The sequence below is a fragment of the Melanostigma gelatinosum genome, assembly GCF_949748355.1.
Source record: "Melanostigma gelatinosum genome assembly, chromosome: 11".
NCBI lineage: Eukaryota > Metazoa > Chordata > Actinopteri > Perciformes > Zoarcidae > Melanostigma > Melanostigma gelatinosum.
In genome coordinates, this window is record NC_136644.1 from 32,630 (window position 1) to 160,000 (window position 127,371).

At 43.8% G+C, this 127,371-nt stretch overlaps 7 protein-coding genes across 18 annotated transcripts; 5 read left to right on the forward strand and 2 right to left on the reverse strand.

Annotated features, from left to right (window-relative positions):
• Positions 1–23,207: 23,207 nt before the first annotated feature.
• LOC306784170 (E3 SUMO-protein ligase ZBED1-like) lies at positions 23,208–31,179 on the reverse strand. Of its 3 annotated transcripts, none has more exons than XM_079278027.1 (7): positions 30,915–31,179; positions 29,069–29,400; positions 28,825–28,889; positions 28,020–28,177; positions 27,375–27,890; positions 25,128–26,605; positions 23,208–24,379 (listed from the first exon to the last, which is right to left on the reverse strand). In XM_079278027.1, exons 1-7 carry the CDS (start codon positions 31,153–31,155, stop codon positions 23,729–23,731), a joined length of 3,441 nt encoding a protein of 1,146 aa, XP_079134153.1. In that variant the 5' UTR covers positions 31,156–31,179; the 3' UTR covers positions 23,208–23,728. The 3 variants fall into 3 exon arrangements, with proteins under 3 accessions (XP_079134153.1, XP_079134152.1, XP_079134151.1); XM_079278026.1 differs by having other exon boundaries at positions 23,208–24,373; positions 27,363–27,890; XM_079278025.1 differs by having other exon boundaries at positions 27,363–27,890.
• Positions 31,180–39,643: 8,464 nt separating this feature from the next.
• ctnnd1 (catenin (cadherin-associated protein), delta 1) lies at positions 39,644–67,141 on the forward strand. 9 transcript variants are annotated; one of them, XM_079278755.1, is made up of 23 exons: positions 39,644–39,705; positions 46,851–46,998; positions 49,806–49,880; positions 49,985–50,110; positions 50,237–50,523; positions 50,631–50,721; positions 50,935–51,125; positions 51,298–51,556; positions 52,566–52,637; positions 53,267–53,417; positions 53,488–53,689; positions 59,367–59,484; positions 59,750–59,906; positions 60,646–60,663; positions 60,887–60,952; positions 61,055–61,182; positions 61,837–61,987; positions 62,090–62,285; positions 62,397–62,590; positions 63,533–63,580; positions 63,713–63,795; positions 64,507–64,601; positions 64,965–67,141. In XM_079278755.1, the coding sequence occupies exons 2-22, from the start codon at positions 46,858–46,860 to the stop codon at positions 64,564–64,566; spliced, it is 2,814 nt and encodes a 937-aa protein (XP_079134881.1). In that variant the 5' UTR covers positions 39,644–39,705; positions 46,851–46,857; the 3' UTR covers positions 64,567–64,601; positions 64,965–67,141. The 9 variants fall into 9 exon arrangements, with proteins under 9 accessions (XP_079134881.1, XP_079134879.1, XP_079134883.1 ...); XM_079278753.1 differs by having other exon boundaries at positions 64,507–64,561; XM_079278757.1 differs by lacking the exon at positions 64,507–64,601.
• An 8,823-nt stretch (positions 67,142–75,964) lies between these two features.
• Positions 75,965–79,271, forward strand: timm10 (translocase of inner mitochondrial membrane 10 homolog (yeast)). The gene is made up of 2 exons (XM_079278117.1): positions 75,965–76,177; positions 78,116–79,271. The coding sequence occupies exons 1-2, from the start codon at positions 76,107–76,109 to the stop codon at positions 78,309–78,311; spliced, it is 267 nt and encodes an 88-aa protein (XP_079134243.1). The 5' UTR covers positions 75,965–76,106; the 3' UTR covers positions 78,312–79,271.
• Positions 79,272–79,418: 147 nt separating this feature from the next.
• unc93b1 (unc-93 homolog B1, TLR signaling regulator) lies at positions 79,419–95,035 on the forward strand. Of its 2 annotated transcripts, XM_079279394.1 has the most exons (13): positions 79,419–79,614; positions 80,437–80,553; positions 80,687–80,828; positions 80,937–81,090; positions 81,820–81,981; positions 83,099–83,228; positions 83,357–83,450; positions 85,317–85,441; positions 86,986–87,168; positions 87,272–87,545; positions 87,621–87,742; positions 87,894–88,016; positions 93,054–95,035. In XM_079279394.1, exons 2-13 carry the CDS (start codon positions 80,437–80,439, stop codon positions 93,306–93,308), a joined length of 1,881 nt encoding a protein of 626 aa, XP_079135520.1. In that variant the 5' UTR covers positions 79,419–79,614; the 3' UTR covers positions 93,309–95,035. The 2 variants fall into 2 exon arrangements, with proteins under 2 accessions (XP_079135520.1, XP_079135521.1); XM_079279395.1 differs by lacking the exon at positions 79,419–79,614 and having other exon boundaries at positions 80,455–80,595.
• Positions 95,036–95,664: 629 nt separating this feature from the next.
• cryba1l2 (crystallin, beta A1, like 2) lies at positions 95,665–98,645 on the reverse strand (the record flags this gene model as incomplete). The annotated part of the gene is made up of 5 exons (XM_079278863.1): positions 95,665–95,812; positions 96,339–96,481; positions 96,699–96,840; positions 98,350–98,468; positions 98,571–98,645. 5 exons carry the CDS (start codon positions 98,643–98,645, stop codon positions 95,665–95,667), a joined length of 627 nt encoding a protein of 208 aa, XP_079134989.1.
• Positions 98,646–103,979: 5,334 nt separating this feature from the next.
• Positions 103,980–108,024, forward strand: crybb1l2 (crystallin, beta B1, like 2; the record flags this gene model as incomplete). Its single annotated transcript, XM_079278243.1, has 5 exons — positions 103,980–104,090; positions 105,494–105,612; positions 106,170–106,302; positions 106,434–106,576; positions 107,853–108,024. Exons 1-5 carry the CDS (start codon positions 103,995–103,997, stop codon positions 108,022–108,024), a joined length of 663 nt encoding a protein of 220 aa, XP_079134369.1. The 5' UTR covers positions 103,980–103,994.
• Positions 108,025–124,290: 16,266 nt separating this feature from the next.
• On the forward strand, positions 124,291–126,706 carry rtn4rl2a (reticulon 4 receptor-like 2 a; the record flags this gene model as incomplete). Its single annotated transcript, XM_079278865.1, has 4 exons — positions 124,291–124,479; positions 124,994–125,220; positions 125,401–125,634; positions 125,846–126,706. Exons 1-4 carry the CDS (start codon positions 124,422–124,424, stop codon positions 126,704–126,706), a joined length of 1,380 nt encoding a protein of 459 aa, XP_079134991.1. The 5' UTR covers positions 124,291–124,421.
• Positions 126,707–127,371: the final 665 nt, after the last annotated feature.

Here is a 127,371-nt window from a genome sequence, read left to right on the forward strand (position 1 = left end):
TCCCACATCAGGTTCCTCCCGGCAGACCTATTGTTTCTGACTGTGGAAGTGAATCATACAGAATAGCAGAGTTTGTCGATCATTATATCAACCCCTTGTCGCAAAAACATGAGAGCTATATTAAAGACACCTATGAGTTTGTGACCAAACTTAGATATATCATGGTGCCACCTGGTGGAATGCTTTTCTCTGTGGATATTGACTCTCTTTACACCAACATAGAGACTCAACTGGGCCTGAAAGCGGTACGAGAGATCCTCAGGAAGTACCCTGACCCCACTAGGCCGGATGAGGCCCTCCTCACACTTTTGGAACTAGGCCTTGTGAAAAATGACTTTGAATTTAACTCTGAATGGTATCTCCAGGTCCATGGAACTGCGATGGGGAAGAAGTTCGCCCCGGCCTACGCCAACATTTATATGGCAGACTGGGAGCGTACAGTCTTCCCCAAGTGCAGCAAACTTCCAAGCTTCTATGTCAGATACCTGGATGATATCTTCGGGATTTGGAGTCATTCCAAGGCCGACTTCTCTGATTTCATTTCGGTTCTTAACAACCACCACCCCTCCATCTCGGTTAAATATGATTTACAACAAGACAAAATTCCATTTTTGGATACCGAGGTGTTTCTGATTAGGAGGGAAAATGGGGAGGGGAGCCTGGGAACGAGGGTGTATTTTAAGCCGACCGACACCCACGCACTGTTACACAAGTCCAGTTACCACCCGAAACACACCTACCGGGGAATTGTGAAATCACAATTAATAAGGTTTCGTAGGATTTGTACGGTAGCGGGGGATGTCGAGTCTGCGACAATGACCCTATTCCGGGCCCTGAGACGTCGGGGGTATAGCAGGACCTTCCTCCGGGGGATTAAGGTTGATGTCCAGCGGGACTACCAACTAAGCCTGAAACCCAGGGGGGGGGATGATAACCATCACCTGCTCCCCTTTGTCTCCACCTTTTCTCCTGCCTCCAGGACCTTGAATGTCAAGGTGAAAAAGAACTTTAAGAGGGTACAGGACGAAGTGGAATCACTTTTGGATTTCAAAATTATAGCAGCGTTTAGAAGAAACAAAAATATAAAAGATCTTCTCGTACATGCCTCCCTGGGCGGAAAACATAAAAAAGACAAGCATAATAGACACTTTAAAAACACTAAATTCATGGTGAACCAACACACTCACTTGAGTGCACCCGTTTGGCACCTGACCAAACCAGGGTCAATGAATTTGGTGTATTGTATCGAGTGTGGGGTTTGTAACAAACTGTATATTGGGCAAACCAAGAACAGTTTAATTCTAAGACTGAAGCAACACCTCAACTTGATCGACAAAATGAATAAAGTAACTCACCTCTACGAACACTTTAGACAACATGGGAGGGAAAACCTCCTCATCATGGGGCTGGAGTCAGGATCCTGGTGGTCGGATAGACAGCGACTGGCTAAAGAAAGACAGTGGATTAATAAACTTAATACAGTTTATCCACATGGTCTTAACCAAAATAATTAGAGCCAGTGGATCAAAACGATGGACTTACCTCCTCTGATGAGGGTGGGGACACCTGAAAATATGAAAAAATATACAATACAAACCCCTCTTGAGAAATACAAGTATTAATGCCGATATTTTGTGTGCCCGTGCCCTCTGACTGCCTAAAGGCAGCCAGACCCTTTTTTTTCCCCTGCACCTAACCCTAACCCTAACCCTAACCCTAACCCTAACCCTACCCCTAACCCTAACCCAACCCTAACCCTAACCCTAACCCTAACCCTAACCCTAACCCCAACCCTAACCCCCAACCCTAACCCTAACCCTAACCCTAACCCTAACCCCTAACCCTAACCCTAACCCCAACCCTAACCCCCAACCCCAACCCCAACCCTAACCCTAACCCTAACCCTAACCCTGTCTAAATGATGGACTTACCTCCTCTGATGAGGGCGGGGACACCTCCTTTTGGAGACCTGCCAGGATACCTGCAAAATATGAAAAAAACTTACAAACCCCTCTTGAGAATTACAGGTATTAAGGCCTATACTTTGTGTGCCCGTGCCCTCTGACTGCCTAAAGGCAGCCAGACCTTTTTTTTCCCCTGAACCTAACCCTAACCCTAACCCTAACCCTTTTCCGTTTTTGTATGTTTTTACATTTTAAAGCACTTATTACTTATTTATTGGTTTAAAAGCACTTATCTATTTTTTTTTTTTTTAAGTTTTAGAGGTGTGGGTGTGTGTATTTACATTTATTATATGTTAAATTATCTTTTTATACTTATATAATTATTGTGCCTTTTAACCTCCCTTCCCCTTTTAGCATCTCCTCTCCGTCTGTCCCGCTGGCGGTTGCTCTGCTGTCAGGCTGTTTTTAATAAAATTGTTTAATTGTTTTTTATTTCTTAGGGTTTTTTTTAAAGCCTTTTTTAAGGACAGCCCCCTTGTGCCAGTGCCCCTCGTGGCCCTCTTAGGAGGGCCCCGCTTTTAACTAACCCTAACCCTAACCCCTAACCCCTAACCCCTAACCCTAACCCCTAACCCCTAACCCTAACCCCTAACCCCTAACCCCTAACCCTAACCCCTAACCCTAACCCCTAACCCTAACCCCTAACCCCTGACCCAAACCCTAACCCTAACCCTAACCCCTAACCCTGACCCTAACCCCCTAACCCTAACCCCCTAACCCTAACCCCAACCCTAACCCCCTAACCCTGATGATGAAGGGAACAACAAAAAGCGATAAGCTGACTGAAGTCAGCTTATCGGTGTTGGGGATGAAATCCCCAACACCTGAGTTGTCCACCTCAAACCACAGCAGGGGCTCGGCGGAGCCGCCTGGCTCCCCAGGACGGCTAGAACCCCACAAACACCCCCACACCCATAGAAAATCACAAGACTGGTCGCTGGACGTGCGGAAGACGACCCTGATTGTTGGGGACTCGAACCTCGCACGCATCCCAACATTTAGACATCCACACATACAGATAGATAGTTACCCCGGAGCCACCCTTTACCATATCGCAGACGTATTTAAGAAACTCCCTCCTCAGTTAGACACAGTACACATCATTCTCTCAATAGGCCTCAATAACTGTTTGGCAGAGAACCATCTCCTCACCATGCAAAAACAACTCGGACATCTGTGGAGGACCAGCCAACTCACTTTTCCCAACGCCACCATCTACATCCCAATTATCAACTTTTCGGACACACTGACACCCAGCAAACAATCACTTCTCACCCAGTTTAACACTTTCATTGCTAACAAATACAACTTCATTCCGGAAATTAACCCACTTCTCTTTCACGTCAACCCAAAAGATGGTATTCACTGGACAGCGGAGACGGCCGGAGTGTTGCTCAGGTACTGGAAGCAACATTTAAACATGTAACTGGGGAGGAATGTAATCATACATCTCCTCCAATATCACCAACCTCTGTTCTACCTTCTCCCTCACGGCCGCACAGCTGGAGACACTGGAAAAAGGTCTCACTTTCATTCCCACACCAAGACCTCCCACCCGACCGGAGCTCAGGGGGGATCTCCACACCTTTCACAGGAGGCTGAAACTGATCGACCACTTCTGGGGAGCACAGGGGCGGGAGCCTGTACCCTTCACTGGACCGTCCATCTGGGAACCACGCTCGGACACCATCTCACCAGTAATCACACAATTAATTCACATGAATTTACAAACACTCACACGATGGCGTCCCCCTACACACACGCAATCCAACATTAGCCAGGAACATCAACGCATCATTAAAACACTTAGCAACAACAAACACATAGTCATCAAACCAGCAGATAAAGGGGGACAAATAGTTTTACAGGACAGACACAACTACATTTTAGAAGCCGAAAGACAGTTAAATGACAACACATACTATAAACCACTTACACATTCTATACAACTAGAAACACAACAACTTGTAAGGAACATTACACAGTCTACACCATAACAAACATATCACTGCAAAACAAAAGCAATACCTGGACGGTCCAGATGAACCCAGGCCTCGCCTCTTCTACCTTCTCCCCAAGATCCACAAGACTCCTGGGACGTGGACGGTCCCCTCTGTTGTTCTGGTCGGCCGCCCCATTGTTAGTGACTGTAGCTCCGAATCATATAGAATAACAGAATACATAGACCATTTCATTAACCCACTCTCCAGACTTCATCCCAGTTATCTTCAAGACACCTACCAGTTTGTTAATAAAATAAAAAACCTTCAAGTACCCGGTCACACTTTCCTTTTTTCCATAGACATAGACTCCCTTTATACAAATATTGAAACACCACTCGACTTTCATACATTTCTGGACACCCTCAACTCACCTCATCCCAGGATCAAACTCAAACACAATATCCAGGCAGACACGGTCGAGTTCCTTGACACACGGGTCTTCTTCCGTGACTCCGGCGACCAGCAGAAAACACTAGCCACTAGGGTATATTTTAAGGACACTGACCGCCATGCACTCCTTCACAAGTCAAGCTATCGTCACACCAACATAGGGGTCCGCCCCTTGATACACATTGGCCAAAGTCAAAGATGCAGGCGTGGCACGTTTGTACGTTATGGCGCCTGGATGGAGGCCGTGAATGTCCATTCACCTTGGCCCCTCCCAATAGGCGTTGGTTTCCATCAGTGTGAGTGAGATGATGCATGCGAGAGGACCTAGAGAAAGAGTGTGTGGAGAAGCCGGGCTCAGCTGGGGCGTTGGCCCTCGCTTGAATCTGACTCTTCCTTATCTTCTCTAAAGATGGCGTCCTGTTTTCTGTGACGCAGTTAAATAAGTAACCTTTCTCCTGCTTCTCTCTGGCCTTGCTGTGTTGTGAGCACTGTATAAGTGGTTAATAGAGCTGCATAAGCTAATGGTTATTAAAACTACAAATATGCTAGTGATTAATTAAACTGTATATAAGTCAATTGCTACTTAAAGCTGTATATAAACTAGCTGCTGATTAAGCTGTATATAAGCTAGTTGCTGATTAAAGCTGTATATAAGCTAATTTTATTAAAGCTTTATATAAGCTAATATAAGCTAATTTTATCAACAGAAACAGCAGTTAAACTGGTAACGGGGGAGGAATGTCATCACACATCTCCCCCTTTGTCTAATATTACGAACCTCTGCTCCGTTCTCTCCCTCACACCTACCCAGCTGGAGATACTGGAAAAAGGACTTACCTTCATCCCCACACCCAAACCCCCCACCCGACCGGAGCTCAGAGTGGATCTTCACAACTTTCACAGGAGGCTTAAGTTGTTAGATCACTTCTGGGGCGCACCGGGGCGAGAGCCTGTCCCGTTCACTGGACCGTCCTGCTGGGAACCACGCCTGAACACCCTCTCACCCTAACCCTAACCCTAACCCTAACCCTAACCCTAACCCTAACCCCTAACCCTAACCCTAACCCTAACCCTAACCCTAAACCCTAACCCTAACCCTAAACCCTAACCCTAACCCTAACCCTAACCCTAACCCTAACCCTAACCCTAACCCTAACCCTAAACCCAACCCTAAACCCTAACCCTAACCCTAACCCTAACCCTAAACCCTAACCCTAACCCTAACCCTAACCCCCTAACCCTAACCCTAACCCTAACCCTAACCCTAACCCTAACCCTAACCCTTCAGTTGGAGCGAAGAACCCTCTTGGGGAAACTCAACCAGGCTCTGGAGGAGAACTTTAAAACCCTAAAAGGGATCACAGAGGACCAGTTTCAGGTCAACCAAGATCTTATTCATTGGACCCCAGAGACGGCTAATAAAATCCTCCATTCTTGGATGTCACAGTTAAACTGAGACTAGGGGGACCTAGAGTGTCTACTCAGCCCCACTCTAACATTTTAAATCTGTCAACTTCCTTTTTTTTAACGGAGGATGAAGAAAGGCTGCTAGAGAAGGGCCTCTTTTTTATTCCAACCCCACTAGTGGTGGATAGACAGGAGCTTAGAAGAGATCTACACAGGTACCACAGACGGTTGAGGCTGCTAGACCACTTTAATTACAGTATGGATGTCTCTCGAGAGCCATTCATTAACCCTTCTACTTGGGAACCGGAATGGGCTCGGGTCACAGAGCCTCTGAAGAAACTTATTAGGCGAGATGTCCGGGATCTGGAGAGGATCCACTGTAATAGTGAGAGAGAGAGCAATTTAACAACAGGGGAAAGAGAGGCACTTGACCAACTAAAAGCAAACCAGGAAATAGTAATCAAACCTGCGGACAAGGGGTCAAAAATCGTTATAATGGACAAACATCAATACTTAACTGAAGCGTACAGACAGCTTAATAACACAATACATTACTTACCTTTAACCTGCTCCTTGCAACTGGATACTCAGAAACAGATTCGGGAGATTGTGGGAGGCCTGTATGAGAAGAAATTCATTACAGCTAAACAAAGGTACTACCTGTCTGGTGAGGACCCTCCACGTCCACGCAAATTCTACCTCTTGCCTAAGATCCATAAGGATCCAGAGACCTGGACGGTCCCACATCAGGTTCCTCCCGGCAGACCTATTGTTTCTGACTGTGGAAGTGAATCATACAGAATAGCAGAGTTTGTCGATCATTATATCAACCCCTTGTCGCAAAAACATGAGAGCTATATTAAAGACACCTATGAGTTTGTGACCAAACTTAGATATATCATGGTGCCACCTGGTGGAATGCTTTTCTCTGTGGATATTGACTCTCTTTACACCAACATAGAGACTCAACTGGGCCTGAAAGCGGTACGAGAGATCCTCAGGAAGTACCCTGACCCCACTAGGCCGGATGAGGCCCTCCTCACACTTTTGGAACTAGGCCTTGTGAAAAATGACTTTGAATTTAACTCTGAATGGTATCTCCAGGTCCATGGAACTGCGATGGGGAAGAAGTTCGCCCCGGCCTACGCCAACATTTATATGGCAGACTGGGAGCGTACAGTCTTCCCCAAGTGCAGCAAACTTCCAAGCTTCTATGTCAGATACCTGGATGATATCTTCGGGATTTGGAGTCATTCCAAGGCCGACTTCTCTGATTTCATTTCGGTTCTTAACAACCACCACCCCTCCATCTCGGTTAAATATGATTTACAACAAGACAAAATTCCATTTTTGGATACCGAGGTGTTTCTGATTAGGAGGGAAAATGGGGAGGGGAGCCTGGGAACGAGGGTGTATTTTAAGCCGACCGACACCCACGCACTGTTACACAAGTCCAGTTACCACCCGAAACACACCTACCGGGGAATTGTGAAATCACAATTAATAAGGTTTCGTAGGATTTGTACGGTAGCGGGGGATGTCGAGTCTGCGACAATGACCCTATTCCGGGCCCTGAGACGTCGGGGGTATAGCAGGACCTTCCTCCGGGGGATTAAGGTTGATGTCCAGCGGGACTACCAACTAAGCCTGAAACCCAGGGGGGGGGATGATAACCATCACCTGCTCCCCTTTGTCTCCACCTTTTCTCCTGCCTCCAGGACCTTGAATGTCAAGGTGAAAAAGAACTTTAAGAGGGTACAGGACGAAGTGGAATCACTTTTGGATTTCAAAATTATAGCAGCGTTTAGAAGAAACAAAAATATAAAAGATCTTCTCGTACATGCCTCCCTGGGCGGAAAACATAAAAAAGACAAGCATAATAGACACTTTAAAAACACTAAATTCATGGTGAACCAACACACTCACTTGAGTGCACCCGTTTGGCACCTGACCAAACCAGGGTCAATGAATTTGGTGTATTGTATCGAGTGTGGGGTTTGTAACAAACTGTATATTGGGCAAACCAAGAACAGTTTAATTCTAAGACTGAAGCAACACCTCAACTTGATCGACAAAATGAATAAAGTAACTCACCTCTACGAACACTTTAGACAACATGGGAGGGAAAACCTCCTCATCATGGGGCTGGAGTCAGGATCCTGGTGGTCGGATAGACAGCGACTGGCTAAAGAAAGACAGTGGATTAATAAACTTAATACAGTTTATCCACATGGTCTTAACCAAAATAATTAGAGCCAGTGGATCAAAACGATGGACTTACCTCCTCTGATGAGGGTGGGGACACCTGAAAATATGAAAAAATATACAATACAAACCCCTCTTGAGAAATACAAGTATTAATGCCGATATTTTGTGTGCCCGTGCCCTCTGACTGCCTAAAGGCAGCCAGACCCTTTTTTTTCCCCTGCACCTAACCTGCCAGTGCCACAAAGTGTGCCGTGACTTGTATTTAGAAACTCATTGGGTGGAGATGGAAACACAGTGAAGTGAATTTGTGGACCCACTTTGGATCCCTATATGTTTTATAACAAGGGACCCAGTGACTTATGGGGAATAATACACCCTGGGGGACATGGAGAGGTGTATTTTATTCACTTGGTGCTTGTGCTCCGTTTCCTTTTTGTATTTATGATGGCCTTTAACTGGTGGTTTTACACCCAGTAGGCCTTTGGTGCCGATTAAGACAGGCTTCCTCCTGATTGCCAGGTGTTCAATTAGACAGCTGAGACGGCTTAGTCATCTGATTAGAGGGAGTTTCAGCCTATCAGAAGCTCCCTGGTTGCTCCGCCTAGGGAAGGCATAAATACCTCCAGTCTTCCTTTCATTTACTTTTCTCCTCTGAGGAAGGCACAACTTGCCGAAACGTTAGGAGCTCCATTTTAAAACTGTATTAGTCCCACTGATTCTCTCAGACCAGAGATCAGTCCCAGTCCATTTTAGTGTGTTTAGAAACACTTATTTGTTCACCCTCTCTTGAAAAATAAAAAGTTTTTTTCAAAGCTGAGCTGCAGAAGTCCTTACACGATCCTCGCACTTTATTGGTGGAGGAGCCTTTTCCAATTGGGTTAGCAGTCCGCTCTCATTATTGCATGCGTTTGGTTGTTTGCTGAGATCTTACTTTGCATAAGAGTGCCCCTTGGGAAGGGTTTTTTTTCAAAAACAAAATTTAGTTTTGAGCGTGTTTTGTGGTGGTTTGCACACATGTTAGCTGCATAGGTGCCTTTTTAGAGGGGCTGCCCCCAGGAAGGGTTCTTTAGACCACCTGTGCGTTGGGAGAACCTGGTAATAAGGGACTTATAGGGAGGGCTCCTCTTTCTATGATAGAGGGCCTTTTTTCCCCCCCCTACCCTCCAGAGAAGAGATAAACACAAGTCTCTTTCTATAGTTATTGGGAAGGAAGGGGCTTTTCTTTCCATAATTATTGGGAGGGAGGGGGCTTTTGTTGCAGAAAGGGTGAATAATTTGACAAAAATCAGCGGGTTTTAATCCCCGGAGGACTGAGTCTTTCTGGTCTGGTGGTTTAAAAAAAATCAACTTATTTGTTCACCATTTGGGGTGAATAATAGAACATTAATCAGTGGGTTTAGAAAATAAATTGTCCTTTTTCTTTTTCTTTTCCCCCCCCCCTTGGTTTTTAATTTGACATCCAGGATTTTACATTTAAGAGGATTATGGAGGAATGGACCACAGTGGTCAGAAGAGGGAGGAGGGGGAGGGGGGGTAGTAGAGCCCCCCAACACAACGGGGAAAGGGGGCATCTGGAGAGGGAGGGGGCATTGGGGAACCAGCCGGAGAGGATGGAAAGAAGGTATTTCAAATTGCTTCAAGCTATACATCATGCAGAAGTAATTGAAAACACTTACCAGACAGACCGCTTTCCGGTGGGTATGCTGAAACAAGTGAACAAACTAACAGCATTTATCAAACCATCATCCCCAAATATGGCAACAACATCTAGGGTCAGGAACAACACTGACCAATGGATGAGAAACAACATGAACATCTTGAAAGATCATTATGATTCGGTGATTGCCCTCGCCTTGGAGGACCTCCCGGTGTTTGATGGGGTGGCATGGGACAAAGCAATGGCATACGGTAGAGGCAGATACAAACGACGACTCACCGAGACCTCCATTGCCACCCTCTCAACCTTAGTGGGGCGACCCCCCGGGGTGGGGGGAGTGGGGAGTGTGGCTGGGGAGCTGAATGAGGGGGAGTGGCCTTTTCTGCCAGCGGTGGACCGGGTCAGGCTGAACAGCTGCTCGGGCTCTGCTTCTGGCAGTGGCCCTGGGCCTAGAGTGGTCCAGGTACCTTTACCACCTCGGGCGGACTGGCCACGTCGTCCGGCTCTGGGGCCTCGTTCCACTGCTGGCTCTAACCTTGGTCCCAGTTCTGACCCTGGTCCTCCTTCCCTCCTCGGACCCTGCCCCGGCCTGATCCCTAACCTCAACCAATTGCCTAATCTCAGTCCCAACCCAGGCCCTCACCCCAACTTAACTCCCAGACCTCGTTGTGAGGGGCATGGGATTCGGGATAACCTTTTTCAAGGGACCCCCCCAAGAGTTACTCCACACCCTGTTCCTGGCCCCATTGTAGGGGAGTCCATCCGGGCTGATTCAGAGTTGGAATTGGTGGGGAGTCCTCAGGTTTGCACAGTAGACCTCCATCTAGCGAGACTTACCAGTAGCCTAGACAGCAACCTGTGGCTCAGACCCAATTTTGAACTGAGTATGTCCGAGAGCTCAGAACTGAAGGAGGCAGGGGGTGATGAGAGGGTTGATCTGTCTGACCTTGAAGAGGGCGAGGCTCCACGTACCAATGTGGCGGTGGTTTTACGAGACTCACAAGAAATGGTGGAGGAGGGGAGTCAGTCTACCTTGGAGGGAGAGACTTCCCCTAGACGGGAGGTTCACCCCCCTGAGGGGCGAGTCCTCACCTACCGGCATGCCACCCGCCACTTGACTACTTTTTATAAAGTAAGGGATTGGAGCCTTGTTATTACACAACCGGTGTTGGTGATTGGGGATTCAAATCTATCAACGATCCCACGCCACCAGTACCCCTTGGTCCAGATAGACAGTTTCCCGGGAGCTCAAATACACCATCTAAAGGAGATCCTGGGTAAGCTGGACCCCTGCCGTACAATCCAGAAAGTTGTCCTCGCGGTAGGCTTGAACAACTGCCTCAGGAAAAATCAGCTCGGGACCATGACAAAACAGTTTCAACTCTTATTGTCATGTGCAAAAACGGTCTTCCCTCGAGCAGAGATTGTGGTCCCGGTGATCCAGTTCTCCCCGCAGCTTCAGTTGGAGCGAAGAACCCTCTTGGGGAAACTCAACCAGGCTCTGGAGGAGAACTTTAAAACCCTAAAAGGGATCACAGAGGACCAGTTTCAGGTCAACCAAGATCTTATTCATTGGACCCCAGAGACGGCTAATAAAATCCTCCATTCTTGGATGTCACAGTTAAACTGAGACTAGGGGGACCTAGAGTGTCTACTCAGCCCCACTCTAACATTTTAAATCTGTCAACTTCCTTTTTTTTAACGGAGGATGAAGAAAGGCTGCTAGAGAAGGGCCTCTTTTTTATTCCAACCCCACTAGTGGTGGATAGACAGGAGCTTAGAAGAGATCTACACAGGTACCACAGACGGTTGAGGCTGCTAGACCACTTTAATTACAGTATGGATGTCTCTCGAGAGCCATTCATTAACCCTTCTACTTGGGAACCGGAATGGGCTCGGGTCACAGAGCCTCTGAAGAAACTTATTAGGCGAGATGTCCGGGATCTGGAGAGGATCCACTGTAATAGTGAGAGAGAGAGCAATTTAACAACAGGGGAAAGAGAGGCACTTGACCAACTAAAAGCAAACCAGGAAATAGTAATCAAACCTGCGGACAAGGGGTCAAAAATCGTTATAATGGACAAACATCAATACTTAACTGAAGCGTACAGACAGCTTAATAACACAATACATTACTTACCTTTAACCTGCTCCTTGCAACTGGATACTCAGAAACAGATTCGGGAGATTGTGGGAGGCCTGTATGAGAAGAAATTCATTACAGCTAAACAAAGGTACTACCTGTCTGGTGAGGACCCTCCACGTCCACGCAAATTCTACCTCTTGCCTAAGATCCATAAGGATCCAGAGACCTGGACGGTCCCACATCAGGTTCCTCCCGGCAGACCTATTGTTTCTGACTGTGGAAGTGAATCATACAGAATAGCAGAGTTTGTCGATCATTATATCAACCCCTTGTCGCAAAAACATGAGAGCTATATTAAAGACACCTATGAGTTTGTGACCAAACTTAGATATATCATGGTGCCACCTGGTGGAATGCTTTTCTCTGTGGATATTGACTCTCTTTACACCAACATAGAGACTCAACTGGGCCTGAAAGCGGTACGAGAGATCCTCAGGAAGTACCCTGACCCCACTAGGCCGGATGAGGCCCTCCTCACACTTTTGGAACTAGGCCTTGTGAAAAATGACTTTGAATTTAACTCTGAATGGTATCTCCAGGTCCATGGAACTGCGATGGGGAAGAAGTTCGCCCCGGCCTACGCCAACATTTATATGGCAGACTGGGAGCGTACAGTCTTCCCCAAGTGCAGCAAACTTCCAAGCTTCTATGTCAGATACCTGGATGATATCTTCGGGATTTGGAGTCATTCCAAGGCCGACTTCTCTGATTTCATTTCGGTTCTTAACAACCACCACCCCTCCATCTCGGTTAAATATGATTTACAACAAGACAAAATTCCATTTTTGGATACCGAGGTGTTTCTGATTAGGAGGGAAAATGGGGAGGGGAGCCTGGGAACGAGGGTGTATTTTAAGCCGACCGACACCCACGCACTGTTACACAAGTCCAGTTACCACCCGAAACACACCTACCGGGGAATTGTGAAATCACAATTAATAAGGTTTCGTAGGATTTGTACGGTAGCGGGGGATGTCGAGTCTGCGACAATGACCCTATTCCGGGCCCTGAGACGTCGGGGGTATAGCAGGACCTTCCTCCGGGGGATTAAGGTTGATGTCCAGCGGGACTACCAACTAAGCCTGAAACCCAGGGGGGGGGATGATAACCATCACCTGCTCCCCTTTGTCTCCACCTTTTCTCCTGCCTCCAGGACCTTGAATGTCAAGGTGAAAAAGAACTTTAAGAGGGTACAGGACGAAGTGGAATCACTTTTGGATTTCAAAATTATAGCAGCGTTTAGAAGAAACAAAAATATAAAAGATCTTCTCGTACATGCCTCCCTGGGCGGAAAACATAAAAAAGACAAGCATAATAGACACTTTAAAAACACTAAATTCATGGTGAACCAACACACTCACTTGAGTGCACCCGTTTGGCACCTGACCAAACCAGGGTCAATGAATTTGGTGTATTGTATCGAGTGTGGGGTTTGTAACAAACTGTATATTGGGCAAACCAAGAACAGTTTAATTCTAAGACTGAAGCAACACCTCAACTTGATCGACAAAATGAATAAAGTAACTCACCTCTACGAACACTTTAGACAACATGGGAGGGAAAACCTCCTCATCATGGGGCTGGAGTCAGGATCCTGGTGGTCGGATAGACAGCGACTGGCTAAAGAAAGACAGTGGATTAATAAACTTAATACAGTTTATCCACATGGTCTTAACCAAAATAATTAGAGCCAGTGGATCAAAACGATGGACTTACCTCCTCTGATGAGGGTGGGGACACCTGAAAATATGAAAAAATATACAATACAAACCCCTCTTGAGAAATACAAGTATTAATGCCGATATTTTGTGTGCCCGTGCCCTCTGACTGCCTAAAGGCAGCCAGACCCTTTTTTTTCCCCTGCACCTAACCCTAACCCTAACCCTAACCCTAACCCTAACCCTAACCCTAACCCTACCCCTAACCCTAACCCAACCCTAACCCTAACCCTAACCCTAACCCTAACCCTAACCCTAACCCCAACCCTAACCCCCAACCCTAACCCTAACCCTAACCCTAACCCTAACCCCTAACCCTAACCCTAACCCTAACCCCAACCCTAACCCCCAACCCCAACCCCAACCCTAACCCTAACCCTAACCCTAACCCTAACCCTGTCTAAATGATGGACTTACCTCCTCTGATGAGGGCGGGGACACCTCCTTTTGGAGACCTGCCAGGATACCTGCAAAATATGAAAAAAACTTACAAACCCCTCTTGAGAATTACAGGTATTAAGGCCTATACTTTGTGTGCCCGTGCCCTCTGACTGCCTAAAGGCAGCCAGACCTTTTTTTTCCCCTGAACCTAACCCTAACCCTAACCCTAACCCTTTTCCGTTTTTGTATGTTTTTACATTTTAAAGCACTTATTACTTATTTATTGGTTTAAAAGCACTTATCTATTTTTTTTTTTTTTAAGTTTTAGAGGTGTGGGTGTGTGTATTTACATTTATTATATGTTAAATTATCTTTTTATACTTATATAATTATTGTGCCTTTTAACCTCCCTTCCCCTTTTAGCATCTCCTCTCCGTCTGTCCCGCTGGCGGTTGCTCTGCTGTCAGGCTGTTTTTAATAAAATTGTTTAATTGTTTTTTATTTCTTAGGGTTTTTTTTAAAGCCTTTTTTAAGGACAGCCCCCTTGTGCCAGTGCCCCTCGTGGCCCTCTTAGGAGGGCCCCGCTTTTAACTAACCCTAACCCTAACCCCTAACCCCTAACCCCTAACCCTAACCCCTAACCCCTAACCCTAACCCCTAACCCCTAACCCCTAACCCTAACCCCTAACCCTAACCCCTAACCCTAACCCCTAACCCCTGACCCAAACCCTAACCCTAACCCTAACCCCTAACCCTGACCCTAACCCCCTAACCCTAACCCCCTAACCCTAACCCCAACCCTAACCCCCTAACCCTGATGATGAAGGGAACAACAAAAAGCGATAAGCTGACTGAAGTCAGCTTATCGGTGTTGGGGATGAAATCCCCAACACCTGAGTTGTCCACCTCAAACCACAGCAGGGGCTCGGCGGAGCCGCCTGGCTCCCCAGGACGGCTAGAACCCCACAAACACCCCCACACCCATAGAAAATCACAAGACTGGTCGCTGGACGTGCGGAAGACGACCCTGATTGTTGGGGACTCGAACCTCGCACGCATCCCAACATTTAGACATCCACACATACAGATAGATAGTTACCCCGGAGCCACCCTTTACCATATCGCAGACGTATTTAAGAAACTCCCTCCTCAGTTAGACACAGTACACATCATTCTCTCAATAGGCCTCAATAACTGTTTGGCAGAGAACCATCTCCTCACCATGCAAAAACAACTCGGACATCTGTGGAGGACCAGCCAACTCACTTTTCCCAACGCCACCATCTACATCCCAATTATCAACTTTTCGGACACACTGACACCCAGCAAACAATCACTTCTCACCCAGTTTAACACTTTCATTGCTAACAAATACAACTTCATTCCGGAAATTAACCCACTTCTCTTTCACGTCAACCCAAAAGATGGTATTCACTGGACAGCGGAGACGGCCGGAGTGTTGCTCAGGTACTGGAAGCAACATTTAAACATGTAACTGGGGAGGAATGTAATCATACATCTCCTCCAATATCACCAACCTCTGTTCTACCTTCTCCCTCACGGCCGCACAGCTGGAGACACTGGAAAAAGGTCTCACTTTCATTCCCACACCAAGACCTCCCACCCGACCGGAGCTCAGGGGGGATCTCCACACCTTTCACAGGAGGCTGAAACTGATCGACCACTTCTGGGGAGCACAGGGGCGGGAGCCTGTACCCTTCACTGGACCGTCCATCTGGGAACCACGCTCGGACACCATCTCACCAGTAATCACACAATTAATTCACATGAATTTACAAACACTCACACGATGGCGTCCCCCTACACACACGCAATCCAACATTAGCCAGGAACATCAACGCATCATTAAAACACTTAGCAACAACAAACACATAGTCATCAAACCAGCAGATAAAGGGGGACAAATAGTTTTACAGGACAGACACAACTACATTTTAGAAGCCGAAAGACAGTTAAATGACAACACATACTATAAACCACTTACACATTCTATACAACTAGAAACACAACAACTTGTAAGGAACATTACACAGTCTACACCATAACAAACATATCACTGCAAAACAAAAGCAATACCTGGACGGTCCAGATGAACCCAGGCCTCGCCTCTTCTACCTTCTCCCCAAGATCCACAAGACTCCTGGGACGTGGACGGTCCCCTCTGTTGTTCTGGTCGGCCGCCCCATTGTTAGTGACTGTAGCTCCGAATCATATAGAATAACAGAATACATAGACCATTTCATTAACCCACTCTCCAGACTTCATCCCAGTTATCTTCAAGACACCTACCAGTTTGTTAATAAAATAAAAAACCTTCAAGTACCCGGTCACACTTTCCTTTTTTCCATAGACATAGACTCCCTTTATACAAATATTGAAACACCACTCGACTTTCATACATTTCTGGACACCCTCAACTCACCTCATCCCAGGATCAAACTCAAACACAATATCCAGGCAGACACGGTCGAGTTCCTTGACACACGGGTCTTCTTCCGTGACTCCGGCGACCAGCAGAAAACACTAGCCACTAGGGTATATTTTAAGGACACTGACCGCCATGCACTCCTTCACAAGTCAAGCTATCGTCACACCAACATAGGGGTCCGCCCCTTGATACACATTGGCCAAAGTCAAAGATGCAGGCGTGGCACGTTTGTACGTTATGGCGCCTGGATGGAGGCCGTGAATGTCCATTCACCTTGGCCCCTCCCAATAGGCGTTGGTTTCCATCAGTGTGAGTGAGATGATGCATGCGAGAGGACCTAGAGAAAGAGTGTGTGGAGAAGCCGGGCTCAGCTGGGGCGTTGGCCCTCGCTTGAATCTGACTCTTCCTTATCTTCTCTAAAGATGGCGTCCTGTTTTCTGTGACGCAGTTAAATAAGTAACCTTTCTCCTGCTTCTCTCTGGCCTTGCTGTGTTGTGAGCACTGTATAAGTGGTTAATAGAGCTGCATAAGCTAATGGTTATTAAAACTACAAATATGCTAGTGATTAATTAAACTGTATATAAGTCAATTGCTACTTAAAGCTGTATATAAACTAGCTGCTGATTAAGCTGTATATAAGCTAGTTGCTGATTAAAGCTGTATATAAGCTAATTTTATTAAAGCTTTATATAAGCTAATATAAGCTAATTTTATCAACAGAAACAGCAGTTAAACTGGTAACGGGGGAGGAATGTCATCACACATCTCCCCCTTTGTCTAATATTACGAACCTCTGCTCCGTTCTCTCCCTCACACCTACCCAGCTGGAGATACTGGAAAAAGGACTTACCTTCATCCCCACACCCAAACCCCCCACCCGACCGGAGCTCAGAGTGGATCTTCACAACTTTCACAGGAGGCTTAAGTTGTTAGATCACTTCTGGGGCGCACCGGGGCGAGAGCCTGTCCCGTTCACTGGACCGTCCTGCTGGGAACCACGCCTGAACACCCTCTCACCTCAGATCACACAACTCATTCAGAAAAATCTAGCAGCACTGACACGATGGCGCCCCCTTGCACACACGCAGCCTAACATTAGTCAGCAACACAAACACATTCTTAAAACATTGGGTAATAACAAACACATAGTCATTAAACCAGCCGATAAAGGGGGCCAAATTGTTTTACAGGACACACATAATTACATATTAGAAGCAGACAGACAATTAAATAACAACACATATTATGCACCACTCACGCAATCATTACAGCTAGAAACACAACAGCTTATTAGGAACATTACACATAGCCTACATGACAATCAATACATCAATTCAAAACAAAAACAATACCTGGACGGTCCTGATGAGCCCAGGCCTCGCCTCTTCTACCTGCTCCCCAAGATACACAAGCCTCCTGGGACTTGGACGGTCCCTTCTGTAGTTCCGGTCGGCCGCCCTATAGTCAGCGATTGCGGTTCCGAGTCCTACAACATCACAGAATATATTGACCACTTTATTAATCCGCTTTCACAACTTCACCCCGGTTATCTTCAGGACACTTATCACTTCATCAATAAAATTAAAAACCTCCAGGTACCCGGTCATACCTTTCTTTTCACCATTGACATTGAATCTCTGTACACCAATATTGAAACTTCACTTGGCCTCATTGCCATTCAAGACATTTTTAATAAATACCCCAACCCAGATAGACCTGATCTAGAAATAATCCAACTCCTCAACATCACCTTGACTCGGAACGACTTCACATTCAACAATAAACACTATCTCCAGTTGTGCGGGTGTGCTATGGGCCGGAAATACTCTCCGGCGTATGCAAACATCTACCTGGCCCATTGGGAGAGAACGGCTTTTCTCAAACTTCAGCACAAACCCCTCCTCTACTTCCGGTACCTGGATGACATCTTCGGCCTCTGGGATCACACTGAAGAGCACTTTCACACATTTTTGGACATTTTAAATTCTCATCACCCCAAAATAAAACTCAAACATAACCTTCAACACCTTTCGGTCGAGTTCCTGGACACCAGGGTTTTCTTCCAAGAATCCAGCGACCAGAACAAAACCCTGGCCACGAAAGTTCACTTTAAGGAAACAGACCGCCACGCCCTCCTCCATAAATCCAGTTATCACCCCAAACACACCTACAAACTTCAGTGGCACATATAATAATGAATAAAAAATATTGCGCTCACATTAAGAATTAACCAATAGTTTATACTTCTACATTAAATACGTTTCATTAAAAGCACTACAGATTAAATAGGTCCACCATTTATCATTTAAAAAGTTCGCGGGCAAAACAGACCGGGGAAACTCTTAAGCTAGCTAAACATCAAGACCACACATTTAGCCTTTAAAAAGCCCGACCTACATAACTGTGTTACATTACGAACGTTACACATGATATTAATTAAGAAAAATACTCAAAGTCATAATTTAAACTCACCTCTGTGTGCTGAAGCCCAGCGAAAAAAATCCACACTGCGTTCTGTTCTGTCCGCTCTTCTTGTTGCAGGCAGAAAGTAACGTTATGTTCCTCCGCCGGTTGTCAGGTACATAGTCTCCCTCCGCAGGTGGCAATAGTCCTTCTTGTTTACCATAAAATGCCTATATTTTCATTGGAATTTCACTATATGAATTATCTGCAGTGTTTAACCAGTAGATTATGTCTAAACTTCAACCTGGCCATGGTTTAAAAAAGACAGTTTCCTTAAAACTCAAACATTGCAGAAAATATTTTATTTCATCCCCCCCTCCCGCAGTTTGTCTCCATTGTTTTTTTAACTGATAACTTCAAAAAACAAGTTCAATCAAAACTTACAAATCTCAAAAAGTCAACACAATGAATTACTGTAAGTTTAATGTTCAAGAACTTGAACAGTAGAGTTAAAAATGTAAAATGTGTCAGTGCTCTTTGAGTTAAAGAGAAGAAGTAAGTGGACATAACTAAACAGGGCTGTGCTGTTTTACAGTGTAGACACCACCACTTTTAAGAACGAAAGGTTCCAGGAGACTCACACACTAGCGATTAAAGTATTTTTTAAGGAGACCGACACACACGCTCTGCTCCACAAAACCAGTTTCCACCCAAAACACACCTATGCAGGCCTGATTAAGTCGCAGCTGTTGAGGTTCCACAGAATTTGCACTGAAGAAGAGGATTTTAGTTCAGCAGTCAGAGTGTTGTTTCGAGCTTTGTCCACCAGTGGGTACTCTAGGACCTTTCTTAGAAAATGCAGGAGGTCATTTCAGCAAACTAAAGTACCAGCAGTAACTTGTAACCTTCCATTTGTGACGACATTTTCCCCGTCAACGGTTGAACTGATTAGAGAAAGTAGGAGGAACTTTCACAAACATATTACAGGAACCTCAACATTACAAAACTACAGTGTTATTGCTGCATTCAGGAAAAATAAGAATTTACAGGATCTCCTGGTAAAAGCGAAGATTAAACCCCTCTCGGATCCTAAATCCAGAGTACAGGGCCAGTATTTTAAACACCAAAACTGGTTCACTAATCGGTACACAAAAGAGGTCTTTCAGACAATGACCCGGGGCAGTCTGAAGTCAAAAAATTGTATATATCTCATTTCTTGTAAAAAGTGTGGTTTACAGTATGTGGGTGAAACAGGCAACACCATATCTATTCGTTTCATGCAGCACAAACACAATATACTGAAGAGGAAAAAGATGGAGACACCTTTGGTGAAACACTTTTTATTACATGAATGGAAATCTGTTTTAACGACTGTCATTGAGTGTAACCCCAGGTGGAACATCGCCCAGAGGAAAAGGGCTGAAAGGATTTTGATTTGCCAGACTGGATACAAGACAGCCTAAGGGCTTGAATGAGAGGTAGGTGCTTCGGAGGCTGAGGCGGCGATGGACAGTGCACAGATAGCTATGCTGGCTTCCAGCATGGTTATCACAATCCCCTAACACCTAACCCTAACCCCCTAACCCTAACCCCCTAGCCCTAACCCTAACCCTCAGAGCTAGCTGTTAGCAACGCTTGCCAAAGACACTTCCCCTAAATTTCCTAAAAAGCTACCTCACAGACTTTCTTAAACGGCGCTGAGTACCATTGATGTGGGCCCAGAAAGTGTGTTTGACCAGTGCAGCCTCCAGCCCACGCAGGGAGGCCGGTAAGGATGTCCCTTCGTGGTACAGCCAAATTTGTGGAGGCCAAAACTCACCCCCCAGAGAAGGAGGCCAGCGCACGTGTCCGGCTGCTTTGTGCAGTCCACACGCTCCAATGCTGTTTTTTTTGTGTCCACATTGCGCCATGTGTGTCAGTACACATGGATTAAGTTCATCTGGATTACAGTCAACCCCACCTGGCAATAACTGCCGCACTGTCCTCATGTTGCAAGGTGAGTTGGACACGAGACACAAGAAATGAAAGGCCTGAGGGACATATGATTTTTCAGTGTAGGCCAATGTTAAGTTTAAAGGTGGAATTCACCTTTATATACCAAAATGTATAAGTAAAAGTACAACACTTAATGCAGCCCTTAAGTTACATTGTCATTTCCCACAATGTACAGTGTCATTTTGTCGTATGACATTGTGTTAGGCCTATTAAAATACTTAAAGTTAATACAAATGGATACCTGCTCTTTTACAGGTGGACATCGCTCTGATTGTCCTCAGTCTGCTGGGGTTTATCCATCCTGTCTACGTCTTCATACACTGCAGGACAGTAGCCCGCAACAGAGAGAACAACGCCCAGACGGACGTCGCTAACTGCTCCAAAACGGCTGAAGCCAAGTCATAGTTATATCAAAAGTCATACAAGTGTTTTTGGGGTTTTTTCAGGAATTCTTCGACGAAACAAAATCTTTGTACTTGCCTGTCTGTTCTTATTCAGACATTTTAACTTGAATTAAAACATTTTGTATAACTTTCTTTTTTTATCCAAGTGCACAGATATACTGTATGTACAGTATATGTTGTTAAATGTCTTGCATAATCTAAACTGTATTAATAATTTAATAATAAAAGTGTGTTATTAAATAACTGTTTTGACTGGGCAAAACTAGCTTTAATATGCTGTATACTGCATATACGGTCACATATTTGTACAGTACAAATAATACTACTGAACTGTACGCTGTTTATAAACAGATCATAATTTATATATTTAATTTTTTTAAGTACCGTATGTGACAGTGTTTTCTGCATGAATATGAAATATGCAAAGACTTCAAGTACATCACAGTCTACAGCATTACAGACATTGTGCTAATAAGCTTCATCCATTATGTTAACAGTGTAGAATGTATTGCTGAATGTTAACAGTGTAGAATGTAGATGGGTTTTTTTATGTTTAGGTTTCATTAAACACAGTCCGACATAGCCAGACCGCTCTCAATCAAAGCCATCACCACTGCTACTCACTCCACTCTCACCAGCTGCCTCACTGACATTAAATCATGGATGCAAACCAACTTCCTCAAACTGAACTGTGATAAATCTGACATGATCATCATCGGTCCCAAATCCCTCACCAAAACCTGTCACAACTTCTGCCTCACCATCGACAACTCCACTCTGTCTCCCTCCCCACACATCCGCAACCTCGGAGTCATGTTGGACAGCAACCTCTCCTTTGAACCCCTCGTCAACCAAATCACCAGAACTGCCTTTTTCCACTTAAAAAACATGGCCCGACTCCGCCCATCACTCTCCTCATCTGCTGCTGAAACGCTGATCCGCGCCTTCATCACCTCCAGAATTGACTACTGCAACAGCATTCTTCACGGCACATCATCCAAAATCCTGAATAAACTCCAGTGCATCCAGAACTCTGCTGCTCGCCTGCTCACCCACACCCGCTCCCGTGACCACATCACCCGTTCTCCAGAACCTCCACTGGCGCCCGGTCCCACAACGGATCAAATACAAAATCCTTCTCCCTCACAAAGCCCTCCACAATCAGGCCCCCTCCTACCTCACCGACCTGCCTCACCACCACACTCCATCCCGTCGGCTCCTCTGATGCCAACCTCCTGTCTCTTCCACTCAGGACCAAGCACCGGACATGGGGCGACAGAGCCTTCTCCATAGCTGCACCCTCCCTCTGGAACTCTCTCCCCAAACACATCCGAGACTGCACTGACCTTTCCACATTCAAATCACAAATCAAAACTCACCTGTTCAAAACTGTGTGTCCATTATTGTGTATTTATGTTTTTAGTGTGTTGCTTTTATATATGATGATTTTAATGTAAAGTGTCTGAGTACTATGAAAAGCGCTATATGAATAAAATGTATTATTCAATAGAAGAAAAACAAACCGCTCTGGCTTGTTTGCATTTCTTTGAACCAATCACCGTGGTCTTACAGAGAAGATGGAAGGTGAATGGCAGGCTTGTACCCAGTGTTGGGGAGTAACTTGTTACATGTAACGGAGTTACGTAATTCAATTACAAAATAAAAGCAATTGTAATCAGTTACTGAGAAAAAGTTTGTAATTAAATGAATTACTAATACAAATAGATTAAAAAGGGGTTGCACTCTAATATATTTTCAATAAAGAAAAAGCTTATGTAGAATGTAACATTCATGCTGTAGCTCTGTTCCACTTTTAATTCAAGTTGATTTTAATAAAAGGTTTCACCGTAATCAGAGTTGAGTACTGTTGTGAGGTTTACACTGCCTGGTTTAAGTTGATGTCTTTAGGGCTTTTCAGCTTTATTGCCACTTTGAAACATTTGTTCGAAAATAAATCAAACTCAATAATTTATATCACTTTGATGAAGTAATTAAAATCGTGACGTTACATTTTCAACAGGGTAATTAACATTCTGTAATTACTTTTCAGAAGTAACCTTCCCAACACGTCACAAGTCTGCATCTGGTGAGTCAAACATTATTTATTAAAAATAAAACAAAATTACCTTCAGAATTACAGCAGTAACAACAAGTGAACAATGTCTCTCTAAAATGAAAATGAATCAGCAACGTATGTTGGAAACAAGTAGCATTCAGTCTTTGGAGTCTTCTTTCATGATATACTGATTCATAAAACAAAAGAATGAGTCTGGTACACATGGTACGTTTTACACAATGCTACCATGGAGGACTTATTGATGTTTTGACAATCTACACACTCTAAATCACAGCTTTATGTTAGAAGTTATAATTGTGTCCAACAGAGGTAAGGCACTACAAGGTAATTCATACATGATATAAAAAAGTTAAAAGTTGATCAGAAGAACAGTCCAAACTAGACTCAGTACAAAATGTTTCTTCTTTCGTGTAATCTTAAACCTTTGCTGGACAAGGAGGATAAATGTCATACACGTAGTCGAGAGGGTTAAATTCAGAGCCTTTGAAAACAGGAATGAATGTGGTTTGTGTGAGAATGGGACCTTTTATATCCCACAGTTTTTGTCATCATTCCTAATTGCTTTTGGCTCGCTCTCAGTGGTGGGCATGTGGTTGTGGTGCAGAAACAAGATAGAGTCCAAACTTTCAGGGGGAATGTTGGCTCTCTTCTTGTGCGTGGCTAACGCTCCTTCATGCGCAAAGTCTAGTGCAGCGCTACCTGCCACTGCCGGGGCAGCCAGGTAGGCCCGTGCCACTGTGGCCAACAGTGGGAACTGCACTGCCTTCGTCCTCCACCACTGCAGGGGCTCCACTCCCAGTGAAGCCCCCTTGTCGGCTCTGAAGACAGACATCTCCATGTCTACAGACTCCTCCACGGAGCTCTGCCTGCTCTTGGGGACAGAGCAGAACAGGTCTCCCAGGAGGAACTCCATACCAGAGAGTGCGCCCTGAGGGCCTGGATCTGCCAGCTCGCTTTCATCAGCCTCCTCTACATCACTCTCTTCATCTGCATCTTCTATCGCTCTGAAGTTGATTGGGCGGGATTCTTTGAGGCGCTTGCTCCTCCGTAGGAAGTCTCTCTCGGACTCAGGTGACCCAGGTGAGGGGCTTCTCTTGCTCTGCTTCTGACTTCTCCTCCCGTCCTTCACAATCCTGACGGCCTCTTTCTTCAGCCATTCAAAGGTGGCTTTCTGTTCCTTAAAGCCAATCACACCAAAAGATTTAATTGTGAGCGTCCTTCATTTTACCCATTGTCAGAGAGATTGGGGAAGACGGAGGGGATTAGTCATGTTGCATACAGTATAAGGATTTTGAACAACAGATCAGGTTGGCAGCCTCAAAGGTGAAAGTGAGCAGTATTCCCGACCAATGACGTTCAAGCACATTAGCGCCACAAATGGACATTAGCAGGAAAACAGAAAACACATTCATTCATATGTATTTTAAAACAAAATGGAAATCACAAAAGAAACTGACATATAAAGCGAGGGGCAGCGAGGCCCATTAAAACACTGGCTTTAACGAAATGTTCAGTATCAAACCTGCATGTGTGACTATGCTTTAAAGTGGTATGTGCTATTCAGATGACGGGATGTCAAACCTCAATGTTTTGGTACCGACCGCAATGTGTCCACAGCAAAAAGTATTGAAAACTGAAAAGGACTCAAAGCTGGAATCAAATTCCAGCACAGATTCATTGTCAAACATACTTACCGTATTCTTTGATCGGTGTTCTAGATGTAAATCATAATTTGCAGATGTTAGACTGTACATTATTCGGGAAAAGTTATTTTATGACTTGTGTTGAGACATCCAACAGTAGCCAGACGGTTAATTTAACTTACTTTAAATCAAGTAAAACCAACCGTATATATCTTCACAGCCACAGTAATTTAAGATTAAGGGTTACGAAAGAAGTCAATGCATTTTAAATGTACGGCTCACCTTGTCTTCCATGAAGCCCAGCCCATGGAACTGGGGATCGAGGGAACATGCAACACACAGAACTCTGTTGACGACAGGGTTTTCATAGCAGCTCGCCAAGTTCCGCCTCATCATCCTCTTCACTTCCTTTAGGATGGCCGACGAATCTCCCGGCCGCGGCACGAGGTGGCGGGAGAGCAGGCCTGTGAGAATGGGTTTGATTAGGGACAGACGGGGGAATGCCTCCTTGGCAAGAGTTCGACACGCCACGTCCAGAGGTTTGAGGACTAAACACAGCTCCTCCGCAACCCTCCATTCAGATCGCAAAGTCGTAAAGCTTGCCGAGGACGTGGAGTTAGCGTAGCAGTTGCCAGACGGACTGGATTCTGAAACAGTGTCTTCTTTAGACAAGCTCTCACTTTTAATCTCTTTTAGCATATCACAGAAAAGGCTTTTATGTTTGATGAGCATGCTCAGCAGAGGGTACAGCTTATTCCATGCTGGCCGGCTGTGAGCCCAGGACTTCAGCGCCGCCTTTTCTTGTTTCTTCAGGGTCTGCAACAGACTGTGGGCGGGGTACTGATACAGGCCTTTGTTTTGAGCAGGTGGCATGAACAGGGTAGCGAGAACACCCTGGAATTGACTCAGGGTCTTGGAGATGACAGAGTGTGACATCACTTCCTCAATGCAGCCTTGCACAGCGCTGAAGAAACATGGCACAGATGCTAGTCTTTCACTAGAACGGCCATGCTCCAAGCCATGTGGTTCCTCGGGTGAGACAGTGTCGTACCTCTCGAGAAACGTCGTTGAGTTTGGGTGAGGAACGCTTCCTGCAGCCTCTCCACCTTTGCCACTCTTAATAGGCCCCAGTCTCATCTTGTTCCTTACCTCCCCTCCCAGCAAGACCAGATTAGTCATGGAGATCCCCCACTCCTGGGCCATCAGTTTTACTTGAGCTTCCACTGCTTGAAGGCTGTAGTCTTTAACACCACCCTCTGTCAGTCTTTGGGTTGCCAGTGCCAGGTTCTGAAAACTAAAATTGCAGTCTACGTAATGTGCCCAGAGGGTGAGGTACCTCTCAGTGTTGCCCTGCCAGTTGTGCAACCAAACATCCACACTTAAAGTGACAAAGTGAGGCACTTCCTTCCGATGGCCGGGAGGTCGCCCACGTCTCCTGGACTCGAACTGCATGGGAGCAGTGTAGTCCACGTTATTGCTGCTTCCCATTTTCTTCCTCAGCAGCTGAGCCAGGCTCGTCTTGCCTTTGGTGTGATGTTCTTTCAGGAGCTTCTCGAGCTGCCACGGTGAAGGCAGCTCCTTGTAGGAGGGCAGGAGGGTGTGGATCAGCCGTTTAAAGCCGTCCCCTTCTACCAGAGCTGGGGGCTGGAGATCCATAATGAGAAAGTTGGAGATGGCATCGGTCACATGAGCGGAGAATACCAGGGGGAGCGTGCTGACCAAACCGCTGTTACCCATCGCTGGCTGTGAGCGTTGCTGACCTTTAGTGAAAAAAGACAAATCAACAGTTTGACACATTTTTCAAAATCTGTCTCGTACTACACTAGATACCAGTTTACAGGTTAAAACTGTACATCTGCTTGTTTTAGAAATAGTTTTTGACTCACATTTCAACCATTTTGAGCAACAAAAGAGCTTCAGGTTGGTTAAAAGGAAAATTCTGGTTCCTGAACTCGGGTCTTATTTTTAGCCATGCTAGCGGCCTGGTTGGTCCACGACTTTTGTCCAGACTGAAATATTTGAAGACATTCATGGTCCCCAGAGGATGAATGCTAACTAATTCTAATCAATTATTTTGCTAGTATTTGTCACACACAAACAACTCTTTGCTCTCCACTCGACAGGACACAACCTGTCAGCTGAGTGCACACACACACACACGTTTCTCTATCATCATGCTCACACTGTTTTAAAGCTAGTTGTCTTAAAATGTACTCGCAGAGTGAATCACAACTTGTAAATCAAAACTATTTGATTAGAATCAAGAATGTAAATAATAAAGCAGCCGGCTAGAATTAAATGAGAACTCGGCTGTTTGGCTGACAGCTGGCTCTTATGGAAACCTCTGATCTTAACAACTATTTGATGTATTGTCATAAGATGTAGAACACATCTTCATGATTCCAATATGATGAATCCTAATAACTTTGGTGATTCCTTGACTTTCCATCTAGTCTCATCATCAGATACTTTAAGAACAAAAGACATTCCCATCATCCAGGTGTACTTTTTGCGTACAGTAATAGTTACCCATTGTCGGAAAACTCCGATCCTTGGTAACGTCGCGTGGTGGTCTGATGTGGTGCTTGCTAGTCAGATGGTTTTGGAGATCTGCTGCTCCTCCTCCACAGCCCACATGTTCCACACACAGCTTACACACTGCAGTGCAACGGTCTAGAGGCCGACCGGTGGGGTCCGGCTCCAACCCAAAGAAGTACCACGGGCTGTTCTGTGTGGCGTTTGGGTTACTCAGCAGTCTCTCAGTTCCAGGCATAAAATCATATTTTTCGAATGAATGAGAGCTCGGGGACGGCAAGGAAATCAGGGAGGAGGGGAAGGCAGAGCCGGAAATCATGCCCAAATCACTTGCTGCGTCTGGGTTTGACATTGTCGTCACGTCACTGATGACAAGCATGGGGCTCTGTGATTGGCTGTTGTCAGACCAAAGGGAAGAGCTGCTGGGCTCGGGGAGGGTGACCAATTGTATGTCTTGCAGAAGGCGCAGGACTGTCTCTTTGTCTCCAACTTCACATTTCACATTGTCACCTGTATACCATCCGCCAAAAACAAAAGTCTACTGTCAGCTGAAAATGTATGTGGAAATAAATAAAAGCTAATATAAATCTGAAAGTTTGCTTCTACCACGTCATTCCATGCTTGAGTGAGTGAACTTACCCATACTGAGGCCCAGCAAGGTGCCATAATCCTTACCGATCCAGACCCTTAGCTCTGCTCCCTCTGTAATGGGCTGGGAAACCTTGTAGTAGATGTGGCGGTAGAACTGGAAGATGACCAGGTTGTGTCCCTCCTCCCTGCTGGTGTACGTTACATACCTGAAACATAGAGCAAACATGTATAGTTTATAACTGTGACCAGGAAAGAAAAAGACAATCAGTCAGACAAGCGCTCTGATTGACTGCAAATTTTTTTATTTATATATATATATATATATATATTAGGGGTGTAACGGTTCACAAAATTCACGGTTGGGTTGGGTACGATACAGTGGAGCCACGGTTCAGTACGTTTCGGTACAGTAGAAAACTATAAATGCCAGAGAAATGTACTTGATTTTAAAATATATTTATTCATTAAAACTAACATCATGAAGTTATTCTTTGACTTTGAACAATGATGGAACTATACCTGAGTGACCCATCTTCTAGGGTGTCTTCTTAGCAACACAGAAGCATAAAAAACAAAAACTGCTCCATAATGTTATGTAGTATTGTTACTTACATCTTGCAAAAGAGATTTTTAATCTCAATGGGACCTGGTTAAATAAAGGTTTAAATTTAAAAAAAACTTTTTTTTTTTTTTTATTCAAACGTATTCGGTTCGTCATGCATACCGAACCGTGAGCCTCGTACCGAACGGTTCAATACGAATACGCGTACCGTTACACCCCTAATATATATATATAAAAACAAAAAAACAGGAGCGAGAAAGGAAACTACTTGAATCAGTAAGAACGGCCCACCTCATCCAGTTAGATTTGCTTTCATCAGAAGCATCAACGTAGATAAAAGCAGCATCGTGCCTGATCTGGAGATGGGAGCAACGTGTACATGTTAAGACCAAATCTATATAGAATTCCTGCTGGTTATCAACACAAGTAACAAATTACATCATGGACTACAAATGTGATTGTAGTACAAAATTCATGTTTTCCCTATAACTTGATTTTAAACTACCTGTATGTCTGTTTAAACCTGTGTACTTACAGCCCAGGCGTATTTGAGGTTGGTCGGCATTTGTTCTCTGCACATTTCTCCGACATACGGCCCAAACATGACGCCCTGCTGAAGGTTACACTTGGCGTACACTTTCATCTCTCCCATCTGCTCTTCGCCAGAAAATCCAGGACCAGACATCCCAGACCCAACGTCCCCGCACAGGAACAGGCAGGAGGGCAGGGACAGCGCCGCCCGCAAGGGGCCGCCGTGGCGCCACGGCTCTCCAGGCGGCAAAACAGCATCTGGGATGTAGTTTGTGTTTGAAGGAGCCTGAAGAAAAGGAACATCCTCGAAGAATTCTTCATGGTTTGAATCCAAACCTGCAGAGGCAAAGAAATAGAGAAACACTTTGTCAAATATGGAATATAGTTGAGATATTTTATTGACAATCCAGACTAGGAGCATGGAGCATGTTTGCTGTTGTACGGGTTTAAGCAATAGAGGAAATAAAGACAAGACCTTTGGAGAATGTTACATTAGAATGTGATTGATACTATACTACATCGGACAGATTAAATTATAGTAAGTACACAACATTTTGAGTTTGTTTTGATTCATTTTATTTTGTTGCCCCACCAAGAAAAATTTAGCTTTTTATCGCTTCTAGTACCATGTTCAATCATTCAGACTGTCTGTAGACTTCTATCTGAACATTTCACTCAGACTGTCATTACTGAGATAATGAATCCATTGCAGCAGTGTGTGCTTGACTTAACTTCTGTTAAGGGTGCCCACTTGTTTGGTGGCAGACCCGCTGGGCCAGCTGAATCCACCAGCTGTCAAGGTAGCTGCTTTAAAACTCAAGTAGAGCACAGGTGTTAGTATTTGGCCACGTAAACAAAGCGGAGTGATACCGCTCAAGTGCTGAGGTTCCGGTGCTATATGGCGATTATACCACAGTGTTTATCAGCGTGTATTGACGATACGGTGTCAGGGATTTACGCTAAAGATGGCGATCTGACTGCACCAACCGCAGTCCGCTCCGCGTAGTGACTCACACGCCCTTTAGCTGTTATAAAATCATTGTAAACTACGGCCTCTCGTGGCTTATTGCTTCATTTTAAAACGCTAAAGATGGCGGCTCTGACTACACCGACCACAGGAAGTGTTATGTATTACGACATATCATAACAGCGGGTCCATGGAAACATATTCCTTACCAAATTATATATTCGAAAACATTCCCAAATGTTACCTTCAGTTTCTTCCAATGGGTAAACGTTACGTGCATGACTGTTTAGGAGGCGATACCATGGTAACAACAATACTGCCGTAAAACAGACTTCTAGCGCCGTCGTCTCTTTAGCGCATGCGTACAAGAATTTTTAGGTGGAAATGGCGCTACACTGTTACAAATAAACACCGAAGCCCGTAACATGCGTGGAAATTGTAATGAAAGAACCTGACATGAGATAACCACCCTGTTCAAAGACACTTATACTTAGAAACTCGCTGATCGGTGTTACTTACATGACGCTCGAGTTTAATCTATCTTGATGATATATAGACTCTTTGAATGTCTGATACAATCTCAATGCATGGTCGGAATTGAATGTTGCATTCATAGTGACACACTTAATGCACCGACATCTGCCTGTCTACACATTCTCCGATATAAAGTACCATGAGTTCTAATGCTATCGTGTGGTCTTTCATTGCTACCATTCAAATGCAACTGTATGAACCCCATTACAGTGCCCCACTGCAAATGTATGTTGTCAGTAAAGGGGGTGGATGAATGTAGTAAAGTCGCAAAGGCGGTCAAAGCGACAAGACTCGTAATGCACCCTTTAGATTCACAATTATTGCGGTGAAAGCGCTGAAATGTGTGTACCTTGAGCCTCAAACAAAACTCCAGATGTCGTCGAAGAACTGTTCTCGAAGAAATCAGCACGATGTCGACGTCTCAGATGACTTCTTAAATTCGTGGTATTTCCACCTTTAGCAAGTACTATTTTTCGGCACAAACGACAAATGGCCTCCCCAGAGTTCAGAGGTTGTCCCTTATCGTCTGCTTTCAAGCCGAAATATAGCCACACAATCGACTTGCTTCTTGGTTTACTGATTAGATCCATGTTTCTGTGGCCGTTCTCTGCGGGCTGTCCTGTCCGCTCTGCTAGCTAGCTGCAGCATTGCTGCTAGAGTTAGGTTAGATAGAAAATAAATCAGGTGGAAAATTACACCATTCTTTTGATGCACTATTTTAAATGTACTGTTAATGTATGTTAATGATGATGAACACCTTCTATGTGAAAAAAAACAGGACACTCAAATTCATATCATCGCGACCCGCACATTCATTTTAATTACTTAAATTAAACTCCAATATATATGTAAAAATATGCCATATTCGTATTGTATTTTGAGACAGCAGAAAGTCCAAACACTTTCAGGGGCTTTCCTAAAAATAAAATTAAAAACACATAGGATGACAGCCATGAAATGGTGTTGCATCGTCTACCTGCTCTATGTCTATGCTTGCTACGTCTCTATTTGTCGACCAATGACATCACACTGGGACGGGTCAGGGTTGCCAGGTCCTGTTGTTCATAAACTTCAAGTCTAAAAACCTAAATTCGCTGTGTGGCATTTCGTTTCTGTTCATCAAATTAATCGCACACTTGTTTGGGAATATGGACTGCTAAATATGAATTGTAACAATAAGGACCTCAAGGTTGCTCCTGCATTTCCATCTAATTTTGGGCACAGGGGTCCCTTGTCAAAATCTAAATAATATCTTTCTTATGTAAGTTGATATCGTTCCTGCATGCTGCATATTTCAAATTACCACATTAAATAATTGTCAAACTGTTTGAGGAATCAGGGGGCCAATATATGACCCCAAAGCTACATTTTTGTTAGGAACCTCCTAGCAGGTTAATCTGGCCTTGTGTGGGTCTTTCTGTCAGGTGAGAATGATCTACATCACTAATTTCTCTTTTTAGTAGATGAGAAAAATATAATATCGTGGCTTTTTCACTTCACACTGAATGAACTGAATTTAAAGCTGCAGGGCAATTCAGTGAAAATAATTTTTCTAAATTGAATTTCGTGACGTAATTTTTTTTTAAATCCAGTCGTTATTTTACTTGAAATGAGAAGAACATTTATTTATGTATTTCTATGTGTTATTTATAATCCATCCAGTTAAATTTGAAAAATGAGAATAATATTTGTTCAAATATAATTGATGTGTACTTTCTTTATTTGATTTGACAGTTGTTTACTACACAGAGACATTACTACTACTAGACTTCTTGAATATAGATATACCCAAATTATATATATATATATATATATAAATTATATGTATATATAATTTGGGTCGTGGGTCCCGGCTTGTCATTAAGGGGTGATGGTGGGTCCCGCAGCCAGACCAGTTGAGAACCACTGCTCTACACTGTCTTATGGCGTACCGCAGGGCTCGGTTCTGGGGCCTCTGTTATTTTCCCTTTGTCAGTTACCTTTGGGACCGATTATAAAAAGTTACAATGTGTCCTATCATTTATGTGCAGATGATATCCAACTCCATCTGTCATTCAAACCCAGCGAGGCCTTCACATTAACTAGGCTCCTGGACTGTGTCAATGCCATCAGAGACTGGACAGCAGAAAACTGCTTACAACTCAACGGCACTAAGACGGAGGTCCTAGTTATTGCTTCAGATGAGTTTGGTCCACTCTCCTCTGCTGCCCATTGCAACCTGTGCAATCTTGGGATTTTCTTTGATCGGTCCATGTCGTTTGACCCCCATGTTAAGCAGCTGTCCAGATCATGTTTCTTCCATCTAAGAAATATCAGTAAACTGAGATCTGTAGTATCAACACCTGAACTAGAGATGATCATACACACATTTATCTCTTCTCGCATTGACTACTGTAACACACTTTCACATCACTCAGTGTATCTGCTCTTAACCGTCTGCAGGTCATCCAAAAACGCTGCCACCAGATTACTCACCAGGACAAATCGACGGTCTCACATCACCCCCGTACTCTGATCTCTCCACTGGCTCCCTGTAGCATCTAGGATACACTTCAACATTCTCACCATCACTTACAGAGCACTTCACGGTCAGGCTCCGACTTATGTAGCTGATCTACTTCGCCCCTATTCACCCGCCCGCACTCTCAGGTCAAACGCTCTAGGTCTTCTGTCAGTCCCACGCACACGATTTAAGACCCGTGGTGACCGAGCCTTTGAGGCAGTGGCCTCGAGGCTCTGGAATGCTCTGCCTGCAACTCTACGCCTCGCAGATACTGTGAATACTTTTAAGAACCAGCTCAAAACCCACGTCCTAGACATGCTCTTAAAATATGTTTTAATTTTTTCTGTGTGTAATTTATTGACCCTATGGTCACATTGTGTTTTTTATGCTTTTAAATTTCTGCTCTGTTAAGTACTTTGTGATATTTTTGTCTGTGAAAAGCGCTCTATGAATAAACTGTATTATTATTATTATTATTATTATTATTATTATTATTATTATTATTATTATTATTATTATTATTATACATTTGTACTGTGAAATATCGAAAAACTAAATATTTGAGGTGCTATAAAACGTCTTTTCTCTATTTCCATACAATGACTAATGCATACAAGTTGAGAAAATCTCTGACTACACATACAGAAAATTAAACAATTTAACTGTACCAATTAAGAGATCTTTGTGATGACCCCTCCCTTCCATTAGGGGTCTGTGTCCTGTTTGCTGTCTGTCTTTCAGGATGTTAATCGGCCACTGATGAGCGACACCTGAGCCTAGTTTGGTCCGAGCTATAAAGGCTCTCCCTCTTCTTTGGCTGGGGTCCTCTTCTTTAACGCCCCTTCTTTGGATGACACGGCTGCTTATTTGTTTTGTTTGTTTAGTTTGGTTATTTGTTCTTGAAATAAATGTATATTTGTTACTTTTACCACTTGTCCTGTCTCCCTTGTTAAAGCCTTTGAGCTGGGTTGTAACATCTTTCAAAGTAAAAGTCATACATTTGTACCGAGAAACAGGTACATTTCTGAATATTTGAAGTTTTATAAAAAGTATTTTCCCAATAATTCCATACAATGACTGATGTATATGTGTTCAGGACATCGTCGACTCCACCCATACTGAAAATCAGACATTTATTGTACCAGTTAAGAGATATTTCAAAGTAAAAGTCATACATTTGTACCAAGAAAATATCTAATATGTGAATTATTGAAGGTGCTGTCGAAACCTAATAACATATAATCACACACCTCATTTCTGACAATGAGTCATATATAAACCTTCAAAAAGAACGTAAGATGTTAAAGATGAAAACAAAAACAAAACAAGACTCAAATTGAATCGCCTCAACTTTGAACTTTGAAATGTGCATGTCCGCCATTTTCTTCGTCATTTAGAAAAGAAAAAAGATTCGCTGTGCTGTCTTTGCAATGTCTTTGTTGTGTCGTTTATTTTCGGGTGCTTCACTTATTCACAGTGAGACTTGAATGTTCACAAGTCGGGCCATCACTACTTAAAATTCCAGCACGGCAAGGGTAAGTATTTAAAGGTTTAACCTGCAGTGAAAGGATTTTGTAACTATGCACCATTTCCTCTAAAATCGAATCTGGAATTAGACAAATTGTCTCATGAATGTGATTTGAAGTTTGCTCATGAATGAGATTTCGAAGGGCTTTGATTTTGAAATACTACATCAGAATGTCCTGGTTATTTCTGTGTGACACTTTGAGGTGGTCTGCTATTAACCTGAATTGAAATTATTTTGTAACTATGGACCATTTCTTTAAAAATCAATCTCAAATTAGAAGGAAGTTGGCTCATGCATGAGATTTTGAAGGGCTTTCATTTTGAAATGCTACATCAGAATGTCCTGGTTCTCTGAGTGACCCCTTGATGTGGTCTGCTATTAACCTGAATTGAAAGAGATAGGGTTAGGGATAGGAGTTAGGGGATTGCGATCACTTTGCTGGGAACCAGCGAAGTGATCTGTTCGCTGTTCATCACTACCTCACACCCTGAAGCACCTACCTCTCATTCAGGCCTTTAGGATGTCTAGTATCCAGTCTGGCAATCCAGATCCTTTCTGCCCTTTTCCTCTGGGAAATGTTCCACCTGGGGTTACACTCAATGACAGTAGTTAGACCAGATTTCCATCCATGTAGAAGGAAGTGTTTCACAAAGGGCGTCACCATCTTTCTCCCGTTCAGTATATTGTATTTATGTTGAGTGAATCAAATAGAAATGGTGTTGCCGGTTTCAATTCTTGTTTTTCCTGAATGCAGCAATAATGCTGTAGTCCTGTAATGTTGACGTTCCTGTAATGTGTTTGTGAAAGTTTGTCTTACTTTCTGACCAGTTCAACAGTTGATGGGGAATATGTAGTCACAAATGGAAGGTTACAAGTCACTACTGTAGGTTTAGTTTGCTAAAATGACCTTCTACATTTTCTAAGAAAAGTCCTAGAGTACCCTCTGCTGGCCAAAGCTCGAAACAACACTGACTGCAGAATTGAAATCCTCCTGTTCAGTGCAGATTCTGTGAAACCTCGACAACTGTTACTTAATCAAGCCTGCATAGGTGTGTTTTGGGTGGAAACTTGTCTTGTAGAGCAGAGCATGGGTGTTTGTCTCTTTAAAAAACACCTTCATGGCTAGTGTGTGGGTCTCATGGAACCTGTCCAGGAAATCAACAGAGCTCAAACTGCTGGTGGATTTTAGCTTGATTGAGTCACTGTGATTATTGAGTGTTCAGAAAGGTGTCAAAATCCTCTGCCATCTAAATCCTCTCTGTCATCTAAAAACCTGTAATAGCACAAGGGCTTCTTGGGACATATTTTTAGGGCTGAGGCCTCCCATTCAGCCATAAATATATTTGCATATGCGGGAGCAGGGTTAGGGTTAGGGTTTTTGAAAGTTTGTGCGAGAGTCCTGAAATGTGTGTGTGTATTCCTGGCATGCCCTAGCACCTGTGTATGAAGTTTGGTGGCTTTAGCTGCTTCCTTTGGTATGGCTGCCATAGACTCCCATTGCTTTGGGCTGGGGGCCTTAGAGGTCCTAGAGCAGGGCTGTCAAACTCATTTCCACTCTGGGCCACATCAGCATCACGGTCGCCCTCAAAGGGCTGGTTGTAACTGTAAGACTGTATAACTAACTTCTCCCTAACATATTGTTAAATAACTCTCTCTGCATTTGATTATTGTTTATTCAAGTGTAAAAATATTGTACATGCAGTTATATCAATGAAACATTATATTTAAACACATTTCTGTTATTATAACATGAATCATTTCAATTGAGGGTTAAGAAACCCACATTAATCTATCAAAGATCAAACTATTAAAGAAAATAACAAAGACAAATATCAAACACAAGTTATTACATTAACTTTGTTCAAAGCTATTTTTGTCACCTCTCTGCATCACTAATGTTCCTCCCTGTCGTCGTCCTGTGCATGCAGCTACATCCAAGAGCTCCTCACTGAGTCAGGTCTGATAAACATGGATAGATGCTCTGTATCTGTGTTGTCTGTGCTTTCATCAACAGTTAATTAAAAATACAAGTACCTGCTTACATTTTCTTCCCTCTGCATCAATTTTTCTCTTCGTGGACATTTTGGGATTATTTGTCGATCTTTTTCAATTGTTGGAAAACCTCTTTTTGGGCTGTTGCCTATCCTGTCCACCTGTTGTGATCGTTTTAATGTCGGTACACAGACAACATGCTATCTCATAATTTCGACCATGGGGATACTTTTATTTTCAAGTCTAACTTTTAATTACTTTTTCCAAAAAGTTTTTTTTGTTTTGTTTTTGCTGGCGGATTCGCGGGCCACATAAAATGACGTGGCGGGCCGGATTCGGCCGGGGGGCCTTGAGTTTGACACGTGTGCTGTAGCGTATGCACTTTCCCCCTTAGGTGTTCATAGTAAGGTGAATAGTTCCAGCTGAGCATGCATTATAGTGACTTTTGTAAGAAATTTTAGCAAAAAACTGTAGTTAGTAGATATAATAAAAGTGTTTAATAATTCATAATTAAGAATTCATAATTAGTCATAAACATAAGGTTTTTGGGAATGCATAATTAAGATAAACATAAAGTGATGTAGGATTAGTAGCTAAAAGAAATTAAGCTTCTGCCAAGTTGCAGAAGTGTAGCTTATATACTGAAGGACTATCATAGAAGGGAGTAAGTCATAACTGACAGGATTTGAATGTGTTAGCTGCTCAGGAGAGAGAGATGTGAGATAGGCGTTTACTGAGGTGTGAGAGGAGGTAGCCAATAGAAATTGAGATAGACGGAAGGGGAGGAGTCGCAAACGAATATGTGGGCGGGTTAGAAAGTGTTTTTCTGCCTCTTTTAGCGTGTGGATCTCTGGGACGGCTGTGTCCTGGGACCAGAGGTAGTTTTTTCCAAACGGGGTTAGTATTGTGATATTTCATAGGAGTATGTACACCAATGTTTAACTGTGATCGTACTTGCATCAGTGGAATTAAATTCCTTATAATTGTAAACCAGTCTTGGTAGATTTCTTATTAAGCTAGTTGCTTAATTTCTAGCTTTGGCGAAATCCCCACTTAAATAAATCTTCTCCATTTATGTATGACGCGATCTTACAATCATCATTATAATATTTAGGATAATTTCTAGTATCAATAAAAAAATTAATTTGATTTCTTACCTGCGCGCTGGCGCCAGCAGGCGGTCCAGGTGGAGCGGACGCCATCACAAGGATACTACGCTGCGTTCACAGTGGTGTGTGGAAGTGCGAAACGTCAGATATTAAAGTGTGGTAGTTGAACGGCCCAATATGGCACAGTTTATTGCTCTTTCACTGTGATTCGTCCCAAGTAGAGGCTAAAACAGCTTGCTAAACAGAATTTTGGCACAAGCGTAATTTTTTTTACTTTCAATCACGTGAATATGGTGTATAGAAAGTGTTGATTCATAATTCTCGCGGTGCCCACGTTACCTGAAGGCAACGTGGTTGAGGAACTCCTCAGCCCTGGTTGTTATGCTGTCACTCATGATGACACGCCCCTCTCAGTTGATACCACGCCCCCCACGTTAGATCCAGGTCAAAAGTCTGAACTGAAAAAAACGACCTGAACTGAAAAAAACCTGAATGTGAAAAAAAGATTTGAAACCCAAAAAAAAAAGATTTGAATCTGAAAATATAAAATCTGAAACTGAAAAATATAAGAACTCAAACATCAAAATATATATGAACGTGAAAACTGAAAAAAAAAATGTATTCGAAACAATTCCAGAACTGAATCAAAATTATATTCAACCGAAAAAAAAATTTCATTCACTTAATTTTATTTTGAACACATTGCTGTATTTTTGAACTTTCAGGTTCACATTTATTTTTCAAGTGAACAAAACTTTTGACCTGGATTTAGCTCCATATCAGACAAAGGGTTAGGGTAACCCTAGTCACACTACGATCACTCCCTCCAGGAAATACACGACTCCATAGTTCTTGTTACTGACGGATTTATTCGTCTGTCAACACCGAGAGGGAAAATGAGTCCACTTGAAAATACATGAAACTTCAAAGATAACTTAAACACTTTAGGGTATATAGACTTCTGCCGCTTCACGTGTCTTCTTGTTGCTGTGCACCGACTAAATGTGTCCCCAGAGCAACATTGGACATAACAATAGTTCCTATCAGGTTTAAAACCAAACAAAAATCCATATTCATAAAAACAAGTTGTACAAATAATAATATATAAACAAGCATATTAAAGCTACTGCAGATGTACAAACAAAAGCAGTTAACTTACCAGAGCTGCTGTTCACTATTTAAAGACAAACTCCATCCTCCTTTCTTTAATGAAGAGTTTAATCTCACGGTTGTTCAGTACATCCGTGTGTTTCAGTTCCAGTAAGAAGTCCTTCTCCATTCATGGACGCCAGTGAAGACAGTCGAGCCTCCCTAGTTGTATTTCTTGAATACGTTTCAATGCGTTTGAGGCTGAAAATGTCCACTCCACAGAGGCAGCAGATTTTGGGATTTTCGCCGCCCAACATGTCACGCTAGCCCACTGACCAATCACGTACTTGTAGGCCAGCTAGCAGCTCTGACATGTCAAAGAATACGCCCAACATGTCAAACTAAAGATCTGATTGGTTGAACACTATGACAATCAACAATATCGTCTCCATTCACTTAAACTTCAAAGGGATTCACTTGAGAGTCTGCAGGCCTCGGCCTCTGTTCTATGTAGAGACACAGAGGTGAGCTCTGATTGGATAAAAGCTCTCCTTAAAACAAGCTGCACTGGAAGCAGAGCAACTGAGGAAGACAGGAGCTGTGCAATGAGAAAATAAGATAATCAGGAAATGTAGTGTATTCATGAAAAATAATTAAATTATGAAACAGCTATAATTTTGTGATTCTGTCTAGGCCAGCAGAGAAGGCCTTGCTGGCCCTGACGGCCCACCACTGTGAAAAAGTAATATTGTCATTATGTCAACCTACATTTCAAATTTCAAATTTGAAAAACGCCCCCTCGTGCTGTTCTGCTCCGTTCTCGTCCATGCTGCTTGCCCCCACCTCTTCCCCCCAGCGGAGAGGAAGAGCAGCGACAAGTGAACAACAAGCCAAGGCGAGGACGACAGGAGCTGCATAGGTGGGTGTTTCTCGCCGTCTCATTCAGAGCTCTCGCCCTGCGTGGACACTTTATTTGTGCAGTTGTAACGTGTTTGCTCGACCACGCCGAGGTTGTTTTTGTTGTCTCATCTCAACTCACTTCCTCTCCGAGCTGCGGGTCGAGGTTTTTTGGATCGTGTCAGCTCAGCAGCAGCAGCAGCCCTCGGCTAGGCTAGGCCTGAATCCACCTCGCAAGCACTTATGGACTTTGAAAAACAAGAATAACACTCTCCAGAATCGGTAAAGGCCCGTCTTTTGGTGTTTCGTGCTCGGTACAGCTGGTCGGGATGTGGTGTAGGTTGGAAAAACCTTTATTTTGGTGAACTTGGTTGTTGTAAACGCAGCGTGAGCAGGGTAGCTACGATGGCACAAGCTAATTCAGCTAGCATAGGTGTATTCCTGTCGTTAGCATGATGGATAACTTATTTAGAGTGAGAGTTTGGGGGAAGTTAAATAAATCGTATACGTGTATTTAAAACGAGTTGATATCAAGACAACTAAAACACATGAACTATCCATGTAACGCTGTCTAACAGTGCGTTACATGGATGGGGTGGTTTGTGGGTGGCAGCTATAACGTTATAACATTACACGTTGAGTCTTATGAGATACCAGGCTTCACCGCCGTTCGTTCACGAGCCATAAAGGTACTCACGGCAGGTGAGAGTACACGGAAGTGATCGGCCAGCCCGCCGCGTCACAGACCGCAAGTTGGGAGTCGAAGTCCAGTGTGTCTTATCAGCCTCCTATTGTGTACTGTACCTGAGACGCCCACTCTCTGCGGACTGTGGAGCTGCACGGTGCTTTCAGGTGACTAAGCTTGCATGGCGTGTCTTTTTTGGAAGACTTTTGTTCATTTGTATGTGTTGAAAACACACTGTTCAGTGTTTCAGCAGCTGTCTTTAGATGTGGTCTGCAAGGTAGAGGATGGAGACATGAGGGGAGGGGGGGGGGGCAAGAACCTGTTGTGTGGGTCTGGATGTGTGGGTGTGGTAATAAGGTGGCAGGCATGTTTGTGGCCTCATTATTCAGTCCCTTGTGCAGAGGCTTGCTACTCAGACACCTTCTCCATTTCCAGTTGTTCAGCGTGAACGGGAGCTGGATTACTCAGAGGGACCTGACTGTGTCTGCGTTAGTGGATCGCTCCTGGAGTAAGCTTGCTGCTCTTAGTTTGCGGTCCTTGGTCTTCATTAGTTTCTGTGTGTGTGTGTGTGTGTGTGTGTGTGTGTGTGTGTGTGTGTGTGTGTGTGTGTGTGTGAGAGGGACACACGTTCCACAATAACAACATGCAGACCAACCTGACATATGTTTGACCGCTTGTCTGAAATAACTGAGTTGTTGATTTGAGTTGGTTCAGTCAGCTGATCGGTGAGTTTTAGTGCAGCATGGACGTGCCTGTCATATTCCTCTTAATGCTCTGGGGCATGTGTACTTCGGCCTGCTGCAACAGAGATGAAAAAGATTGGGCGCAAGTGTGGACATGCAGCTTTCTCAGAAATGTTCCTTCTGTGAAGATGTAAGAAAAGAAAAGGAGGGGCAAAACTCTTAAGTTGGACGTTTCTTTCGCTGCCTAGTTTTCCGAGCCATTTTGTCTGTGGGGGCTGAAGTCTTTGCTAAGCCAGTTGTTTTAACCAGGGCTATCATTTGTGAGCCTCTGTAATGACGGGCTTTCAGAGCACACCACGGGTGTGTCCCTCTGACACACAGAAGCAGGGTTTCTTATATTTGCTCCTCCTCCCTGTCTGGTCTCTCTCTCTCTTCCGCTCTCTACTTTCAATGGTTACACCTACAGTCTGTTTTTATTTGAACGGTGTGCACGTCCTCTTGCTTTCTATGCAGTGAAGGACATTTGAGATGTGAGATAGTGTACACGGCGCAAAATCAAAGTGCACAGATTTTTAAATCTGTGAAGGGAAACTGTCGCTCAGTGTTGGTGGTTATCTTCATGGAAAGAATTGAGCGCCTGTTCGCACTTTTATGGTCCTCACTGCAGCTATTGAACCCACTTCCTTGTTAAGTGGTAGTCCCACTCTGATTGCAGGTCACCAGTGGTGAACTCTTTACAGACTGCTGGATGTTGGTTTTTAGTTTGTTTGGCGATTGACCAGGAATGTTCAATATTTGTCAAGTTTTTACACACGTTTTGTAATTTTAAATGTAGTATTACTAAACTTCTGTGTTTTGTGATGAGTAAACATCTCATTATTGACGAGGATGAATGAGGTTTAATTGGAGAATAAGATGGTGTAGTTGGCCTAAATGTAGAGCTGGCCTACATTGACTAAATTAAATATGGCCATATCTTACAATGGGGAGACGGCATTGCAATAATGTGATTACTCATCATTTTGATTATTTTCTATGTTTACTTTTGATTCACATTGGTTACATTGACATAAAGCAGTTTAGGGGTACAGACACCGTGGTGGTGAAGTGGCTGCTCTTTTGCTACCAGATGACACTCGGTACTTTATCCGTGCAGGGACTTGAACCTGCCACCTTCTGGTTCCCAAGCCAAGTCCCCATGAGGTGGTTAGCCACCCAGATACTGATACATTCTGTCTTGTGATCGATTTAGTTAAAAGGTTATGACCTAATCAATAGCCACACTCGTTAAATTTAGGCATTTGCGTGAAATGGCCCTCCACTCTTTTTTGTAAAAGTCTGCTGGAGGTAAGTGACTAATTGAATGGAATGGCAGAGCGGATCATGTAATTAATTGTACATTTCACACAGAGAAACAATAAGTAGAATCAGCAGAAAATTAACTGCATTTTTCATTATAACAGTTGTTAAGCAAGCAAAAATGCCCAACATGTTCAGGTTCTAGCATTTCTGAGGGTTTGCTTCTTTTTCTGATATATTCAGTAATGAAAATAATCATTCATTGCAGCCCTTATTTGATACATTTCACTCAAACTAGTTGATAATGTTGCTGAGGAGAAATTATTTTGTAATGTGGTCATGATGGCCAAGAAGGCATTTATTGTTTATTGTTCATTTCACTCTGCCAGGACATTTATCACTTAACTATAATGCTGCAATTAGGAAAAAACCCAGATCATATCAGCCTCTGGACCTATGGCTGAACAGATTTTTTGGGCTGTTTCGTGCTCTATGAATTACAGTGGCCTGCATGTTTCCTTCCTCACTCCGAATCGTAACGTGGTGTCCTGTAGATTAGACAGCTGGCCTTGCAGAGGTCCCTGATACGTCTGTGCGGTGGGTGGGTGTCTGTGCATGGGCACTCTCTCTGCAGCTACCACACCGAAGGGGGGTTTGGTGGTTTCAAGTCAGGATGACAAAGGCGGTAGTATTTGGATGCGGGCCAAGGCTAGCACACACACACACACACAGGCCAAATCTCTGTGTGACCATTCAAATGAGGCTGAGTCAGCGCAGCACTTGGCCAAGCCACAACAGCATTTTACCATAGCTTCACCTCAGGTGTGTGTGTGTTTGAGACACACAGTCAGTCAGAACCACGAAGTGACTAAGTTGCTGAAATAGCAATGATAGCATATGATAATGAAGGAATACACAGCATTCTTAATACTCAGTGGGCTCTGGGTGACAGACTGTCTGTGACTGTGGACTTCACAACGTTTTCAGTGAGTAGTGGACACTGATAGTGTGTGTGTGTGTGTACATCTGTGTTGGCTCAGGATGGCAAGTGGCTTAGCAGTGTAGTTGTAGGGCTATCCCATTAGCAGATACAATTTAGCGTAGCTGCTAATGGCCCTACAATAGATTAATGCATAATGCCCAGGCTTTAAGTGGCTAAAGCCTTTAACACTCTCTCACAAGCCACTACTCCCTTCCACCAAAACCGTCAGTGGTGGGACTTGCGTAGCCGTAGAGCTTGTGTGGTTCTGTCTGTCTGTCGCACGGAGACACAAGAGGCCGTCTTCCTCTATGCTCTAAAGAAGTGTTGATGTTTTGACAGAGCTGCAAAGAATAACCCATACTGTGGTATGTCGACTTATCTGACATATGCCGTCAGTACTCCATCGCCAAGTTGAAATCTTGGTCCCTGTTATGTCCCTGTGTGTTATGTACTGACGGCTGACACAACAAACATATATTTGTAGCTTGCTGGCACATCTAGTTCCCCGGTCTCTTTTTGAGTTTGGGATCTCGGCGAAGAGATCTGTCGTTGAGTGAAGTCAAGGTTTTAAGCTGTGACGAATTCTTGGCTTTACACAGGGCTGACATATACCCACTTGAGATCATTTCAAAACCATCACTCCATTTGTGAACATTATCCACGAAAGAAGCACTTTGTCGGTTTGCGGTCGGACGTCCCTGCTCGGATCAGAGAAAGTAATGGGGCTCGACTCTTGTCTTACCAGGATTGAAGTGTTTGGCCGGGAAGAAAACACGTTGTGTGAGAGATGGCTGAGAGAGTGAAGGGCTCCCTTATTAGGACAGTTTCCAACAGCTGAGACAGGATATGACACGCTAAATCTCACTGTGGAATGTATGACGGTGGCGTGTGTTTGTGCGGCTCATGTGTGTTTCTGTCCACAAATGGGTCTCCACACACACACACACGCGTAAAGAAACAAGGCAGTATTAACTTCACCAGAACTTGCCACAACTCTGTTTGAGTGTCCAATAGGGCTGGGCGATAAATCGATTTAATCGATTAATTCGAATGTGTGCTTTAAGGCGATGTGTTTTATTGAAAATCGAGAAAATCGCCCCCACCCTCCCCCCCCGTTGGGTTCCCGTAGTTGAGTGCGCGCGCATTGTTTACAAACGAAAACAATGGCGGCCAGCAGTGAAGCTCTCGTTCTTAAGAGAGGGAAGAATGTGTCTTCGGTGGTCTGGAAATGGTTCGGGTTCGTGTCATCTGACACAGAACAAACAGCCTCAAACAGAGGCATGCCGCCGAGTGGGAGAAGCGTTGCACCCTGAGGAGGGAGCAGGACCGCGGGAGCACAAGCGACGCTGTCTTCCTGGCAAAAAATATTTAGAAAAAACATGCACTACTGTTTAATACTGTTGGTTATGTTGTGAATGCACTTGATTTTGTTTACATGCACTTATTTACTGTGCAAAATATGTTATGTTGATGTTAGATCAGATGTTGCACTTTTGAAAATGTGAATGTTAAAGGGTCACATACATTTTATTTCATGCTGTGTTTGTATCAGTGTATTCAGTTAGAAAAGCTTACTGTAAAAAGTTACATTTGCACAGTTGTTTACAATGGAAGGCTACTATTTAATGCCATTTAATGTTATGTTTAATTTAATTTTATATTTAAATGATTCAGGGAAACAAAAGAGTGACCAAATACTTTTTGTATACTACAGGCACCTTTCTACAATGTTCAGGTTTTGTTTGCACTTTATTTTTATCAACCTACGAGGGAAAATCATCACAAAATAAAATAAAAAATTGTTTTCAACAGCTTCTGTCATCTGCAAAAATTTGTGGGGGAAAGAAATCGATTTAAATCGTGAATCGGATTTTTTGTAAAAAAATCGGAGATTTTTTTTTTTAGGCCATATCGCCCAGCCCTAGTGTCCAAGGATATAACCACCAGCCAGGTGTACCCGCCACCTTTATTTAGTCTCTGACCCACATACAGAATCACTCGCCCTCACACAGATGTGTGCACACACACCTGTGCTGGCATTTGTGCACACTCAAAACGTCATACAGGAGTCTTTGTTCACTCAGCCAGTCCAGTGTGTGCAGATGGAGAGCAGATTTGATCGACATGAGTCAGTGAACTTTGAAGTAGAACATGTTTTTTTGCCCCGGTTTGGAGATGAGCCACGCTCATGTCATCCCGTTATTACACAGACCGTGTAGAAATACTCTTCCACTGATTCCTCGTTCCTCCCTCACCAGCGTTCCTGCTGAGGAAGTCTGTCATTGTTTGAATTTGGGCCGGAGTTCACTTGTTATCATGCCTCCGTAGTTTCGGTTTAGGTCATGCATGGCACGTGTTCAAGCTGCATTTTCTTCCAAAAGTCCAGGCTGACATGTTGACAATTTAAAAACCAACTTTTCTACTTATTTTCGTTGCTGTTTTGCACCTTAATTCTGTGAAAGCACGTGTCTCTATTGCTGCGCAATGGATCATTGGTATTTGTCATGATGCATTGCTTACATAGTTAACGGTCATGTAATTCAGACTCTTATTTTGAAATGCATGTCGGAGTATGTTGCCTTCCCTTGAAATGTGTGGTGTCAAGCCCATCCTTTACGTTTGAATAATCTCACCATGTTAGGAAAATAAAAATTCAGAAGTAGAAGCAGACAGGTTCTACAAATTTGTAAGAAGATGTGTTTGTGAGCACAGTAAAGAGTAACAAATGTGAATTGTTGTCTGAAGTCACCATAGTCTGTCAACCAAATGGAATTTGCCTTGGTGCTCTAAAGCACTAAATATTCATTTTATTTCAAGCAAAGAGGAAGGAATTATTATCATGCATCACCCCTTATGCGTGTTTAACATTGACATCATTGATATATTGCATCAATTATAACTTGCAGAGCACTGTAAGTAGAGTAGAAAGATGGAAACCGCATCCTTGGAGTGAAGAAGTGCTAATGAGCTCCACACGCTGTAATTGTCTCTTCATGTATCTCACCTTCTCTCTATTTTTAACCTTGCACAGCGGAAGGTGAAGAAACGTGCTGAAAACTTGCTGGTAGTTCGCTTCCATTCCCCCGCTCCGCTGACGCTGGGCCCACCTCGAAGTTGAACCGAATAATCACTTTTTGTAGCTAGCTCTCTCTTTGTCCCTGCTGTTCATCCTCACTGTTTTCACGCTCTTGTTCTGTCTACTCGCATCTTCTCTGCACGTGCTTCTTTATCTCCCCAGTTCTCTCTCTCTTGCATCTTTATCTTCCCTTGCTTTTCCCTCCTGTGTCAGCTGCTGCTGCCTCTAACCTCTAAACTTCCTCTTCATTAGCACTTCAACTGTGTGCGTTCCCAGATGTGCACGGTGCCGGGGCGCTTCTGCCTTTGTATCTAATGTGCATGGGTGGTTCAGCCTCGCTGTATGTCTTGTACTTTGATTGAATCCCGGTGTTGGTTGGACCTCCTCTGCTCTCTGGTGTTGACCCGGTCCTGTCCTGTCCTGTGCTCTGCTCTGCTCTCAGCGAGTGAATGGAGCAGTGTGCGAGTACGGCCTCCCTGCTGGCCTCGGTGCGGGAGCAGGAGAGGCAGTTTGAGATGCTGAGCCGAGCTCTGGAGGAGGAGCGTAGGTCGTGTGCCGGCACCCTGCCCCGCCCCCTCCCCAACATGCAGGTAACACGGAACAACCCCCCCCCCCCCACTTTCAACCCACCCTCACCCACATTTTCCATCGAACAGTCCTTCGGATTCACCCCATCCCATCTGTGTGGACTGGCTGGATGGCAGCAGAATCCAAACCAAATCTGTAGCAGAAAAGACCTCCTCAGTAGGTTTTTGTCAGGCTGGAGTCTTGGAAGTGCGCTTGAATTTTGGGTGTTTAAAAGAGGCGACTGAAGCACCTCCCAATACAGCCTTCCTGGGCAGCTCAGTTGCACCCTCTGTCCATTTTTCCCATCCTCCATTGGTTCAGTAACAGTTCATGTCTTATTCAAATCAAAAGTCCTCCCATCATCATCATCATCATCATCATCATCATCATCGTCATCGTATCTCCACCAATCAAGCTTAACAACAGTGTAACCCGTCATGTTTGTCTTGACTTGTCCGTTGGAGTTTGCATGCAGAGCGATGTCTTGGCTGATGTAATGTTTGTTGTTATATTGGGCTTTTCCCAGTCGATCATCAGGAGTTTGCCCATGTAGCTACAGTCAGCCAGCTGGTTTATTTATAATGTGTTGTATTTATATTTCTGGTATAATAAACACCCCCTCGGCTGCTTTTTCAGTGTGGCAAAGGCCTTTTAGTTCGGACAAATGTCCAGTCCTGTGTCAGTGGCTGTGAACTCTTGGTAAACATCTTGATTATTGAGTCTGTTTTCATAGCTAAATTGTGTTCTGCTGTTTGCTTACACACCGTCTTCATCACCTGTGGGTCAGTTACCTGTTGAGAGGCTGCAGAGTGGCTTCATGCTCTGAGTTTACCTCGCTGGCACACCCACCAACTCTTGCTCGTTCTTTTGCTTCCTTATTGACACGCTCAGTCATTGGCGTGCGTGAGTAAACCAACACACACACACACACACACACACACCCTGAGGCAACCTTTGAAACACGCTCTCATGAACTGGGCTCTCTCACTTTCCTTCTTTCGTTTGTCGCTCCTGCATGTGGGCAGGCGTTCTCCAGGACACGTCCCAGTCTCAGGTATTTCTAGTGGCAGATAAGGCGCAGAAATGTCGTTTGTGCATGTTTTAATGAGAACAGGACAGAAATGTAGCCTGTGCTGGTTCTTATCTCTGTTGTGTGTGTGTGTGTTTACATAGCCCAAAGGCTTCGGCATGCCTCGGCTACTCTCCCAGGCAGCGCAAACCCGACCTTAGTCATTACTGACAGGTTCCCACATGCTCATATCTGCCCCGCAGTTTCTACTATTCTCTCTGATGGAGTCCTTATCTGAACTCGAGAGATTTGCTTTAACTAAGTCTTGTTTATTTGATCTAGGCAAAGTAGCACTTAAAAAGGTTGTCATTGCTCCTCCTACAAGTATTATTTCCAGCTTTTTATTATTTAAAATACATTTCTGTCAGCTTGAGACAACTGTTTCCCATCTCTGAATCACTGTTGGGAAATCTTCCCCCTTGGCTGTGCTCTTAACCCCCATTGCAGTGGAGATAAAGCAGGAGAGATGGAAAGAGCTCCCCCTGTGGCTGGAATGAGAAGTGCACCACACCCAGCAGCACTTAGGCAGGCAATGCTGGTGGTGTGTCTTTGTTTGTCTCTCTTTGTGAATCACTATTCATTTCATGACTAATTATTTCATCTTTTTAATTGCATTATCACAGTTCATTCATAGGTTTGTTGGATTAGTGTGTTCTGTTCAGTTTGTGTTTAAGGGTTGAGAGTGTTGACATGAAAGCCTTTCTTTGTGTTCATGAGCTTTACATACCTTTGGACTTCATGTCATTCTTACCCGCCGTCTAGACCATGAGCGTGTCAAGACGCGTTTTTTTACTCTCACGTCTCAACCAACACTCTCTCACTCTTTCATTCATGCAGCGGTCTGCACCGTTTCTGTGCAGGCTCTGGTCTCAGCTGCATCTTACGGGTGGAACCGCAACCGTTTATTTGCGCTTCAAGTCTATTTTATTTCCGACAATACGCAATTAAAAGCGAGGTTGATTATCAATAAAACACCACTACTTCATTACATCAGTTTCAGTTGACTACATATTGTAGGGGTTCATCATTATATTACCGTTTTAGAGCGCGAGGCTGACGTGACATTTGTGGTCTAGAAACAGGCCGACGGCTCAGATTTAGGCGGAAACGCACAGCAAACTTCAAACCAAAGCATTGAACTGTTTTGTTTCCAGTTTGGCTATCATGAGCGAGTTGCATCATCGTAATGCAACACATTAGAAAGAAATTAAGCAAAGGTTTGTTTTGTTTTGGCTACAGCAACAATGCAACTCATGCGATGTTCACACTACGAGCGATGAATCAAAAGGCTATGAGCCCTTTTCAGTAGAAGCCGGTGACATGAAACCACAGACTCATTGCGTGACGGGCCTGACACGCTACACATTGAACTTTTTCAGCTATGAAATGGTGAAGTGTCAACCAATCATGTTCTTAGGATCACTGTTTTTTTTAAACCATATCTCTCTACCCCCACAATTCCCTTCCGTTAGGTAAAAAAATGGAAGAAAAACACATTCTTGCTGTTAGCCAGTTCCCACCGCTATTTAACCAAAATAACGTCAACGAATGCTTGCTAAACACTTCAGCAGTAACTGCAATAATGTAGCTGGCCAGGCTGGGGCGTTGTAGTTGCTTTTGTCTCTCACAGTGTGAACATGGCATCAAAGTGCGTACAACTTCACAAGATAAAGTTGGTCGCCATTAACATTCAAATGAAAGTTGACGATGGAACCAATCAATGCGTTGGATCCCCTCATATGTATTTCGATCTCCCTGCAGAACGGACGCATTCCTTGTGATGCAGACATAGACAGGCTGACACTGAACGAGGGTTACATCAACGGGACGCATCATGTAAGGAGCCCTTCAGCTCTTTAACTCTGAAGATGGTTCACCCCGAGGATATCTCATGTGAGACTTATATTTGAGGGGTTTTTTTCTCTGAAATGTATGTGCAGTTCAGGATGGAGCCTGGTCAGGTGGTGCAGGAGACGTACACAGTGGAGGAAGATCCCCAGGAGGTGCCACCTGTTGTCTCTGTGGAGACCGGTGAAGATGGGACCACACGGCGCACAGAAACCACGGTAAATGAGTTTTGTGTCGTGTACATTTGTAGTTAATCTCTGTATTAACTTGAAAGTCGGTCTTGTTAGTGACATCATCTTAATCGTTGAATCTTGTCTCCCGCCTCCCTTCTTTTGCTTGTTAAGGTAAAGAAAGTGGTAAAGACCACCACCACTCGCACAGTCATCCCTTCCGTGTCAGACACACTTTCCCTGGATGGTGGGGGTTCAGTGACAGGCATGGGGGGCTACCCTGCACCCATGGTCTATAGACAGGGACCCGGAGGTGGCGTGCCCATGGACTACCCCACTCACACTGTGCCCCGCAACTACCAATACGGACCGCCGGTGGGTTACGAGGACTACCGAACTGGGCCCCCATCTGAGGCCTACACAAGCCTGAGCAGGGGAGCTCGCATGGATGATCGCTACAGGTATAGCTTTTGTTGAAGCTCATGTAGACAAGGTAGACATTAACTCTACAATTTAATGGCTAATCTGGCCAATAGTTCCATCACTTCCCTGTCCCTCCCCTCTCCAGACAGGTCCATCAAGACGGTTATAGAACTCTGGATCCGAGCTATAGAGCCCCCAGCAGGAACCAGCTGGACCCCTATGCTGCTCAGCCACAGGTACCTTCAACATTCATTGCGTCACTTTTATCACCTTTTTAACTTGGTCTGCCTACACTTCAAGATTGACTTGCTGTATTTGGTGTTTTCCTTCCATGCTATATGTTTGGATAATATCATTACAGGAGTACACACATATACAAGACCTAGCATGAGTCCACCCCAGCGTTTGGCTTGAGGCCTCTTATTATTTTGGATCCTGTCCCTGCGTAGGTTGGGCGTATGGGAAGTGCCATGGAGCTGTCGTCCATGACGAGGTTTGTCCCAGAGCCGTACGGTCTGGAGGATGATCAGCGCAGCATGGGCTACGATGAGCCCGACTATGGCATGGGACACCCGCTGCACTACAGCACCGTGCCTCGCAACCACAACGTATTCCCCCACGGGCCCCCACGCAGGACGGGGTACGTTGTGTGTTTTTGTAGTGACTCGTCTGTTTCAGGGATGAGTTACGTCTCTATGTATGTTTAACATGTATCTACTCTACGTACTGTCTGTGAGTCATCTTTGAGAGTGATGTTTAATAATTGATGGATAAGAAGAGCAAATAATAACGTTCTCCTCCTCCCTCGCCAGGAGTTATGAGGGCACCTTGGATGGCGACATGAGCGGCCCAGGGGACATGTACTTTTGGGGAGGAGCGCCGCTGGCCCAGGGGGAAAGAGGCAGCATGGCTTCATTGGACAGCACTTTAAGGAAAGGTCCCGGTCCCGGCCCCAGTGGCTGGCGTCAACCAGAGCTGCCGGAGGTCATCGCCATGCTGAACTACAGGCTGGACCCGGTCAGGAGTAACGCAGCTGCATACCTGCAGCATCTCACCTATAAAAATGATAAAGTAAGAGATGCAAACGTGCAAGCGTATATTTCTATGGTAAAAAGCTCGGTTCCAGTGTGATGCAGGTTGGAATAGACTTTGACTAAATCGGTTGAGGAAGGTAAAGGTTAGGACACAAGATGATTAGTCATGAGTTTTATAGGGATACACGAGGCATGTATGACAGAGGACATGGCAGAGAAAGACAGAAAGTTATCATTCCACCAGACTGGGAGTCGAGATTAGATAAGGAGCAGTTGGATGTGTGCAAAACCTTTAATTGGAACTTGTCCCAAATGTAGAACTGTCAATGTTTTAGTAATGTTTTTTAGCGCCTCAGTCAGGATGCATTATGACATGTGTTTATAACAACATGAACCATAGATGGATGTGAAAAATAAAGCACCGCTTAATAAACAAGGGGAAAAATAGAAAGTCTGTCAAAAGCTGGGGAGACTCTGTCTTAATTTAAGTTGTTTGTGTTAATTCACACTACACTCTTTAATCTTCCTTTCTGTGCGAAGCTGCGACTTTTATGCTCACACTGAGCGTTTGCACGGATCCCCCGGTTGGTTTTGTCCAATGAACATTTCAATGAAGTTAATTCAAACAAGATGACATACAGTTGCATCCTCAACAATGTTGAGAAAAAGACAGATTCCCAGCATTATGTTGTGCAGTTGTATTATGAACTGAATGTAAGGAGGAAAGAAAACATGGAGCTGCAGATGGCTGTAAGATGCAGTTTGTTCTGCAGCAATGTTCAGTTTCATAGGACAGCAGGCTCAACACTAGACCTCTAACAACAGAATAATACTCTGGTAACATGAAAACAAGCTCACTGTCGTTTTAAGCTCTGGCTTTTCTTCCTTGGTGGTCTTTGTTTTGCTTTGTTTGTACATCATTTTTACTTCTTAACGATATTGATGTTGACATCATTTGGATTTGCTGGTCTGTGTAAAAAATCAGTAAAGTAAACTTTTGGGCGCCCGTCTGCATTTCTGCTTATGTTCGTCCTTTTTCTTTCCAGGTGAAGTGTGATGTGCGTCGAATGAAAGGCATCCCAGCGCTGGTCTGTATGCTGGACAACCCAAACAAAGAGGTCAGTTGGCTGACTTCATTCATGGCTTTCTGTTCGTTCCTTACTCACTCGTGCGTTGTGGTTGGAGGAGGTGGGGTTTAAGGGATGTGGTGTATTTCTGAGGTAATAGTGAGACAGTTCAAAGGCCTGAGGCCAGGTGAACTTGAGACTCAGCTCCAGTACCGATTTAGAAAGTGAAATAGAAATAAGCACTACGTTTTTGACTACTCTTGGTCAAATCCTGTCGGTCAACAACTGCTAAATACGGTTTCGGCCAAAACATTCTGTGGTTTTTCTACGATCCCCTTTCATTGAGCACAGGCTGTGGCAAGGTTTTGCTGATCTTTGTATGGGCGTTACCAGAGAAACCACATCATGCATTCCACTCTCCAGGCAAAGAAACATCTTAATTTCACATTTCATGCTGTATGGCCAGTGACAGGTTTGAAGTCTGAGTTTGTTTGCGATTACTTGCTCTCTGGAGAAACGGCTCAAACTAAAGTCTGTGTGGCATGTTGTGTGAAGAGCTTTATAGGATCACGCAAACATGCTCAACAATGTCGTTTGCATATTAAAATCGGCCCATGTATGTGAGAGCAGTGTTCTCTTGACTAATAGCTCAATAAACTGTTATTGCCTCTTTATTATAGGTTCACTATGCAGCCTGCGGAGCACTAAAGAACATCTCGTATGGCAAAGATCAAGACAACAAGATCGCTATCAAGAACTGTGACGGCGTGCCTGCACTGGTCAGGCTGCTGAGGAAGACCCGCGACCAGGACCTCACTGACACCATCACAGGTGAGTGACAGAGACCACAGCCTGACCAATGACCGGATGTTAGCAGATTAAATATTTACGTTTGGCGCAGGGACGCTGTGGAACCTGTCGTCTCACGACTCTGTGAAGATGGAGATGGTGGACCATGCGCTGCACGCCCTCTCTGACGAGGTGATGGTGCCTCATTCAGGCTGGGAGCGAGGGACCAACGGAGCGGGAGGAGGGGAGGAGAACTGCAAGCCCAGACATCTTGAGTGGGAGACGGCCCTCACCAACACAGCAGGCTGTCTGAGGTATGGAGGGCAGAGCTGCTTGACTGCTACCCGTGATATGAAGGCAGATGGAAGGAGGAAGGGTTGGCGGTATACAAGTGAGGACGATGGAAACATGCCAGAGAGAGTCTGTTCAGCTCTTATTCCACTAATAATCAGCATCATGATACAGACTACGAACGCAGAGTGTTTCCTCTCAATCAGAATAAACCCATTCTACTTTGTGCTATAAATATATTCTACAACACATTTAATTGCACTTAATAAAGCTTTTATAATCAGTTTTAGCAGATCGAAATGTGCTTCTGATTGCTCCTCTGTTTTTGGATAATATTCATAAGAACTGCAGCAAAATTATACTTTTATAAAGCTACGCTTTCAGTTGAAAGAAATAAGCACCGATCACTCCATGCAAGTCCATCATGTTCCAAAGTTTTGCATATCAAAAGCCTTTAATCTTGACCTCTAGCACATATAAACAGGATATCTTATTCAATTCGATATAGTGCTCATTAAAAGACTTCAGTGTCAAATGTCAGTTATGGAGTATGGAGTTATGGAGAAGATGTGGCAGAATTGAAGGGAAGTGCAGCTTCACAGTAAGTGTAACAGCAGCAGAGGACGGGGGGGCATCGACTCTTCAACTGTAAACAGGAAGTTCTGTCTCTTATCTATGCATTCCCCGTCACCACACGGTTATTACAGTGTTTATGTGCAGCTTTAGAAAAGTATGTGTGAATATCGTTTTAATCTTGAAGACTGTAATAGTTTGGTATTTGCAGAATTGGTCTGGACGGTGTTGTCAGTGCACTGTATGACCAGACAGAATGGTAAAGATCTGCACAGTCATTCAAAATACAGCATCGATACCGTTTATCTGCCATTTTGTTGATGCTGATAAAATGATTTTCTATCATACAGAGCATTGACCAACAGCATTGTAAATTCTTATTAAGAAGAAGGAAATTGAAGAGAAGGAGAGCTGCTCTGGGTAAACTTACTCTGTGGCATATTGAGAAAGACCGCAGTCCTTGTTTGACAGGTTTTATGAATGAATGAATGAAATTTATTTATAGAGCGCTTTTCACAGACATAACATCACAAAGTGCTTAACAGAGCAGAAAGTTAAAAGCATAAAAAAACACAATGTGACCCTAGGGTCAATAAATGACATACACAGAGAAAAATAATAAAAAATAAAATAAAATTTTTAAACATATTTTAAGAGCAGGTCTAGGACATGGGTTTTTACTCAAACGCCAGCCTAAACAGGTGGGTTTTGAGCTGTTTTTTAAAAGTATTCACAGAATCGGCGAGGCGTAGAGTTGCAGGCAGAGCATTCCAGAGCCTCGGGGCCACTGCCTCAAAGGCTCGGTCACCACGGCTCTTAAATCGTGTGCGTGGGACTGACAGAAGACCTAGAGCGTTTGACCTGAGAGTGCGGGCGGGTGAATATGGGCGAAGTAGATCAGCTACATAAGCCGGAGCCTGACCGTGAAGTGCTCTGTAAGTGATGGTGAGAATGTTGAAGTGTATCCTAGATGCTACAGGGAGCCAGTGGAGAGATCGGAGTACGGGGTGATGTGAGACCGTCGATTTGTCCTGGTGAGTAATCTGGCGGCAGCGTTTTGGATGACCTGCAGACGGTTAAGAGCAGATGCACTGAGTGATGTGAAAAGTGTGTTACAGTAGTCAATGTGAGAGGAGATAAATGTGTGTATGATCATCTCTAGTTCAGGTGTTGATACTACAGATCTCAGTTTACTGACATTTCTTAGATGGAAGAAACATGATCTGGACAGCTGCTTAACATGAGGGTCAAACGACATGGAGCGATCAAAGAAAATCCCTAGTTTGCGCAGGTTGCAACGGGCAGCAGAGGAGAGTGGACTAATAATCTGCCTGATCATGGGGACAAACTCCTCTGGAGCAATAACTAGGACCTCCGTCTTAGTGCCGTTGAGTTGTAAGCAGTTTTCTGCTGTCCAGTCTCTGATGGCAGTGACACAGTCCAGGAGCCTAGTTAATGTGAATGCCTCGCTGGGTTTGAATGACAGATGGAGTTGGATATCATCTGCATATAAATGATAGGACACATTATAACTTTTTATAATCGGCCCCAAAGGTAACAGATAAAGGGAAAATAACAGAGGCCCCAGAACCGAGCCCTGCGGTACACCACAAGACAGTGGAGAGGTAACAGACACAAAATCACCCACAGAGACATTGAAACTTCTGTCATTGAGGTAAGGTGTAAACCAGTCTAACGCTATGCCAGATATGCCAACCCAATCACGAAGCCTCTTAATCAGGACGTCATGGTCTATAGTGTCAAATGCAGAACTGAGGTGCAGTCACCTGCATCAGCACACATGAGAATGTCATTTGAAACCCTCAGGAGAGCGGTTTCAGTCGAGTGTTGTCTGCGAAACCCAGACTGGACCTTGTCGTACGTGTTGTGCCTCTCCAGTGCAGCAGTAAGTTGGTTGGCCACCACTTTCTCTAAAATTTTGGACAGGAAAGGCAGTTTTGATATGGGCCTGTAGTTCATGGGCAAAGCTGGATCTAAGTTTGGTTTCTTTAATATGGGCTGGATAGTGGCATGTTTGAAATAGGAAGGGACAATTCCTGTAGACAATGAGGAATTGACAACAGATGTTACTGCAGGGCCAATAATTAGCAAAACTTTCTTAAATAGAGAGGTTGGTATTATATCCAGAGGGCAAGATGATGGCTTTGTTTTGTTAATTAAGTCCATCAGGTCTTGAAGGCTGATAGGCTGGAAACAGTCCAGAACAGTAGGAGATTGCAAGGAGCTACATGTAGATGAACAGATCCCAGGCTGAATGCCAGACCTAATACCTGTTACCTTATCATTAAAATAGGTAAGGAATTTGTTGCAATCGTCAACAGAACAGCCTGGTAATGTAGAGACACACGGTGAAACAATTATCTTAATTGTGTCAAACTGAATCTTGGGATTTCTCTTTGAGGAAGAGATTAAGTTAGCAAAATAAGCAGTTCTAGCTTCCTTTACTCCAGTATTAAAGGAAACTCTGAGGTCTTTGAGATATGCGCGATGCACTTCTAGCCCAGTAGCTTTCCAGAGCCGCTCTGTCCTGCGACACTGCCGTCTCAGGCTGCAGACAGCGTCTGTCATCCACGGAGAAGTGTTGTAGGCAGCCCTGGTCCTTTCCTTAAGAGGTGCCACTTTATCCAGCAAAGTGGTGCAATGTTCATTAAAAGACTGTATCAAGAGTTCAACATCATTGAGATTTGTGTTAATATCACAGCAGAAGTGCATAGAGCAATGATCAGCTGTGCGCTGAGTAATAATGCGTGAGTGGAATGTTTGTTTCAGACACAAGGGGTCAGCATTGACAGAAAGATCAAAGAAAATACATTTATGGTCACTGATCAATAGGTCCTCACAACGGGTATTATCAATATCAAGACCCAGAGAAAACACAAGGTCCAAGGTGTGACCACCCCTGTGAGTGGCCCCAGAAACATGTTGCGTGAAATTAAAAGATTCAGTAATATTGAGAAACTCAGTGGCAATACAGTCTGTGGTATCATTGATATGCAGATTCAAATCACCAACCAGAAGCACTTTGTCTAGCTTGATAATAGAGTCAGAAAGTCTGTGAACTCTGATAAAAACTGACCTGCAGGACCTGGAGGCCGGTAAATAAAAAAACAGTAAAACTGCTTTAGCCAGCCCACTTTAGTCAGCTGTAGTTCAAAAGTAGCATAGGATTCTGTGCTCACCAATTGGCAGGAAAACTGATTCTTCCAGACCACGGCGAGGCCTCCACCGCGGCCTGTCAGACGCGGTGTCCCAACATAAGAACAGTCCACAGGGCAGAGTTCATTGAAATGGATGCATTCCATATTCCATTGCCAGGTCTCAGTTAGAAATAAAAAAGCCAAATTATGACTTGTGAACAAGTCATAATTGTCAAGTCTGTGATTCTCACGGGAATGTTCATGGGTCGTGGAGTGGAAGTTACGGTAGAGGCAAGGGAAAGAGTAGTAGGAGACCCTCCATGCCGCCAGGGGGAGCTAGTGTTGCTTGATGAATGCGGCTGATGAATGAACGTAGAGGAGTGACAGGGGGTCCAGGATCTTGTGTGCCAGGTGTAAACAGTCAATCATGTGGATAGGAGTGAACAGTGTATTGAATATTGGCTGTTAGTACTTCAGCGCCGGCTTTGTTCAAGTGTAAACGGTCTCTTGCGTAGAGGCTGGGACGATTCCAAAACAAGTTAAAGTAGAGGAATCTCATCAAGTCCGGGTTCCTCCGACTGGGTGTATTCAGCGGCAGCGGTGCACAGAGAGCCAACCCCAGACCGAGGGAGCGTGGTTGCAGTGTCTGATATTGCGGCCTGTGTCCCGATCTCTGAGGCACCGAGAGCAGATGACTGGATGTGGGAAATGTGTTTTGCCTGAGTTGATGCCACCGACATAAGATCCACAAGGAGCTTGTTCTTGTTTTGGAGCTCAGATTTCAGGCTACGAATGGAATCCTCTTGAGGATGACGTGAGTAAGTCATTTTGCACTCCTTACAAACAGCCATGTTCACTACTGCCTTATATGATAAGTTAATCGTGACGAGTTTGCGGAAAATCCAGAAGAATCTGAATTAGATTCTGAAGTTTAGTACAGCGCTAGACTGATGCACCTCTTACGTTGAGCTTCATTATTCCTCCATCAGCTTGTTGGCTTGCTAATATGCTAAGTACAGCTGAGGATGATGGGATTGCCATTAGGTTTGCAGGTATTTGGACATAAAAGAAAGCCATTGATTAATTATGATTTTGAGCATCATGATGGTGACTGATGGAAGAATAAAGGTGAATTTAAGTTTGACATTAATACCTGTAAATACATCTATTCTAATGGAAGCCTCTCTGGCAGGTTTTGAGATACTTCGGTCTGTGAGCCACCCTGTCACTAAATTACATGTCTGTTAATCTGCCCAGCCGCTCTTGAATGTCTAACACTGATAAATCCTCCCTCCTCAGATTGAAGCGTTGACTTTCTGTTTAAAAGATAAGATTGTATCTCACTTTGTTCCAGTGCACATAGAGGATTTGTTGCCAGTGACTTAACACACTCAACACCAGAATGTTCTAAACTATAGCAATTTCAAACGCTTGTCTTTGCACCATGTAAATAAAGCTCCTGAAGTGTTGAGTGAAGTGGAATCAGTGCCCATGCTGTGGAGGGGGATGTGTCCTGGTGTTGTGTGAGAGGGCGGGCCTGTCACTGGGGGAGAAACAGGCACAAAGGACCACGGCTTCATGTCATTCCACAGAGTTTTCTCCCTTAAGTTCCTTTCTTTACACGTCTCATACATCAGGGAATGAAGAACCAACTGGGTCTCAGCTTCCACATGTTTCCATCCACCCAGTCCTGTTCTCTAAGTAGGACAGAGTCAGAGAGCAGCTGAAGAAATCGGTCCAAAGCTGTTACTTGATCCCACCAAACTGTGCTCTCTTTGTAAACCAGGAGACTTAACAGGCCTTTCATTCAAACAGCTCTTGGGGGGTGTGTTCAAGCACTGTGTGCTGGAATCCAGTCCCCTTTAACCTCTTAACCGCTTCAATTATTCCTCCAACCCTTCACACTGCTAATCCTCGTTTTGTTTCACATTCTTGTCTTCCCTCTTCTCAACTTTCCACCGGTTCAAAGAAATGTGAGTTCAGAGCGAAGTGAGGCGAGGAGGAAGCTGAGGGAGTGTACAGGACTGGTTGATTCGCTCATGTACATTGTCCAATCGCAGATTGACTTTCAAGAAGTCGACAATAAGGTGAGTGGAACTCTTCATCTATTTGACATTAAAGGAGGGCCCCCATCTGTTTTACCCATCAGTCTGCTGTCTTTGTGATTAAATGTTGTACAAACAGCTTTGTTTCAGAGAGAGCTGTGCAAAGTCTGATAAAGTGCCTCAAGTGAGGACATTTAAAACAGGAGTTTGTACGACTGCCAGTTGGTGATTTGATGTACTTCCACTGAGAGACTTGGCAGAGTTTGCATTTCAATAATTCCCTCCTCTCTCTCCTCCATCTTTGCAGTTGATAGAGAACAGTGTGTGTCTGCTGAGGAACTTGTCCTATCAGGTGCATCGTGAGATCCCCGGCTGTGAGCGCTACCAGGAGGCCACGCCCCTCAACCAGGGCCCCGCCCCCTCCAGCCAGAAGGGCGGCTGCTTCAGCTCCCGCAAAAGCAAAGGTGTGTGTGTGTGTGTGAGAGAGAGAATGTCACTGTTGACAGTGGTGTCTCACTAAACTGATACTCACACACACATACTCGCTCACACAGGAATGTTCGCAATTTCCCCAACTGCAAGAAAGCTCCTCCTCTACTGCTGCTCACTGTTTGTGTTTCACTGAGTATTGACTTGTCTTTCCTCAACCACACACCTCACTCTCTTCTGTTTAGCGGCCTTTACCAGGTTATCTTTCAGCATTCAGATTGTATATATTCTTACTGGTTGTTTTCTTTTTACTTATATAATATAGAAACAATCTAATCAATTTATAAAAGCTTGCGTATCCATGCTAACAGTATACATTTAAAAAACAAAAAAGATAATAATGAAGAATTAAGATAATGAGGCTGCAACATTACTGATTATCTGCCAATTGTCTTTTAAACAGTCGTTTAGTTTATGAAATGCCCAAATCACAGCAACACGTTCTGACCCGTGCAGAGCAGTCTGTGTGTGAAGCGCTTCCATGAGCTGCTGTGTGCTGTTTATCTGCTTCCTTTGGCCTTCACACGAGGCATGATGCCACATTGCTGATGTCTGTGTGGTGCAGCAGTGCTGTTGGGAAGCAGGTGTTGCACTCGTGGCTCAGTTATGGCTGCTTTCCTCTTACTCACTGTAAATGCTCTCTCTTCCTCCTGTTCTGTCTTTCTCTCCTCCCTCCTCCATTCTTCTCTCCCCCTTTTTCACGCTGGGCTACAGAAGAGTGGTTTTCCAAAGGTAAGCTCTTTACCTCTGTATGGCTGCACTTTGCTTCTGCTGCTGTTGTGGTAGTAATAGAGCAGCTGAGCTAACAGGTCAGTGTAGCTGTCTTAGTACTAACATGCACGCCTCATGAATCTCAGTTCTTGGTCATAGCACACATCTAACCGAAGTAGAAGAATTTTACTAACAGTAGTGCTCAGCTTCTGTGTGCTTCTAAAGCTGTGCTGTTTGATTCCAGGTAGAAAAGATGAAGATGCAGCTGCAGACGTCATAGACATTCCAAAGAGGACCGCGCCTGCTAAAGGTAATCACGGGCTCAGTCGGCTCCTTTTTAAATATATGGATCATGCGCTACAGAACAACTCAATCTACTGTATTTAGTTCATATCGCTTGTATTTCCTGTAGGCTATGAGCTGCTGTTCCAGCCGGAGGTGGTCCGCATCTACACCTCTCTGCTGAAGGAGTCCAAGAACCCCACCGTGCTGGAAGCATCGGCTGGAGCCGTTCAGAACCTGTGTGCCGGACGCTGGACTGTAAGAGCCGCTATCCAATTACTGTCCTTGTTCCACCTCACAGACGCTCCCTGTGATAAGTGGACACGTTGTCCAACATTGGAATCTGAGCAAACATGCACCTCTGCAAAGCTCTTACAGCAGATAATAGTCATTTATATCTGAGGGCATCTTGGGAACACGCATCCCTTTCCAAAGTGCTTACTCGCCTGTTCTTGGGTCTTGCCCATGACCTTACTGACCACGACCATGTCCAGTCTGTGGCTAAGAGGTTAAGACTGCCACAAGATGAATGGATGTAATAATCGGGGGAAATGGGAGTTTGAATACCACTTGGTACGTCCCTTGAATAAATATCCGTGGGAATGCCATACTTGCCTACCCCCAATATAAATACAGTGTCATCATTTCGATAACTCTTGACAGGATCATTTACAGCTAAATGCTGTAAATGTACTATATAGCTGAATTCATGCAAGCTTAACTTAAACCAGTGCTCTGTGCATTGTTTTATGAATATATGAGAGTAGATTCAGATGATGCAAATAATTGATTCCTCTTGCAAAGGGACACCACTTTGAAAATGAGAGGTTTGTTTGTACACAACAGTGATCGTGTGTCAGAAACCACTTGAGTGTGTAGAGGAGCTGCTGCCCTAATGTGTGTCTGCTCTAGTACGGCCGATACATCCGTGCCTTGCTGCGCCAGGAGAAGGGTCTGCCCATGATGACCGAGCTGCTGGCCCACGGCAACGACCGCGTGGTCCGCGCCATGTCTGGAGCCCTCCGCAACATGGCCATTGACGCCCGCAACAGAGATCTACTAGGTGAGACTTTGAGCTCGTCCTACTGTCACACGAGGATTTATTGTGTGAAGAGGTTGGCGTGTTGTAACGTTTAACGCTCTCCTGAAACGTGTGTGTTACCAGGTAAACATGCGGTGCCTCACCTGGTGGCAAACCTGCCTGGCGGCGGTCAGAGTCAGCCGGTGCGAGCGCTGTCAGAAGAGACGGTGGTGTCGGTTTTGAGCACGCTCCATGAGGTGCTGGGCTCCAGCCTGGAAGCAGCCAAGACCCTCAGGGCTTCACAGGGAATCGAGAGACTGGTGCTCATTAACAAGGACGGGTAAGGGCTGATACCCGAGATCATTTCCTCTCCATGTCTGCACGTTTGTGGCCAGTCTTATCTTCTTTTGAATGACTTCTCTCTGCCTCCCCTGTCCACCGGGATCACCAGTCATCGTTCTGAGCGAGAGGTGCGTGGGGCCGGCCTGGTGCTGCAGACAGTGTGGGGCTACAAGGAGCTGCGGCGCACTTTGGAGAAGGACGGCTGGAAGAAGACTGACTTCATGGTCAACCTCAACCCTCCCAGCAACAGCACCAGGGCCAACGGAGGATACGAGGACAGCACTCTGCCGCTCATAGACAAAGGTCGGGAGGCAAGAGGGAAACGTGTGCATGTAGAGTCTGCTGCTCTGCGAGGCCAAACATCTCCGAGTTTAATGTCTGAATGTTCACTGTCTCATGTCTTAAAGGCTCCAGTTTAAAACGAAAGAAATCAATTAAACTACCACTAAAAGTTCAACCATTACGGGCCAGATGTCTATCTCTTTGTGTTACTGTTTACTTTGTAATGCATGGCACATATTTCATATTTCACTTTACATGCAGGTCCACTCTGATTGCTTTAGTTATAATAGAGTGTGCCATTGCAGCAGCTTGTTGTAAGGCATTGAAATGCTCCGTTTCTAGTGGATTTGCCTTTCACAAGTCAAGCACTTTACTTAAAAGGATCGTTTGTATTTTTCTAAGTGGGGTGCCATGAGTTACTTATCTATACTCGCTGTATTACCTTAAGTAGTTGGGTAATATGCTTTGACTGTAGGTAATACACTGACGAAGGATAAGTACCTCACATAACTTCAATCCAAACTATCGGTACCCTTTCAGCTCCACAGAGCTCTGCTTTAAACTCTACACATGTGACCGTGTTTCAAAGAATCCCCGCTCCTCTTCTATGTGCTGTAGTTCTATGAAGGCGCTTTGCAGAATGAAATGGGAGTTGCAATTAATTCACCAACATTGGTTTCAACCTGCTTGGCGTACAACATGTATGAGGGTTTACCACAGTGGGGCACTTTAGATAATCCCAGTTGTAACATATCTTTCACTGTTTTATTTAAGTTTCTAAACCTGACCCATTACACACAAAGGTAACAAACTATATATTTGCAAATACTAGCTGGCTCATGCTCGCACACCTACACACTATTCTATCTTTGGCAGTAGATGGTCGGGCAGTTATCACTGTGTGAACAAAAACATTCATCATTGCACACCGATGCTCATTGTCTTTGTGTCTTCAACACTCAGGTGGCAAAGGGGACCGGGACATGATTCCTATGAACGACATGGGACCAGGCAAGTGTGACAACAGGCAATATGCACACGGACACAACTGGCCAGTATCACACCAGATGGAACTTGTCAAGGAGCGCACGCACGCACGCACGCCCTACCTTGCTGGTTTAACATAATGTTTGTGCTCTTCAGATGCCTACTCCACACTGGACCAGAGAGGGAGAAGGAACACTCTGGATAACACACTCGAACCTGCTGACAGAGATGCAGTACAGGTAAAAAGTGGCCACATGAACTCGCACACTCCTCTCCCACACACACACACACACACACACACACAACCCCGCATGACTGCACTTTAATGAGAATAACTCTACAGTTTCTAGAAAACTAAAATGTGTGAGACGAGTAGAACAAACATGCGCAGCTGTTTGTGACACTTGCTGTCGATCGATCCTTCACAGGACGTTCTGGTCTGTTATCTCATCGTCTGCATCGTCTCTGTGACAATAATTCCAGTTCATTCAGGAGACGTCACTGTGAAACTGTTGAAATTGATTGCACATGATCACCGATTGCACCGAATATGCAACTGGTTAATCATGTGCAACACACACACACACACACACACCCTTTGAGGTGCTCTAAATGTTCCTGTGTGAACGGACATGCTCTCACGCACACACACACACACAGAGCATGTGGCTGCATGTCTTGTTAAAGCCCTGTGGTTGATCTGGGTATTCTTTTCTTCCACCTGAAACATAATGTAACATGAAACTAACCTTTGGTGACCCTCCTTTACTTTCTCATCTGATGCCCTCATCTTCTCTTTTCTCCCTTGCTGCTCTTTTTGTCCTTCGTCGTTCTTTTTCATGTTTTCTCCTTTTGGATTTTAACACGTAACCCTTTTATTTCTGTACTTGCCTCCTCGCTGTGTATGCTCTCTCTGTATGTCACCTTTTCTCGCTCTCTCTGTCTCTCAGGGAGGGATGTATGGGGAGAGGCAGGCCTCTTTGCCTCTCATGGATTCTTACGATGGTTAGGCTCCACCCACTGTCACACTGCATGTCAGCGCATGGTATGTGTGTCCCACAGGCTGCTCCTCTGAACTCGCTGCATGGCCAGATATCTTCGTTGTGTATTAAGAGTTGTGTGTTTGACAGTGAGCGGTGTTGTTGAGCTTCCATTGGACTGTTTGTTTCTGTTGCTTTCCCTGCTAGTGTAAAACGTGAAGCAGTGTAAAGTGATTTGTTCTCCCGAGATGTGATTTTAATTTATTTTTCTCTTGGACTTTGTTGCCAGCAGCCAATGTTCTCTATTGTATTTTATACTTTATCTGTATTAAGCCGCTGCTGTGAATCTGAATTTTAAATGTGCGATTTCTCACATTAGCTGCTCCACATGATCGATTCCCATACTTGTGCATCTTGGTCTCTTGCAGAAAAACTGATTGTGTGCATCACAAGACGACAACCTCCTCCCACCTCCTGCCCTTGCTGAACTGACTGGGGGAGCACGACACTACCGATGGGATTAAACTCATCCTCTCACATCTTCTGTCCCCCTTTCACTCCATTGCAGTCCCTCTTCTCTCTCTTTCCCGTTGTTACATTCCTCCATTGCAGCTGACAAACTAATGAAACCACTCAGAAATCATTGACGTGGCTCTACGCTCCCTGTGGACAACTGGATGAGACATTATGACCACTTTGTGCTCTGCAAGTCCCTGAACTCCAAAACACGCGAACCACTCAGTCAGATACCACGGCCGCTAAACTACAACGTGCGTGGACGACACGGATCCTCTCTTTGAGGAAGAGCAGAGACTGTGGCTTCATCTGAGAACTTTTCTATTTCTTCGAGGTGGGAGAGTAGACGTAGACCAATCAAACTAATTGGAAAGTCGGGATCAGAACAGGACACTTAAATAAATGCCTATTACATTCTGTTTGAAGTAATCAAGGAAATGTTTCTCGCTCTCTGATGGTTAAATACTACAAAACAATGTTTTCCTACCACTGAGAACCAATGGTTAATGATCTCATCAGATATGTGTGAAGCTTCTGTCTTGGTCGTGGTTGTTCCTCTTCTTGCTTCGCTCTGTACCACAGTAATGCACATGTGCCAAATGACACTGCGACTGCCAATACTGAATGCAAGAACTTCACACAACTTTTACAGCAGCTACACTGAAAACTGTCGTCTGCTTTATGTGTGCAGCTTGTGTCGGTGACAGCCCATCAACAAGATGCATGGGAATGCTGCATCTTCTCTATTTGATTGTGATCCATAAATATAAAAGGGTGGTGGTATTCCTACAGACGGAAACAGGAGACACATTCTTCTTCAGACGGTGTAGTCTGTTCCTGTTAAGTGTAAGCCCCGTAACATTGTAATTCTGAGGAGGTATCGCAGGATCTGTGGGTGCATCTACTTGTATCTGCAGCTCTGTCATCTTCTGAATGTGCACATATCAGACTGTCTCTAGCAGCATCTGTGTGTGCTAATGAGTGCCTCGCTCACTCAGGACAGGTCTGGTGGGTGTGCCCAACATGTCGTGGGTAAACAATCACGGTGTCTTTTTCTCAGCAGGTTACTCGTTGGGAATACTGTATATGGAACTCATCAGTTTTCTATTCTGCAAAATAATATATGTGAACTTGTACTTATGTAAGACTGGATTCTTGTCAATGGAATTGGTTGTTTTTTTTAATAACGTATAAAACTCTTGAGTTCTGTATAACTTACTGCTTCTCAAACCCAGAGCCCAGCTGGCTTTAAGACTTCAGAAGAGCACACGGGAGAAGACTCCGCATTGCTTAAGTACAGTACCGTGCTTGTTCTGTAGAAGAATACTTATTCTAGTGGCGAGTGAGATGTAGATACTTACTGAGTGGATGATTAAAAGAAGCACTAGGGGGGGGTTAATGTGTGGGTTTTTTTCTTTGTTACCTTTTTAATTTGTTTTCCATGCCGATCGAATCACCGACAGGATGAATCTTTCTCAAAGGAACACGTTGCCTTGGAGAATGGAGCGACTAAAGGAGGAGAGCAGGGGCTTGTGTTGGAGCATCGCAGTGTACGGAGGCTGACGCCAGAAGTTGCTATTGGAAAAAGTGGAGAAAAATAAATAAAAGCACATTTAAACTATATATATATATATATATACATATATATATACGTATATATACATATATATATATATATATACGTATATATACATATACATATATATACATATATATATATATATACACACACACACACACACACACACACACACAAAAGAGTATATTTGTTAATTTTAATGGTTTTATGTATTTCTTTTTTTATATTGATTTGGGCTCAATCATGTCTGGGTGCTCTTGGTGAATGCATATGCCATCAGTTAGTTTTGATTGGAAACATTCAGTCTGTATCTAAATTAAATGCAAAACACGTTCGCTAAACAAAATCATTCAACATCGCCATCAGATATGGATCACTAATGGAAACGCATCTCGTCCTGGACTACACTAATCTCTTTGCCTTTGCTCTTAAAGTTGCATATTCTCATTTATGAATGAATCATGTAACTAGCAATACTGTTTTTAATAAAAAAGAAAATGATTTTTCAGAGTTTTTGTTCCGCCTCTTGTTTATCACACTATTTAATGAGTCAGTGAAGAGCGGTTCATTGTGGAAACGGTTCCTCGGCCTGTGCTTTACCGAAGGACAACAGTCGCGTGACATGTGGAGGTGGTTTCCCTTCGTTGTCATGTGACAGAGCGGCCACTAGGTGGCGCTTTGAGTTTGCGGCCCACTTTTGCAACTGCGACAATTAGGAACTAGGAGGGAGGTGACGAACATGTGATGCCTTCTGCGACATCGGGGTTCAACGCGTTAACATCCCGTTTAATGGGACAAAAAAAAGACCTTGCAAGTGCAACAGATGTATAATGCTGCTGGTAAGTGTAATTTAAAGCTAATGCTAACTGTTACCTCACTTTAGCTGCGGAGTGCGAGCTTTACTGAAGTGTTGGCCAACAGTGTCATCTTGCTAACGTGGAGTTGCACCGCGTTAACTTCAAACATTCATTGTTTTGGTCTAACGTTACATTATTCATTTACTGTTTGTCTGCTAATGCTAGCTAACTTTCAGCCACAGAGACCAGAAGAAGGGTACTTATTGCAACTCGTAACGCCAATTAAAGAAATATTTGTGTCAAATTGTAAATAAGCCCGCGTGGTTGAACAGAAAATGGAATAAATTAAAGTGAGAAAGTACAAAGTTACCCTCAAAAGTAAAAATGTCACTTTTAACGTGAAGTTCACTAGCATTGGCAGTGCGCGAGCAGTTCTCCACGTGCAGCTGCGATAGGGCTGCAATCGCAATACTAGCCTTTGTCTTGCTTTTAGGGAAAAGGTTGCTTTAATAATCTGGTGAATAATTTGGTTAACGTTATTCTGTAGGACCATTTCATTCACACTGGCATTACTTTAAGGGTCTTTACTCATTGAAAATGAAATAAACAGGATAAATGACATTTAAAAACTACAATGAAGTGATCCGTAGATTAAATGTAAATAGTAAAACCAAAGCAAGAACAAAAGTTAAATTATTGGCAACAGTAAACAGGAAGATGTTTTTATAATTGGGGCCACCACTGGTCCCAACAGTGGTAGGTGTACATTGAGTTGAACCATCTTCCTGTATGTGACACCCCCCCCCCCCCCCTCCCTTCTGTCCTTCCTTGCTCCCAGTACCCATCAGGCCATGCAGCAGTACAGGTGGCCAGGTTATAAGAAGCAGCTTCTTGGAGAGCTGCAGAGACAACAAAACAATGCCCAATTCTGTGATGTCCTGTTGAAAACGGAGGGTGAGCTGTGTAGCATATTAAAAGTTAAAAAATGATATTGTAATAAGATATTAACCTCTTTTTCTTCCCGTGTGTAAAGGTATCTCAGTCCCAACCCACAGTTGCATCCTTGCAGCTCTCAGTCCCTTCCTGTATCAGAAGCTCTCGGCCGCCCCGTCTCCTCCGTCGGGCCAGCAGCACGAGCTCCGCCTCCAGGCTGTGAAGGCCCAGACCCTGCTGAAGATCGTTGGTCTTCTGTACTCTGGGCAGGTGGAGGTAACAGGAAGTGCAGAGCAGAATGACGTGCTGTCTGCAGCCCGCCAGTTCGGGATCACACACCTGGTTGAAGGACAGAAAAATGGCGAGGTGGGGGAGGGAGAGCCCCAGAACGGTTGTTTTGGGAGTTGCAGAGAGAGGAATGAAAGCGGAAAAATGCAGGATGCAGAAGTTCAGGCTGCGGGTGCTGGATGGAGAAACACAGTTTCCCCAATTGAAAAGAGAAGTTGTGAATCCACAGGGAGACGGAATGTTAAAGCTGATCAAAAGACAACGGGCTGTTCTAATACACACACCGTCCAAACTCAACGTCCAACCCCAGGACCCCAACCCTCTGGAGCTCAACATTTGGATTGTTCTATCTCATTGCAATCCCAAAGCGTCACACTCGATCAACATTGCAGCTTCGCTCCTTGCTCACATATTTCCTGTGTGCACAGTGGAGCACACAGCGATGGCGAGTCTCCATCAGAGCGATCCTCTGGCAGTGTAACGAACCCCACGCCAACTTCATCTTTGTCCAGCAACGTGATGACCTTTTCCATTTCTCTTAATGATGACGCAAACTCCACAGCACCTCAGGAAGACGGCGCCTACCAGCAGTCACCTGAGCTGGGGAACAGCATACAGGTGTATGCTAAGGAAGGGGCGGGACTGAAGGGGAGAACAACTAACGGCAAAACAGCTGTCAGCAGGGAAGATGCAGAGCAGCCGAGCCACAGAGATGAGATGCGAGGAGAAGAAAAGGGAAACTCTCCGGAGATACGGCATGCACGTGCAAATGTAGGGATGAAGAGCTTGGCCAAGATGAGACAGATGCAGCAGATGATGGAGACGGAGACCACACAGATTTCCGTCAAGGTATGAAGGACTCGTTAATTATTCCATGTAGAGGTGTAGAAATGCTCAAACAATAAGACTTTCTTTTTGTCTCTCTCTAACTTTGGGACAGTTTGGGTTCGTGCACTGAGGCTGCTGTGAGCATTTTAGGAAGTTGTGTCATGCAGTTTGTGATCTTAACATTCTGGGAATCAGTCAGTTTAGCTCATGTGTGTAGCTCATGTGTGGGGTTGTCCAGTGTTTCTTGAACATGATGTAATTGAAAGATCAGAGATCAACTTGTTGGGTGCAACTACAGACTGTAGTGAACATTTAATCAAATGAAATCCATCCGGGCGTCGGAGTCGCTCAACTGCTGCTGCCTTTAAGTTTGAGCCGCGTCTTCATTTCCCCTGGAGCGCAGGCGTGACTTTAAACATGACTTGTCATTTCTACATTCCATAAACAAAGAGTAGAAAGGACATTTGAGGATTTAGTTTCATGACAGAGTTGTTTCTTCTCAGCAATGATGCCTCCAGAATGTCATAACTAACTTGTAAGAAGCCCACTTGTTGTCATTGCTCTGTGTTCTTGCCTCCGTGCAGCTGAAGCTGAGGAGGACCAATGCAGAAGAGTGGGAGGTTGTGAGCAAGCAAGACACAGATGAGGTGTTGTCACTTCTTACCTCCCTGAAACAGGTATACAAGACACACCTTTCATCCACTTTACTTGGATATGATTGGACGTTTATATTACAATTAGAATCACTTCATCTGTCTTGGTGGTGCAGGGCAGAGATGGAACAAAGATATTGTTTCACAGAAAATTACCTTCGTAAACACAGCTGGGTCATTTCAGCCAATCAGCAGAGCTGTGTCTGTCATCATCATGTTGGCTGGGACTGATGCTGTGAGTACGAGTGATGTGGTCACTGAGGACCTCTTGGTGCATGTTAAAGAGCAGAGTGCATCTCTGATTCATTACATGCACACCAAACAAAATCACTTTAGCTTTCAAAGAAATTCACTCTTTACATTGAACTGTCTGTCTCGCATGGAAAGGAAAAGTTGAGTTGTTGATACTCGGGCGCTGTGCTGTGGGAGAAATGAAAGGCCGTGTGATGCAACAAGTCCCAGCTTAGTGTCTGTAGAGCGCCTGAGCGTCTGTTTCATCATCTGACTCCACCTGAGATTCGATGTTTAGAAAGTCAGTGTGTATTTAATAGTTGTTCCTTGATTCTTATCACACTAAAGTTGATGAAAGACATGTGACCTCTTTATCTTTGTACAGGATGGCTCCAGCCACAACGGGCTGCAGACAGAGCTCAGTGAGCCTCCTCCCTCCTGTGTCCAGCCCGACCCAGCTCATCGCCCAGAGCCCCCGACTCTTCCAGCTGCTACCACCAACTGCCCCGAGCGCCCCCCTCGCCCCAACACCCCCTCTGACTCCCAGCTCCTCTCCAGCGACTGCCTCGACGCCGGCCTTGAGTCTGTGTCGCTGCCCCAGCCTCCAGGCCCTGCGGAGGAGTGCGATGAGCAGATGGAGAAGCTGTTGGAGGACATCATGATGGGTCTGAACATCCTGCCGAACTTGGACGGAGACTGCAAAAAGTCTCATTGTCTTCAACCAAACCGTGACGGAGCTCCGGCCATTGGCCAGGTCCCAGTGACGGAGGAAGAGCGAGCGCAGAGTCGGATGCATGCTGCCTTCAGTCCGGCCGGACTACCAGCATACTACCAGGAGGTTGGGACACAAAGTGGTCACGCATCAACAGATACAGGTATTCAGATGCATTTCTCTTATGACTTCAACTTCATACACCATGTGTGGACATGTTGTTGATCGATTGTGGGCGAATGTGTTGCAGAGCAGTGGGTTCATGAAACAAGTAGCCATTTGAATCCAAAGAGGGATAGATTTGTTGATTAAGATAATGAAAAAGAAATATCTGACATGTTGTGTCTTCTTCTTTATATTTATAATATTACTTTGTAAATGTAGTGGATGTTCACTACAATCACAGAAGTTGACAATTTCAGGCTCTCAATAGCTTCGTCCTTTATCTGTTTAGTCCTCTGATCTGTTTTATTCAGCTGTCCTCTTGTTTATGATCAGCACTGAACAACATTTAGAAGAATGCCCGTTCATTTCCCAGAAGGGGAAGCGTTGAAGCTTTGATGCTTTGATGTTATTGAGGTGGGTTGTACGAGCTTCTTCTCTCTAGTCGGTGCCTACAGAAGAGAAACCAGGACGAGTTCAGTGCTTTGCTGCTGTCTGCTGGTGGCGCGCCGACACCGACTACTATCGGTAACACACTGACTATAAATAAGTACTTATCCCTTTAAGTCCGAGGCCATAACGTCAAATAACGTAAAATTGCTTATTTTGTCTGAACAAAAGTCCAATACTCACATTTAGTAATTTCGCTATCATATAAAATAGAGAAAAGCCCAAAATCCTCACGATTTAAAAGCTGGAACAAGGAAATGTTACTTGAATGATTAATCGATTCTTCAATTTATGGTTTCAACTCTCGATTTATTTTTGTATATTTGGTAATCAGCAGTATGGTTAAATGAATCTTGTATTGTCCAGTGTGCTAAAGTTAAGCAGTTACTAAAGAAATCAAAGAACACAAGATCAGGTTAAGTCTACCGGAGCTGTTTCCCCCCAGTCCTCCGCTTCATGACCACTTCTATCACACCGGACCACACTGATGCTGCTCCTCCTTCCACTTGATCCAAAAGCAACATGCTAACAGCAACCAGCTCAGCTTCTTAACTTCAGGATGATTGATGGCGGCCTTCTCACCTATTGTCCAGGTATCTGTTGTTGTTTTACAGCTCAGAACCAGCCCAGCTGCTCAAGCCTTTCATCCGTACAGCCGGCTGCTGTGCTGATCCAGCAGCAGCAGCACTCGTCCCGGTATCACTCATCTGTCACATCCATGGGGCAAAGAGGTGGAACCAGCCACCAGGGCATGCCGCTGTCCAAAACACTAAACTGTCCATATCCTGAAGCACTCAGTGGGCAGAGACTACTTACTACCTTTACTTCTTTCCCAGCATTCCAGGAACCGCCTTCACAAGACAACATACTGGAGGTTTTCCCCCTGATGAATGGAGATGAAGCACAGTCCTTGCATTCCTTACCTTGCATGGGTGATTTGCGGCTTCCTCAATGTCTCTCTCCGTTGGAGCCGTCCACCTCAGCAGCAAAACGTCCGCCGACCCTCAACAGCTCAACCAACCAAAGCGGTAATATTGAGCCACAGCCATCTGTACACGGGCGACCCTGGCTTTCAGTCAACATGGGATCACTACAATTCCCTCTCAGTGCCATCACTCACGGAGCAAATATAAGTCAGTCTTTACCCCTGGATTCAAACCAGCAACGGCAAAAACATCTGGAGTTGCATCCACAGAGTGCTGAAAGCCGGGCAGCAACTTGTTCTGGTCAAGAGGTGGAAGAGAGAGGAGCAATATCTGATGGTCATCAAAACGTGGCAAAACTGAAGTCTGATCTCAGGAAGATGAAGAACAATGTTAAGTGTAAACAAGGTGAGACTAAAGGTGATGCTGCAGCGCCTAAAACGAGGAGGAAGAAGCGTCCAGGCTCTCCACAAGAGGCCAGTTCTCCTTTGGAATACAAGCATATGAAAGTCAGCGATGAAACAAAAGCTCACATCAACCGGAGTGTTTGTTCAGTCAGTTTGTCGAGCAACAACGTGCTGGCCAAGGAAAGAGAAATGGCTGCCGGTTCAAACATGCCAGACACATTTGTAGGGAAAACAAATGACCCGTCAACCATCACAGACAGTCTGAGAGAGAAGACCAGAGGGCCCGAGGAGCTCAATACGAACCAGATGCGGATCAGGACCAGGGGCTTTCTGAAAAGAACTCTCGAGACCACAAGTAGCTCAAGCATCGAAAGCACCGTTTCACAGCCCGTGGTCCGCAGCGCTCCAGTTGTGAAGAAAGAAGGAGTTCCCAAGCGGGGACGCGGAAGGCCACGAAAAGCAAGGGTTGAAGAGATGCCTTCAGAGAGCGCTCTCACTGTCGCTGACAGAAAGAGCCGCCGTGTGAACAGAGAGGCGCAAAGTGACAGCTTGTTGAAGGAGGAGAGCGGAAAAACAAGGAAACGTAAGAAACGGATCAGGAATAGAAGTAAAGTGGAGGCAGTTCCACTGATGGCCTTAAATGCTGAGGCAGACCACAACACTGATGTAATCCCAACCGGAAGAACCCAACGGATGGTCAGTCTGAAGGAGTTCCAACAGCTTATCAAACGCCAACACTCCAAAGCAAGGAAGTCCACAGAAAGCCAGGACAAGGAAACGAGTGAGAGCGCAGCAGCTGCAGAAGGTGAGGAAGGGAAGACGGGCGGTAGCAGGTTGGGAGAATCAACCAACGGGACAGAAGTGGATCCTGCTCCGCCTCAGAACAGGGGCGGGGCTAAAGAGCGCCGCGACGTCGCAGTCGATGAAAATCACAATCAAACTGTCAACAAATCATCAGCCGAGTGTGACGAACGGCAGCGAGATGAGACGGACGTCTCGACTGGTCATGAGAGCCGTTTGTTGGGCGGTGAGTCCCCTCCGGTGGATTCCTTCCACGTCTTGGGAGAAGAGGCCGAGTCAGCGGCTGAGACGGAACTGAAGAGTCCCGATGAAGGTAAAGTGTTTCTTCCAAGGGTCAAACCCTTTTACTGCGCACAGTCAGCAGAACATAAGAAATCCAAACGATTGAACCATTGCATTTAAAAACAATGTGTTTGAATGAGCAGCACTGCAGTTGCATACGACTATAAAGTCAAGCTACTTGGGTGCTAACTTGTGATGTAAAGCACGACACTGTGACTTGTAGCAATGACCACAACATGCTTGAGTTGTTGTTTGCATAATGTTGGGCTCAGTTTTGAAAAAGAGACATTCAAAAGCTCAAAGTTTCGATTTTTTACAGGCGTAGTTCATCCAAATCACACCAAAACATATTTACCAATTTAACTTTTTGACGTATCAAGTCTTGTGGCAGTGATGGAAGGAGTACTCTGATCCTTTACTTTGTGTAAAAGTATCAATAAGACTATGTCAAAATACTCCATGACAAGAAAGTCCTGCATTCATAGTACAAGAACAAAAGTATTATCAGCTAAATGTACTTTAAAAGTATCAGCAGTAATAGTGGTGGATAGTAGTAGTAGTAGTAGTAGTAGTAGTAGTAGTAGTAGATATATTACTAGAGATGGAAACTGGATTCTAAATGAGTAAAAACCCGGAGTATTGATCCGGTCCGGAGTTAACACTTTTGCTGTCGGTACTTCAGAATTTCGGAAGGAGATCTCCGTGGAAAAAAAGCAGCATCTGAAACCTCCTCACTGTCTCTGTGCCTTTCTTTGCAGAGTCGTGCTTTTACTCTAGATATAGATATTAAAGACAATGACCCAATTACTCTGGATAATCCATCTTAGTTCCTTCTTTTTTCAGCACAAACAGCCCGTGATGAAGGAGTGTCAGATAAAACCAAGCCGACTGCGACCCACGACGGAGGAGCGTCTCACAGTGACGTGCACCTGCCTCAAGAAGACCGAATGCCTTCAGTGCACAACTTGAACCTCCAGACCCCCGAGAGGACCAGTCCACCTGTGTGGGACGCTGCTGGGATCAGCACCGGCTGCGATCAGGAAGAGGAGGAAGTGGAGGTAGACATTCTGCTTTGGTCTCCAGACAAAGCGCCTCAGACCAAAGACTCTGAGAATGGACTCGACAACATGGCAATAATTCCAGAGGAAGAGGAGGAAGAGGAAGAAGATGTGAATGAGATTGATGTAACTGGAGATGAGGCAGAGTAACTTTTGTATTTTGGCATAGTGTTTACTATGTTGTGTGACTAATTCAGCACTTTGGTGAACCACATGTTCTGTTCTCTCTGTTGTGGTTTTATGTAAGTTCACAAAGATGCAGACAAAGTCTATTTAGCTGTGAAGCGATGTACAGTATCCTGTTACGTCCTTCTGTTCTGTTTTCACCAGCTGTGTGCATGCAAGAGTGACAGGCTGCTGGTTTTACCTTCATTTAGTTCCATATACAAGGTTCAAATGGATGTTTTAATTTCCATTAATAGTATGCTGAAGAATTAATTCCAAAAAAGGGAAAAAGTTCTTGCTGTTCACATTTGTCAATCATTTTATTAGTTTTACATTTTCAGTGAATTTTGAATTGTCAAACTAATTAAGGTAAAAGCACTCGAGGGGCATTGTGTCTCTCTGAAAGCGACGATTGTTGAAAATAAACCTTATTTTGAGCTTTTATTTGTAAAGCACAGCTTGTTTTGTGTAAATTACATAATTATGGGTTATTAAAAAAAGACTGAAATCTGTCACTTCTTTTTGCCAATAGACCATTACATTTACTTTTGTCTTTGGCGATCGCGAGAGGGCACGTTACTGTCTCTGCCTTCAGTTTGAATCCAACTTTATTGACAGCGGACGTGTGAGCGGAAACGGTACACACGTGTTTTGCGTCTTGCAGTTTGAAGGTTTGAAGGTTAAAGAAGCAGCACCGGGTAGGTCTCTTGTCCACGGCTCGCTGGAGAGGGTCACCAGGACGGCGGGTGCGTAAAGCTGGGCGTGAGCAGCACTGCAGCGCAGACATGGATCCCATGAAGGCACAGCAGCTGGCGGCGGAGCTGGAGGTGGAGATGATGGCTGACATGTACAACCGGTAAAGCCAAAACAAGCTAACCATTAAAGCTATCCATCTCTTATGTATGCAACCTTTCTGTAAGTAGTAAAGAGTCTCGTGGCCTTCGTTTAAATTGTCTCGAATAAACTGGATATGCTGTAACAAAGGGCCATTCAACGGTAAAAGGTTAGCTACGCTTATTAGAGATGTCCCTCCGTGATGCTAGCGCCGCATAGCATGCTACACCGGATTAGCTACATGTAACAGATCCACACGGACTAGACTAACGTTGCCCTAGCGCGTACTGATGGCCTTTCAATACCCTTTAAGTGATTATAGTGATGCACGATACTATTGTTACACCTCATTTCAGAATGGAGGAAACCGTTTAAAACACTCGGTCGTTCATTACTCTGCAGCAGAAGAGACTTTGATTGGATAACAGCTCGATGTGGTTGAAGGAAACGGAACATATTGTACTTGTATCTAATAAACGAAGCGCCCACAGAATATTCCAAAAACACTGAGTCTAACTTTATTTTGACACTGATCACATTACACCTTTAAATCAATTGTCTGACCAAAAAGATAATAAAACAGACATGCATGTGATTAAAAAGGCCGTTTGACTGTTTGGTCAAATCTTCCTCTTCATCACTACCTTCAGATGAGAACCCTAGTCGATGGGAGGACAGTGGAGATTGCCTCATTCTGGTGTTTTAAAAAAAGGAAACTCAATACAATGTTTTCTCTGTCCTCACTTCTTGATAACAAGACTGACTTAAAGTAAAGGAGAGCAATACTGGTCATCGGTGGCTCACTAACAGACCCCCAGGTAAATGTAGTTGAACCTTCATGAGTGGGACCACTGGTTCAGAGCAGCTGTAAGGTGTAGTTTATTCAAATGAATGATGGCTGAACTCCAGTAAGCTGCTACAGTATCGGGGTCCTGGTGCTGCATGCTGGTTCACCGTCACGCTGGGACAATTGCATAGAACAGAGGTACTAACTTAACACGAAGACGAGCTAATATGTCTGCTGTGGAAAAAGTCAAAAAACACACGGCTGCTCCAAACAGTCTTTGTGGGCTTTCTTTCCAGTCTCAGGCATAGATAGTGTTGCTGCCTCTCACTCTTGGTTTCTGATTATTAATGAGTATTGTCCCTGTCAAATAAAGAAACTAACCCTCAACAAATCTAAAGCCCCGCTGTGACTCTGGGCTAGTTCACTCAACTGGTGGGACATTGAGAATAAATGGGTTAAAAACAAGCAATTTAAAACAATTTTCCTATTTTTTTTCCAAACACAAAATGATGCGTTCTAGAGCGGCAATGATTTATCAATTAGTTGATCGACAGAAATTGAATCAGCTACTTTGTCGCAAATCCATTCGGTCTAATGAGTCTAATGCCCGAGTCTGTTTATCAAGTAAATACTCCGAACATGAAGTGGATTCATCTTCTCAGACGTGAGGATCTGCAGCTTCCTCTACAGCTAGCAGACTGCACATCTGGTCCTGTGGGACTTTTGGTTCAATAAAACAAGACATTTGATGACATCACCTTGGACTTTAGGACACTGATGGACATTTTTTTAAATGTTTATTTTTGAAGATTCTTTTTGTTGTATCGCTTAAATAGTCAATTAGTTGATAATGAAAGTAATCTTTGCAGCTCTAATGTCGTAAGAATAAGTTGCTGTAATCACATTCAAACTACACGTAGTTTCTTCAAGCTATTCACATGTTCAAGCAAAGTTGCACTACATCCAACATGACATTGAGTGATTCCAGCAGATGGTGCTGTATAGTTTTACCAATTTGCTTTGACCAAATGTGCGTATTGATGGGACATTATATGAAGGTGTTTTAAGCATAATAAAATATCCTGGTAAATGTGTTAACACGTGCAACAATATTCCAGTCATTACACGCAGTGTTTTAAAACCCGACCGTATCCCGGCTTCCTTTCTTCGCAGCATGACCAACGCCTGCCACAGGAAGTGTGTACCGCCACATTACAACGAGGCAGAGCTGACAAAGGGGGAGTCTGTGTGCTTGGACCGCTGCGTTGCCAAATACCTGGACCTTCACGAGAGGCTGGGACGCAAGCTGACCGAGCTCTCCGTCCAGGACGAGGAACTGATGAGGAAGGCATCTGTGGGAAGTGGATAAAGACGCTAATGAAAGGCTCAAAGTAGAGCATTGTGGGGGATTAAAAGGTTCTGGGTTATTGAGTGGGTGGGTTTTGTTTGGGAAATCAATAGAGTGTGACGAATAATGCTGTTGAGGGTCCACGGAGAGAAACTGCAGTCCAGATGAGACGTTGGATGGGGCTCAAGGAATCACCGGAGGACCTGGTGGAGCGACGGCACGAGGACGTCTAGAAACGGCTCACTGCTCCACCAGCCTCTCTGCATGCGTCTTGAGTTTTTCATTCAGCTTGGCTCGGTCCTCAAGAAGTCACCTGATAATTGAGTGAAACGGAGAGAGGCTGTGTAATATCTCTAATCCGTGCTCTGTGTCTGTTTGTAGCTGCGTAGAGTCCCAGAAGGGTGCTGCCTCTTCTGCACTAACTCAAATACTGGCAGCTTAAAACAAACACTATTTACGTTTAGTATTTGTTCCCACATCACCCTTTGAACTTGGGTGAATTCTTTATTTTATTTTGAAAGTGGGGAAAGTAAACATTCACAATGTTGCAACACAACATGGTAGTCAGGTCGCCGCATTGTTCACAATTACAAATCGTCTGTTATGCAGACTGGGTTCTTTACAATACCTTGAAACACAGTAAGTCAAATACAGATGGATGAGGGCGTGTGCTGAATGAATTATGTATGGCAGTATCGGTTGTCCTTTTTAAATACAAGTCTGCATAGTTTACTCTCTTTCAGGCCTGTGTTGGATTTGTCAGTGAACTCGGATACAGACTACCAGCCAGGTGTGATGAAGATAGATTTAACGCGATGCTTGTGCAGACTATGTTGTGCTGTATGTGACTGGACCATGTTTCTTTTTTTGTTTTCATGTACTAACCACTGTGTCAGTGACGCAGCTTTTTATCTGCATATTGGAGAAGCTGCACAGTGTCGTTGTTATTAACAACTCTAATAAAACTGTCATTTATTTTCACATGAGTTCCCTATTTTTAATGCGGGTATTTAAATCTTGATCTCTGTCCCACCCACTTGTTTTCTTCTCGCACTCGTGATGCAGAGAAGGACGGGTTCCTAAATGTGTGTCTGTACCTTTAAGAAACGAAGGCGCAGGTTGAGATGAGGAAGTGAAGACGACTGACTTTCGTTTCCCTCACGAAACTTTTATTTATACCTGAACCTTGTACATCGGAAAGAGGAACTGACTGCTGCCGAAAACCAAAGCGACCCAGTTCCAGAGGTGGTGTATCGTGTTTCTGTCAGTAGATGCACAGACTCTTCACCCCGGTGCCCGCGTGGAGCCCCGCGCGAGAAACACGGTAAGTGATTTTCAGCGTGTTTATAAATGCGAAAGCAGCGTCTTGTTGTTTGGTAGGCGAGTTTAAATAGTTATTTAACAAACCCAGACTGTGGCTGCTAATCTATTACCGATCAAAATATGACTTCACATTAATATTACAGCAGAAATAGCATCATGACCAACTAAATAAAGCACAGTGACGTTAGATACAATTACATAATCTCAGACGCACTTTTATTCCGATACTGATTGTATCGGAAACTTAAACGGAGTTTTATAGCTCGTGCTGGGAAAAGAGTAATAACTCAAATATGTACACTGGCCCTGAGAATGACCGGTTTATGCTTCATGTAGACTTCCAATAAGAGAACTATGTGGTGTGTCTTACTGAAATTGGGGAACATGTGGAAAGGGCTGGACGAATATTCAAGATGATAATTCATCGTCTTTATTTTCAAACTGCATATTTCTAGATTATTTCATATTTTTGTGTGTATTGTATACATATAAATATAAATAAAATATGGCTTTATGTACTTTATGAAGGTGTGTTAATGCACATGTTATTTGCGCTTCCTCAGAAAATGAGAGGTTCTCAATTTCAAAGAGTAGTTATATTGATAATATCGATTTATTCAGCCTAGATTTTATCTGAAATGTATAATGTGATCTGTGAAAACAAAAACATCTAAATGTAGTCTCAGTAGCATGTGCGGTAAAATATTTGACAACCCTAGCACCTACAGGTAGCTCATAGGAATAATATTACAGTGACGTTTCAGTGATTGATTGCTTGAGCAGTGGTCTCATAAACCAGTGCACTGCTCCTTTTGGTCGCTAGATGGATGCATCTGATCAAGAAGAGTTGGTCGAGGATGCTGAACAGCCTGTAGCGCCTCCCAATGGCGTCATCAATGAACTGCTGAATGTGGGACAAGAAGGCAACATGCAGGGCCAGGTGAACTCCCTGCTGTAGACGTCCAGTCTCTGTGGTTCTCAGGTTTCCATTGAAAGATACTCACTTCTTCTTGAGTATGATACCATCTTCTTTATCAAAAAGTTGCATAACTTTTAGTCCTTTCTTTCCTCAGATGGCGGAGTTTCTGGGCCCGCAGGCAGAGTACAACGAGGAGGAAGAAGAGAGGAAATACTACAGGAGGAAGAGGCTGGGTGTCATCAAGAATGTTCTTGCAGCCAGTGTTGGAGCCACGATTGTGTACAGTGTGTACATGGGTGAGTTCGATTGGAGCAAATACACTGAATGGACACAGAAAAACAGAGTTGCCGAGACTCTAATATGTTCTTTTTAATCTATTTTTGTCTGTGAATGGTGTGTTAAAGGCCTACTGCAGATGCAGCTGATCCTCCATTACGACATGACTTACCGTGAGGTGAAGTACAGCAACCTCGGCCTGGAAGACATTGATCGCAAGATGCTGATGGGCATCAACGTCACCCCCATCATAGGCCTGCTGTACACCCCTGTACTTATCAGGTAGACGCACAAACATAAAGAATAAAACGTGTTTTATCCGCGTGTCCTTGCTCTGCCTCTATGTACTCTATGACAACAAGTAGTGCTGGGCAACCATTACAATGTTTAATCGCGATTAATCTCATTCTTTTGGCAAAGTTCAATAATGAATTCAAAAGTAGTGTATTGAGCACTTTTATTTTGAAAGTACTGCTGTATGAACAACAGGTCAATAACATTGTGTTTGTAAACACTACATCGGGTTGTTGTTAGAGCTGCTGCTGGTTGTAACGCGTGGCTTTAGTCGTCCTCTCCTTTAACACATCTCGTGTGTTCTTCTGCTGACGGTGCGTCTTGAGGCTCATACGTGACGTCATTCGCTGAGATCCTAAAGCTGCGTTCACACCAAACGAGACGTGAACGCAGCTTGAGAACGTTCCTCAGACCGACATCTTCCACAACACTCACCTGCAGTTTGTCTCCACTTCTCTGTAGCATGTTAGCTTGTGTTGCTTTAGTTTATCTAAACTCCTCCCACACGCTGCAGCAACGCAGTCTGAAGACTTCCGCTGCCAGTGAGCAACGCACTTTACAAATAATAATAAAAATAAATAAAATGCGTTAACGCGCTATAAAATAATTGTCGGCTTTAATTAATGAATGCGTTAATGCGATATTAACGCGTTGAGTTGCCCAGCACTAATAACAATATGTTCGATATATAATGCTACATATCTCTCTCTCTGGAAGGTTTCTAGGCACTAAGTGGATGATGTTCCTGGCTTCAGGAATCTACGCTCTCTTTGTCTCAACCAATTACTGGGAGCGGTACTACACCTTGGTTCCATCAGCCGTAGCCATCGGCGTGGCCATTGTGCCGCTCTGGGCCTCTTTGGGAAATTATATCACAAGGTGAGGCCGCGGCAGGGTGGGCGGATGAAGGTGTTTCATAAGAAGTGGAAGCTTGAACCTCAGTACTTCATAGCACTCAGAGCGTACTGAAGGGGCACCAGCGTTCTCAGGGGACAGCCAGCCTCAGATGCTCTCACCTTTACTGCAACAACATTATACCTGCATGTCATCTTCACTCACTCAACTGTTTCGCATGTGATGATGCCTAACGATAACTTCATAACCACCTTAACCCTGACTCTAACATAACCATTAATATTGACATGTCTAACAACCATCAACGCTTTGAAACAGACTACAGGGCTCAACTAACAGACAAGAACATTTCTGCGTTCTCTTTATTTAACAAAGGGCCTTTTCACACCATGTTTCGACGTTTTACGTTTTAATTTGGTCTCTGATTGAAAATGACAGGATTGAATCCAACCTACCGTAATCTGTACACTGTGTATATCTTCTGATGGGGCACAGATTGCATTTGCTTAACGAACAGAATATTTGTTATTTAATCCTTTATTTAAACCACTATAGAGACCTATGTACAAGAATACACATATAATAGTGTAAGATATCAGCTTCACACAAAGGAGAGTATTTTAATATCTTCATCACAAATGAGAGATATTAGTTCAGTCAACCTATTCATCGATGCGAGGCTGAAAACAACAGCTACCAGGCACTTTGTTGTGCAGCGCTGTGGAGCTCAAGCTGAGATGATTTTGTCACCACTTGTTGTTGTTTGTTATTTTGCATTGTTTTGTTTTTGATGTCTCTTAGAAACAAGAATCCCTGGAGACGAATTCTGTGATTATTTTCTTTTCAAGTAAAGAGATTTTATAAAGTTGAATGCAGAAAGAAACAGAAGATGGATATGTAAGGCATACCTCTTCTGCACTCCTACTATTCATACAGCAAATCTGAGCTCTCAAGGGTTGAAGTTTAGGAAGCTTTGAGGCGGGTCGGATAAGTATTAACACCTCGTACGCCGAGGCGGGGCTCATGGGCTTATAGTCAGTGCACAAGTGAATCCGTACCCGTCCATGCAGACACCTGATGGTACGTATGTTTGCTTTCATGAATGTTTTGAGAAATTGTTCTCTCACTCAAACACATGCAGGATGGCGCAGCAGTACTACGAGTACGTCAACTACAAGGAAGAGCATGTGCAGGAGCAGAAGAAGCTCCCTAAGGGAGCGTGCCACAACTACATCATTGTCTTCCAGTCAGTCTTCCACATCATCTTCCATGTGAGTCTTCAGCCAGCTGTTGTTCGCTTCAATTCATTTCATGTTGTGTGCTCAACGTCAGAAAATAAGTTTGCCCAGCTGCAGAAAGTAATGAGCACGATCCCTTTCTTCTGCCTTCTCATGGTCAGCTGAGTTTCGTCTTCGCGGAGTTCCCCATGCGCTTCGTCCTCAACGACTACCTGCATGAGAACCCACACATTCTCTTTAATGTCCACTCCTGCGGTAAAGACACATCTCACTTCACCTCACTGATCAATGATGACATACTAATTATTGCAAGACAACCTTTTATAAGGATTCAGTTTATTTTGTCCAATGAGATAAATACAGCAACAGGTAGACATATCAGGAAATACACTGAAATACTTTCTTGCAGCGAGTTAGATGAGAGGATTGACACCACTCTCAGCAGCTGGTTACTTTAGCTTTGCACAAAGACTGCAAACGGAGAAACCGCTGTCCTGGCTCTGTCCAAAGGTATAAAACAAATCCGCCTTCCAGCATCTGTAATGCTCACCAAAGCTCTGGCTCCAGTCTATATGCTAAGCTAAGCTAACTGACTGCTGGCTCCAGCTTCATATTTACCGTACAGATGTGACAATGCTGTTGATTTTCCTATCTAACTCTCAGCAAGAAGGCGCATTTGCAGTTCCTTCAGCATTTTCCACTCATTCTGAATGTTCCACAAACTCTACTCATCGTCAGCCTGAAGAACTAGCCGGTGAATGTCGTGGTGCATCCAGCAGCCAAACAATCAAACATCTTTTTCTCAGGAGTTGGTGAAAACTTGCTTTGAGAACCAGACTAATCTGCAAGCTCGTGTTTTATTTGCTGTGACAAATGCGTCTCGCTGCGCTTTTTAGTTTTGTTTCAAGTTTTTGTTTCATTTACCTGAATCAAGTTTAAGAACATAAACACTGGAAAAGGCTCTTCCTTCTTCAGCGTCTGGCATGAAATAGAAGTCCATGTGTTCGGCTCGTATATTTGTTTGGTCCAATATGTTTAAGCAGGGTTAGCGTTAGCAACATGCTACAGGGAACACGAGTCAGCCACAAAAAGCTGATGTGAAACAAGTGAAGTGCAACACTTCTGCGAAACTAAGATGTTTCCCTGCCGTGCTGAACTTGGATCTCACTTCTGGCAACATCACTTCCTTTTATTGTAAACATCAATAGGAGGAAATATAACGGTGGAGAAGTTCCCATCTCCAGCACATGTACATCTTAGCCTCTTGTGGCGTTTCTATGCTTCCACACAGTCAGTGGAAGAAGGCTTTATGTTTCCGGGTTGTCTGTGATATCTCAGGAACGTCTGGAGGGATAAATGTCCACCTGGACTTAGGGTTGAACTGATGGTGGTCAGAAGTCCCTCTGACTTCATAATACATATGCTAATGTATGTAAAGTGCAACTGCCTTCAATAGAATAGAATAGAAATGTACTTTATTCATCTCCAAGAAATTTGTCTGTGGCAGCAGCAAACGGGGTTACACAATAAAATAAAATATTGGGTGGAAAATGCACACTATATACAATATAATAAATAACTTTCTTCTTTGGGCGACCGTGGCTTACTGGGTAGAGAGGGTTGTCCGCCAACCGAAAGGTCACCGGTTCGATCCTCGGCTGCACCGTGTCCTGTGTCCCTGAGCGAGACCCTGAACCCCTAACTGCTCCCCGGCGCCTGCATGGGCCGCCCACTGCTCCCGACATATACAGGATGGGTCACATGCAGAGAATGATTTCCCCACTGGGACAAATAACAGAGCAGGACCTATTCAATTTAAGAAACAAAGTAATAAAACTGCACAGTATATACACTGAATAGAATTGTATTAAATGAACTAAGTAGGAATAAAATAAACAAAACAGTAGTGCACAAGATCACCAACAGCAGCAGCGTATCAGTGTTCCAGTCTTGTGTTTGACTTGGCCAGAGGTGATTTATTATACCGTGTATATATTCAAGCTCTCTAAGCAGCGATGACGCCTCAAGTGTTCAGGCTTCGGGTCCATGAAGGGACTGAGAGCTGTTGCTTGTTGTCTCATCACCTCCTCTGATGGTTGAACTGTCCTCTTCCTCTGACAGGAGCAAACATTAGTGGAGTGATCCCCGGCTTCAACACCACTGTGCTGACCAACCTGCCTCGCTCCATGCTGCTCATCCAGGTGGAGAGTGTCCTCATGGGCTTCGCCTTCCTCGCCATGATCATCGTAAGATCCAAACTCCCCGACACACACACACACACACACACACACACACACACACACACACCCCCACCCCTCTGACTACCAAGAAGTGTGTTTCGGTTGTTTATTTCTCTTCATATGACTGTCGTGTGTCTTTCCTGAATTCCTGTAGTCTTGGAAATCAACAGGAGATGACAGAGAACAATGTTGATTTACTTTGAACTAGAAAGTTATACCGAACCAAAGTGTATACACATTAAGCTTTGTGAATAAACTAAAACTCTCTTTATTAAGCTATTCTTTCATCTATTTTTTATTTAAGGAACATACATTTCTCCGAATATACAACATAATTATATAGAGTATATTTAAGAGTGTAAAGCCAAATTAAACGTGAGGGAGGAGTTACTTAATACATGCTTGATTATTAATAAGAGCAAAGAAGATTTTTAACAGTTGTCAACCAAAATGACTAAAACACAGAGTAGATTTAAGGAGAACTGCACGACAGGCGTCAGACGCTTCCATCACGTTCACACCGGAGGCTCAGCGACGGGAGACTTTCTGGGGTTCAGTGTCTCACTCAAGAACACATCGACATGGACCAGTGGAGCCGGGGATCGAACCGTCGATCCTCTGATTGAAGGACGGCCCTGCTCGCCACTTAGCCACCGTCACTGCAAAGTCCGCTGATGATTCTTTGTGGGTTTGTTATCATTTATTAATATAAAGATATAGATTAGAGCAGCTTTAAGCTTTAAAGTAAGATGTATGAATATGTTTCAGTCTGGCAGGCACACGGCTTGAACCTATCCCAGCATGCATCAGGGCAACCAGTAAGTGACTTACAGTCAGTGACTTACAATAAGTGCATTCAACCATGTGGGTAAAGCCGAAAAGGTGCAAGAATCATGCAAGTACAGCAACTTCATCAAATATGCTGATCCACCTTTAGTGCTACATTTATAGAGAACAAGAGATGGAAACAAATAAACTCAGATTCACACATTTGTACAGTTTCCTCGGAAGTTCTATCCGTAAACGTCCGTCTGTCCGCTCGGCTCACGGGGAGCCGAGCGGACAGACGGACGGCTGACCTGCCCCCCCCAAGTACTGACATGAGCCGAACCGGTCTTCATGTCGGTGCCATGGGAAGAAATCCAGAGTGTTTGTATCGAGTCATTGATTTTATTTCCCGTAGCGAGTGAGGGGAGTCTGCCTGCCTTCAACCATCGCTGTAGGTAGGTTAGTGTGGAGTGATGCATTTCATCAAATGGAAGCGTATCTGTTCTTTGAGATGCTTCTAAAAGTGCTTTCAGTGGGATTTGTCCGTTCCAGCGCTTCACTGGCGTGTGAAGTGGATTGTTGTGAATGTACAGAAGATGTTCCAGCTTGTCTCTCTCGTGGTGTCTGCAGTGCTTCAGAGGGACACAAAGCCTTATTCAGGGCCATGTTGGAGTCATTTTGCTCTACAATATGCTGGACCGAACTTCCTAATGTGTCAAGGCAAAACATGTACAAACCACGGCAATCATCCATAATTATTCACAATAAATTGATCCCCACAGTTCCTTGTGCTGTGTGGCGCTGCCTACCGCCCGACAGAAGAGATCGACCTGCGCAGTATTGGCTGGGGAAACATCTTCCAGCTGCCTTTCAAACACCTGAGAGACTACCGGCTGCGACTGCTCTGCCCCTTCTTCATCTACAGCGGATTTGAAATGCTGTTTGCAGTCACTGGATTTTCCCTGGTAGAGTAGAACAGCCGTCACTTGCATTGCTTAATTGTTTTTGTCAGGAAATATCGAAAATATATGCATTTCATCTCATTCCTTTCTTTCTTTCCCTCCACAGTCCTATGGCGTCTGCGCTTTGGGCCTGAAGACGCTGTGGCTGCTTGTAGTAGTCTATGGGCTCTCCTGCTCCGTCTTCTCTTCCCTCTCCCTTTGCCTGCTACGCCTCCCGCGCTGGGTGTGTCTGGTGGGGGGCGCTGCTGTGCATGCAGTGCTGCTGGTGGTGCTCCTGGCCTTTTCTCCACCTCCTAACAGTCCGGAGTATCTGGGCCCTCTGCTGGTGATCTCTGTGCTGTGGGGGCTCGGCACAGCTCTGAACAAGACGGGCGTCAGCAGTGAGTAACGTCTGTGGTCGAGGTGTTCTGTCGGTACGATGCTGTACACTGACGCGTCTCCTCTGTGTGTGTCAGCTCTGCTCGGTATGCTCTACGCTGAGGAAAAAGAACGTCTGGACTTTGTCTACACCATCTATCACTGGTGGCAGGCCATCGCCATCTTCATCGTCTACCTCTGGTCCAAGCTGCCCATGAGGGTATGATGTGTGTGGGTTTAGAGAAGGATAAATGTGTGTTTGTGTCTCGGGTTAAGCTACTCTCAGAAAAGACGGATTATTTGGCTCCACATTGTAACGGAAAAGGTCCTACTTCTATCTGTCATGGCCTATTTTTGTCACTCTTCCTCAGGCCAAGCTCTCCATCCTGCTGGCCACTTTGCTGCTGGCCTGCTACTGTTACTGGGTGATGGAGCGCCGGCTGGCCATGAAGGTGCCTTTCAGACTGCCTCGCATCCCGCGGCCACGCCACAAGGTGAGAAGCGGTGCCTGATTCAGCCTTCACAGCCCAAGAAGAAGGATCCTCGAGATTCTATGGATTCATTTTTCATTGAAGCCAATTATGTGAAAAGAAACACTGCTGTGTGTGATGCAGCACCCAGAACCAGTCTGCACATGTGCTGCTATGTTCGTCTGTTTAAACATTACTCAGAAATAAGCATTCTTTGCCAGTTTTAACTGTTTTGTTTCATATCTAATTTCAAGTCAATTTCATGGCTTCATAGTTAAAAAGCCTTCATCTGCTCAAAGCTCAGACTCTCAACTCACATGGGTTTTGCTTATTGTTCCATCATTTGAATGTTTCACATTCTTCTGCTGAAGGTAGAACGTTTCTGTGTGCTCGCCTTGAATCTCCATTTGTGACGCGTGCGTATCAGCATATCTGGTTTGGAGCCAATCATGTCGAATATGCAACACAATCATGGGAATTTAAAACCTCCAGTGCACATACACTGAGAATACATGCAAGTAATGCAATATATTTACATGTTCATGCACATACACTGAGAATACATGCAAGTAATGCAATATATTTACATATTCATGCACATACACTGAGAATACATGCAAGTAATGCAATATATTTACATGTTCATGCACATACACTGAGAATACATGCAAGTAATGCAATATATTTACATGTTCATGCACATACACTGAGAATACATGCAAGTAATGCAATATATTTACATGTTCATGCACATACACTGAGAATACATGCAAGTAATGCAATATATTTACATATTCATGCACATACACTGAGAATACATGCAAGTAATGCAATATATTTATATATTCATGCACATACACTGAGAATACATGCAAGTAATGCAATATATTTACATGTTCATACACTGAGAATACATGCAAGTAATGCAATATATTTACATATTCATGCAAATACACTGAGAATACATGCAAGTAATGCAATATATTTACATATTCATGCACATACACTGAGAATACATGCAAGTAATGCAATATATTTACATATTCATGCACATACACTGAGAATACATGCAAGTAATGCAATATATTTATATATTCATGCACATACACTGAGAATACATGCAAGTAATGCAATATATTTACATATTCATGCACATACACTGAGAATACATGCAAGTAATGCAATATATTTACATGTTCATGCACATACACTGAGAATACATGCAAGTAATGCAATATATTTACATGTTCATGCACATACACTGAGAATACATGCAAGTAATGCAATATATTTACATGTTCATGCACATACACTGAGAATACATGCAAGTAATGCAATATATTTACATATTCATGCACATACACTGAGAATACATGCAAGTAATGCAATATATTTACATGTTCATACACTGAGAATACATGCAAGTAATGCAATATATTTATATATTCATGCACATACACTGAGAATACATGCAAGTAATGCAATATATTTACATGTTCATACACTGAGAATACATGCAAGTAATGCAATATATTTACATATTCATGCACATACACTGAGAATACATGCAAGTAATGCAATATATTTATATATTCATGCACATACACTGAGAATACATGCAAGTAATGCAATATATTTATATATTCATGCACATACACTGAGAATACATGCAAGTAATGCAATATATTTATATATTCATGCACATACACTGAGAATACATGCAAGTAATGCAATATATTTATATATTCATGCACATACACTGAGAATACATGCAAGTAATGCAATATATTTATATATTCATGCACATACACTGCGAATACATGCAAGTAATGCAATATATTTACATATTCATGCACATACACTGAGAATACATGCAAGTAATGCAATATATTTACATATTCATGCACATACACTGAGAATACATGCAAGTAATGCAATATATTTACATGTTCATGCACATACACTGAGAATACATGCAAGTAATGCAATATATTTACATGTTCATGCACATACACTGAGAATACATGCAAGTAATGCAATATATTTACATATTCATGCACATACACTGAGAATACATGCAAGTAATGCAATATATTTACATGTTCATGCACATACACTGAGAATACATGCAAGTAATGCAATATATTTACATATTCATGCACATACACTGAGAATACATGCAAGTAATGCAATATATTTATATATTCATGCACATACACTGAGAATACATGCAAGTAATGCAATATATTTACATATTCATGCTAATACACTGAGAATACATGCAAGTAATGCAATATATTTACATGTTCATACACTGAGAATACATGCAAGTAATGCAATATATTTACATATTCATGCACATACACTGAGAATACATGCAAGTAATGCAATATATTTACATATTCATGCTAATACACTGAGAATACATGCAAGTAATGCAATATATTTACATGTTCATACACTGAGAATACATGCAAGTAATGCAATATATTTACATATTCATGCACATGCACTGAGAATACATGCAAGTAATGCAATATATTTACATATTCATGCTAATACACTGAGAATACATGCAAGTAATGCAATATATTTACATATTCATGCCGATACACTGAGAATACATGCAAGTAATGCAATATATTTACATATTCATGCACATACACTGAGAATACATGCAAGTAATGCAATATATTTATATATTCATGCACATACACTGAGAATGCATGCAAGTAATGCAATATATTTACATATTCATGCACATACACTGAGAATACATGCAAGTAATGCAATATATTTACATGTTCATGCACATACACTGAGAATACATGCAAGTAATGCAATATATTTACATATTCATGCACATACACTGAGAATACATGCAAGTAATGCAATATATTTACATGTTCATACACTGAGAATACATGCAAGTAATGCAATATATTTATATATTCATGCACATACACTGAGAATACATGCAAGTAATGCAATATATTTACATGTTCATACACTGAGAATACATGCAAGTAATGCAATATATTTACATATTCATGCACATACACTGAGAATACATGCAAGTAATGCAATATATTTATATATTCATGCACATACACTGAGAATACATGCAAGTAATGCAATATATTTATATATTCATGCACATACACTGAGAATACATGCAAGTAATGCAATATATTTATATATTCATGCACATACACTGAGAATACATGCAAGTAATGCAATATATTTATATATTCATGCACATACACTGCGAATACATGCAAGTAATGCAATATATTTACATATTCATGCACGTACACTGAGAATACATGCAAGTAATGCAATATATTTACATATTCATGCACATACACCGAGAATACATGCAAGTAATGCAATATATTTATATATTCATGGTGCTTTGATAAGAGAAGGTGGTCAAATAGGTTGTGCACGTCGGTGTAAAGTCACTTATATAACCTCCATCTTGCCACTTGACATGATAAAAAGCTTTTAAATGATAGATAAATTAGAAGTTCTGTTGCTATGGTTACCTTGTTTGCACATTGATTCAAAACACAGTTTAGACTTTTGACCAGAAGCAGAACTAAGTTTTAGATGTTGCACTATAACTGTAATGACCAGTTAGAAACAAGGCCGTAGTACACCATCAGTGCTTTACACTCATTTGCCAGTTTATTAGGTACACCTAGCTCAAGCCAATCAGTCTAATTATACAACCGGCCTGCAGTGAATCCTCACTTCATGACGGTTATAATGTTTAAAGAGCTGTCGATTCAACTCTGTGATCATTGTGGAGGGTGTAGTCTGTTGAACAGCAGTGTGTGTGTGTGTGTGTGTGTGTGTGTGTGTGTGTATATATATGTATATATATGTATATATGTATGTGTATATATGTATGTATGTGTATATGTATATATGTATATATATATATGTGTATATATATATACATATACATATGTATATATATATATATATATATATATATATATATATATAAATAAAATGAATAAAATGTATATATATATATATCTCTATCTATATATATATATCTCTATCTATATATATATATGTATTCATCAGCACCCCGAATTGCAGCCTCCAAAATTCAGTTTAATTAGACATTAGACGAACTAGACACGAACCCTTTAAGACAGTTTTGACAATAAGTGAGCGGTGAGCTTCATGGAAGGAGCTCCTACGGCGCCTGAGTGAACACGTTTGATCGAGTGAACAGTCGGCCTCTGCAGTGCGTCTTCGGGCTGTTTCTGTTGAGCTTGGTGTTTTCCTTCCAGGGAAAGACATTCATGTTTTAAATCACGGGCCCCGGCCCACCGAGCCCCTACATTTGATGGCCAAAGTACATTTAAACATGTAAAAACAACACAGAAAAGGCAATTAACACAGCCTTCCTTAAACGTGAATAAAATGAAAAGACAAAAAAAATAAACATATCTAATTATTTGTTTAAATTGAAATTTCAAGTTGTTATTGGTATCGTTTAATACTCCTCATTTCACTCTCATGAACCAGCCGTCTCTTTCCATTGTGGCTCCTTCAAAGCGTCACTGACGCTCTGTTAGGACACCGTGATCTCATGAAGACGCGCAGTCTCATTCTCAAGAGACACCGTGCAGAACTTTGGTGGCCACAAAGTCATTTTTTGTAGCCATTGGTTCAAGTCAAACCCTCACTACTGCTGTGAAGTTCATTGTTCTTAAACTCCAGTTTGGTTACTTCTAGAACCGAAACCGGGGCCTCCTCCTGGAGCCTGACCCGGGAGGGGAGCTTGCTATCGAGCGTCTGGTGGCCAGGCCTTGACTCAAGGGGCCCGGTTCTACAGAGATCTCTCAACATGAAGTCTGGAGTGTGGGGAGTTTGAACTCCTGCTGCCAGCGATATCTCCTGCACTCTGTGGAAACAATCCTTCAGCTGTGCGAGTCAATACAATCTGATTGTAGTCACAGCTTTATTGTTCAACATTTTAACAGGTGAGCAAACTTTGTCTCCTCCGCCATCAGTATAATATGTCATTTGTGTCTACAGGTCAAAGGTTACCGCTACCTGGAAGAGGACAACTCGGATGAGTCAGACTCTGAGAAAAGTGAGGATGACGAAGAGGAGGACGAAGAGCATGTGGCGGAGGAGATGGGAGCAGAGGATGGGGAGGAAGGAGGCCAAGACGCCGGGGTCCAGGGAGTTGACTCACCCAAAGCCAGGAGGAGAGGCGCCGAAGGGCCCCGCCACAGACGGGAGGACCAAGTGAAGGAGGGAGTGAGAGAAGAGCGCGAGGGAGGTTGAGAGAGGAGACAGAGGAGGAAGGAGGGAAGGCTTTGGACAGACTGTTGACAGAAATGTGAGATTGGCTGGATGCTGTTGTGCTCGTTCATATTTTTAAGCATAAGCTTTGATTCATAATCAACTATAATCACAACAGCGGTCCAGAAGAAACGGCACACAAATTGAAAATACTATATTTCTATTTAACAATAGCTAGAGCCGTCTCATCCACACACTGCATAAAACACGACCTAAAACAAAGCTTTTGTTGTGGCTCATGTCATAGTGATCATATGATGATCATAGTGGCCATAGCAACGCTTTGTGAAGAACAAAAACCATCTTCCTTTTAAAAAGAAAGAAGTGAAAGGGATGAGGAATTGATTTTTGAAGTTTGTCCTCAGGGTGAAGTGCGTTTGGAGTCCTGCTCCATGTGAGCAGCAGCAGCAGCTATATTCCTTCTGCCTTTGTTCACTCCCCGTAGCTCACCCACTGTTCTCAGAGAAGACACCCAACAACCTGTTCTTCACAAGCTCAACACGTGTCCGTTGGTCTTGGCAGGAGTTGAATATGAATGTATGTTTATGCGTTAGTATAGTTCGGTACGGGCGGCGGTCAGTCATGTATGGCCAGTGCCGGTAAAGAAGGAATTGATTTTGGGACACACTGGCCTCAGGGATGTTCTAGGTACTGAATATGTTCAGTGTCTCAATTGTTTTTAACACGGTGATCTACAACATGACGATAAACGAGATTAAGAGTCTACAGGAACGCTAGCGTTTCTAGTTAGCGGCTGTGATGTGAGCTAAATACTCGTAGTAATAACATGCTAATAACATGCTCACAGTAACAATGTTCACTTGCTGATGTTTAGCAGGTCTCATGTTTTCATTCTTCATTTTATTTTAGCGTGTTGGCACTAAACACAAAGTACAGCTGAGCCTGATCACCACATCTCTTCAGTCATTGAAATTCATCCTCTGGGGACTATGAATGTCTGCACAAAATCTCATGTCAATCTATTTAGTCGATGTGGAAATATCTCAGTGTGGACAGATCACGTTCATAGAGTCACGCCGCCAGCAGAAACGAAGTATTAAAGTGTAAAGCAGAGCTGGGACAGCAGCAAAGAGATAACGAGGTCCGATGTGTTGAAAATGAACGTATCGGGGAGTTCACGTGCACGTGAAGTCTTGGAAAAGTGTTTGTATTAATTGAAGGCCTCAAAGTATTACAATGGGATATATTTTTGTCCTGGTTTTGAATTCCTTTAGGTGCTTCATTGTCCTGTGCTGACTGGTACACCAGAGCATCGTTGATGTTCATCGTAACACCCGGACTTCACTGCAACAGTTCAATTCATCGTGACAAGTCAGCAGGTTTGGAGAGCTGCTATTGGATGATTTGTACAAAATACAAAACCTACATGTTAAACTCATCGTACCTCCTTCACTGCGCATAGTTGTTACTTTAACTCCTGTTTCAGTAACTACTCATCGTCGTCTGACGTCATGTTTACTTTGAGTTGGTTTGATCCAGGCTGCGTTAACATGTTTATTTACAGTTATGTCAAGCATGCCATGCTTTCATACCAATGGTCAAAGGTTCTGTTCTCACGTTACGGTTGGGTGAAGTGATGCTTTGGCTGCTTGGCGTTGCACTGAGCCGTTAACGTGTGTGACGTCACGTTACTGACTTCAACACTGGAACCCAAACATGTGCTTCTCTTGATTATTACATTAAAGTAAACATGGTGTTGAAGGTAACAGCTGCTGCACATGTCTTGACTGGTGCAATGTCAGAGTCACTGATTTAACACTCATCGTCATTACCGGTAAGTACAGTTCATGTGAAAGTACATTTATAGATATGTAGACTACATTATGTAAGAGTACAACTACTAAGAGGAACTTGAAAAAACTAAACTCAAAGTAAAAGTTGTTTAATCTGTAAAAGAAAAGAAAAAACAAGAATCAGAAATACAATTTACACAAGCCTCTGTAGTTTTGAATTACCGATGCATCAACTTTAAATACTGTTATTACACACACTTAACCCATCACAATATCAGTGGATAATTAAACTGCATACATTTGATCTCGTGTTTTGCACTTAAAGCTTCATATCACTGCTAACGTTCTCTCTGCAGACGTGCACTCACACAGGAATGACAGAAAGGACTTCTCAGGTTCTCAATCTGCTTTATTTCACTTGTTCTAAAACAGAATGAGTATTGACACACAAATGAACACGAGCTGGGATAAAGAGCTGCTACATCACTGATGGTTTGTGTTGTAGTTGCGGTCCTGACAAGTGAAGCCCAGCGTCCAGGTGATAGCCTGAGCCATTACTGTTGCCAGTTCTGATCTGGTCCTTCTCAGTGCCTGATGCGTCTGATGGACTGGACCTTTGGAGTCTGGCAGTGGGAGCCCCAGTTCCTCCAGTGCTGGTAGTCTCCGCTGTGTCTCTCGCACTCCATGATGTACTGCTGGCCTCTGTAGCCTGGGTACTCATAGCACACGAAGCTGAAGAAAGACGGGGGGGTGTAAGTAAGAAGAGCTGACTTTCATTTTTTCCGATTTGCTCTTCACATTAAGAAGTTCTCAAGGTGGTATTTAGATTAAATTCAGATATTAAACAATTGTAAGACTTGCACTAAGTGGAACATTTTACAGTAACAGAGAAGATGTCCAGTGCTCTCTGGTGCAGACTACGCAACGGTGGAAATGGTGTTTCTACATTACTGCCAACATGTTTTTGACATCTGTCTGTTCTGTTTCCTGTCGTTGATCAGCCAACATGTGCTGATACGATCTGTGATGAGCTGACATGTTGCATTAATATTGGCCTGACGATTCATCGGTCAAGCACTTCCTCAAGTTGTTACCTTCAAAGACTTCAGAGCGTTACGTTAACACCCACAGACATTTCAAGACAGATCATTTTTCTGCTCTTATTTCCCTTTTCTTTAATACCCTGCGAAACTTCTTTATGACAAAGAGCTTCAATTCAACTTGAACTAGATTGTGTTGGGATGAAGCTCTGACTTACGCTCCGCACTGCACATGCATGGAGCCCACCTCAGGCAGTAACCAGCCCATGGCCTTCAGGGAGGGGTAGTCGTCACACAGCTCGGTGCTGCGGCCCATGAAGTTCTCCCTCTCAAAGATCATCATACGACTGCTCTGGTGAGACTGTGGGGGAGTGCGTAGTGTTAGGCCTGTCAGACGTGCAGACATTCTGCGCCAAGTTGTCTCATTTTCTATTTTTGAGTTGTCCAGTCACTCGCTGTGTGGCTTCTGATCACTCTTCCTTCTGTCACTCACTATCCTCTCTTTTCCATTTGCTCTTTCACGCTCACTTCTCTCCCACTGTCTCATTTTAGCCCTCCCCTCCTGTGCAGGCACTCACAGCGCAGTAGATGGGACGAAGGGACATGAAGCGCTCGTTGTGGTAGGACAAGGAGCCGCTGTAGGCGTCCCAGTTGGGGTACTCGCCCCTCTCCAGGATGAACTGCTGGCCCTGGAAGTCATGGTGCTCGAATCCCACCCAACTGGACACATGGGTGGACGATGAGACAGTCAGAAGGGTGAGGGGAAATTATAAACAGTGTTGTCAAAAAACGGTCTGAACATAAAACAGACACATTTGACGACGTTAGACGGGGTGAGAGGAGTACTCGGTTTGTCAGTTTTCTGTCCCTCTAGTGGTCACAGGACAAAGTGCATTAAGGTTGCGAACGTCCTGTGTTTTATTTTTACATTTCCACAGTAACAAAAAGTTCCCCAAATCATCTCTAAAAGTGATATCCACCATTAAAAAAAGAAGATTGATATTCTCACTCACAAAAGAATAGAAGATGAAAAGTTACCAGTTAATACTGGATGACTTGTATGTCTCTTGAGCATTGTGCACTTTTGAGTTTTTTCTCTGTTGGCTCGGAAAGAGTTTGAGGAAAAGAAGAGGTGCGAGTCCACAGAGGCAACTTCCAGACTTCACTGGTTGCTCGTTTGGCTAATATTTGGTTCTCTAATCTTTGTGACAGCGATTACACAGTTGCACTCTCAGTGATAATCAGTTCTCATCACTTTCTCGCTTTGAAAAACTGGAACTAAATCTCCATTCAGCAAGTGTTTGGAAAATCACTACACTGACTTTGGCAAAGTATACACAGCATGACTAAGGCCTGTATAAAGCTGCTCAGAGTAGAGCTTTGGTCCAAAGTGCGTCAAAAATACTGAGGGTGACACGTAAAGGTTTTCTTCCCCTGAGGAGTCACCAACAGATGGCTGCTTGATGTATACAGAGACGACTGCACTCTTTCCAACTAAGAACAGATATTTTGGAAATGTGTGACGACATGCAGTTGATGAAACACAACTGCATGTGTTGGGCCCATAATACCCACAGGATTAAAGTTGAAGTGCTGATTCTGTGGGAATAGAACCAAATGCTGTGACATTCAAGTATTTGTTTCATAATGTACACATTAAATACTTTTATATAGATAACAAAAGTACAGTCATTGTAGTATTTCTCCCAAAGTGAAAGAAATGCAGTGTGAAAACTGCGGCATAGAAACAGAGTAACAGGTATAGAGTGCAGTAGTAGGAATAGTCCCAATAGTTCTCAGATCAGTCAACAATTTCTAAAAATGCTGTGTGCTTTTCATCGGAGGGATCTTGACATTTTGCTCTGCACACACGGAGAAATGGAAACATCCCACCATTTCATCAAGAGGTTAAAAACAGTTGTGTGGCCTCTGCTGACCAATGAGAACTGTTGACCAAAGGTGAGGCTCGTTTGCCAGCGTCTTTCAGACTGACAGGCAGCTCTTCAGTTGCTGGTGATTAAAGTCTTTCTCAGCATTTCATCTGTAAAAGGCATTTGTGGCAACAAGAAGACAACCTCCTCCCGCTCCTCGTGTGCTCGCTGCACTGCTTCCTCTCTGGTTCTCTCTCTACTGTACCTCTGTCTCAGACACACACTTACATAAACACACACACTCAGAGTCAGTCAGCTGTCCACAGAGATGTGCAGGCGTACAGGCTGTGTGACTCACGCTCCACTCTCCACTCGGATGGAGCGGATGTTGTCCAGGCCGCAGTTGTGGATGTTGCAGCACTCGGAGGTGAACTCCAGACACCTGCCCTGGAAATGCTCCCGCTCAAACACAGTCACCTGCACACAGGGCGAGACAGGGGGAGGCATGAGGGGGGGGGGGGGGGGGGGGAGGTGTGTGCGCGTGTGTGTGTGTGTGTGTGTGTGTGTGCGTGCGCTCACCTTAAAGAAAGGGGCTGTATCCATGCTAGGGAAGTACATGGGTGAGGTCATGTGGGTTTTGGTAAATCTACTCATTTCTAAAGTGAAAAACAAAACGAAACAAAAACATTTGAATTTATTGGACAACAAGATGATTCTTCTTACTGGACTGTAACTAACAGTGTTTACCACCATATCAATTCAAACAATTTTACATTGAACTTCTCATGCTGCCAACAAGTTGTTGATTACATGAGAGCAACTACATCTCTGGGTCAGTTCGGAGAAGCCAAAGCAAACATGGAATTGAGAGAGTACAGGACGAGTGAGTCCATCCGTGGGAATGTTCCTGCTTACCTGGATGCTCTCTGCTCTCCTCGCGCTACTCCCACTCGAAATCCTCTTTACGTAGACTTTTGTCTGGACCTGGAGCTTCTGTTTTATACCGGCGTCCACGCGGGAACCTCGTGCTCGCGCGTGTGCGCGCGTTGCACCTCCGCGCTTACGATGTAAACGGGGCGACTTTGTCGTGTGTGAAGCGCTCCCGAATTCAGGATGCCACTTCCGTTTAGGGTCTTCAGAATTAAGCGCTATTGAAGAACGTAACACCTGTACAGAGCTGTACGTGATACTTTGAAGTGGTTGAAGTATTCAAATGAAAATTAAAGATACAATGATCCAGATAATGGGTTTTTTTGCGTTACCAAATGATTAGGGGAATAACTGAAAGTTCATCCATCGTTATTTTGACAATTAATAGAAGTCATTAAAGCCAAATAATTTGAGTTACTTTTCTCAGATTTAGCTTTCAACAACATAAATGTGAGCATATCTTGTAAGTCATATTAAAGCATAAACAATTAAGTGCCTAACAGATAAATTAATTGGCAGATTATTACTAATACACATCAGGAAATATGACAAAAAGTAGGTGAGCATTTCCATGGGAAATGCCTAATTCCTATAGGTAATAGATTCTTGGCTGTTGCCCTGCTTCTGAACCGGCCTCAGAACCATTAAGGCTTTTATTTTGAAGGCAGGAGGAAGGAGAGTTCCGGTATTACTATGTCTAAATATGATTAACTTGACTCAGGTGAGCGTTACCCTCCTCGCTCCTCAGTGCTTATGTTTGTGCGTCAAAAACTGTTTGTCCGCGCGCGCACCGGTGAGCTGTTTGCCCATCGCTCTCGCTCTCTCTTTGTAACCCTATGCGGCCTGTCGACTCAGCAGATCATATAGAGCGCAGGCACAGAGGTGAGGCTGGGAATGCGGGTCTGTTGATCTATTCGTACAGGTCAGCAGTGCCATGTATAGGCGACAATGGCCGGGGCTATAGGCAGAGAATGAGAAGGATTTGGAGAGCCTGTGGTGGCTCCCAAAAGTCGAGGAAACTGGGACAGAGGACTTGAATTAATGATGATGATTATTAGTGAATGACAATAATGTTCTCTTACAATGAAAACGGTTAAGGAGAATATTTCCCGTTAAAAATGAATGAAAAAGAAAAACAGAAATACTGAAAATGAAAATGACTTTGTGACTATGTTGAAATACTGTCAGTCTAGAAGCTGGGCCTGTGTCACATCCACAGAGCAATGTTTGCACTGATGTTTTAATGTAAACCCCCCCGAGTCCATCATGTGACACAATGGGCCACAGTTGCCACAGCAACATCGCCCCTAACCTCATCTGGTCCTCTGTCCTCGACATTTCATCTAGAGAGCATATCGGGAGGCTGACACCAAGTTCTCCTTGACATGTTCACTGTCTCACTCACACACACGCACGCGCACGCACACGCACACGCACGCACACACGCACACACGCACGCGCACGCACCAGCATTTCTGAAGTCCCTGCTCTACCACCACTCTGCACCAACAATCTTTTATAATGAAAGTGAAGACTTGTGTATCTAGTGTGTTATAGCACTTCTCAAATCTGCATTTTTCAGGTACATGTCTTGTCACCCTTTGAGAATAACTCAAAGGACAGAGTTTTGCAGGATTAATGCACTGTAAAAGTCGTCACTCAACAGAGGACTACCCTTTAGTTTATAGATCTAATGTGGGTCATCATCTGCTGGAGAACACTCAGTATGCTCCACTTAACTTGAATTTGGTTCTGGCTATACATATATCAACTTTTCAGATATGTGAACTTTGTGGGACACACTTAATAAAGGCATCCTGAAATAGTTCACAGATACATGTAGTGTACACGTGTAGTGTCATAAGTGGGTTGATGCTTTGCTGGACAAACAGATGGATGGACTTTCTGTTATGTAGTTGTTGGTTTAAAGGCCTCAGTGGGACATGAAAGAATGAGATGCACGACGACTTTTATATTTGCCAAAAGTGGTAAACTTAACTTCATGGTTCTGCCCTTCACATCAGCCAGGCTCCAGACATTGAACACATGGCTGTTTTATTAGTGCACATTCAAAAATGTCATTCTTTGCTGAAGTTCATCCTCATCAGCTCAGCTGCAGTATATTAATACTCGGGCAGGACGAGGCAGGCAGACAGACGGGGAAACCGGGACCAGGACGAGCAAAACCGGCGGGTAGACATGAACAATGACCTGGCACTGAGTGAGAGACAGGGCTTCATAAAGTGGCTTGAACAGGTGAGGGGAGTTGTGCTGATGAGGAGGGAGTGCTTGATTAGAGGCAGGTGAAGGAGTTAGGCTGATGCTGAGGGAGTGACTGACAGGTAGAGTGAGGAGGGTGAAGCTACACAAAGACACAGAACACACAAGGCAAAGCCTGATCGTGACATACCTTTAATTCCAAGGATATTCATGCAGGATAAAAGACCTTCACATACGCTGCTTTGCAAACATCATAAATGTGATTTGATCTCCACCTAAACTTTATTTTATGATCAAAATCCAAGGTCTTAAAGTTTTTTAGATTCTTAAATCATAAGACACAATCGGTGTCAGTTACTAAGACATGTCATCGTTTTCATTAGGCATGGACATCATGTCATTCAGGGCCAATTTCAATTTGTTTTTTATCGTCATATACATGTGAGCTCTGCATTTAACCCACCTACGCGTTTAAGAAGCAGTGAGCTGTAAAGTGCAGAGGGAGCAACTTGAGGTTCAGTGTCTCGCTCAAGGAGCCTGGAATCGAACCGCCAACCTTGTGGTTAAAGGACGACCGTGTCCTGTATGTGAATGTTTTATATGAATTGCATGTATTCACACGCATCAATGTGTGTTATCATGTGAATTATTTTATGCCGCCATTCTGACCCAGTTTATTTAGATAATGTATCACAATAACTTTACACAAAAAATGCATTTATTCTCCTTTTGTTCTCATCTGCTCTGAGAAGTGTTTTGTCAGCTCGACTTTCCTTTTGGTGGTGGACCGTGACTGAATCCAGTCTCTTAATCCCGTCGAGAGTGAAGGACCTCCTCGTCCACTCGTGACTAGAGGATGGAGGACAGGGAGACGAGGATCCACAAATAAGAGATGTGCCCACTTGTAGCTTCCCCTTGCTGTCGGACACTTCCCTCCCTGTTCTTCATTCGTTTGACTCAGGACGTTCAGCAGTCACTGAGAGCGAAGTCTGCTCAGTTTAACCATTCCATCGTTCCTCCATTGACCTTTTCCTGATGTTCACTTGAGCGCTAGGATTTGAGGAAATACAAACTGCAGCATTAATGAGGCCTATCACTGAATCCGAGACACGAGTACTTTTACCTCAAGATCTCATCTGCTGAAGAGCTGCATCCCTTATTTCCCTCCTGTCCTCATCAGCACATGTGAAACCTTGATGTGACGTCATCTGTGTGGACTTGTCCGAATTTACATTCGACTGGGTTGCTTTCTCCCCCGTGTGCTTTTTGGATTCAGCACCTCACAGACAAACGCCCACCACAATATTAACTCCCACGCAAGAAGCAAAATGCAGAGGGCTGTAATTTAATATCCTTCTCCCACAGTGATACAGAGATGTGCACACTCTCAACCTCTTTGCTCACCAAGAGTTGGAACAGCGAGGTTATTGCTTCTCACAGCTTATTGCTTTTGCTGTTATTGTTTGTCCCAGGCTCTTGATTACAGACGTGATGGGACTCGGAGTGAATGGTTCTGTGACTGGCCCTTAACCCGGTCAGCCTGGCTGTCATTATTATGAGACTACAATTGGAGTTCGGGCTTTGTATGTAACTGCTCACTCGCTTTAGTTCATGGATTCATGTCATGAAAAAAGTTATTATGGAGTTATTTTATCTGCCACCAAGTCCTCTGGAGCCAAATATACATAAATGCTCAGTTTGGCATGTGCTTCCTCATATTCTTCTCTTATTTCAACCCATGTCTCTCTGCCTCTCTTTCTGCCTCTCTCTCTCTTTGATGATGGTGGTATTTCTATTCTGTGGGGGCTGTGAGCTCAGCGAGTTTGTTTCTGTGTCTATAATCCCCTCTCTCTGAGCGCCAGCATATAAAAGCGACGAGGGGCCTGGCGCACTCTCACACAGACCACCAGTCTCAGGCCCGAGTCTACTCCTTTACGCACACACTGCCACAGGTAAGACAGTGGACAAACATACAGAACGAGCAAAGACAAGAAGTGAGGGAGGTAGAGAGCAAGAAGAGCCTGATGTAATACCTAGTTATGAGAAAAGTCAATTGTAGTTTGAGCTCAAGATATAAAAGTCAAACTGGCTAAATGTGAATTTCTTTTTGCGCAAAGCAAACAGCTGTCACTAAATCGACAGTTTATTCTGTGTATGTACTCAGAATAAACGTTCGTAGAAATGATGCTAAACTAATCTTAACTGGTGGATCCTAAAATATAACTTTAAAATCGAGTAGGTTCCACAAGACAGCACTTCAATTTCATCAATTGTTTAATGTTTAAAGCTACAAAAAGTTGTATTTAGAAACATCTATTTACATGTTATGTAATGTATTCATTTATTAAAAGGGTTCAGTTGTTTTGTTATAGGTTTTTTTTGTAGGATTTTCTTTTGGACTTTATTTTGAGAATGTTTTTTGATGGAAGAAGTTTGACATTTTATTCTATAACCGTAAGTGTAAAGCTGTGACAAGTGACACGATAGTGATGTGTGGAGGAAAGTCCAACCTGAATTCAGTTCTGTTGTTTGTATAGAAAATGAATAGAGGCGGGGCGTCGGGTCAGGAAGGAGGGAGGTTATTTGCTTTATTCTTTTTCTGAACAGAGGAAAATCTAAATCTTTCAATACAGTATTGTGTAATATTACTTTGAGATACTGTGGTAGGGTGTTATATTCTGTCTCTTAGTAGAAGAGAGGGTCCAAAGAAAATGTTAACATCAGTTGAGTGGGCTTTGCTTTTTATATAATTGAACAATAATGTTTAACTCCATCCCCACCCCAATCATTTTCATACAGTCCCTTCATGTGATATTTACGAATGATTGAAAGCATCTTCTGTTCACAGTTACTATGTCTGCTGGAGGAGAGAAGTCCAAGTCTGCTTCCCAGACTGATGGGAAGGCCGCTCACAACAAGATGTCTGATATGGGCATGATGGCCTACAAGGTACAGCACTCTCTCACACTCACTCACTCTCACTCACTCACTCTCACACTCTCTCACTCTCACTCACTCTCTCACTCACTCTCTCACACTCACTCTCACTCACTCACTCACTCTCTCACTCACTCTCACTCACTCACTCTCTCACTCTCACTCACTCACTCTCTCACTCTCACTCACTCTCTCTCACTCACTCACTCTCTCTCACTCACTCACTCTCTCACACTCACTCTCACTCACTCACTCACTCACTCACACTCACTCACTTTCTCACTCACTCACTTTCTCACTCTCACACTCTCACTCACTCACTTTCTCACTCACACACTCACTCTCACATTCACTCTCACTCACTCTCACTCTCACTCACTCACAGAGATGATCAACCATCTACAGATGTTCAGTCTTGTTGACGCGGTGTGAAGCAGCTGGCCACTCACTCACTCACTCACTCTCACACTCTCACTCACACACTCTCTCACTCACACACTCTCTCACTATCTCACTCACTCTCTCACACTCACTCTCTCACACTCACTCTCACACTCTCACTCACTCACTCACTCACTCACTCTCTCACACTCACTCTCTCACACTCACTCTCACACTCTCACTCACACTCACTCACTCTCTCACACTCACTCACTCACTCACACTCACTCTCTCACACTCACTCTCTCACACTCACTCTCACACTCTCACTCACTCACTCACTCTCTCACACTCACTCTCTCACACTCACTCTCTCACACTCACTCTCACACTCTCACTCTCTCACACTCACTCTCTCACACTCACTCTCTCACACTCTCACTCACACTCACTCACTCTCACACTCACTCTCTCACACTCACTCTCACACTCTCACTCTCACACTCACTCTCACACTCTCACTCACACTCACTCACTCACTCACTCACTCTCTCACTCTCTCACTCACTCTCTCACTCTCTCACTCACTCTCTCACTCTCTCACTCACTCACTCACTCACTGCAGCAGCTGGCCTCTCACTCACACTCGCTCACTCTCTCACTCACGCTCTCTCACTCTCACTCTCACACTCTCACTCACACTCACTCACTCACTCACTCACTCTCTCACTCTCTCACTCACTCACTCACTGCAGCAGCTGGCCTCTCACTCACAGTTCACCTTCAGGCTGATGTCTTTTATCAGGAGCAGCCAGTTCTTACAGCTCAGTGAGGGGGCGTTGACCATGTGACCATGTGAGGCCTCTATGCGTTCAGTCACTGTGGAGGAAGCTGTCACATGTCAGTTGACTCTACCTGCACCTTGTTTCTCACAGTCTCTGTGACCTGGTTCTGCTCTCCTCAGGTGTTGCTTTGGATTCTGAGAGCGCCTCCTTTTTCACTCTCACTCTCTTTATTTTACCCCATCTATCCAGATGTGTGTGTACGACCAGGAGAACTTCCAGGGCCGCTGCATTGAGATCAACGGCGAGTGTATGAATGTGTGTGACATGGGAATGGACAGGGTGCGCTCCCTGCGCGTTGACTGCGGACCGTAAGTAGCCTGTGCACGTACAGCTTGCAAATACACCCCCACCTGCAAGTAATCATGCTGTACCCAACACCCACACTCCGCTGAGCGCGGAGCAGGCAATTTCAAAATTGTACCTCACCATTATATGACATTTCACACTTCACATTTAGGGATGTAGCTGAGGCTTTTATCCTGCGTGATTTGCAGCAGTGAGAGTGCAGCAGTAGAATGAACTATATGAAGTAGTAACATGGCAAAGCAATAAAAGAAATGCAGCAATTTTGTATCAATGTGGGCCAATAAAAATATAATTAAGGAGATGAGTAAGGCAGGTGCAAATAAGCGAGTAGAAAGAAGACAGGAGAGTGTCAATTTATTCATCATGCATGAAGTGGACATCTTCAGGGTTATGTTTAATTTGTTTCTCAAGTGTAGTCGTACTCTTTGTGATGAATAAAAACATCCTTGTGTAAATTCAGTGGTTTGTACCTTTAAAAGTCAAAACAACGATTGTCCATCATACTTAGCTCGTCGCCTTCCTTCCGTCTCATCCTCGTGACCTTTCCTCCCCTCCTCAGCTTCGTGGGCTTTGAGCAGATGCATTTCTGTGGAGAGATGTTCATCCTGGAGAAGGGCGAGTATCCCCGCTGGGACTCCTGGAGCAACTGCCAGAAGAACGACTACCTGCTGTCCTTCAGGCCTGTCCGCATGGTAAACCCCCTGTCTTTTAGGAGACAAGTGGTGTGACTTTGTAAGCTTCTTTCCATTTACACTACTTTTCTACATCGCCTATCTCTTCTTACTGTTTCCCCCTCGTTTCCTTTCCACACAACATCTTCTAGGATCCTGAGAAGCACAAGATCTGCCTGTATGAGGTTGGACAGTTCAAGGGCCGTAAAATGGAGATTATGGACGATGATGTCCCCAGCTTGTTTTCCTACGGTTTCACCGACAGAGTGGGCAGCATCATGGTCAGCTGTGGAACGTGAGTAGTGTGGCACCATGCTACAAACATTTTCTAAAAATATTTAAAAAGAATAGTTAGCGTTTTTGGGAAATGCCTTTCCTCGCTTTCTTGCTCAGACTCAGGGTTAGCTCTTAGTTTAGTATAAATACTGAGAACAGTTAGCATGGCTCTGTTTGGATTAAATAAGCCAATGTAATGTGCTTATGAGAGAGCTTTAGAGGTGCTGGTAGCCTGACAGAGCCCGGTTAGCTGTCTCCACCAAGCGGCAACCTCTGCTGTTCAGAAATGAGGACGAGGTGACACTTGAGGCTGGCTCCAAAAGCGAGTCAATCCCCATCGACTTCCATGTTAAAATGCCCAACTTTACGGTCACGAGAGCTAATATCTCCTTTCTGTATGGGGGGGATTTTTTTATTTCATTTTTATGGCGTGGTCACCTGACAGTGACTGCGTCGCTACCATGGGTTGTAGTTAATAAGCATGTTATTTTGCCACAATACCAAACTCGAGGCTTCCAAGCGGTAGTCAACAAACCGATGAGGGACGTCACGGTGACTACGTCCACTTGTATACAGTCTATGGTTCCCCCCTATTTGCGGTCTCTATTTTAAGCTAAGCTAACCGTCTGCTGGCTGTAGCTTCATATTTAGCGTACAGGCTTTAGAGTGGTATTGATCTTCTCATCTAACTCTCCATGGAGCTGTAACTCGGCTATCTTTTCTCTATTTGCAACTCCCAATAATCGAAGCGTACATTTTTCAACAGTTTTTTGAAAACCTGCAAAACTTTGCAGCGGCTGCATGAAAAAGTCCAGCTGCATGTAGCGCCGCATGTGTCAGAGACAGTTCCCACATTGTGTCGTCTCTCTCAAACAGCAGCACAATCTATTTGAGAGCGAGGGAGTTCAGAAATAGAAGTTTTTTCATCTGCAGCTCGCCGAAGGTGTCATGAACGTCAGCAGTCTCTGTCGGTCTCCGTCGGTGCTCTCAGAGGTGTGGCAGACAGCCGGCACAGTTTCTTAAATGCTGTCATGACTTCATTTGTTGCGCTCCATCTGAAGCATCTGTGATTTGGCATCTGACAGCATGACAAACACATCGATGACTTTACTTGCTTGATGTTACTTCTCTGTTACTCATCTTTAAATCGTGTGTTTTTTTTCCCTTGAATCAATTTTCTCTTACTTTTCTCTGAATTACATTTTTTCCTTGTTGTTTCTGATTTCTCATAGAACCTTGAAATCCTTCACTACTTTGACAATGTAAATTATTCCGCCCCTTCTTTCTCTCCTCAGCTGGGTGGGTTACCAGTTCCCCGGCTACCGTGGCAGCCAGTACCTGCTGGAGAAGGGCGAGTACAGGCATTTCAACGAGTTTGGCGCCCGCTGCCCCCAGATGCAGTCCATTAGGCGCATTCGTGACATGCAGTGGCACCCACATGGCTGCTACACCATGTCCTCCAAGTGAAATCCAGCGAGGGCGAGGAAGAGAGGGATCGGAGGAGAGATGGAGGCTGACGGCGGCCACACAGATGGAAGGGGAGGCTGTGGAGGGAGGGCAGAGAAGGAGAGGAGGAGGGAGAGGGTGTAATATGTTCTCCTTCATCCCAAAATTCCCTTGGCAGTTAGAATGCAGGATAAAGGGAATACAGTAGGTCATTTTTTGTTTTTGCAACATTGTAATCTAGTGAGCAATTAAAAGTTACTTAAAGTGAAGGAGGAGATAATTACACGGACCGTCGAGACTGGATCTGATAATAAATGGATCTGATAATAAACGCTCTCCCTCTCTGTCTGTGAGCTCCCTTCTCCCCACTTTCCTCTTTCTCCTCCCCTCCCTCCCTCTCTCCCCCTCACACAATTCTCTTCCACATCCCACCAACGTCAGCCCTCACTCAGCCTATTAGAGCCTCACTGAGGTGGGCACCAGTGTGGATTTGTGTGTGTTTGTGTTGTGGGGGATCTGAGACCAACAAAAGCCGCAACAAGTAAAGTGGTGGCAAATATTTTGTGCTCCGATCCTGCAGCCGCATCAACCCTGAACCCCAATAAAGCATCTCACATCCTGCTCCACTTGAAACGAAGTCTTATTTAACAGATACGTTTGTGATATGCATGTCCCAAAAGCATAGATATGCTACTTTAATCAGGAGTTGGAGGACTTACATTCACGCATCAGGTGAACAGAAACACGACTCCAAGTGAATACTAATGTTGCTCTGTATCTGCTGGATGTGGAAATAGTAAATAGGCACCTTTGTAATGTCAATTTAAAAGGAGATTATATGTCGAAGTTGTGTTTATGGCTTGTGTCTGCTGCCCCCAAGTGGTAAAAAAACGTATTAAAGCGTAACGTCCCTGATTTAACACATCGAGGTCTGTTTACCGGTGTTGGGGAGTAAACGTCTGATAAAGTGCAGCGTTGGTTGGGTCTGAGGACCACAAGTTTGAAAATGAAAAAAAATCCCCCAAATGTGTGTGGGGTTAGAAAGAAGTTAACTTACCGGACCTCTGCAGCCGGCTCCTCATCTGTGATTGAGGCATAGCGGCTCCAGACAACATTGGGGGCTAACAGCACAACAAACCTGAATCTCTGACCGAACTATCGGTGGTCAAGTTGCATTTGGGTTAATTTGATAAGCTTTCTCCCTTCAGCAGATGAAGGTGAAAACAACCTTCTAATGTCAAGCTCTGCACATACATCACTCCTCAAACACTAGAGTGAAGGAACAATGAGTAAATACATTCTTGTTTAAAAGATCTGTAAAAAAAACAAATCCTCATTTGGCTGAGATCTCTGTGTTTCCAATATGAAATGTTAATTACACTAATCACACAGCAGTTGTGTTTAGTAATCCATCCATGCCCAACTGAGCAGCCTGTCTTGTCCATGGTAACTCTTATCACCAAAGAAACAAACTGCACCAAACTGCACCACTTCAAATAACTTGAAGAATCGACCAGCTCACTGAAGTTGGTGTTGTCGGAGCACATCTTGAAGTAATTTGAGATTTCGGTCCCCAGTCCACACAACACAACGCTCACTGCGGAGACACATATTTGATTTCTACTGATGGAACAATTTGGACCAACATTGTTAATGTGTGAAAGAAGAAAGCACTCTGTCTCTGTGCTATATAGCACTCTAACTAGAACAGCACATTATGCTTTGGAGCGTTCTATGATTTCATGCATTATTTATCTTTCCAAAGGGAATGTTAATGCAGGTTATGGTCTGCAAAGGTCAGCAGCAAAATGGACTTGACCACATTTTAGCATTCACAATTTATTTTGATGAAATAAAAAAATCTTCCTCGAAGGTTGATCAAACAGACAAAAATACCAAACCCCATAATTCATAATGCCATCGACGCATTTATTCTGTGTCAAAGGGTCGACCCACGGCGTGACGTCTGTGATGACTAGTCTTCAATAGAACAGGGCTTTTAAATGGCTGAGAGTGCTTCAAGTCGTCTAAATATAAGGAGGCAAGTTTCAGTAAACTGCATTAGAGTACCACTTCATCATTGTTGGCTCAGAAATGATGCGTACAGTTCACTAATGTAGTTCATTGTGTCCTTTCATTAGTTTTTGTCTCCCTCGCCAACCAGACAACCAATTCATCAACTTTCTATTTAAATGCAACAACACATGTAACACTCCAATATAAACCTCAGTACACTGTATCCCAATATCCAGGTCTAATGCTGGGAGCAGTTTGATTTTGTTTATTACAATAGCCTAAGATAACAAAAGCGGAATGGCCAACAGAGTCTGATGTCTTCTAGTCCATCAATGATACGAAACACCTGCACAAGCTGATGCAACCCAACACCAATCCCTCGCACAATATTACCTTTTTGAAGCCATCGGTCTTGGTTGATTCCGTGTTCGACGGATGTTGCCAAAGGTGCGTATGTCCCAAACTGGGCAGCAGTAGCCGAAGAGCATCAAGGTTGGAATCAAACCTGCTGATTTCTTTTCGCACAGACAGTGTTGGAGCTGCAGCCGTTGGAACACTTTGAAGGCTTGGATAAACATGAAACGTTTCTTGCTAAATTATGAATATAAAATGTGAGCTGCATTAAAAAAACAATAATTGAAAAGTCAAAGTTGTGAGTGTGTTATGAGCATTGCAGAAAACCCCCACTCTGTTGCTTGAGCCTCTAATGGCGGCTCGAAGCTTGAGTTTAGAAAACTGCTGCAAATAATTTATAGCTTTTGCTTTTTAATTCATTAACTCTCTGATTCTGGCTCAATGTTGGATAATTGTTCAGTGTTTTTCCCGTCTGACTTTGATACAGCTCTGATTCATCCTGGCTTGCTTCTTCTCGCAATAGCAGTTGAGTATAGTGGGTATAGAATTTAAGACATTGGCCATAACAAATAGAAAATGATATAAAACACATTTTTATATATTATATAAACATATATACATATAGTGTATATCATTAAATCAATCCCTGCTTCCATGAGGATTCAGATGTAGCTCCACCCCCTCTGTTGTTCTACTGGGGTAGTTAATTGGCTGCAGGCTTGGGTTATTCGACTATGAGAGCTCTCAGTCATTGCATGAATGAATATTGCACAACTATAAGAGACCTCCCATGCAGTGAATGAGGCTGTAGCATGCCGTCGTCACCACACTAACATGTAGGAGGAGAGAGCAACAGAAATAGCAAAACCAATAGGAGGAGGTTCTCCAGCTAAGAAACATCATCATTTTGACATGTTGAAATTACTTATGGCTTCATTGCAGTTTCCTGTTCCTGTTATATGTTTTTTTTCTGCTCTTGATTTCCATTATCTTTTCACAGGAAATATCTCTTCATGACGTCATATGTGAAAAATGTGAACTCAAACCCAAGCAAGAGTTGCTTTTGTAACCGGTGCAGAGAGCTAGAGGTTTATGTACCTCCAGCTCTCTGCACCATTTTAGCACTTTGCTTATCATTTGTTCACCCCCCCCCCCCCCCCCTTACTGAAATACGTCTGTATCTGCCGCTGACGCTGTGGTGAAAAGATAGTTCGAGCAGAACAGATTTCCATGAAGTCCCACTACAGAAATAAACTCAAATTTTCAGCTTGGCCCAGTTCCTCCGAAACTAGAGCGGGAAAGGCACACTTCACCTGTCACCCTGGCACGCAGTTTAGATCCGTCTATAAATACGATGATAAGACACCTACAGCATGCTATCAGCCTTCAGATAAAAATGGATTGGAGGAGTATTGACGTCAGACTGACACACACGCGCACACACAGACTTATGGGCGTTGATATGTGAGTAGATCCGAGCACAAGCACGCACACACACACACACACATACATCTCTCATAACCACACACACACACACACACACACACACACACACACACACACACACACACACACACACACACACACACACACACACACACACACACACACACACACACACACACACACACACACACACACACACACACACACACACACACACACGCCTTGTTGCCAGCCCTGCCTCTGATGTCATTCTGTGAATTGGGACTGTCTCTGCAGCAGGGCATTATGGGATAGCTTATAATAACTTAATGAGTCCTTAAGGTATATCTTCTGCTAAGTAATGAGAAAAGAGAGGGAGAGGGATGAACACACACACCCTCACCCACACACATATCTGCCCAATCTCCACCTTCTAACTCCAATTCTCCTGCTACACTTCTCACTCCATCTGGTGATGTAGCAGCTCTGACCGCCTAATTGGCTGCTCACCTGATTGGTCACACCACCGCTGATAGACATAGTGAGCTGTCACTTTCAATGTCAAATTATGTTTCCCATCACATTTCTTCTCCCAGAAGGTTGAGGTTGCTCTGATTCAAAATGGATTTTATGTAACTCTGATTTTTAATTTCTGTGAAGAGAAGATGTACAACAGCTCATTCACAGTAGACGCCTGTTGGGCGATTCTTTGATTGGAAAAATGTAAGAACGATATCTTCAATCTGTAAGGCTGTAAAGTGGACTTAAATAAGATCATCAGGGCTACAGCCTCGTCTAGTTCTCCTGACAGGACGGAGGATCAAATCTGACTACGTGACAAATAAATAAGCATCTAAATAAAAGAGAAGTGAATTAAATTCAAGGGAAAGAATGAATAATATGGAAAAGGTGATCAAATGAAATACACAGAAAATTCAGTTTATCTCTCATTGTCATCTCGAGACTTCTTCCCTTTAAGAAGATTTATTTTTCATGTAGGAAGAAAAATGTATTAAGCTGCCATGAAGTGGATCATAACCATGAAGTGGATCAAAACCATGAAGTGGATCATAACCATGAAGTGGATCATAACCATGAAGTGGATCATAACCATGAAGTGGTTTATAACCATGAAGTGGATCAAAACCATGAAGTGGATCAAAACCATGAAGTGGATCATAACCATGAAGTGGATCAAAACCATGAAGTGGATCATAACCATGAAGTGGATTATAACCATGAAGTGGATCAAAACCATGAAGTGGATCATAACCATGAAGTGGATTATAACCATGAAGTGGATCATCACCATGAAGTGGATTATAACCATGAAGTGGATCAAAACCATGAAGTGGATCATAACCATGAAGTGGATCATAACCATGAAGTGGATCATAATCATGAAGTGGATCGAAACCATGACGTGGATCATAACCATGACGTGGATCATAACCATGAAGTGGATCATAACCATGAAGTGGATTATAACCAAGAACTGGTTTATAACCATGAAGTGGATCAAAACCATAAAGTGGATCATAACCATGAAGTGGATCATAACCATGAAGTGGATTATAACCATGAAGTGGTTTATAACCATGAAGTGGATCAAAACTATGAAGTGGATCATAACCATGAAGTGGATCATCACCATGAAGTGGTTTATAACCATGAAGTGGATCAAAACCATGAAGTGGATCATAACCATGAAGTGGATTATAACCATGAAGTGGATCATAACCATGAAGTGAATCATAACCATGAAGTGGATTATAACCATGAAGTGGTTTATAACCATGAAGTGGATCAAAACCATGAAGTGGATCAAAACCATGAAGTGGATCATAACCATGAAGTGGATCAAAACCATGAAGTGGATCATAACCATGAAGTGGATTATAACCATGAAGTGGATCAAAACCATGAAGTGGATCATAACCATGAAGTGGATTATAACCATGAAGTGGATCATAACCATGAAGTGGATCACAATCGTGAAGTGGATCAAAACCATGAAGTGGATCAAAACCATGACGTGGATCATAACCATGAAGTGGATTATAACCAAGACTTGCATTTTGAACAAAAAATGAAATATTCCATTCTGTCACAAAGTAAAAACCATCTGTGAATTTAGCTTGTTTTAGTCACTCTAAACAGTACATGAGTAAACGTGACAGATAAAAATGGTTCAAATGTTGTTCCAGTCATTTGAGAAATATTAATAATGCAATTATGTATACAGTCATTTTCATATTTGAATGAGCTTTGTGTGGATGTTTGTATCAATTTATTGGTCTATTTAAAAAAATGTACTGGTCAGATATTTATTTAATCAGTTTAACATTTAGTTATTATTATATTATCATTATTTTGTATTTGTTGTTTTCAAATTTAAAATCTTTTTTATTTGTTTCTTTACTTTCTTTATTTGTTTGTCTGTTTATGTAACCATTTTGTCGATTTATTATTTAGTTTGGTTCTCTCTACTTAAGGCTGATGTCATCATCTTCCTCCCTACCAGCTGCAGGGTAACTGTTTCTCAGCAAGCCGAATGACTTGAGTCAGAGTTACAGGCAGATACAATAACTTCTCCCAGCAGACGATTCTCTGTATTGTTTATTGATATCAAAGTCACAGATTTTTGCTGGCAATCGAATGTGTCATCAGTACTAATTTGACTGTGATATTTGAATAATACAGTCCTACGTGAGGCCTTATTAATCATTACAGTAATTTGGACACTTGTGAGGAATAAGTTTGGAAACAGCTTGCACACGTATGTTGAGTAGGAGTGGACTGACAATTTTAGTCTCATTGTCCAATTATGAGTAATGTTAACTCATTGTTGTAAGCTGGAGGGAGAAGGGGAAGGTGTCGGACCATATGAGGAACAACTTTCTTTCTTTCCTCCATGCTGTATGACATGAGCAGATACCGTCTGTTCTGCAGTAACAGAAATGAACTATGCACAAATTAAATTGCACACTATTTGTGCTCCTTTTCTCACACACAACACACACACACACACACACACACACACACACACACTCTAGCACATAAACACTTCAACCTGACAGTTGGTGTGCGTCACACAGTGTTGATGCTCATTCAGTGCCTCTATGAAAAGTCTCAGGCTGACGGTTGAGTGATGTAAGATTGATATGTAACTCCTCTTCTTTCTGCTCAGACAAATCAGTGGGTGTGTTGAGCCTTCAAAAAGATGGACGGGGTAGAGGGGGAGAGGGAAGAAGTGGGAATGCTGGTTTTGTTTCTGTTTTTTTTGACATGCTGTACATTACAGCAAGGGGATAAAAAATGTAGCTGCCAGGTATTTCAGCAACGTGTGACAACTGACACGTTTTAGGGAAGGTACCTGTTTAGCACCAAGGCCAAATCAGGGATGAAAACATTTCTGCCTCTCTCTCCGTCTGTCTCACCATCTTTAACTTAGTCTTGCTCTCGTCTCCCTAACAAGGCTCCCTGTGTCTGCCTGTTTTCATCTCTCATATCAGTCACCGTCTCTCTCTCTCTCTCTCTCTCTCTCGCTCTCTCTCTCTCGCTCTCTCTCTCTCTCGCTCTCTCTGTAGCCGAGGCCTTTTCCCTCTTTAGTTTAGTGTGTCCGCATTACGTACCCATCTGCGTCACGCGTGAGGCATGCCTGAGGGTTAAAAATAAAATATGAAAGGGGAACAGACAGATGCAAGGAGAGAGGAGAGGACTGATGACTAGAGGATATGGCGGGAAGAGGAGGGTCGACTGGCCTTAGAGGCAGCAGCCTGCAAAAGAGCAGTAACAAATTCATCCATTAATAGTTGTTTGTTAATGTATCTTCTCTCCAGTGCATCGCCTGTAAATGTGGTTCCAGCCACTGAATGCTTTCTGTCTGTCTGATACGGATCCTAAGTGGTAATGGGCAGCTTCCACAATAACCACAAATGTTATTTTTAAATGTCACCAGGGCCGAATGATGACGTAGAACCTCCAGAACTGGAAACAAGTGTGTGAAAGGTAACTCTGAGAGACGTTGTAACACCTTATGGGCCTCAGAGGAGAGACCCTCTGAGAACGTGTGCTGTTATCCTATTGTGATTGATTACACATCTCACCCATTCAAAGGCTTTTCACCGTACCTTTGGTTGTTTGGAAAGAGCTACACAGACTTCTGCCTCTAGACCAGGATCAGGGTTTTGTCACACATACGCAAATTCAGGCGAATATATGTGGGGCCAACCACACACACTTCTTTGCTAGTGTATAATGAGTATTAAAGTTATTGTTTATTTTTTTTACAGGTGCCTGCTAGTAAACAGTGTTATGTTTGTTTTTTCAAATATATATAATTAGAATAATAATAATAATAATAATGATTTTAATTTGTGCTTTACAGATGCATATTCCCAAACTAAATCTAGTTCAATCTACACGGAAAATCTGGATTTTTTCAGGGCCAGTGTTGATCCGGAGGCCTGACTTGGTAGCATAACCCGTCCTTCAGGCTTAACTTTAGGGTCTAGAACTGTGGATGGGTCTAGAGTTTGTTAGTTTCCTCAGTCGCCAAAAGTTACCCACCTCTAGCTTATGCTGTCTCACAGCTGGGATATAAATGCCTGAATCCATATTTGGCAGCCTGGGTAATGTACAAGGTTGGTGTTGAGTTTTCAGATGCCAGAGCTGTCAAAGACAAAAGCCAAAGCACTTGGAGGTGGCACTTACCTGCACTCGTTCCTCGTGGTGTACCATGCCAAGTCCAAACTAAAGGCTTGTAAAAGTATGTTATTTAAATAAAACAATACAAATGTGCAATAGATCACATAAGTATGTGTTACATTATAGTAGCATAGCACTTTACAGTGATGTGATTCCTCTTTCAGTAACAGCTGTTAGGGTTTACACAACAGTCACCAGTCAGTCATTCATATTATCCTCATGTTACTTTGACATGTGGGGGTCGGCCTGTTTGCTGCCTTAGTGGGAGTTTCATGGGGGTTTGATGACCGCTTGGTCTCCATGTCTTCAGTTGAGAGACAGTGACGAACATGTTAGCTCAGCGCAGCAGCTGGAGGTGCAGCGAGCCAGAAGAGAAGACATGCAACTCCAGCTTAACTCCAAAGTTGTCTTAATTACAAGTCGTTTGTTTCATGCTAAACATGTTCAAACTGTGGAGGAGATACTTTTCCCTCGAAACATATTTGAGAAAGCGGTTTCTTTCTGTGGGAACATCATTTTTAGGAGACAGGGTTGCTCAAACATAAATACAATAATACTTTAAATACTGTAAGAAATACAGCCATGGTGAGCATATCATTCTACAGAATGAAACAGAGGTTATTAAGATGTCCTCATGCTGAACGACAAGAATGTCTGATGACTTAGATTTGTCAATCCCTGCAGAAACACTTATTTTACTCACACAGTTCAAATATGGAATTATTTAACCTTTTCAATCGTGCGATAACGTCCTGTGTTAAAAGAGCGCATGTAACTGTACAAGTCTTGATTTGATGAATGTGCTGTTCTGTGATGTCCCTCGTCATGCTGTTGTAACCTGCAGTGGCTGAAGAAGTCCTCATCTCTGATGCTGTCTGCGCAGCATGGCTCAATGTACACCACCTCCTCACGTATGCATTGAGGTTCAACATATGCTGCGTGTGAGTGTGTCTTTGCTCTCCCTTTTCTTTCTCTCTATTTTATTGTATTTTCCGCACACCAATTGTGCAGGTGAAATATTTCTCTTGGAATTGCTCCAACCAAGGTCTTCTGCACTTTCACAGACCTGTTAAATATCATATTCCTTCATACTTGCGCTTGTTCTTAATGAGTAATGTTATTGAAATGGAAAGGGAACATTTTTACAGACATCACACCTGGAGTGAAGTGTTAATGAGTAAATGTACTTGCAGACATAGATACATACGCAGACGCAGGTGAAACACGTACAGATAATCTTTGTGGATAATGACGGGAAGCAAGTCAGTGTGAGAAATCACACTGTGTGAGAGACAGTGAAAGAATAAATCGATCAACTTAAGTTGATCCACTTACAGAGTGCTTTGGCTCTGCTAATCATGCCTCAGATAACAAATCAAACAGATGGAGAGACAGACTGAGACGGAGAGGACGTTGAAGAAGATCAAACACTGCAACAGAACAGAGGAAAGAACAACAGAAATGCTATTTGATTCATAGAGATGGTACGACCGGCTGATTCTGATCCCGTCGATCAGAGGATGAGTGATCACCATCTCCCTGTTTTAAAAGCACATCTTCAAATGACAAGGCTACCAAGAAGGGGCTGTGTAGATTGTCTCTGCATCATGAGGAAAGCACTCTGCTGTGAAAATATTTGTCTCTGTGGGAAACGTTGAATGATAAAATCAAGCTATTCTGTGGGCCGGAATAGCTTGTGAGCCTCGTGGCTGAAGAAGAAAAGAAGAAAGAAAGAAGAAGAAACCATTTTTATTGTTATATACATTTACACATACACGAAATTTGACTACTGCATTTGACCCATCCCTGTATACAGGGAGCAGCTGAAGGACCAACTGCTGTAAAATACAATGTCCTGGTACAACACTGGGCTTCTGTGTGGCCTTTATTCATTTGAACATGTTTTACATAATATACAATGAAATATAATATATAACTGAAGTTGTTTTCATACATGTTTATTACATTGTTACTGAAGAAAGACAGCTTCTGTACAGTTTAACAATATGAAGCAGTTTCTAGGATGGGAAAAAACTGCAGAAATATTTAGAGAGGAACTGAATGTCTGGAAACCATTTTATCAGAACTGACTGTACGATGTGGTGATCATTTAGAATTATATATATACAGTATATCTATAGATTGTTTTTCGTCAGAATGTATGCCAGATGACTGCCTGGATTTATGGTCTAACACTTCCAATCGTTTTTACAACATCAGTTTCACTGTGTTGTGAGCAGTATTTTGTGCTGTTAAATGTCGCTGAAACAACTCTGGACTGAGACTGCTGTGATAGAGCTTCAGACCCTGAGACAGTCTGCATCTCCCATATTCAGGATCAATAAAGACACAATAAAGATCAACAAAGACCCAGTTTCATGGAGAAAAGGCGCCCTGTGGAGTTTTTCTGTAATCAAACAAAATGATGTTTTCATTCAATGCTACTCACTGAAATGCATTGTCTGTATCCTGGAGACCTGACAATCATGTTGAATCATTACCGACAGGAAAATCTCATATGATCTTAAAAATGATTTTCTAAGTATTATTATTTTGCATTTACCTTTTAATGGACAGTGACTAGAGATACACGGGACAAGGCTGAAATAAAACCAGGGACATTGTCACATTGTTATTGCACAGAAATGTGGCTATTTAATACATAAATAAATGGATTCTGATGCACCTGCCTGTAGATATTACTTTATGTTTATTTCCCCATGTTTTCAGGTAATATTCAGTTAGAAATCGTAGACCTTATACAGTGAGTGAGAGATCGGTACATTGAGAGAGAGTGTGGGGAAAAGCTTTTCATATTTTTGGAAACGTGCAGGAGCTGTGAGAGGACACTGAGCACATAAGCTATGAAGATATGAGTGAGCGAGTGAGCGAGGGATGGAGTAGGAGGAGAAGGAGGGAGAGTGGACAATATTGATGTGAACACATGCAAACACATATGAATCAGAATCAGAATCAGATCAGAATCAGAAACCGTTTATTGCCATTGTATGTTGAACATACAAGGAATTTGACATGACGGGAGGTGCGTAACATTTAACAACAATCAACAACATCAACAGTGCAAAGTAGAAACAAATTAAATTTACAGAAAATATAAGATAAAGTAAAATATAAATAAAGTGGAATATAAGATAAAGTGAAATATAAAATAAAGTGAAGTCGAGTGCACAAGCGGACAGGTACCAGGACTATAAACCAGTGAGATGAAGTGTAGTGTGAAAGTGTCCAGTGTGAGGAGTGACCGGTGGGAGTTTGTCCTGGGGATGACAGAGTCAGTGGGGGACCCGGGCTCTGTTAATGAGCCCGACTGCCGACGGGAAGAAACTGTTCATGTGTCGTGAGGTCTTGGTCCTGATGGACCTCAGCCTCCACCAGATGGAAGGGGCACAAACAGTTTATGTCCAGGGTGAGAGGGGTCAGCTACAATCCTTCGTGCTCGCTTCAGGGTTCTTGAAGAGAATAGGTCCTGGAGGGACGGCAGATTGCAGCCAATCACCTCTCAGCAGAGTGAATGATGCGCTGCAGTCTGTCCTTGTCCTTGGCTGTGGCTGCAGCGTACCAGACGGTGATGGAGGAGCAGAGGATGGACTCAATGATGGCTGTGTAGAAATGCACCATCATTGTCTTTGGCAGGTTGAATTTCTTCACTGCCTCAGGAAGTACATCCTCTGCTGAGCCTTCTTGGTGATGGAGCTGATGTTCAGCTCCCACTTGAGGTCCTGGGAAATGATGGAGCCCAGGAAGCGGAAGGACTCCACCACGTCGACGGGGGATTCACACAGGGAGATAGGGGCTGGTGGGGCTGCGTTCTTCCTGAAATCCACAACCATCTCCACTGTCTTTACAGCGTTGAGCTCCAGGTTGGTCAGACCGCACCAGGTCACCAGATGGTCAGGCATGTTGACCTTTAAGTCCCAAGATGCACTTTGTTTGAGCCAATACTAAATCATCCAATCAAGTTGAAGGAGAAAACCACGAAGGACTAAAGTTACATTGCTGAGCACCAATTTGCTGGAATGGGTGGTACAGAGGCATGGGCCCCTGCTGAGCTAGGGGAGGGGGGGCTGGTGGACTGGTGATGGTTGATGGGGCTGAGGGGGATGGCTAAGTGTTATACAATTCTTCTGCTGGTGAAACAGCTTTAAAGACAACAGAGTACAGGCTCAATGTGTGAACAAGCGGCCCTGTACAGTACTCTTCATAGGAAAACTTATTTTATTTTGCTCAAAAAGTTTCTCTTGGTGAATAAAGACAAATCCTTGAAAAACGCAAAATGTTAAAGTGCTCTTAAGAAATATGAAAATAACAACACAAAAGTGATGACCTCATCCCTAAATGGCTGTGTAGCATATTAGAAACTCAATAACTTGTTGCCTTATAAGAAGATAAGAAGATAAGAATGAATTACTGCTCCTCTTCTCCTGCCATTGTTCTGCAGACTGTGTGTCAGTGTGTGGAAAGAAAGCAGCAGTTTATGGTCGAGCGGAAGTGATGACGCCAAGGGACTGAAGGAATGAAAGACACTGGCAGAAAAGGGAGGGCGCATATGAAAACAAAGAGAAATGCGATGTAGGAGAGGGGAGGTGAGCTGAAGAATAGCCGAGCGTCTTTGTCGGTGACAATTAGACTCTGAAAGATGCTGCATGTGTGAGAAGTAGATGGGCCGTGCCAATGAGAAATGTGTTACTAATATGACAGCCTGGGTCACCTTCCAGAAGTCCATGTCCTGGTTTGCTTTGTCTCCCTGGTTCTGTGCGTGACACTATACGCTGCCATGTGCTGTTTACTTCAGAGTCTCTGTGTCTGCATTCATCTTTTACTGCATGCACGCCACACTGTCTGTTGTCCTGCTGTCATTCCGTACCTCATCATTAGTGTCGCCCTCAGGGGCTCAAACACACTGAGCGTCCAAGTTGTGCTTTGTGTTCACGAACGAGATGAACCGTGAACATGTAAAAGCCATTCCCCGTCACCGAGTGACCTTATTAAACCGACAGCACTCAAGGATATGAATAAAGAGAAGCAAATGTTTTCAAGCCAATGTGAATTGTGCAAAAGGGGGCTGCAGTTCAATAACAGGAAGATATTACCTTGTATTTAATAGCTTCATCACAGGCCAGAGCACAAAGGGATGTGTGTTGTTACCTTGGCAACAGACACACCTCTACTACATCATCCCATCGCCCTCACTAACACGCTCTCCGACCTGCTGGCAGTGTTGACGGAGTTGATGTCACGCGGGAAAGAATTGCGCAGCCACACTTGCATCAATGAATCCAGGAGGCTAATTTACATCAGCTGATTGAAAATGCAATCAGTTTATCTCCGGTTGTCTCACAACACAGAGATAACAACTGTGCAGTGACGCACTCCTCAGTTGGTAACTTACAGTAAATAAAGTGAAGGACAGCAGGATGCAGACAGAGGGACAGATGAGGGCAGATGTGCAGGAGTGGGTGCGGCCCGGTGAAGTCTCCTCTTTCTTTCTGTGTGGGGATTACACAAACGCAACGGAGCTCTCATCACACTCATTGAGGAGACGGTGACCACACAGGACCGCAAACCTGCTGTGTGGGTGACTGGCACAACACTGATTGACTGACACTCAGTGGTGGCATTTAGACAGAGTTGCGCCTCAGCAGGCAGGAATGCAAGCACACACACTTGCACATGCAGCTGGTACTGTGGGTGTGTGTGAAGGGGAGGCCTGTGAGGTGTTGGTCCCGGATGGCCAGTGGGCACCAAAGCTCGTCCACAAGTCCAGATAAGGACAAAGCAGGAGGTGTGAGGGAACAACAACACACACCGTGTCATGGATCCCCTCAATTACTCATTTGTTTATGATGCCCGTGGCTCAGTTGGCTTCATGCAAAATGAAGCTTGTGTGTACATGTGTGTGTGTGACATGTGACTATTTTGTCCCTTGTGTACTCATCTGTTGAGCCGCCTGTGTTACAGTATTATGAAAGGGATCACTACTGTTGTCTACCTCATTCTGTCTCTCAATCTGAGCAGCATTCCACATTCAAAAACAAGAAATATTATCCAAGGTTGACTCTGCTATTTGTCTCTTCTTAGTGTTGCTTGTCGAATCTTAAAGTAACTAAATGCTCTTAAGAAACTGTGCCTACAATTTGAGGACATTTACAGCTCTTTATAGCCGCTCCTGTAGCTCTTAGCGTAACAACAGGGTCTACAAGACCAAACTAACCGATGATCGATACAAGCAGGTGAGTACAATAAAGCAGAAGGAAGCAGGAGAGCAAACAAGTGCAAAACAAAGAGTACCATTTTCGAGAGGCCTTAACAGCTGATGGCATCTTGAAAGCCTCCTCAAGTCTCTTCAACTAATCATTTCTTAGAGCGTATTCTATACTTCATGCTAGTCAGTGTACTGTAGCTGCGGTTGCTGCTGGTCCTTTGCATTTCTGTATGTATTTAGAGCAACACTGATTACGGGTCACTGGATGAGAGATGAAAACATCTACAATATAATGCAATACAATACATTAGCCTTGCAAATAATACAAACTTGGTTTGTCTCAAACGTGAGGCTTTACGGTGCTCCTGTATTAAACTAAAGTGTTTCTAATATTTTGTCCACCCTATTTACAATGATGGAGGAGCAAATCTTTAGAAATATGTAATGAAAGCACCACACCACAAACTGAACTTCAGATTGAAATATTTGTCAGGGTCAATACAAAGAAAGTGTTCTAAAGGTTTAATTAACTATAAAGTAACATTGTAGGGGCTTCACTCAGTCCATTAAAGTAGCAAAGTACTTCAATTACATTCAGTCAACGAAAAGGCCAATTACAAAGTTGTATTCATCACAATTCATGCTCTCCTGCTGTCTTACTGGTTTAACACAAGCAAGGACAGCTTGAGGCGCAGACACACAACAACACAGACTTGAAGTGCTGTGCATCTGTTGTGCTTTGCTGTCTTTCTGCTTTCTGGCTTAATTACTAGCCTCTTTCCCCCATTTATGAACCTAATTAACAACAGTTGAACAGGTGCAATAAAACCAGAGAAATATGCCTGCATGTGACAAGTCCCATTCAATTCTACAGATTGTGTTAAAAGTGATCCAAATCTAACTAAATAGTAAAACAAAGTGCATTTCCATCGGACCACTCTTGCCTTGTTTAGCCACTTATATCTCATCATTAAATAAATGATCTCAGGACCTATAATTGTACAAACAGCGTAACTGGACCATGTCGTATTGAACCTCCACAAAAAAATACTACTCAATCACAGTTGCTTTGAATGACTCTCTTCTGGCACCGCATTTTCCAATGTTGACTCATAATTCGGGGGCATCCTGCTTTCCTAAGGCAGAACCATCTCGGCCCATTTTCTGGATCTTTCTGTCTGCAGCGTGCCGGAAGCATGGCCATAACAGTCTCTGAGAGAGCCAGCCAGGAAACGAGCTGTGCGCTCTTCTCCTCCTCGTTCTCTGCTGCTCCACAGAGTCATCATTACCAGGCACCGTGCCTTGCCCCCCCTTCCTCACCCCTCCCTTCACTGTTTCTACTTTTACTCTCTCACCCTCCCTCCTTCTATGTGCGTCGAGAAAAGTCTCCTCCTCTCATAGTCTGAGCGCATATCTCCAACCAGTCTTTCCAAGAGAATCCCCCACGGTCGGCCCTCCCCTTTCCGTTTTTTGCCGCCCTCATTCATTCATGACCCCGGATCGATGACGTAGGAGATTCCTTGGTGCCCACTGCCGTAGGCAATAACGGGATACTTGAGTATATATGAGACACTGGTAGCCACCAACCGGCACACTCTCAGTCGCTCCGACTCGGGAACCAGGGCATCAGCGGAGATAGCAGGCTTTAATTTGCCCTCTTAGGCTAACTCGCTTTGGGCTTTGGTTCAGGATGGACACCTCTTCGCTTTCTCGGAGCCGACGATGCTCTATCATGCGCAACTGCAAAAGTAAGTTTGTCTCCATATTCTTTGGTTTGGGATACATACACCAGACATAGATCTAGTGCAAAGCTGCTTTTCATAACTTTTGCAACAATTTGTAAGTTTTTAATCTAAGAAAGCTTGCTAAAGATAAATGTAACATCGAATATTGATATATGATTGGATACATGATTCAAATTAGAAAGGAAAACAATGTGCGATTTAAATGGTTTAATGTGAAATGGAATATAACAGGAACTTTGTATTGAAGCAAAAAAGGAGCTGCTAAGTTGTGCCACTTGTGTGATTATGCTGTGCGTAAAGGTCGGTGCGTAATGCCGAGACGTAAACTTAAGTTATTGTAGAAACACGCAGCTGTAGAGTTTATACAGTTGAGAATTAATGCCAACCGAAAATACCAGTGCAGAAGGCTCAAATGTACACGGGTTTGCACTCAATATGCTGGTGTGATAAATGAAAACGGATGATTTCAGCACCAGACAGCTCCCGCTCACCTCCCTCTCTCCCTGCTCTCCTTCAGGCGGTCTCTCCCTCTGGCTGGTGGTGTGGCTCGTCCTCGGCAAGCCAAGTCCGGCATCGGCGTGCCCGCACCTGTGTGTGTGCTACCCGACGCCCATGACCGTGAGCTGCCAGGCGCAGAACTTCACCACCGTCCCGGTGGGAGTGCCCTATGAGTCGCAGCGTGTATTCCTCCAGAACAACCGGATCACGGAGCTTAGAGTTGGCTCTTTTGGCTTCGGGACTCAGGTAAGAGAGAGTGTGAAAAAACAAAAAAACCTTTTGCTGGAAGGGAAGGGGAAGCGTGAAGCTTAAGTTGTAGGCAGAGAAACGTTTTATTTCAGGATGATTTTCAAATGTTCCACATTTACAGTTAATATCAACTAAGAAGAATAATCACCGTTCAAGTCATGTGTTTATTTGCTTTAGGTGCTGTGGCTGTTCGCCAACAACATCACGTGGATTGAGGGAGGGGCATTTAGTGAGCTGAGGGACTTGGAGGAGTTGGATTTAGGGGACAATCCCAGCCTCCACAGGCTGGAGGGGGGAGCCTTCCGCGGACTAGAGAAGCTCCAGAGCCTCCACATGCATCGCTGCCGACTTAATGCCCTGCCCCATGACATCTTCCACAAGCTTTACAGCCTGCAGTTCCTCTACCTGCAGGTAGGAGCGCTGGAGAGACATACATAGCATGCATATAACTCTGACACAGTTGGCGCACACCCACACACACACACACACATACGCACACACACACGCACAACGAAACACATGCAGCACCCACACATACACCCATCGTCCAGTTACAGTTATTACAAATGATGTCTGTTCTTTTTATGCTAAACCCCCTCCCTTCCTTGATTTTCTTCCTCAGGAGAATAATCTTCACTTCCTGCAGGACGACATCTTTTCTGACCTCATCAACCTGAGCCAGCTTTTCCTGCATGGCAACCGTATCCGCACCCTGTCAGAGAACGTGTTCCGTGGACTGGTCAACCTCGACCGCCTTCTCCTTCACGACAACCGCGTCAGGCAGGTGAACCGTCGCGCCTTTCGTGACCTTGGTCGCCTGACCATGCTCTTCCTCTTCAATAACTCCCTGGCTGAGCTACCAAGCCAGACCCTGAGGGACACTCAGGGCATTGAGTTCCTCCGCCTCAACGCCAACCCCTGGTCCTGCGGGTGCGAGGCCCGCGCCCTGTGGGAGTGGTTCCGCGAAGCCCGTGTCTCTTCATCCGAGGTGATCTGCGCCTCTCCTTCCACCCGCCGCAGCCAGGACCTCCGCTTCCTTCGTGAGATGGACTTCGCCTTCTGCCCCCTGCCAGACCCTGGCTCCATCGCCGGCTCCACCACCACCACCTTCAGCACCAAAACCCGCTGGTGGTTCCACAAGAACAAGCCCCAGTCATCAACGAAAGGTCTCTTTGAGAAATCCTCAGAGACTGTCAAAGCTGGTTTGTACGGGAAAGGCCCATCCACAACCACCTCAGTAGTCAAGTACGAGTTGGGGGAGGAAGAGCTGGCGCTGCCCAAACTCGACGAAGAAGAGTACTGGGTAAACTACGGCAACGAGGACTCAGGTGTCACCCTGCGATGCGTCGAGCTCGAGTGTCCACCTGACTTCGACCTGCCTCCCTCTTCCTCCTCTCCCTCATCCTCCTCGCCGTCTTTTTTCACACTACTAACCCTTTCTGTTTTCAGCCTCTGCCTCAACCTACACCTGCTATTCGGCTGAATTTAACTCTTGGGACCACATCCTTTCCCTTTCCAGCCTGTTTTAAAGGCTGTGAGGATACCTGTTCGACTCTACACCCCCTTTGCCCACTTTGCTGTAAGCCATTCCTCAAGGCACAGCGAGGGAGATAGGGAGACGGTTAGATTCTGAATCTACCACCTACAGGGCGTAACACTTTTCCGGGCTGATAAGAGTTCTTCAGCTAAGCTCATATATATCGACAATACTCTACAGGTATGGCTTTCTGTGTCTCACCTGTATGGTGTCATATTATGATTCCCTGCAATCAGGGCTACGAGGACTGAGTCCATCACTAATGTCAGTGCAATTTGACAGCAGTCGTGAATGATGTTGTCAATTTTGTCACTTCAACTTAGTTATAACTGCTATTGCTATTAGTGCATCCAATTAACTGGCTGCTAATACAATTACTGTTAGAATCAGTGCTCAGTCATGACAATACTGTAACCACTTAAAGTGTCATGTAAATAGGTATGTATTTTTGTGATATTTGATATCTGTGGTCCACCACAATCACTTTCATCTTCATCCAGGAGAGAAGGCTAGTGCTTCTACAGGACAGAGCACAGTGAAGTTTACGATGAAACAGAGAAGAAAAGACAATGTGCTGTGAGGCTGTGAGGGAGGGAGAAGAAAAGAAGGAA

Bases quoted from the DNA above. Each gene is read 5' to 3' on its own strand.
- LOC306784170 (XM_079278025.1), bottom strand. From the start codon at position 31,155: ATGGATCTAATCAGTAAACCAAGAAGCAAGTCGATTGTGTGGCTATAT. The intron at 26,606-27,362 runs GTACGCAAAAAG...TTTTCACTAAAG, and splicing joins GACAATGGGTAACTATTACT to GTCAGCAACGCTCACAGCCA. The intron at 24,380-25,127 runs GTGAGCCGTACA...ATTGGCTTTAAG, and splicing joins TGGGCTTCATGGAAGACAAG to GAACAGAAAGCCACCTTTGA.
- unc93b1 (XM_079279394.1), top strand. From the start codon at position 80,437: ATGGATGCATCTGATCAAGAAGAGTTGGTCGAGGATGCTGAACAGCCT. The intron at 80,554-80,686 runs GTGAACTCCCTG...TTCTTTCCTCAG, and splicing joins AAGGCAACATGCAGGGCCAG to ATGGCGGAGTTTCTGGGCCC. The intron at 83,229-83,356 runs GTGAGTCTTCAG...TCTCATGGTCAG, and splicing joins TCTTCCACATCATCTTCCAT to CTGAGTTTCGTCTTCGCGGA.
- ctnnd1 (XM_079278753.1), top strand. From the start codon at position 46,858: ATGGAGCAGTGTGCGAGTACGGCCTCCCTGCTGGCCTCGGTGCGGGAG. The intron at 50,524-50,630 runs GTATAGCTTTTG...TCCCCTCTCCAG, and splicing joins CGCATGGATGATCGCTACAG to ACAGGTCCATCAAGACGGTT. The intron at 61,988-62,089 runs GTGAGACTTTGA...GTGTGTTACCAG, and splicing joins CCGCAACAGAGATCTACTAG to GTAAACATGCGGTGCCTCAC.
- timm10 (XM_079278117.1), top strand. From the start codon at position 76,107: ATGGATCCCATGAAGGCACAGCAGCTGGCGGCGGAGCTGGAGGTGGAG. The intron at 76,178-78,115 runs GTAAAGCCAAAA...CTTTCTTCGCAG, and splicing joins ATGGCTGACATGTACAACCG to CATGACCAACGCCTGCCACA.